This window comes from Sturnus vulgaris, chromosome 5 (genome assembly GCF_052056855.1).
Source record: "Sturnus vulgaris isolate bStuVul1 chromosome 5, bStuVul1.hap1, whole genome shotgun sequence".
Lineage (NCBI taxonomy): Eukaryota > Metazoa > Chordata > Aves > Passeriformes > Sturnidae > Sturnus > Sturnus vulgaris.
This window is the reverse complement of record NC_142247.1, coordinates 22,266,287-22,410,465: the sequence shown is the minus strand read 5'-3', so window position 1 is coordinate 22,410,465 and position 144,179 is coordinate 22,266,287. Positions and strand designations below refer to the sequence as shown.

The 144,179-nt window shown below is 37.1% G+C and overlaps 1 protein-coding gene and 1 long non-coding RNA gene across 2 annotated transcripts; one reads left to right on the top strand and one right to left on the bottom strand.

The window, feature by feature from the left end:
- Window positions 1-11,975: 11,975 nt before the first annotated feature.
- LOC148223580 (uncharacterized) lies at window positions 11,976-30,700 on the bottom strand. Its single transcript, XR_015803798.1, has 4 exons — window positions 30,556-30,700; window positions 18,877-18,935; window positions 14,942-15,049; window positions 11,976-12,592 (listed from the first exon to the last, which is right to left on the bottom strand). It is a non-coding gene; the product is annotated as an uncharacterized LOC148223580 (long non-coding RNA).
- Window positions 30,701-84,657: 53,957 nt separating this feature from the next.
- KITLG (KIT ligand) lies at window positions 84,658-136,728 on the top strand. Its single transcript, XM_014888867.2, has 10 exons — window positions 84,658-85,032; window positions 110,044-110,157; window positions 119,132-119,194; window positions 123,695-123,874; window positions 125,719-125,881; window positions 126,760-126,855; window positions 133,411-133,520; window positions 134,034-134,110; window positions 134,330-134,413; window positions 135,572-136,728. The coding sequence occupies exons 1-9, from the start codon at window positions 85,018-85,020 to the stop codon at window positions 134,367-134,369; spliced, it is 858 nt and encodes a 285-aa protein (XP_014744353.1). The 5' UTR covers window positions 84,658-85,017; the 3' UTR covers window positions 134,370-134,413; window positions 135,572-136,728.
- Window positions 136,729-144,179: the final 7,451 nt, after the last annotated feature.

Genomic DNA, 144,179 nt, shown 5'->3' with positions numbered 1-144,179 from the left:
ATGGCTCTGTGTCCAGGTGGAGGCCAGTGAGGAGTCCTGTCCCTCATGGCTCTCTCTTGGGATCATTCCACTTCAGTACCTGCACTGATGACAGACAGTGAGATCGAGTGCAGCCTCAGCAGGGCTGATGACAGGAAGCTGAGCTCTGCAGTCGACACAACAGAAGAAAGGGATGATTCCTGGAGGGACCTGGACAAGCTTGAGAAGTGGGTCCATGAGAATCTTATGGAGTTCAGCAAGTCCAAGTGCAAGGGGCTTCATCTGGGTAGGGAAAATCCCAAACACGAGTTCACACTGGTAGAAGAAGTCACTGAGAGCAGCCCTGAGGAGAAGAACTTGGGAGTTTTTGTGGATGAAAGGCTGGTCATGAACCAACAGTGTGCACTTGCAACCCAGAAGGCCAACCATATCCTGGGCTGCAGCAAAAGCAGAGTGGCCAGCAGGGTGAGGGAGGGGATTCTGCCCCTCTGCTCTGCCCTGGTAAGACCCCACCTGCAGGGCTGCATCCAGCTTTGGTGTCCTCAGCACAGGAAGGACATGAACACGCTAGAGCCGGTCCAGAGGAGGGTCACAAAGGTGATGAGAGGGATGGACAACTTCTCCTACAAAGACAGGCTGAGAAAGCCGGGGTTCAGCTTGGAAAAGAGGAGGCTTCAGGGAGACCTCATTGCCGCTTTCTAGTACCTTAAGGGCACTTATAAAAATGAAAGAATGAAATATTATATAAATCATAATGAGACATTTATTGACATGGAACAATTTTTCTATGTGGACATTACAGCAGAACTAACTCCCTTCAGGTCAATTGTTCTGGGGAATTCGACTTATTCAAAACCCAAAACAGCAATTGTACAAGATAGAAGTACCCTGAGCAGACACTTAACCTGGTGTCTGTGGGCCAAACGGAAGGTAATGTTTTAAGTTAATGCCTAAGCAGTAAGAAGGAAATGGTGCAGTGAAAAGGGCACTTGGAATATGCTGAGTCAAGGCAATTCACTTCGTATGGGAAAGTTCTGTGGGAAAAAGCTGTGGGAAAAAGCAATAAGCAGTGAGTTTAGATGAGAAGACACAAAGATGTTTAGAGCTCCAGCTAGAAAGGGATGTATGTGAACTAAATGTTGGGAAGTTGTAGCCCCTGAAGGGTTTATAAGGTGGTATATCATGGGCTGAATAAAAAATTGGCATATAAATACAGGGGTTTGATGCATAAAGGCAGGCCTGTGGCATTCACATATTTACATGAGGAAATCAACTCACAAATTTAATTAATTTATGTGCTAAGTAAGGAATAAATAGGATGCTTGTTATCATAGTATCTAGCAAAAAGCCTGACCAATTGAAACGTTTGCTGAAACTTTCCCAGAAAGTTGTAAAATTTAATAATCCTGCCATTACTATAAAATTAGTAATGGCTAACTTTCTGAAAACTGTTTCACTGTACCACTCTAGCTCTCACTAAATTGCCTATTAGGCAGTACTGATTTCAGGTTTTTGCATTAGAACCCACCTCTCCACAGACAAATTCGTATTGAATATGTTTCACTGTAATGCCATTACTCAAATAAGGATGTTTTCATGAAAATGAAAGTTTGGAGAAATGTTGTGCAAACATGTTGCCAGTAAATATGTTTCTTCAGAACTACTTTCTTTATTTTGCAGACGTTCTTGGCTGAGTTGGCCCTCTCTTTGTATAGTTTTAAACAAGAGTACACAACATAGGTGCCCATATGATCATCTTAAAGCAAGGGTAAACTAAATCAGTCAAACTCTTCTAGAACTGATTGCTCATTGACACCCATGAAAGCTTTCTTTGGACTGCCAATTTCAATGAAGTTACCAGTCACATGCTGCTTAAGCAGACTCTGGACACTCTGAGGACTATGTTCCTCACCTTAAGTAGTTCTTGTTCTAGGTAACACTCAGAATCTCAAGGAGATTGGAACATAAATTCAATTTCAAAAGATATGCTCAATCACAGCTTGATTATAACAAAAATGGTCATGCCCAATCAATGGTAGCTGTAACATATGATCTTTGCTAAAATTGCTTACAGAACACCTGTCTGCACAGCACAGTCACATTCTGTGTTGTACACAGAATGCAGAACTAATAAATGAGTAATACTAATCTTCATTTTAATAGTCCACTTATTAAATTTGATTAGTTGTTTTCTCATAGAGCTTTTCTTTTTTTTTTTTTTAATAATTAAATTAGATCCATTAAATGGCTCCAGAGAAAGTGGTGTCATTTTAAATTCCACTTTACAAAATGTCTTAGCCACATATTGTTCTAATGTTCTAAACACCTGTTGTTTTCCTTTCAAATGCAAACTTTTTTTTACTTTAGAAAAGTTAGGAAGATGAAGAAAGAATTTAAGGTCTCTATTGAGAGAGCCACAAAAAATATGCAGTGAAATCAATCAGTGTTACTGTGATCCATTACTTCCATACCGAGGATCCTTGAAGCGATCCTCCTGTGAGCTAGCTATCCCCCTTGCATTCTTTGTGGATGTCAAAGTCTACATGAAATCAGTGAGAGCTAGGATAGACAAACAGTGCTTAATTGACCACACTGACATAAGGATGCCTTTATAGCTTTTCTATCATGTTAGCGTGCAAAACAGACATCAGTGTTTGACAATACTTCTGCATAATGGATCATATTTAAAAGGGAATATGACTTGCAGATCACATCTGTCTCCAGTTAAACAACAACCTTATGGCAATGGCAGCATGTGTTTATATGGAAAAATAATATCGTGAATGTATTTTCTCTATTCCTTAGTGCCATTTAATGTGATTTATTATTTAGAAGGAAAGGAAGTCACACCATGTATCTGGTGTGAACTTTGCAGACCACTGACTGCAAACTGGGAAAAACTGTTCTAAACCATGTGAGATTTACAAGAGCTAAAGATCCACATCTAGCTGAGTTCTGAGTACTTACAGGAGGTTTTTTGCATGCTTTCAGCTCATCAGAGGAAGCCAAGGTCAGTGGCATATCATAAACTAGAGCAAGGAAATTAATCTTACTTTATACTAGACTATTTCTGGAGTGAGGAGACCAGACTTGCTTAATTTAAAATGTGTCTTTAGCGACTGATATTAAATATACTAAAACAAATGGTACAACTGAGTTATTGCCTTGGCTTTGCAGGATACTGGTACTTCAGAGATCACAGTTTGAGAGCTGGTGGTACAATGCATTTATTTTAGAATGTGCTAGTATATACCTTGAATTCAAAGTACTAAGAAAATGAACTAATAAGATTAATAAGATTCGTTGATTTATAACCAAGTTTTTAATATTCCCAGTTTTTAAATTTTTCTTTTTGAGTTTATAATTATATTACTTGTTATTTACAACTCATGACTGAAACAACTGTGTTCTTTTCTTTGTAAATGTAAACTTCAACTTTCTTTTCAAATGCAAAAAGGAAATTGCTTTTAATTTACATTCACAAAAATTGGTAACAACTTTCAGAGACACAGTCTTCTTTATTTTTTTTTTTTTACTAAGGACTCTTTTTTAATTTCTTCCAATATTTGCAGCAAAGTCAATCAGATAGCTGAATCACAGTGGAAATGCTGAGTCAAACTAGAATAGCACCTAGAATTTTACTGAGTCATCAGACACCAGTATGAAGAGTGGACTTTAAAACCCTTTTGATATTCTCCCTTCATTTAGCACAGTTGATTTAAAGCTAACATCCCTGGCTACTCATATTATGCACCAACCCACTCACACCACAGTATTCACAACTGCCTAGGTGTGAGAACTTTGCAACTTCTGCTAATTATCAAACACATACAGTTTTCATATGTCCCTTTTCCACGTAAAGTATGAGTATATAGCAAAGTATTTTTTTCCCAAATTCATGGTATGTGACATACTATGATAAGATCCCTTTATGTATAAGACTCTAATCTCAGTAGTACAATTTTATTTTCCACTAGTTTACCATGGACTGTGGTTGCTTGTGTGGCCAGGGTGACACTTCAGTCTCAAGGACTGGTTTGTGTGCCCACTGATATGTACAGTAACTGCATTGATTGACCTTTTTGGTCAAATTGGGTTAGATCAGTCAATTACTGTGAGGGAGGTATAAGCTGACAGTATATTCTCAGTAGCTGTCAAACTGTGCCCAACTAACACCAATGTGCCAAGCTCTGGGTAACAAATACATTAAATTTGTTACTATGCATTTGTTTCACCATATTTAGTACTACCGCTGGTCGGTGAGTCCAAGTGATGGGGAGAGAGTAATTATCAATAAATATCACTGGGGAAGAGGAGTTGCCTTGACCTAAGATGGAACATCAACACTTTCTGAAATGTAAAATTCTTTAAATTATCTTAAATTGGGTAACCATCAATCCTAAGCCTTAAAATTCTGATGCTTAATGATTAAAACTTAAATGTTAATGTTTAAAAAATTCTGCTAAAAGTAATAACTAGGTCAAATCACAAAGGAAAGCTTTCTTCATGGACTGGTTAAGTCTCCTTGAAAAGAGGAAGGAGGGAGAGGAAGTTTACAAGAGAGGGACAGAGTCACATTTCAGAGGTTTTCTGGAGAATATTAACTTCTTGATAAACTGTTCTTGTGGAGAGATGAGGAGAATGAGGTCATCTGGTACAGATAGTCCTTGTGGCCAGAAAGGCAGAATCTTCACAGAACATTTGGTGCATACTGGGAAATATGGGTCAATGGAGTGAGTAAATGAGACAATAGAGCCTATAATGACAGAATTTATCCTGCAACAGTTAACACTACAGAGTATTAGACTCGTTCTTTCCAGATTAAAGTACCTCTATTCACAGCATATATATGTCAAGACAATGTCTTGAACATACTTTCAACAAAAAGAAGCATATGATCAATTGAGAGGAACCAAGAAAATAAATTCACCCCTTGTGATTTGCTCTTTTTTTTCTGGCTAGAGAAAGTAAAACTAGGACTACAGCCTGGTGAGTTGTCTTGAGTATTCCTGAGTAATAATTAAACAGCCTAATAAAAGTTTGGCAGATAAGTGTGTGCAGAAAAAATACCCCAGTAGCTTTTATTACAGTTTACTCAGATTTCTTTTGGCTGCTTCCTGCCTTTTTCAAATTTCTTCTCTCTCCTTTGACAATAGGCTTTTAGCTTCAAACTTGCTGCCAAAATAGGCATTAAGAACTCTGAGTTATTTATCTGCTTTGATGTGCAGTCACTTTCCACAGATGCTCTGCAAATACCTAGAAAGGTAGCCCAGACAGTATATGTTGGCATAATTTTTTTATCCTTTCGGAGAGGCAACTATCGCTTAATGTGCAGCCCAGTAACAGTACTCTAGTGACATTTTCAGGATGCTTCAGTTACCATGAACAGCAGGTGGCAACCATGCTCCCTGCTGTTAAAACTCCCCCTAGGATCCTACCTCTGTCCTCCTCTACCTAAAGCTGGAGGTACCAAATTTTGTCAGCAGTGTAGGCAAAATTGAATGGTAGGGAAGTTTGAAGGAAAGGACTTGAACCAAGCCTGTGCTGGAAAAGTAGGCATTAGAATGGTTGTTGATTGATAATTCTATTTCTGCTCTCCTGCCTTCTTAGGCTCATCAAAAGAGTTGTAGCCAAATCTGGTAGATGTGCTCTACAGATTACCCCTCCTTCTGCTCTCTCCCACTGTGCAGTGGTGTGTTACCTCAGATGTAAGACAGGGAATGAGCTGTATCCCAGGAAGGCTGTTGTCCTTGAGGTCCAGCTGCCTAAATTTTGTGCAGAATAAGTCCACAAGTTGTCATGGATATCATGGGACTATGATTACAGACAATATGGAAGCTGACATGGTTTTCCACAGAAACTTGATACATGATTATATCTCCAGAATTGCATTCACCAAGATACTATAAATTTTTATTAATAAAGACAATAGGTCATTATTAATGACAGATGGGGGGATTGGGTGCATCTTCATCCAGTTTTCAGATTATATCAATCTGAGTGGTGCAGTTGATATGCTTGAGGGAAGAGAAGGGTGACTTTGACAGTCTAGAGACATGGACCCATGCAAACCTCATGAGGTTCCACAAGACCAAGTGCAAAGTCCTGCAAATGAGTTGCAGCAATTCCCAGTGTCTGTACAGACCAGGTGATCACCTGGCTGAGAGCAGCCCTGCAAAGGGCTTGGGGCTACTGGTTGATTGAAAAATAGTACATGAGCTGGCAATATGAGCTTGAAGCAGAAAGGCAACTGCATTCTGGGCTGCAACAAAAGGAGCAGGGCAAGCAGGTCAAGAGAATTGATTCTGCCCCTCTACTCCACTCTGGTGACCCCACCTGGAGTGCTGCATCCAGCTCTGAGGTCTGCAGCACAAGAAACACATTGGTGCCTCTATTAGTGTTGCTCCAGAGGAGTGCCACAAGAATAATCAAATGGCTGGAGCATCTCTCCTGTGAAGACAGGCTGAGAGAGTTAAGGTTGTTTCTCCTGGAGAAGAGAAGGCTCTGGGAAGACCTTGTTGCATGTGTTAAGTGTATAAAAGTAGCTTATTAGAAAGATGGAGAGATACTTTTACCAAGGTATGTAGTGACAAGACAAGGGACATTTGTTTTAAACTAAAAGCAGCTAGAGTTAGATTGGATATAAGGAAGAATTTTTACTGTGAGATTGTTGACACATTGGAATAGATTGCCCTGAGTAGCTATGGATTCTCCATGATTGTAAGTGAGTGGAACCAGGCTGGATGGGGTTTTGAGTAACCTGGGCTGGTGAGAGTGTCCTTGCCCATGGCAGAATGGTTGAATCTAGATGGTCTTTAAAAGCCTCTTCTAACCCAAAGCATTCTGCAACTCTGTGATGTTCTGGCATTGCAGTACCCCTTACATTGTTAGGGTTGTAAGGGAGCTCTGGAGATCAAACCCCTGAGAAGGCAGGGTCACACAGAGCAGGTGGCATAGGAACGTGTCCATCTGGGTTTGATTGTCTCCGGAGAGGGAAACTCCACAACCTCACTGGGCAGCCTATTCCAATGCTCTGCCACCCTCAATGTAAAGAAGTTCTTCCTCATCCTGAGATGAAACTTCTGGTGGTTTAGTTTAAGGCCATTGCTCCTCACCCTGTCACTGAGCAGCACCAAAAAGAGTCTGACATCATTCTCCTTGCACCTGTCTTTGAAATATTTATATGTATTGGTAAGATCCCCTTTCAATCATCTCTGGACTAAACAGGCCCAGCACGCTCAGTTTCTCCTTATAAGAGGGATACTTCACCCCTTAATCAACTTTGTGGCCCCCCACTGGACCCTCTCCAGTAGCTCCTTTTCTTTCTTGTGCTGAGGAGCCCAGAACTGGGCACAGCACCAGGACTGGCCTCACCAGGGCTGAGCAGAGGGGCAGGATCACCTGGCTGGACCTGCTGGCCACGCTGCTCCTGATGCAGCCCAGGATATCATTGACCCTCCTGGCTGCAAGGGCACTGCTGCTCATGGTCAGCCTGTGATCCTCCAATAAGCTAGCCACATCTGTGGTTCTCCTGGTGTTAAAGAGAAAATCCTAAAATAGTCCTTGAAGTACAGCAGCCTATTATTTTTCTTAGTGTATTATTACCTTTTCCTGTATATTTAATAAATTTAATTTAATAAACCTCTTTGGCCTGTAACATTCTGATACTTTGAAAGAACTTGATGAAACTAACAATGTTTCAGAGAATACCAGTAACAGTGGAAATGCTTATGAAGTATCTAGAAGAACAACAAGGTGTTCTCTAGTTATTCCTTGCTACAGGGTACAGTTAAGTGTAGTGCTGTACATTATCTTAGGTCTTAGGCAAGCGTGACTTTTTATTAACTTCAGAGGCCAATGACACTGGATTTATGTTCTTAAGGTCATAGCCTAGGAACGGCAAAGAAGCCAAGAAATGCCTGTTTAATAAATATGCAAGATATCATATGATGCAATGTCTCTTGTTAGACAGAAAATCCAGAAGTTTTTATTTCATCCATCAAGCACTCTCAACCTTGCCTGATTTTTAGTTATATCATATGGCGTGGTAAAATGTGTCACTTTTTTTCCCACAAGTCTTGTGCAATATCTTGCAAAAGAAGTTACTGTAGGATTTTGCCCTAAAGGCAACCAACAATCATCACTTTAGACCAGCAAAAAATTGGTATTGATCCCTTCTGAGCTTACACTTATGGACATGAGAGCACTGTTGAGCTACTGTATTTTCATATGGTCTAGAATTTGTCCTTATTTCTTTTTACCCATTTGACATCAGATCAGAATTCTTAACTGTTTTAAAGTGAATTAGGTCAATTATTATCTGAAACATTCAATGACCCTTGAAGAAAAAGGCAGTAAGTGCAGACTGCGTTGTGGTAACTGATTTTTTTCTGTTCTTTACCAAGGGATACAAAACCAGTTTTTCAGCTCATTTAACTAGTGAATAAGCATTTTTGTGATCTAGTGCATTTTTCCACAGCTCAGTTCTGCAGCTGCTTTGTCACAATAGACATTTTTATCTTAAGAACAGGCACCAGACCCTCTCATAAGGACAAAGTAGAGCTTAACTGCAAAAATGTTTGGCTACATAAAGTAATGACTTTCCATTTCAATATTTAATTCAAAATTACAACATAAAGGATATTTCCATTAAAAAATGTTAGGTATTAGCTAAATATATAAAAAATTATACAGTTTAGGATCACATTTCCTTCTTGAGAGGGAAGGCAGTTAAACATAATATATCGGGATCAGAGTTATTGTTTTATTGGTTCTCTCAGCATTAATGTGTGGTCTGATGTGAAATACTTACACAGCAGCAGACAAAATAGAGACATTTCTCACTCTTCTCCAATTAAAATATTGCTAAATATATTGCTTTTATTTATGTGTAATAACTACTGGAGACATCAACCACCTCAGGACTCCATTGTATGGAGGATTATTCAAGCCATGCAATAGAATTCGAATTAGCTTTACCTAGTTTCCACTGAAAGATGGGCAAGAGGTATACACTCCTTATGCATACTCCCTCTGCAGTGAAGAGAGAGAGCAAGAGAAAAAATAGGTTTAATTAATTCCATCTGTCTAATACATATGTTATGAAGGGGTTGAGTCATTATTTGAAGGTGTCTATTTATCTCTGTCAGTTACAAGGAAAGCCTGAACAATTACTTAAGTCTAATTTTATATTTAACTTTTAGATATCTAGATTATCAAAGACAAATCACTTGCTAAATTACAATTGCTATTAAATTTTTATTAAAACAAATAGATGGAGAAAATAGCTAATGAGAAAAGTGGAAAGCAACAGTACCATCAGTCAAGCAAAATATTTATAAGCCTGAAGCTAAAGCACAAAATATATTATTAAAACACGAGCAATATTTTCAACTGAAGGCACTTTTTTCTTCATTAAAATGCATCACTTGATTTCCTGCATCTGATGGAAAGTACGCAACTGCTTTGAATATTGAAATTCTTAAACTTATCTGACTTTTTTTTTTAACCTACCTTCCTCATAACTTCTCTCCTTCTTACAGAAGTTCCTGGTATGTATGGGTCTCCTTTCCTCCCCTATTTGGATTCTTGGTGAAACTTATTCACCCTTTTGAGCTCGAGTTTGTTGGGATCCCAATTCCCCACAGGGAAGTGTTGGAATGGGTCCTTATGGTCCATATGCTCCAAAGTTGCCACAAAAGGCAAAAGACTGTGGTCGACCCTGCCACAGGTCCAGGTTGTTTCTCAGCCATCACTAGTGTTGAGTGATTCCTTGGTCTTCAATAACATAAATTAAAATCAGTTTCATAGTTTCAATGGAAAACTTGAAAAATTTAACAAATTTGTTTCTTACTCCAGGCATCTCATGTGCACTGTCTTGTTAACAGAAGAACTCTGAAGTTTTTAAAATTTGGGGTTGACTTTTCTAGGGATTACATTAAAGAGTCTAACCTAACACTTAATTTCCAATCTACATTAATCTGTAGAGGAAAAAGAAAAAAGGAGACCACACCTTAACGTCAAACTGCCATCCTCCAACATTTTATTTTTAAAAATAGAAACAAAAGCAAATACTTGTAAAAGAAAACAAAGAAATTCAATATGGAATGCTTTGTTGGCACAAACCACTGCCTGTCTGACTCTATTTGTCTTTAAAGCTGCCAAGAGTTCCAGTTCCAGTTAATTCACCTCAAAGCACATCGAGGGTTGTTTTGGTTTTTTCACTTCTTCTTCTCAGTAAGAGCACAGGTTAAGGAACAAGTTCATCACTGGAATAACCCCAGATCTCAATATTCTTGATTTTATAATATTTGATCATAAATACAAAGTTTAATGGACAGATTCTATGCTTCACTACAATTACTTCTTCTATTTGGTGTGAAGTCTTCATAGTGGACTCCTTTCTAATGCTATTCACATAGAAGGGCTATTCACTGGCTATTGCTAAACCTTAGTAGCAGGACAGGGCAGTGACCATAAAAGAGGAAGGAAACAAAGTAAAAAAGGTAGAAGAACCAAAAATATATATAACAATTACTTCTTTATCTGGGAAGGAGCTGTAGAGTTGAAAGGTGTAGTTTTCATGCCCTGATTGTGTTTCTAGTCACATTTTCTGTATAAGTTTTCAAATATCTAAGAAATTAATATAAATAAAATATCCAGCTGTTGACCTATCAATATGCAAGTGCACATGATGTAGAAGAATAGTATTTTAGAAGAGTTTTTATCCTAAGTCTTGGTATCTTTTCAGGAGAAACCAGTTGCCAAGATAAAGATATTGTCCCAAAAGGGCTGTTTCAAAATTGGTATTTATAACATTATCCAGTGGTTTTGTGATGGGATTAAATATCCACTGAGTACAAGGTCAAGTCTACAAAATGAATTTACTTGTGACCTACTTTTTATTTCAAATTGCTCCACCAAGACTAGGTAACTCACTGCACATTGCTTTTTACTTCTTAATCATACTTCTGTCAGAGATTTATGGACTTTTTTTACCAATAACCCTTGAAAAACATTAGAAAAGAGGAAAGCAAACTGTGGGAGTCTGCTCCTTGCTGCATATCACAGTATCCTCTTCTGACCAACTGGCCTCCAATACTGCAATATTCAGAAAGGATTAAAGTCCCGAGAGTCCAGAGAGTTTGCGGAGCCCAGCTGACTTTACGCTTTTAATTTTAAATCTATTTTCTTAAAATGATCAGCTGTCAGGTTACCTCAGTCCTTTGATACCTTGCTGTAGAACCTAAATAAAACAACTCATGCATGCTCTCTGTCTTGAACATAGCCTGGGAGAAACTGGCCACAGATTTAAGCAGGGCTTTTGCAGGAACATACTGTACCAGATCTCCCAGATATTGTGAAACTAACAAGAGGCTTAAATTTCAAGCTTTTTAGATGACTGCCCCTTAGCCAGAAACAATGTTGCAGTTAAACCTTTTCCTCTAGGCATTCAGGGAATACAGGAATTGTCACTATGCTGACAAATGACATGCTTCGGTTGTATTACCACATGCAGAGACGGATAACAAGTTATCCGTGAGTTATCTGCTGCCAAAACCTTTGTTAGAGTATTGAGTATAATAGTAGAATATGCCACTGTTTGGTCTACATTTAGAATAATTGTCTCAGATATGCAAATAAAATATGTTTAGATGGACATAAATCTATTTGAAAGTTATATGGGTTAATGATATTTTTTGTTTCTGTGGTTACTGTTTTTGTGGTTTTGCACATCTTCCCTCTTCTCCCTAGAGAAAGATGTAGTGACAGTATACATTCCAAAACTGTTGGAAGGTTTAGTGCTAACAATTATGTTTCATTTAAGAAAATAACCGTGCAAAGCAGCATGCTCCTTCCCTAGGTTCAGATATGCCTTTCAGCACATCTACATGGAAGTCCACTCATTGAAAGGGAGGAATATTGAACGCTTCCAGCATCATTGTACAAGATGGAACAGACCTCCTTTGATCTCCTAGGGAAAAACTGGCCTGAGAGGTTCCTTATGTATTAATTTTTGCATTTCTTTTTAATATCTGTCAATCTGTGCAGCTGCAGAAATGCATTGAATTAAGTCTACCAGAGACAAGGACTGAATAACAGAAAAAGCTGGATATAACTGTGTGGTAAATGACAGCTCTTGATAAGGCGAAATATTCAATTTTTACCAAAGTATTTTACCGTACTAGTTCATATCTGAGGTAATAGGAAGAAAACACTAGACAAGGAAAAAGTAGGAGAAAGAAAGTGAAGTAGTAGTTACTGATTGTGTGATTAAGGTAAGTTTAAGAATGGTAAATGCTCGAAAAGTTTTGTTGTGCTATTTGTATAAAATCTGAAGAAGCAAATCTAGGCATTGTATAATGGTGTGAAAATACAGATTAACTTTCCAATGCTGCCTCACTCACCTGTAATTTGACTTTGTTTTTAATGATAAGAATGTCTTTCCACAAAGGTATCATTCACTCCATGTAACTGTTGTGTTGTCACCCAGTGCATTTAAGACGCACAATTCCCATTTTTGTGGACTGCTTTGCTTTCTGCAGTCAGGTACCTCACTTCAGTTGAGATTTAAAGCCAAACCTTGTTCAAATACTGGCAACACAAAACACTCCTAGGAGAATAGAGACAGAAAGTTTGTTTAACTGGTGATCATGTTTGGTTGCTTTTTCCCCTGGTGGCAATGTCTGTTCTCAGACTTAAACCACACAGCTGGGAAAGACAACCTCAGCCTCCAGCCCAGGCTGCCTGCATACAGAGACTGTATTTGTCAGCCAATGTAATATATGCTAAAGAAGCCAGAGATTTCATGACTTTCTGCTCAAACGAGCCTGGGGCAACCTTACTTAAGACTCATAGCCGTGTGCAGAAGAAATCAGACAGTTCAGCCAAAGGCAAGCATTAGTATACTGGTTATACAAATGCACAGTACAGACTTAGAAACTTCGTGTTATCCCTTCAGAGCAACACCATTTTGTACTGGTGAATATTAGCTAATTAGGCATATTAGCTCAGAGCTGGTACAGTGTAGCACCAGAATACTCTACTCACTAGTAGTACCTTACAGCCAATTTGTTGTCACAGACAAGCAACTGAACATAGTGTAAAAGAAGGAAACTGAGAACACGTATTATCAGTGCAGATTATCTGGGACTAATCTAACACACAGAGTATAAAGCTTTCTGTGCTCACATTTAAGCCATGGGCATCTGGTCTTGGCCATATTTGGTCTACTACCGATGAATGGAGAAATCTGTCATCTGTGGATACCCTAACAGAACTAATATCTTCCAAATAAATGTCTAAGCAAAATAAACGACTAATGCAAAGCTCTGTTCATTGCACTGCTCCAAAAATAGGTGTATATTAAAATAGAGTCAAGTGTTATACAAAGTGCCCTGGCAACAAGAACTAATATTGCAGTGAGTTGTAAGTCCCAGGAATGCAAAGAGAGTTGGGCAAACAAACTGAACAGTTCAGTTATAAACACGGGCTGCTGGTGCTGCGAAGAAAGGCAACAACCATATTGAAGCATGAGAGAAACCTCAGCATGCTGCAAATCTAATGCAAAAGGCAAAATACTGCAGAGAAAATAAAAGATTTGAAACTTTTAGACAAAGAAGATGGGTAACTTTAGCTGGACTAAAGAGGCACAGCTAATGGAGTAGGGACAGCTTCCAGAATGTGACGGAACGTAAGGATTTTCTGGTGACAGGGAGAAGGAAGAAGACTAAAAGCTGTGAGCATTTTAGTCTCTACTTTTGTTCTTGCCAGACCCTTACTAGCTGTGCACTATATAATAACACCTCTGATCTGCTGTGGTTGCATAGAGCCCCCTGCCTATTTCTCCAGCTGCTTCTCTTCAGCATGTATTCCAGTTATAAAAATAACTTAATACACTGACCTGATAAAAATATTTAGATAACTAATAATTCTGTCTAACAAATATTTTAGATGCTTCTTAAGCAGATTATTTTTATTAGATGAAAAACAATTTCAATGGGGTTCACTCACAGTGTGCTTTCCATGTGGATGCTGAGACTGAATAGAGCAAAGCCAGTCAGAAATTTTACATTGGAGAGAAGCACAGCTACACTAATTTATTCCATGAGACATGGTTTGTGGTAATGCATAGCCTCCTTTCTGGAGATATTGGGTTGGGTATTCTGAGTCCAAGAACACATATTTACACAAACGTACTTTAAATCAGTTTTTTGTGGGTGCTAGTTATGCATACAAGAGCTTCTGGGAACCAGGCAGTTATAGTTCTTCCTGATAAATTTGGTAATCTAAACTGTGAATTAGGAAAGGCCAGCCTAAAACTCAGACCTCGGATGTAATATTTCTTAAGAAGATCCCTGCGAATTGTGTGGCTATTGACCTAGCTGTAGATTTGAATACACGTTTGTCTTTAAAGTGTCAGTCTTTTCACGTCTGTTTTTTCACAGTTTTACTATTCACAGTTACCAATAAGAAAAATGGAAATTTGGCACAATAAGTGAATGATAAAGGAAAATTGTTGGTTTGTGTCTTGATTTACTAAAATTAGGAAAAGACAAAAGTTACAAGAATTGCCAGATATGTACCAACCTTAATTTTAGCAAAAATACACAGGTATTTTCATAAAAAATGAGAATAATATAGGAAGAGTTACCTATTTTAACATAAAATACATCAAAATCACTAGTGGGAATATACAGCAATCCAAACGTTAGGTTATACACAGATATTTTTGTTCCTATAAAGTAAAAAAAAAGTAAAATAAAAAAAGTTAGTCAATCATCAAGATGATGTTTCCATTAGTTTCTGGAAAACGTGCTCCACACAAGAACACTGAATTAAACAAATAGTCTGGATATTAATATGTTTACACTATATACAATTTTCCCTCAAAAATTATTTGTCCCTTTCAGCTTTATTTCAATGGTTTGTTTTTTTCTCAGTGTAAATACCCAAGACTTACTCATTATTCTTTGGCATCTGAAATTCATTAGATTTATCTTCAAGTAAAGCATGATCTTTTTCTTCTCAATTTTCAATTAAGCTTCTCCTTATTACATGACCAATATGGCTGTAAAAAATAAAGATTAACTCAATTATCTCTATTACCTCTATTCATACACTAGCCTATTTTACCTGCTTCTGAACAGAAATGCTTTGAATACTTTTGCAATAAACTCATACAGACTTATCTCATTGCCTCCACAAAGATAAAATGAGGAAGCCGATAACAATTGACATTTTTATTGTGATACAGTGTTGAATATGTTATCTCCATGACTCAGAGGACCTTAATATTTACCACTAGTTTTGTAACCTATGTAAGCTACAGAATTCTCAGGAAGAGCAGGGGAACGTTCAGGAAGAGCAGGGTAAGGCTTCTGCCACCCTTGTAAATAAATGCTTATTACCTTTAACAAAACAAACTTTTCATTACACATTTTCTAATTTATAATTATTTTTGACTGATAATAAAAATACTCTTTCTCTGAATAAATCTCAGTTCCCATTATTATCACTGTTGCCTTTTAAGAGAAAAAAGTTATCTACAAATACCGAACTAGGTGCACAATCCTATCTATACAAAGTACAGTATCACCTGATTTTCTGAAGAATCTTGTTTGAAATTACATTACTTATAAGGTGAACCTTATAGCTCCGTTGACTGTGAAACCAGAAAAAGTGCTTCATGGTTGAACTTGTGTGACATGAGCCATATGACATTTCAGAATAATTTAGTGCTGAACTGAATCACATGTATTTAGAAAAATATTTTTTTAAAGTTTTATATGAAATTATAATTAAAGATATTAGTGATGAAGTAGATTGTCTGCAGTGGTGGCAAAAAGTAATATGATATTTCTACAATCACTCTTCCTGGTGTTAACCTATAGTCAGTGTTCTAAATTTGCTTAATAAAGTGAAAAGCTCTGCTGTTGAATTTCTGATTGAGCCTTTATGTTATTTGTAACTAAGCAACTGCATAGAGGCTGGATTTCCATATACTGAATATTTTCTCATCCTTTGATTATTTAGTGTGAATGTTCTTGGAAACTTCTAATTTATATACAGCCTTTAGTCGTGAAAATACAAGAGCCAGTGCCTTTTTTTTTAGTCAAAGTCTCCCTAAAATGAGATAGCCACTTCAAATAATTTGATTTCGTTATTCTTTGGAACATCATCTGGGGACCCCACTTATATATAAGCCTAAGTCATGTTTGGCTTATGATAATATGTGCCTTCCCCTCCGAAATTTTTGAATGTCTACACTCATATGTGTAAACTGAAAGTGACTTGAATTTCAGGGAATTATTTCCAATTTCTGCTGAGAAGTCATATAGCAGTTGTAGTAATATTTTACACTTCTTCATTAGTGTCTGTGTCAATTAAATATATATTTATATATATACAGCAAAATCTACCACTTCTGAATTTCTTCAGGTAAGAAGAGACAAAGCAGACAGTGTCTACTCTGGTCCTGTAGTACACCCTTCTGTACCTTAAGAAGAACTCAAATTAGTTTAAAAGCTAATACTAAAAAAAGAGAGATAATATATTTAAAACATTTAATGAATAAATAAATCAATAGTTATTTTGAAAAGTATTTCTAATGAGAAAGACAAATAAAGATAATCATTTTATAATGCATTGTGTATTTATAAGCACAGTCAGGTAGCTATTTTTTCCCAGAAACTAAGATCTAATAATACTACAAAAAACCCCAGCTCCTGTGAACTACATAACCCTTAAGAGCAAATCACAACACACCATACCTTGTAATGCAGCTATTACTCTGATCAGATAGAAGAAGATTAATTTCAATTAGACATATATATACAAAAAAATGGGAAGACTTACTCTCAATATGAATATAGAAATTTTTTGTAAGGTGAAATGACTAATACTTTTTTCTATTCTGTCCTCCATTTCTTTTTCTTTAATAGGAAAATAGAATTGTTGTTACTGAGGTCATGGTGTCTACAGGGATTAACAGAAATTTCCTGAGGTCATTTCTGTAGTCTGCAAAAATATTAGTAACATTTAATTAATAGTCTCGGTGAAAATAGATTAAGTCGACCTCATTGAGTTTCTAGCCATCACGTCTTACATTGCTTCTAGCACCTTTGGGATTCTGTGTGAAGTTATCACAGACACATTTAACTGAGGCAATTTAATATTTCCCACAGAGAACAAATCCATTTGCATTATTATCACCAAATGAAACATAATTTCAATAACATTTAACATAATTAAAACCTATGAATATATAGTGCAGATTGCATCATGAGAGAAATAAAAATTAAATATTAGAGTCCTAGTTCTGATTGAACATATACATTTTTTTAAAGTTGCCAAGTGATCCTATTTATGATTTGCACTCATTAGATATTTCTAGTGTACTGTTTGCATTGGATGTAGTGTGAAGGTGTTGGCAATGAGGGAGATGCAGTAGGTGACCTGAAAAACTGGGGGCTGCCCCATGCTGGGTCCAGACAGAACCAACATGGACCCTCCCCAGGGCACAGCTGGTCCTGTCAGCTAAGCTGGTGGCACTTCTGAGAAACCACATTTAAGAAAGAATAAAATACCTCACAGGTAGTGAGGACTGAGGAAGTACATGTGTGAGAAGGAATCCTGGAAATCCCAAGGTCTGAGAAGATGGAGTGGGAGGAGGTGCCCCAGGTGCTGGAGCAGGTTTGCCTGTTGCCAATTAAGTGGGCCATGGTGGAACAGGTATTTCCCTGCAGCCTGTTGGGGACCCCACATCAGAGCAGGTGAATATGCCCTGAAGGAACACTGGCCTGCAGAGAGGAGCCCACACTGCAGGAGGTTTATCCTGAAAGATTGCAGCCTGTGGAGGATCCATGCTGCAGAAGGGAAGAAGTGGGAGGAGGAAGGAGCCGCAGAGAGGAACTGTTATGGGCTGACTGCAATTCCCATTCCCCATCATCCTGCACTGAGTCTGAGTGCATAAAGTATAAAAGGGCAGGGTGGTCTAATTCTGGTCTTTGTATCTCCCCTTCGTGCTGCAATTTTAATTGGCAAAAAATTGATTTTCCCTGAGTCTTTTAAACCCAGGATGTTAATTGGTAAATGTTCTTCCTTTCTTTGTCTTCACTTATTCTATCCTATTTTTTCCCTTATCCTGCCAAGTATGGTGAGTGACAGAGCGATTAGGCAAGTGTCAGGAAGCCAGCCAAGGTCAACCCGGCCCCCATTGTATGTTATCTTCTGGTTATGATGGTTTTGATTAGTAGGGATCAAGCTAGCGTTGCTAAAGGACATTTCAGTGTGAAAATCCCACTGAAATAAATACTCATAGCATGGGTGCATGAAATCAGAATGCAGAAAGTGAAGAAGTAGGAAAATAGGGAAGAAGCCACATTAACCCATTTTAGGGTCTAGAGTTCAGATGGTGTCATGTAATACTGTAGTTTTAATTTTTTCCCATTTCTTTTGGAAATTAATTCAGATTTCTTTTTCAGAACTTAACTAGTGAAACTAAAGACTCACAGAAGGGCAACATTTGTTGTAATTAAATAGGTACAGTAGCAATATCCACAAATAGGCAGTTTCTAGTAACTACTACATATGCATTGCACTGATTCACACACATATCAATACAAAATTGAATTTAAAATTCATGAAAATGCATACCTATAAGAGGACGGGTACTTATATTCTATTTTGTATGCAAACACTTAAATGAATGGCTTGTCACCGCTTAATGAATTTTCAGATTTTATATGATGAAACAAAATTTCCTTGCATGCAAACACAGTACAAACAGACAGCTTGCAAAAGACCACAACTGATAAGTCATAAACAACTGAGTGAAGATATTAATTTAGATAAACCAAGCTTGTTGAGTCAAAAATATACTATGTGGTAACTTACCTTGTATGCTTAGCTCTTCAGATGCTGTTTATAGTCATTTTAGCAACTGTGACGTATTACTTCAGTTGGAGAAAAAGGAATAACAAGAATATATATCAGATGCAGCCATGATGCTCCCCTAACAAGAACAACATATTTCCAACACACTTTATTAAGCTGAATTAATGGTAAGGTTCTTAATTTTGGTTATAGTTGACTAGAATATTTCCAGCTGTTTGGATTACCATTATTTTTCAGGTGCATGGAAATTTAGAAACAAAATCATGAAAAGCTTATCTAAACAGGCATATAAATGATTGTTTTGGTAAACTGTGTAGTAAATTTGCTGAATTGCGTTGCACACATCCGAGATTTCCTGAGCTGTGAATTTCCTAAGAACTGAAAAATGGAGGAAGTGATTCACAATATAATGCCAATGCTTTCCTTCATTTTTGGCAAGGAGTCAGAAATTTCCTTGGCAAAATCCAATATGTCTCATATATGTTTGCTACACTGAGTGCTGTTCTGATGAGAGAAATTATAAAGAAAATATCTGTTGTAAAGTCATATACTATGTAGGTAGCAGTTCACAGGATAATAATTTTTAACTGGGCATGGACACCATCACCCACTCAGCTTAAGTAAATTATACCACCTTAAAAAAATATCTTGCCTTTGATAGTCATTTTGATTTGGAACTAATTTGGTAGGGAGGAGGTTAGCCTAGAAAATAAACATTTATAATCTTGGAGAAACTTATCTTCAAGAGAAATGTTTGTACACTATCAACAAAAGAACTACTGCCATTTCAGAAAATAAACACAGAAATACTTCTTGCCCAACTCCAGTGTGCAAAGAGTATGACACAAAGAAGGAATATCTAGAGTGAGTTTAAACACATCAGCTTGAAAAGCATTGATTATTTTGTGTTGAAATGGAGAAGTAAGTTTTAAACTGTTTCAAAATCATCATATGCACATCCATAAACATCCATTAATAAAGCACTTTCATGGGAATGGAAGACTTACTTACCTGTTTAGAAGCCCCAGAAAAGGGCAGGTACATTTATTTATATGCAGCAGGTGTACGCTCACCAATCTGAGCACTAAGGGAACTCCACCATCCTTCAGGCATCACAAGGGACAGTTAGTAATTTACCTCCAAGTCTGCTTGTAACTGTGTTTCAGTGTCTAATGCTTTTTAAGGCTTGCGCTTGTGATCAGAATGAGGTTCTTAAATAGAGAGTACCAGAAGCAGCAAGCATAACACTAGTATTGGTTATCAAAGCACAAGATAAGGTGGCTGGAATGCAAAGAGTAAAACATCCTGTTTCCTCAGGCAAATATGTTTTTAGTCCCATTTTCAAGTCTTCCAGTAGTTGCTTTCTTTCACATTTTTAGCAAGCAAGCCCTTCTGAACTGGTTATTATCCATACATTAAGCATACAGTCAAATGCCAGCAATTCTTATCATTGTACATTCAGGTCATGTACTAGCCACAAAGCAGCAAATTACAAATTATTAAATTTCTTTGTATATATATATCATTGTGCAACATCCTTTTCAAGGGTCATATTTCAGGTCACAAATATTGATTGCTATTCCCTGAATTAGCAGTACTTTCACCTAGTAGCACTTAGTCATGTATACATACCAAATAATTTTCAGGATAACATATATTTCACTAACCTTGCATTCATTTAGCAATATTACTCATGTAATACAAATCCTTATGCTCTAAAATGCTTTCTGCTTTTAACATCTCAGTTCTCTTGATGTCCTCAATTTTATTTCCATTTTCCATAATCAAGTTCTGTCATACTTCAGCTTATTGACAATAGCACAAAATCATATATGATTCCTCAGCAAGACTGTGTTGGGTTGACCCCAGCTGGACACCAGGTGCCTGCCCCCCAAGCCTCTCTATCCCTCCCCTCTTCAGTGGGCTGGTGGAGAGAAATCACAACCACAGCTCCTGTCTCAACACAGGAATGGGGAGAGATCCCTCACTCATTGCTGTCATGGGCAAAAACAGCCTCGACTTGGGGCAATTAGCTTAATTTTTTACCAAGCAATTCAGAATAGGGTAATGAGAAATAAACCCAAATCTTAAAACACTCTCTCCTCAGAATCCCCCCCCCCCCGCCCCTTTCTCTTGGGCTTACCCTTACTCCCAGTTTGCAATACCTCCTCCTACCCTAAGCAGTGCAGGAGGACCTACCCCTCCTTCTTCCCTGACTTTGGTATCTGCAGGGTGTTCTCTCTCACGTAGTCTCACTCCTCCCTCCAGTTGCTGAAAACCGGTTAACCCAGAGGTGCTACCCCTATTGCTGATGTACTTGTCCTTGGCCAGGAGGGAGCTGTCTGTCCTTGGCTCTGTTGGACACTGAGGGAGCTTCTACCAGATTCTCACAAAGCCACTCCTGTATCCTCCCAGTACCAAAACCTGGTCATGCAAACCCAATACACAATTTTTATAAAGTACAGTAATACATACGCTAAGAAAACCTAAAAAAACTCAAAATTGTTTAAGTCTATATATGTTTGTTAGCTGTTTTCCAATGTTGTTGGTATACCATCTTTAATGAAATACAAGTTGTCCTAGAAAACTTAACCACAACTCTGTCCTTATTCATTAAGAAGGAAAAAACGTTCATAGCACAGCAAGACATTATTTTATTATGACCAAAGATTAATATTTAAAACTTCTTAAACAAATTCATATTGAACAAATATATTCTATACGTATTTTAATTAAATTTTATTTTAAAGACTCCAAATTGTAGCAGGCATTTTAGTCTATGGATTGTACTGATGACTATAACTTGTTTAAAGTAGTGCTCTCTCTTACCTTTATATTTTATTTAAGTTTGCTGGAAAAACTAACCAGTAAAATTCCACCTTACCACTTTGAGAAGTGTTTTTTGCACTCTCGCCCTTATTTGCTATTACTCTCTGTCATATTTAATTCACACGTTTTTACATTCACTTAAACTAAAACCACAAAATGCTGCTTTTATGCTTTTAGGCTGAGCATTTGACTTGAAGAAAACAATAGTAGGCAACAGCCACCTTCAAAGCAAATACTTTAAGGAACTCACTTTACAAAATAAAATTAATTATCCTGTTGTGAAGGTGAAATTTCAGTTGCAAGGAATTATTATAAGATGAAGTAGTCTATCAAAATCAAACAAGCTAGAAAACACAAACATTCTCATACTTCATTAAAAAAATCCTAGAGGAAACTTCAAAATATTATTTGGTCTTTCAATCATTCAGCAAAATCATACTTCTTAGCTTGTCTACAAGACTATGTTTTGTGCAATCAAGTCAGTATGCGCCAAATCTAACCTCCAAAATACTCTGTCAGCTATTCATACCTCAGCCTGCTTTATAAAGCAAGTGCTATCAGTAACAGAGAAGGCACACCCTGAATTTCTTGACAGGCAAGAGGCACAGCATTTACAGCTTTGCTATTTGATAAGTTTATTCTACAGTATCAAAACATGATAGAAAGCTACTTAAATTGGCAATGGAACAGTAAAGAGCACTCCTTTCACAAACAACACAGATCAAGACCTTCATCTTAATGAATAGACCATATGGACCTGTTACCTTGAATCACCATGTTAAAATGATTTTGAGGCTATGAAAAACTTTTTTGCTCATCTTTCACTTGTCCTATGTGACAAATTGTGAGGATTACCTGAGCCAGTTACTGCATCCAGTCGAAAAGCTATAGATGATCTACAGGATCTCTCTTTCAATCACTTGCAACCTCAATTTTAAAGTTTCAAGTGAAGAAAAGATCCACAAAATATCTTTGTCATTTTTTCCAGTGACAAATTATTTTCAGTACTGTAATTTGTTTATTATTTTATTCCATTCTTGCTTTTAAGTATTGTTTTGGCTGTTGGAATGAGGAGCATGAACAGATTTAATATTTATCATGAAGAGTTTATCTTCAGGAAAGACTATACTGTCACATCATCTTTCTGTCTTCTCTAATAGGAGATGAAACCTGCATTAGCTTAGAATTGTCATGGCTTTTTCTTAAATATTGCATTTTCAACTTCCTCTTTGAACTATTAATTCCTTAATTTGTCGCAGTATTCCACTAACACAATACTGTTAGGGAGTGATATAAAATAGTTTTGCTTCTGTTTGCAACAAATTTCATTATTTTTGTGTCCAGCAGCTGCCTGAGCTCTTCTCAGTTCTCTGAGTATGTGCTTTCACTGTGACAGAATCAGTTTAAGTCTCTGTATTGGGTGACTCTATTCTCTTCTTATATCTCTAGCACGTGACCTTTTTCATCCAGAAATACAACCTCATACTTGGCTGTACTTCACACAAATGTTTTGATGACATCCAGGTTATTAAATGATTTTAATTCCTACATAGCGTCGATTTGTCTTCAAGTGTTTCATTTGCCTTTACCATTGTCATGGTTACAGCTTTGTCAATGGTAATTTCACACCATATAATTGATAAAATATGTTGAAAGTGTTGAACTAAGAATAAACTTATATAAAATCTCATTAGAAATGCCAGCAGTTGCAGGTCTGTAATTTGTAAGCCACTGAACTCTTGGTAATCCTCTCACATTAATCCACCTCATGAAAATATAGTTCCACAGTTAATAAGTCACCACAAACAATGCATCAACATGTTTACAAACCATGCTTTTAGCTCATAAGGAGAAGTATCAGTACATATATATGACTGTCATTATTTATAAATCAGTTCTGACCGGTATTTATTTGATTACCCCATTCAAGTATTTTGTTAATAATGTCTAGTTTTAGGTAGTTTCTGTTTTGCCATTAATCAAAGTTGGATAGATGTGCCAATAAATACGCAGATAATTTTGTTTAGTTATTCAACAGTTATTGAACTGACAGATCCCTTGAATGTTTTATCAGCAAATTCTTTCCAATGCCTATTTATAAAGAAAATTACTGATAACTTAGTATGAATCCTTTATTTCTTCTTTCATATTAGAAAATTGCTTACCTTTATATTTTCTACCAAAACCTTCTTTTGCACCTTTTATCTTTGTCACTAGATTCCCATACTTAGTTTATGTTTGATATTCAGTAGCATTAGCTTCTCCCATCTTCTACTTCTTATAAGTGTTTTTGTTAATTTCTTCATTTCCACTCTAAATGCTGAGGTTTTTTGTTTAGTTCCATTTCTTTGGCTGTGATAAGAATCATCTTCCTAATGGACTGATAACAAGCTTAACAGCACCTAGTAAAACACGTTAAAATAGTATTCAAATGTCAGAGGTGATAAGTTCTTACTGTCTGGTTTAGCTATAAGTGTTTTTTTGCCTTTATGATAGGATCTTTTTAAATCATTACATACATATTTTACTTTTACTCTTCTATTCTCTATGCACATTGTAAATGTGATTTACTGAAGCATAATGACTGGTGAGGGAAGAGGCTGAGAGAAGAGCTTGCCTGGCATGCAGACAAGAAGGCTTTGTGGGGACTTAATAGCATCTTTCCAGTACCTAAGGGGAAGTTATCAACAAGATGAAGCCAGACTCTCTACTGATGTGGATGACCGGAAAAAAACAAAATGTTGAGATGCCGCCTTCACATAAGGAAAAAATCACTGTGGCACTAACAAAGGATAACTAACAGAATGCCTGGAAACTCAGATAATCTCTGTTCTTTGAGGTTTTTCTGGCTAGATGAAGATGTGAACAGCCCAGTCTGATGACAGAGCTGATCCTGCTCTAAGCAGGAGGGTGGATCTCCGGCAGTCCCATTCAGAATGAATGATTCCAATTCTGCATAAATCACTTAGAACTGTGTATTTATTTTTAATTTTGCTTGAACTTCCCTCTACCTGTCAGAAGGAAGATAATGTTAGTATTTTATTGGGTTGGTTATAACTATGGTTTAGGTTTCAATTTTTAGAAAGATGCTTAGAAGTTCTATGATGTTTTAGAATTAGCCACATGAGACCGCCAGCTTTTGTCATTCTGAGTAGATTACCTAAAATAACACAAGTTCATTAAACGTGTGAATGCCTCTACCAGCCTTTCCCTTGTTCTTTGTTTTGTATAGTAGATAGATTATTCTCTATAACATAAAATCACCATTGCATGTGCAGTAGGGTTTTGTGAAACAGTCATTTAAAACCTCAAATTTGTGTACATTGCCAATAGCAAGCTATGACAGAGTCACAAATTAACATTCAACAGTTGTATCAATACCTTGTCAGAGGAGTTCGGGTAACACAGGTTGAACAGTACTCTGTTGACACAAATTACTTGGTTTTCCAGCCCTAGGACAGCTCTCTAACCTTTATGTAATTTGGCTGAAGTCTATTTTCTATGTCCTGTATGCCGCAGGCCAGCTGATATTGAACATACAATATTGAGGGCCCAGATGGTACAGATTGAATTCTCTGTGATTCTAAAGAATTTTGATTTCAGGATTTAATGTTTCAAAAAGAAAAAACCCAATTGTGTCTTCTCCAAACAGTCACTTTTGCTTGGCTTTCTAATCAGTCTTTTTTCATTGATCAGAAAAATGTCTGAACATGCATGCCTTTTGATAAAATTTAAAGCTAATATCTAAAGATAATTATTGCCATAATATTGACCTTTTCAATGCAGTGTTAATGTTGACATCTTACAGTAACTTCTTAAAATATTCATGCTAATGAGAATTCCTTTGCTTTTATGTCTGAATTCGTGACTCCTTGCCATAAACAACCTCAGTAATAAGCCTGTAGGCTTATGACTCCCCCATAAAACCAATCACACTAGCAATCTAATTTTATAGCTAGTACTAAAAGTCGGATAGGCAAGTGTATCTGTATTAGCATAATCCAGACAGGACTTGCTGCATACAGTTGAAGCATAAAACTTTTCCTGTTACACGGTCTGACAATTGAAACAAAGATATTTGACAGGACTTGGCCTGCAGGATTTTGTCTGTAATACATTACTATGGTGGTCATTAATTCTCCAGGCACTGGTTTTACTATTCAAAATCTACTATCACTATGTATGTGTTTTCTCTATGTACCCTGGGAGTAAACTGAAGGGGATGATGGTATAACTTACAGCTGAATTTTTACAATGTGACATAAGAAAAATGCAAGAAAATATGCTTTTTTTCATGGCATGCACAAAAGCACACTCTCAGCACTTCCTAAATAGACATAAGTATCTCGGTTAATGTTATCTCCTTTTGTTTAAATTACATGGATCTTTTCAGCTGCCCTTTTATATCTTTTTCTCCACTTCATGAAAAAAACATAAACCACTACTCTTGCTTGTGGGAAATAAGGAGTGTATTGTCTTTACTGTAGAGTAGATTGAGATCTACATCTCTGCATTGCTTTCAAAGCCTTCAAAACCAAGGAATTGATTATTTAATTCTGAATCTTTTCAGTACTAGGCAAAACTATTCATAATGCGTGAAAATATAAGTTTTATGTGATCAGGACCCTTTAACTTGGCCAAATGAAAATCCCTTGCCCACTTACCAGTAGATGCCTTGGGGGGGGAGGCGGGGGAGAGGAAGACAGAGAGAAAGAATCTGCATCCAACTACTCCATATATAATTTTTCTCTAAATTCTTCTGCTCATTTTCAGAAACTAAATGATTTAAAGCTTTGCATTCTTCTGGTGTCTTGCAGATTTAAAAAGGGAATAATATCTGAAGTTTAAAGACTCAAAGCAAAAGTGTCAGAATAAATTACTACTCCAATGAAGAGTTCATGCTAATATAGGAAAAGAGGCATCTCTGTTAACCTGTGGTGGTTGCTAGCTGGTCAAGTAATTGTAATAGGCAAGATATATGTTTTCAAATCATATGCATTGAAGCAATACCAGTCTTAAGTAACTTCAGCCACCTAAAAGCTAGGCATCTAAACAATTTGTCTTACACATAGTTCTTTTCTTTAAATATTTGGTAGTGGTAAGAAGTTGCTGCATCTCACATTCCAAGTTAGGTACTCACAGAGTGGATTTATACATGAGGGTACATTTAGAGACAAGCTAGAAATTAAAAGAAAGTGAAATATGGTTATTAGAAGATCAAATAAGTTAAAGATGGGAAGTATAGCTACTATTAATTGAGGAATCAAAATTTCAGGCCTTAAAATTAAAATAGAAAAATAGATAAATTTTGGTTCCCAAATTTTTTTTTCCACTTAAATTCTCTACTGAGGATTCTTGTCTAGCAGTCTTTTTTAATGGTTAGCCGTATGAGGCTCTCTTCTGTGTTTTCACTTGTGCTTTCAATTACAGTACACTTAGTAGATAGGCAACACATTTTATACTAGAAAGCTGCTGAAAGTAGCAAGCCCACACTTAGAGATCAATTGTTAATTATTTTAATTTTTCTGATGTGGAATAAATGTATGTATTATTTTCACCACAGATTTTAATTATTCCAAATCAAATTTCATATATAAGCTGTCAGTGGAAATGCCCAGACCATTTGTGAGAATATAGTTCCTTCATGTAATGTGAAGGAGCCTCTACCTGCTATTATTTTGTTTAGCCATCATAGTTGTTTAATTACATTCTTTTGATGTCAGCAAAATAATTTAACTTCCCCTGAAGACATTGAAAGGCATCTGCTATATTGAAAAAGTATTTTCCCATGCCACAATTTGAGTTTTACGCATAAATACTTACAAAACACATATCTGTATCTTTCTCTGTTCAAAATAAGTTTTATGCTTTAATAAGAATTCAGCCATTATATTTTGCTTTTAAAGTATAGCCAGCAATAGGCATGGTAAAATGTATGTTTTCATAACAATATATGGAGATATATTTGGCAGTTGTTCTAATGGTGTAATTTCAAATTATTATATTTCATTTAATAAGAATTTTCCTATATATCCAAACAGTAGAAACCAGAGCACAGCTGCATAATTTATAAACATATTTGGAATTTAGGAGCTGGGTCAGCATATTTGATGGTGCATAAAGAACTCAGTCCAGGCCCATGATTTTCTAATGCCTATTCGGGAATCAAATTCCTTCTATTCTATAAATATCAATATAGAAATACAAAAAGTAAGGCTCAGGTGAGTGTGCTCATCCCTGTCCATTAACTCTAGAAGAAGCCTAGACATTTTACATTGAATAGATTTAAAGACTATAGTAGGTGAGATATATTCCACTGTAGAAATTGCCATCTCTATTCTACAAAAACCTTGGCAAAGCAAGTAAATTAAGATACAGCCTTAATTTTTTATTTGTGACTTTCATTGCTCATTTAATGCAATATTGTTATAATTATAAAATGACAATATATGCTAAAAATATGGGCTATGAAACAGCAGTAAGGGAATATTAATATATAGAAGGAATGAAAATTAAAATTCTGTCTAATGCCATTGTTGTCCTCTTGGGTATATGTCTCATGTCATTATCATCATAATAATAATCTGGGTTTTGAATGTAACATATTCACTATCAAATATTTTCATGGTCTGTAAAAATATATTTTATTAAAGGAAATCAGTGAATGATTTTCATTGCATACACCATTTGTTTCATAGGCAATGAAACCCACCTATCTCTTATGCCTAATAAATTCAACCAGGTAAATACAAATGCAAAATGTTCCATTTTTTCCATAGGGCAATTATAATTTAGTACAAGCTATGAAACTTATATATAACTTTATTTATTCTTCAACTATTAGAATTCATTCCACTGGATCTAGAGCTCAATGCGAATACTTCAGAATGAATGGCATTATAAATTGCTATTATAACTAGAATTTAAGATATATCTACTTAATCTAAATAAAAATAAACACTTATCTAAAGCTTCAAGTAACCCAACTATTAATAACACTATACATCAGCTTTAATTTCATTGGAAACTCAGCAAATATGAAAGATTCAGACACTATTTTCCAACCTCTTGGTAGGATGCACAGTTTCCAACACCTTTTTCCTGCCCTCTCAAAATTATGTCTTTTACAACCTGGAAAAGAAGATTATTGTCAACAGGCAGTTACAGACTCAGGTGGTACTCGAGGCAATATTTACAGTCCTAGAGCAGCTACAGAGAACACACACGATTGCATGTATGTGCACAGGAAGAAGGGAAAAGAAAATGAGAAAATGAAGGGACAATGGAAAGAGCTCTCTCCTAGCAGCAGCTGTGGTAATATGAAATTAGATAATACAATATTTTGTAGGCTTACGTGATTTACATCATCCTAAATAGCTTCTGAAAACAATTAAGCCACCACTGCAGACCTTAGAAGATGTGATTCTGCCTGTCCCTCACAATTTGATAGCTCAGTAATTTGAGTGCTCTATTCCTTATCAGTTTCAGTCCCTGATGGCATATATCAGCTTGATCAATAGTTGAATTTCAAAGTAGCAAAAGAATAGAAAGCAGTTGCAAAAAAGCTTCTTGCAAAAGATAACAGATTACTGACCAAACACAATTTATAATATTTTTGCTGGTTAACTCATACAACAGGATCACAAAACAGTAGTTAGGAAGCCTAAAATTGTCTTAAATTCCCATTTTCGTGAATTTTAGCAAGCAGTGATAGACTTACTCTCAGTCATCCTCTTTTTCGTTTTTCTGTATCTGTTTCCATAGCTCATTATTTGACATCCAAGTTCTAACAATATCAGTCTTGGTCTATGTTTCAGACAAGTTTCTCCCTTTCATGCCACCAGTACACAGGGATAATGTCTGCAGTCCTTTGCTGCAATGTCCAAGCCTCAGGCACAGGACTACAGACAAGCAGTTCACTGGTGATATCATTTCCTCTGTCTCCTAACAGCTCTCCTAACCATGGGAATAGACACTAACAACACAAAGGGTAATCTATACTTGAAACCTCTCTTCGGATAGACTAATAGCTGAGATTTCATCTAAGGACAAGAATGAAGGATTATTCTCTTTACTTCTGTTAAGGTCCTCAGGTGCATCTTAAAGCTAGTCAGCAGAAAAGTTCAGCAGACTTCATGAAACATCAGTGTGGATATCTGATCATTATCTGTTTCCCAGAGGAAAACCTCCATTGTTTTTCTATGTCTCTCTGACATAGATGTTTTGCATGGAAACCAATTTTATAATTTCTGAGCAAGGAAGTTACTCTTCTAAATAACAACTAAACCATGGTTATATTTGATTGATGTTGAGTCACTGTGAGCTTGCGAGCTATGGCCATACACTGAGCAGCCACAATTTATAGCTGACAAGCTAATAAGAGGAGCTGAGACAGTCTTAACAAAGATCAAGGCTCTTTTAAAAATAATTTGTTATTGTACAATACTGCCACAGGTAAAATAATAAATTGTTCATGAGTGAAGTTATGATGAAGGATTACTTGGCAGTCTGGCTGGATATCAAAACGAGTCTTTACAGAGTAGGATTAGCTGAATAAAAGGTGAAGTGTCAACATATTTAATTTCTAAAGTATAATGAAAAAATATAAGACTATTAATACAATGAAGTATCAGTGGATTCATTACTATTCGTGACATAATCCTTGGGGACATGTAATAGTTGGCTTTCAATTTTTAATATTAATTTACTCACTCATTTTCACAAAAACTGTGCTTTTGTGGCCAGGCACTGACAGTGGTAACAAGGTTGGGTTTAAATATCTAGGGTTAAACTAAATTTAACAGAGCCAGTAGCTAAAGCCTTACCCATAAATTTGGGGAAAATACACACCTCTTTTGGTACTGGTAAGAAGATCAGAATCCTTTCTTGGAAGCATTGCATCAGTGATAAATAAAAACTCTAAAGAAACAGGAGAATACGACAACGTTAATGTTGGAAGACACAAGAACAGATCTACACATCTGTAACAAAAAAAACCACTTTGGTGATATCTTCATCTGCTGTATCTGGTATCCAACCTTCTAGACTCCATGTCCAGTAGACTGGTGTTTCTTTGAAGAGTCCTCACTTTTCTAACGTAATATATTCAGAGTAAATTAATCACACAATATCTCAGAGACGCCGTTTATGAGTGGCTGTGTTCATTCTCTTAGGAAAATACTGACTACCAGACTCAGCATCCTAGCAGCACCCTCTCACCTCATGCAACTCTTACACCTAGTCATGATGATAGATCAGAGCTTTGCACTAAATTCATCTGAGCAACCCCCACACGTCCCACCCAGTGGAACAATGGGCCATGGAAAAAGCTGTGTTCGTAAGTCATTATGGTTTAGCACTGTGCTCGGTAGGGAAACAGAAAGATCAGTGGGGTTTGAAGCAGGAAGAAACCTGGGAAAATAACAAGATCAAGTGGTAACTGAGCTGGCAGAGCATAAAAAGTAGGTGATCAGTGGACTTGCCTGCTCATGTTCTGCACAAAGGGCTTATGTTCCTGGGTACAATAGCTGGAAAAACCCTAGTGAAAGCAAGTGCCAACTCCTGGAAAAGGATCAGGGCTCAGCAGCCCATGTGCCCATGGTGTGAATGAGGGTGTGAAAGTGAGTGTGTGAGGACTAGGCGGGCCTTGGACAAGCTGGACTTGCTGCAAGTATGTGATGTGGACTGGGAGCAAGGCAGGTGTGTGTTTCCAAGGATGAGACCACAAGAGGACTTGGCTATGGAAGGGACTAGGGTAGAGGGACTCTAGGGTCTGGGACCATAGGGTCTGGGGGGCTCTGAGGGGATCAGCTGGACAGCAGATGTGTATCTGCAGCAGCAGCTGGAGTGGTCCTGCAGACTCAGGGGTTCGTGTGTCCCAGTGGCAGCAGCTGAGGGTACTGAGACCCAGGGGCAACTGCTGGCTTGATTGAATATCAGAGTTCAGCTGCTAGGTGGACCCACCCTGCACATATATTCCCACTAGCAGACCTCCATCCTGCTCAGCCAGAGACAGGAGGTGGTGAGGACGTTGGTCCTGTTTGTGTGAGTGCTGACCATGCCTGTCTGTGCATGGCTGGTGGTCTGCACATCAGTATTTGTGGTGGGTGACTGTACCTACTGGGAATGCACACTCAGGTTATATTCCATCAAAAACCAAATTTATGGATTAATTTATTTAAGTTATATGATTCCCCAAATAATTACAATGCATATTATCGAATAAATGAACAACAATACCTTTAAGCTGACATTTTGCTAAATATTAGTTACTGATTTTTTCCAAACTTTCTGTCTTTCTAGCAATAAAAATTAAGGAAAATTCCACCTTCAAAAGGTTTACTTAGATAACATTAGAAGAACTCTTCTCACACTGTCCTGGAGAGGTGTACCAGAAATTAAATGAAACAAAACTCTACTAAATTGATTTTTTTAATAATACTTATTCCTCAAAATCCATAGGAGATCCAGTGGAGGCTAGTGAAATGTAAGTATCTAAGCCATTATTTTCCAGTGGTCATGAAAATAGAATAGCTAAATAACTAATATAAGGACATCATTATTGTCTAAACACATGTTCAGGATTGGTATACAATAGATAAATAACATGCTACAAACTGTAGAAAATTCTATTAGTATTATTCCTTTGCCCTTTTTTTAAAGATTTAACCCCCTCAAAAATATCACAATAGCAATGCTGATGCTGTCATTTCCTGTTCATTAAGAATGGTGATAGTAGTCCTATGCTTGTAAAAGATTTCTAGACAAAAATAAAATCATTAATGCACTCTTAATTTTTTTCCATCTCTCACTATCTCAGCACCAACTTATAATGGTTTCATGTGGATCGCAGGAAGTGCTGTATTGTACTAATACAATTGTGATAAATTTCTTATTTTCTGTTTAAAAAATAAACTTAATTTTATTTCCAGGTTGCCTTTTCACAAGATAAATGAAGGTAATATGAATTCAGGAACAGTCAGAAGATGAGCAAGAGACTATGTTTAAGAAATTAAAGCATCTGCTGACTGAAATTCATTAGCAGAAGGCAGAAGAGATCTTTATTCAGTTCAGTGAAATGGTTTGGTTCAGAAAATCAGCTGTGCCCTGCTCAGCCTTAGTTTTGTTAAGAAAATATAGAGAAATGCCAGTTAACAAGACAGCATTTCTGTTCCACTGAATCACTGCTACCCAAAGGTACAACAGCTCAGTCCCTACAGTAAAGCAACCTAGGAATTACAGTTAATTGAATTGATTAATTCCATCCACATTACTTTGGCCATTGCAGACAGCTGATGTAGCCAAAGACCCAAGAATTTAATGTTAGCTTTTAGGCTGATTTTCAGGAATGGGTTTCCTCATCTTCCGACAAGACTCTCATCAAAATAATCTTTTCATCCTTTTAGGCATTTTTCTGTCTGTTTTATGAGGTTTCAGATATTCAAAGCAAAGTGAGATGAGTCTATAAACGAAGCCTTTCATTTCTGTTTTTCTTATAGCCTATTTAAACAACAATCTCAGAAACAAGAGTCTCTAAGTGAAAGTTTTCTGTGCTTCTGCTCCTTTAGTTGAAGCTCATAAAACTCTCAATTACCTTCTCTGAGACAGACAAATAGGTAATAAAAAACCAGGGGATTTGACTTGAAAATAGATGTACAGGAAGAAGTCTGACTCTGTTCAAATAGAATCTTTCAGATATGTATGCTTAACCATTAAAATAGTAATAAAAATAACATCACCCTTTCATTTAATATAATAAAGACCACAAAAATATTATACCTAAAATGAATAACTTTGTAAAACATTTGGTGACTCTGAAGTTGGCTTGATTCATCACCAATTTGCTTTTTAAATATCTATTGTGTATTTTTTAGACTCATGGGTTTTCTCCTGGAAAACCTCCTGGAAATCTGGAACCATGTCACACATGCCACACATCATATATGTACCTACAGTTAAAATAGAAAAGGATCCGGAGAGGCCAAAGACCATTTCTTGTCACCTCTACTTACATAGCTTCAAGAATCCAGATTTTATGCTGCTCCAACATTTCACTCTCCTCAGAGATAAAAATTTTTCCTCAATTTTGAATCAGACTTCTTCTTGCCGTTTGTGCCCATCATTTTTTTTATTCCATCCACCATGGATACAGAGAATAGATTGTGCTCCTTTTCTGCAGGTACTTTGTTTTTAAGAGAAACTCAGCCACTCATGAAAGGCCTGCTCTTGGAAAAACTGCACATTGCACATGAGTTACATTTTCCGGAGTACAAAGGTTCAAGTTACCATCACTATACATCCATTGCTACTATGCTACTACTATACTGGGGCAACTGCTAAGACCTATGGTGACATAGGAATACACTTCATTTCAGTCCACTAGGGACTGGGTAGACTATAGTGGTGGGCAATCACTGGAATGGACTTAATCCTGTGGAACCTGCTCCAGATGAATCTGCTTTGGTGTCAGGGATTGGACTAAATGATGTCTAGAGATCCTTTCCAACCCCAACCACTCTGTGACTCCACAATTCTGCTACCAGCATCTCACAGTGGAATTCCTCAAGACTAGTTGCAAAAGCCTGACCATATTTTTGGATTTGGCATGGCGTATTAATTTCATTCAAATCACCAGCAAATGTACCCCCCAAAAAAAGCAATTTTTTTCCTTTTTGTGTTATTGTGTTTTTTCTTCCTGTCCTGCAACATCCAGCAGAAAATTTTCCTGTAGAAACACGTGAAAAAAGAAGAGTTAAAATGTCGTTCTGTCTCTTCCATTTATTCTCCATTTATTTGTGACTCACACACGAGTAATAATTTTCGCTAAACAGGAGAATGAGTGGTAATATTTTCCCATGTAGCAGTTACCTGAGCATTAGCAGAACCCCTTCTTACCACCAGATGCATATCTCCCAAACTGGAAGGATATGCTCATCCGGCTCTTTGATTCAAATAATTAGCATCAGACTTCCTGAATGAGAACATGTCCTGTGGAAACAGAAGGTGGGTTCACAACATTACTTAAGATGTTTCACCTTTTTCCATTCTGGAAGGTCATCTTGCAGAGAGAAGCTTTCTGAGAGGATTTCTATGCTTTTCCTTCCAAAATTCTTTAAAATCTACATTTAGAGTGGTTCCTGAAATGAGGATCTAGTGTTCAGCTCCAAAAGCTGAGTACAACCTTTTCCAGTAAAATGACATTATCTTATTCTCTGTATTTACCTCAATCAATAAGATTTTTCTTTTCTCCAGATGCCATGTTAATATTTGGGTTTCATAATGCATCTGCCCAGTGTTTTCCCTAGAGTATGAAGGCATGATAGACTAAAATATTTTCATTAATTAAATGTGCAAAAGATGTTCAACCTATTTTCATTAAAAATCAGGTGTTTCTTCTGCTGGGTCAAAAATTATTATTTCGTTTCTTTTACAGTACATGGATGAGTTTCAGAAAGTTATTGGATAGAAATATCAGGAAAATATCAGAAATATCTGAACAGACCAAGCAACATAATTTATTCGTATATAGTTAGGGAGGGGTTTTAGAAGGATACATGTTTCTCTGCCACCTTCTACTTATTGTATGTGATATTTTGCTTGCAGCTTCTGTGAGACAATTCGATATATATTTAGTATCCTCAAAAAATGCACAGGGAGAATTAGATATTTTAGACTGATGTGTGTAAAAGCAGTGCATTCAGCAAGGACAAGACTTCAGAAATCCCGAAACCCTGAAACTAACGTGTGTATTGCAAACCTTTCCCCTTCTCCAGAATTAGTATAAAAAGAAGGCAAAGAATGATAGCATAATTCATGATGGAAGGGATCTCATCTGCCTTTTCAGAGGGGGAAAAAGAATTACATTTTCAAAGAAAAAGGAACTGAGCACTTGGACACCAAACCAAACCCCATAGTAGAGTCAGCTCTCAGAGTTAATATTTGCACAGTATAATGCTGGCATTTAAAAGCTATCCTGTTACTCAGCAAATGCAAACACAAGAACTGCCTTGAGCCATCCAAGAGTCATGTGACCTTGGGAAAAAGGTGGAGAGCTTGGAAGGATCACAAAATCCCAGAACAGCCCAGGTTGGAGGGGACCTTAAAAGGATCACCCTGTCCAGCCCTTCATGGGAAAGGGAGCTAGGATTATCTAGCACTGTCTCCAATCACATCTTTCCTCATTAGTGAGGTTCTCTGCCTGCAGCAGGGCTGGTCAGGCTTGGTGGCACAGTTTGTTGTGCAGTCTCTCAGCTTTGCTTCCTTTGGAACAGAAGCAGGGTGAGCTTGTGCCTGTGGAAGTGGCTGTAGGTAACATCACCTCCAGAATAAAAGCAGAGGATTAGCTTCTTCAGGAGCCCTGAAAACCACGGTGCAGAGAGTTCCCTGTGGTAGGTTTCTGATGCTTCAGAATTTTTTTAGCACCTGAGGGAGATTTCTAGAATGTCAGGCTTAGACACAGACATAAATCAAGTTCGGGAACCTTGAGTTCTCTTCTAGAAATGAGCCTTAATGTGGTCCCATTTACTGTAATGTAGTAAAATACTGGCTAGCCACTGTTAAAGATATCAGCCATTCTACACACTGAAGGAAGATGGAAAGTATGGAAACAAGCTATTTAAACATCTAATTAAAGACTACATCACCTGATATATATTCATAGATGAGAAAGGGCGGATAAATTAAATTTGTCCTAGGTATCTTGATCTGATGTTTCCTGATTTCTCAGTATAATGAAAAACAAGTAAGATTTAAAAATGCATTGTAGAAATAGCAGAATTAGCAGCTGAGAAGCTGCACTGTGCTAGGGAAGACACTAAAAATACAAGGAAAGTTCAACACAAAGTATAAGGAAAATAATTTTAAGGCAGAAAATGTTAAAAGAGAGGAAAGTGCCAACAACTGAATGAATGAAAAAAGGTAGTTCTCCTTATGCTATATTTTCGGTTTACATATTTTATTATTTCAATATCTATCTGAAGAAAGTAATAGTAGTGTCAACACTTTTTGGAAAATGTTTTCACAGCAAGAGAAACATTAGGATGTCAAAGGGTAAGTCTATTGTTTTAAGCACATATATAGCATATAAACCTGATGTTGTCATCTAAAAATACTAATAAAATTAGAATTAAAAAGGAATTTAATTATGAACTTTACATGTAGCTTCTCAGCATTTTTACTCACTCAAATTTAGATGTCCAAACAACTACGCAGTTCCCTTTATTAACACATGATGTACTTCTGCAGACATCGAACTGAACACTCAATAATCAGCAGTATTCCTCCATATATTTCATGCTATCTATAAAAGGAAGAGATATAGATTAATGAACTAACAATCTCTTTTTCATAATACATTAATGGCATCTCATTGTGATGAATGTGATGTGTGCCCATTCACACATCACAAGGATTTTGCAAGACCACCTTGTCAAATAAAAGGATTTAAATATTAAAGAGTAGGTTTTTACTGCCTACTCTTTCTGTAGAATGAGGCAAAGGTATTTAAAGGAGGTCCAAGTCTGCAGGGTGCTTCTGTACTAATACATTTTCTTGAACAAGGAGTAGTAATGATGTTTAAACTTCTGGGCAATTTAGACAATCAATAATTCAAATATTGTCATATTCAACAACCATTTGACTTCCCTGTAATATATCAAGACTTTCAAATTCATATACATCCAGTAATACTTTAAATATGAGAACACCATACTTGTAGAGAATTCTTCACAGAATGCTATGAGAGATCTGAATCATTGCTACAATAATTATCTTAACAGAATTAAAATATGGAAACCTCTGATCTTTATATGTCTTCTGATCTTGTTCCAAAAACTTGTTATAAAGGTGTAAAGAAGTTAATTTCTCCTGGAATATCTTTGAAATATCATACGATTGTCTATTCAGTATAATTTTGAAAAATGATGTACTCAGAGAACTCAATATGTTTAATGGTGATCATTTAATAATTTGATAATTATAGCAAACACTTTCATATATGTTTCCAAATGTTTTTGCATTCTTTCAGTCATGTAGCTGTAGCTTCTGAATACTGGGAATATTTCTGGCTGTAGTAAAGAACTGTTTTGGAAACAGCTCCAGTACTGGGGAGGGGGGGCGGTTCTTAGTGTTGATACAATAAACTTCAATATTAAGAATGTACATTTCTGTTAGTTTGGATTTTTTAATAACTTTGGTTCACATATTTGCAGTGTAACGTGGGATATGAAGAAACAGAAAGCAGTCATTGTAGAAATGAATTATAGCAAAATTATAACTCCTTTGTAACAAATTTTCATATTATTACAAGTTTATCAAGGAACCAAAAAGAAGATAAAAGTTTTATAAAAATATGCAAGCTTATCTGCATGGTGACAAGCTCAGTAGTAAGCAAAATATTTTCAAAGCACAATGATGTGTCTTTCTTAAATGACAATTTTCCAGCCTTTCCTCGGACACTGCTAAAAGAGTTCCCTTAAAAGTGCACTCTGCAATGCTGCAGAGTGTCAGTGAGTCAATATAAAATAATAAACTGTAACATACATGTTTGTTAACTAATTGAACTGATATAAGTGCATTATTAGAAGTATGAGTTTTTTCTATTCCAAAAAACACCTCTCATTTACAAAAGACTATCTTAATTATTAGTAAACAATGCAGAATAGTGCTGGGTTTTTTATATAATATTTTCAAGGCATAAATGTCATCAATTTGAACAATAGTTAATAGAAAATTAACTTCTTTCCAAATAAGCCATGCTGCTATTTCACTGAACAGGGGACTTAAAAAAAAAAAAAAAAAAAAAAAAAAAAAAAAAAAAAAAAAAGGAAAAATTTTCTTTAATAAGGCACAGAATTTATATACTTGATTTCTGAAAAAAAGACATAAAATCTTTTAAGTAGGACTTAACAAGTCAGTTTTACTGGGTAGAACTAAGGAGAACATGACTGGTTAGGACTCAAACTACTACAAACTATAACCTATCTCTAAATCACAGAAAGATTACTATCAAGCAAAAGGTGACTCCACAGGCTAAAACAGATTTAGGGAATTTCATTTCGTGTCATCTGTTCTGACAAGTTTCTTACTCTTTCATACATACCAGATGCTAAAATGAATGTTGGTATTCCTGGGGGCTAATTCCTGGGGGCTCCTCCTGCAAAGAGAAAGAATGGTTACCAGCTATATATTTTGTTTGGGTCTTTTATATTTTCAATATGTGTTTTCAAATAAGATGGGGGACATGCTGAATGAACAATTTCCTTCAATTCTGTTTGACTAGAGAAAATTAAAACAATGCATCACCTATGGAACTTTCTGGGATATTGCTTCAGTAATGTGTCAGTGAAATAAGGCTGTCCATCAGAAATGCTCAGGTTTGGGGGTTTGGATTTTTTTACCTTTTCAATTTTTTCCTCCCCCATGAAAAGTATAGCAGTAATACTTGGGGTAGCATCCACCTAGAGGGGAAGCTGTGCATAAAGGACTAGCACAATCATAGAGTGAAATCAGCTTTGATACTGCTTCCTCAAAAAGATGCTGGAAGGTTCTGCGCAGTAAAAACCCTTGCACAGTACTAGATCTGATGAATCCTTGTTTCCATCTGCCACCATTGGATATTACAAAACACAGTCTTCATCATTACTCTTCACAGAGTAAAGACCACACTGTCTTAGAGCACTTGCTACTGTTAGACTAGGATTGGAAAAAAAAAAAAAAAAGAAAAAGAAGAGAACCCAAAACCCAAGAGGGATAATTCCTTTCTTCAGGGCAAATGATAGCTACAGCAAACAGCTTTACAGGTTCTCTAAAGATACCAAATCTCTACACCTCCAACATTAGGGTAAATATACAAATCTAGATAAAACACCTACATACTTTCTCTTGTCTCAGTTTCCTCAGCAGTTTTAAGCGCTTCTTTGATCTCAGATTAGAATCCCCTAGGGTTTTTTTGATCTCTGCCCCTACAGCTCATAATTCTTGATCTGATTCCTGATCTGTTCTTACTTGTGTATCCAGTTTTCTGCTTCTGGTACTTTCCCCTTCTTTTCTCTTAAGCACACCTTGGTCAGTTGACTACTTCACACTGTCCTAAAATACTTCCAAAGCTCGTAGCTGTTTCTTAGTACTCTTCCTTTGTAACTTGATGTTAAAAATTGGCAACCAACTGCAAATGTCAAAAGGATTATGCAGTCAGAGGCCTTCTGAAGACAGTGGCCCACCGTCCAACATTGAAGAGGGAAAGAGAACACAAGCAGGTCCCAGTCAAAGCAAACTCATTTTGTGTCCAAGTTGCAAGCCTTCTGTATATTATTCAGCATATAGAAGTGATTACTGAAACATTCATGGGCAGACATTTGAATTATGAAATACCTTAAATTCGGGGGATTTTGAAGAGTTCACTTTCTTGATGAAAAGTTGCAAATTTCTAAGAATACCAAAGCATGCTTTGTTTTTTCTAGACAAAATTTTATTTCTACCAAAACCAAGTTCCAATGAAATGCCCTAAAATTGGGAGAGTTAGTTAAATACACTTTGTTTGACAAAGTTGTAAACTTATTTTTAAAGATATAGACAAGTGTATAATGTTAAGGAACTGGATAATCTTTGATTTGAACCGCAGCAAACTTTTTGAGAAACTCGGAGGAGCAATTATAAGGAAACTGTGGGAAAATGAGTAAAAAAGAGCTACAGTTATAACACTTGAAGAGAAGTAGATCTGGGAAACCTGATGAGATGTAAGATTTATTATTTAATAATTAGGATCAAAATTTTGAAGAGTATTCAAAGCAGGAATGGTAAGCTTATTCCTGATGCTGTAAGATATGATGAGTTGATAATGCTACTCATTCATAGGAGAATTCAAATTGTAAAACAAATAAGCTCTGAGAAGAACAGAAATAATATTTTGAACAGATTTATATAAGGCCAAGAGGCAACTGCAGTGATAACAGCAGGGTAAGAGTCAGGCAGTTAGGTACATTTAGATACTGGAAATAAATAATTGAAAAAAAAAATCACTGAATTTTCTATAAAGTTTATATATCTAGTTGTGTAGGAGAGAAATACCTTAACTAAAAATATTTCTGGATCTAAAAGCACTGGTATTGATGACATGTACAGAGAAAAATTAATGAAATAGGGCTTAGAAAAAACATAAACATCTTACTTTAAATTTAAGCAAGCACACACAAAAAAAAGAGACTAAATCAGCATTATCAATGATCAAAGAACAATAGAGAGGAATTTGGGGATGTGCTTGTATTGAACTAGAAAGGAAAAATAGGAAGAGGAAATTTGGCAAATTAATAATACTCAAAAATATTTAAATTCTGGTTGGTCTGAGCTTTTTTCTCCCCTCCTCCCCCACAAATCCTTAAAACACTTTAATGATGCTTTAAGTGACTCTTCCTTAGATGAGGTCAGTTTTGAAGTAAAAATCACTATTTAGCATAGATATATAGGTTTCCCATCTGTAGATTTCATATCAGACTTGCTATGCATTCGATTTAGATGCTTTAGGTTTTCATTATGAGGTCAAAGTAGGAATAATACACAATTTCTTTGCTGAGTGAGGTTGGGCTAACCTGGAAACTGGTATAATTGCCACAATAATTGATTATTTTTAAAATCAAGTTCCTAAAACTGAAGAAGCAGGAAGAATTTTCTCACATTTGTACTTGCTGATGGCTGCAGTTGTTAGCAGCAGATGCTCTGGTACTAAGGTTAATAATGGGATACCTATTGGAGCAGATGGAATAAGCATTATTGCTGGCACAGCACAAAAAAAATTTAAATGCACAGGTTTGAAAAATGCTTTCTAAAGGAATTTGCAAAATATATCACCAGACGTGCAGCTAATGGTGAGGTAAAAAAGGACATTGCTCAATGGGAATGTAATGACACTATTTCTGTGTATGTGTGGGAATAAAGACACAGGACTATTGGCAAAGAGAAATATTTTAATGTCCTTTGATCAAAATGAAAAAGAAAAACAGCTAAATAAATTTTGAATTTAAAATACTAATAAAGCTAAAATGTATCAAAGATGTGGGGTGAGAATTCATTGTACTATAAAACGGATTACCTTGTTACCATAATCATAAGCAACTGCTCATTATTTTACCAGTCTGAACTCTTAATTTGGTTGAAAGAGTCTGAAATTTTGCATTTATACCCTGTAGAGCTAATTTTCTGTTCGCAATGCCCAAAAAGTTTTGGCAGTTGCTAGTACTTTTCCTGCCCCTCCAGAAAAGGAATGAGTTTATGAGGACTGATAAGAGCAACTATTTGTCGTTCCCTTGAACACTGACTGGGCTGAAACCTCACTTTTCCTGGATGGGACAGGAAGATGAACCAGGTTATGGTGTCAGTCTTTCCCACAACTATCTCACTGGACTTCAGCAGCAAAGTCTTTTTTGGAAAATCTTTAAACTCTCTCTCTGACTTCACACCCAGGCCAGAACAAACATGACTCCTTTAAAGTGACAAACTGTCCCCAAATACAGCAGTCATTTATTTTCAAGCCTTCCTTCAATTCTGTGCATTCCAGGCATTTCTTCTCTACTGACAAAAAATTAGATTTGTTTTTATTTATGAATTTTAATTTTTTACTGGCTCACCTTAATCATAGGACACAGATTTGGCAGCTGAGATTCATAAGTGAGGCTTTTAAAGAGCACCCTTTGTCTGTTCAGCCATTAAGATCCTTGCTACAGGTATCTAAAGGTCAGTTGATTTCCCATTGCTATATTAGAAAAAATGCTGCTGCCAACAGTATTAGACCATTTGCATTTGAAACGCTTGAAAACTGACATCATCAAAGAAACTTAGATCCTTTTAAACGTTCAAACAATTAACATTAAAGAGCTAACATCTGAAAACAGAATTGCTACCTAAATGTAAAAAAAAAGTAAATTAAAAAGTAAAGAAAATTTAAACAATATTCATTTTGGCAAGTGAAATTTTAGACTGCATTACTAGAAAACATTTTCAACCACAATATTTTTAAAATAGTCCATACAAGCATAGCAAATACTTTATCTGCTTTTTAATAGAAGAAGCTAGGCTTGGATTGTCTTGATTACCTTTCTGATCACAGAAAAGTATTCTAAATAGCTTCAAAAGCCCTTCTGCTGATTTGAAACAATTGCTAAAATCACAAATTTCTTTCATTCCTTACCTATAAATAACAATTCAAATGTTAACAAAACACTCAATCATACTCCAAATTGTAAAAAAAATAACAAAGATATGTCTTACATGTTATACTCTTACAGAGATAATTAAGAAAAACATCTTTATAAAATGTATTTCCAAATCTGTTCAGTGGATCTTTCACAAAACCTGTGGACTGTGAGATACATGCATCTCTTGAACCATCAAGATGATAACTTTTTCCCCTCCTTTTTACAAACTAGAAGGAAATTTTACAAAGAGACCTATGAGGTCTTAAATCCTGTAACATCTGTACAATTTTTCCAGGAACTCTTTTTGCATTCGAAAGGCCATTATTGCACCAAAAACTAATCTGAAGCAAGGTCACAGAAATATGTTTTTCTAATTTAGACCTTTGCTTTATTCTTTCTCAACACTGTTGAATGTCCCTTCTCACTAGGGATAGCAACAGTACTATTGTATGATGCTGAAAATTGTGAGATCAGTGTGGAATTTTGAAATCTGTTTAAAAAAATTATGTTTTGTAAATTATTAATGTCTAATGCCCTTAGGCTATAAGATTTTGCTTAAGTGAATCTACATTAAGGCTCATAATTTTAGAGATAAAAAATCTACAGAGACAAGACTGGAAAGAATAAGTCCTGGACACTAAGTAATGAAAATATTGAAATGAATTGTATAAAAAACTTCAGTGAAGGCCTTAATGCTACCTTAAAGCCCAATTATGGCCACATACCAACCAACCTTTTAAAATAAAGGTTTATTTAGCATCCTGAATCTGAAATAAAATTTATTTAGCATCCCGAATCAGTGCGTAAGTCAGTTAGAAGGGAAGAAAACCCGAGGGAAATTGCTTAATCATGAAAAAAGGATGCAAGGTATTCTAGCTCAAAAAATCAGAAATTGAAAGGAGCTGATTAGGCATAGAGGTTAAATATATGTATTTATTTATTTATTAATCCAGGTGCCCAAACAGGATGTATTTCTCCAAAAACAAAAAATATCAAGGAATTTTGCACTACTCTGATTTCAAGGTGAATAGCTCATTTATAGTTTACCTCATCTTCACATATCTTGAAACTCTTCAAGCTATCAGCATAAATTTTGAATTAATAAATAGAAATTAAGACCAGAAGCACCATAGGACAAACAGGAGATTAAAGAGCAAATCTTGCTCTCACATCTACTTTTACATTGATTTTATGACGTTTAAATGGGGATATGAGGATTAAATGAGGATAATTTGTTTTACAGCCAGATTAGTTGATGCAGACTCACAGAAGCGTATTTTTCTGTCATTTTATAAAAAATCTTTCCGTACTATATACCCTCTCCAAACTCACAGGATTGCGGTGGCCATCATACTGCTTGTGAAAAAATTTATTTGAAAACATTCCTGAAATTATAAAATTAAAGACATGAGCAGACAAACAAGTTATTCCAAGGTGCATCAATGTTTGAAACTTTGCACATCAGTTTCTCTCAGGAGCTACCATATGCAATGCTCATACCCTGAGGCACGTGTAGGTAAATGATAGGGAGGTTATTCCTCTCTCCAGAGAATAAACTCTCTCATGTTTGCACAGTGAGAATATGCAGACTGCTCCTATGAAAAGGCCCTGTTGTAAATTAGTACACTAATTAGCTTCACTTTGGGAAAAAACAAAATAAATGCCCATGCATATTCTTAGAATTAAGGCATCAAATGGCTTCTCATAGTAGAGAAGAAAGCTAGTGTAGAAAAACATAATGGCTGATGAATTAATGTCTGATATCTTGACTATTTTGTCGTATTGAAAATGATTGGGACACAAAGAATGCAGTGATAAGAAATAAATGCTTGACATCATTCCATATTTCCTACAGAAGTAGTTAGTTGTAACTTTGGTTACAAAAATTAACTAAATGATACAAATTTATTAGATCAATGAAATTTATAGACTGCACAACTAATAACTCCATTACAGGTATAATTGGCATTTCTCCGGAGTATAATTAATAAAGGCATTCAGTTTGGGCAATAAAAACTCCAAGAGATGGAAGCATTTTAAGATTACACTATCTTCATAAATCTTGAGCCTTACTTTTCTTTGGAAAATACACCACATTTCAATCAGGCATAGCTTGAACCAGTCTCTTCCATGTGAGGAAAGTCTTATTAAGTAATTGTTTAGTCTCATTTTTAATAATGGGAACAGAAAGAACTTATGGAGCAATTTTCTGATATCAGAGCATTTTTTGGTTTTGCTTCTATACCCTTATCCAATTTTTAGAATATTTTTAAATTATCAACTATGGTACTCCACTATGGTGCACAACTATAAATAGAATTTTTCTTATACTCATTACTGCCTTTTTTATATAGTCTCTACATCTCTATATATATTTTCTCCTCTGGCATTCATGCTGGCAAGACCTTCCAGAATGACTAGCCTTTTTTTTTTTTAATATGGCAAAAGAAAATTTGGAGGACAATCGAGAAGTGGAAGAGTTAGTTGGTTATTCAGAAATTTCAGAGAAGCAATACATGTGTGTGTAACTGGACAAGAAAAATAGAATTACTTCTTAAAATGTTGAGAAACAGTGCAATGGAGGCTGGCATCAAAAACTTAACAGAGTGAATAACCAGCATTTCAGGACTAAACGAAAAATGACTGGCAAAGTAAGAGTATCCCATGCAGAACTTTGGCCAGCATTGGAGCTTCTTCTGCATCATATTCATAACCATCAATCCTTACGATATAGGAGAAGAAAACTATAAAATGTACAGACAATCAAAGTGGCTAGGAAAATATTCTTTACATTTGCTTAGAGCAAAAAAGAGCTCCACAAAAACTAAGCTAGGAGAAGATGTGAGATTAGAAAGATGTTTGGAGGGGAATAAACAAGTTACCATCAGTGGGCTGTGCAAAAGTGAGTTGTTGGCCTTTGACCATCTCACCATTACACAGCTGAAAAGATCAGAACCTCAGACTTCTTTCAGCAAGGCTTAAATGGTTTCATGGAAAAAGGTCAGCTGGATAGATGCAATGCAAGCTCTGTTACTCTCTGACAAGGATGAAGGAAAAGTTGTGGGAAGTTAACAAGTTTGAGCTACATGTAATATGCTATCTCCTCTCCAAAGTTATTAAGCCTTTAATCTATAAGATTATTAAGCTTACCAGCACACTTAATATCCAGTCAAAGGTGAAAAAAATAATAAAAATTGTAAACATGAAATTAAACACCCTGCAAAATAATTAATACTTTCCCATTTGGCCTCCCACCTTACAGAAAGCATGTTATCGCCTAGAAGGTGCATTTGTGTGCTTAACTCATTATTTTAATGAGGAAGACTGATAGCAGACCCTTCATTGCTTAGATTGTTATGTACTGAAACACAAGTTCAAAAGGTAAGACAGCCATGCAAATTATACTCTTCAGATACCAGAGATATTTTCTCTTTAGTTTTTTCTGTAAAAATACTTTTGATCTGCTGCATTAAAATCACACTTAACAGAACAAGTTGAGACACACTGTAGACTTTATGTAACTAAATCTACAATGAAGTCCCTAGGTTTAGTTTAACAAGTTTCCACCAAAGACAAATTTTCAGTGTTAGACTTACCTGCTATAAAATAAATTAATTGCATTTTAATAATGTGTTATTTATTAGCACGGGTAGATTTTTTTAAATCATCATGTTGACAGTCTTCTGAAAGTCATTGTACATTGCTTAAAACTGTTCTACATCTACTTAAGTAGTGATTTCTCTACATTTAATTACACTCCCTTCGTGAATTCAAGACAGTCTCTAGGCTCAGTACATATAGGATGATCTCAGATAAGAACTTTTGTACAATGATTTCCACAGTAGCTACACAGAAAAATAATTTTCTACAGTTATGAGAGTTTGGCAGTAACTAATGTATTTCAAAATTCACCAGGTCATTTGTTCTCTCCATCTAAAAACATTAAAGGCGTAGGCATTTAGTGAGAAGAAAGCCATTAAAATGAATGGGAAATCTTATTTTATAAAAGCAATAAGGAGATACTTTCCAGATTCCTACTGCAATTAATTTCATTTCATTATAAATCAAAGCTTTTAATAAATTATTTAATTATCAATGTCAGTATTTTCTTTTCTAGACAGCATTGGTTTGATTTTGGGTTCTTTCTTTGTTGAGGTCTTTAGGTACCTGCACACAAATATCCTAATGTAAAGGGAGATACAAAAAAATCCATGAAAACATGTATCGGACGTTTTAAATTTTTTCTGCAAGAGAAAATTTCCAATCTGTAGAATTTGAATATAAAGATGAAGCAGGGGCTGAACCAGTGTTTTGCTTTTAAACAAAAGTGAATATTTCCTGTTTCCTTTTTAAAATCAAATTACCAATAGGCAGAAAATGCAATTCACTGAACATCTGTTGTTCTTCTCGTAGATGAAATTGTTTAAATAGAGAAAGTTATTCTGTATGTGGCAAAGCAGGGGGAGCAGATGTTGATCAGCAGCAGTGGCTTTTCAACAAGAATATATTTTAAGGTGGGCAACTCTTGTTGCCCCATTCTCCTTTATTTGTCATGTTCGATATGAGAGGAAATGATTCGCTGGGCACATCCTTGTGCCAAATTTTGGTTGGATTTATATTTTAGAGATAAAGCCTAGGACTTTGAACTTCAGAAAGTCTTTGCTTCAAGATAGTGCCAGTGTTCTGTAGTTATTGTAATTAGAAATTTATTCAATACATTTTAGACCAAACATATTGAAATTACTCATTCACAAGTATGAAAAACCTAATATTGTAAGCCTGTTTGTTCTTTCTTCTTAAAAGAGCTTAAACTAGAGGTATTTATATTGTCGACCTTTAAACACCTAACCCTAACTACTTAATTTCAGGGGCTAATTTTCCTGAATTATTTGTCTAGTCAGCCAAAAGACTTGTACGTGGAAGCTTTGCCTTAAATATTCCTAACTTAATCCAGTCAAAGTGCCCACTTTGGGGAGATTACTGGAATCCAGACATACCATGGAAGATGTAGAGAATGGAACTCCAAGCCAACATCTTTGCTCTACAGTATCCACTGTGACATGAGAAAGCAGCTGCATGTACCAGAGTTTTAAGGTCATTGTGTCTTCAGCTCACTTTTATTGTTCATATTTGGAGTGGTCTGATTTAGTTTCTTCCTAGCAGAAGGAGAACCATCTACTTTCCATACTGGTAATATTCCTTGGCAAAGTAGTAGACAACACATTGTTTAATGCATTAATATTTATGTTTGAGGGTCTTATTTAAAGTACATATTTGTGAACACTGTTCAGACTTGCATCCAGAAAATATTTTTAATTTAAATCCAGTTCTTTCTACAATGTACATAAACTGCATAAATGAAAGGCCTTTTTCACCTCTGATATTTCTTGTGTTAATACATTTTTCATCATTTTGAAGAAAATTAATATGGCTTACCATATGTTAACTGCTAGCTGTAGGCTAATAAATGCCCCCATGTCCCATAGAGACATCTTTTCAAAAAATGTAATGGAGAACATTCCAGGTTTAGACCTGAGATTCACAGTGTTCATGAGTGACCTTTGCAGCTAAAAACCACGTCTATCTTTGCTTAAAATCACAAAAGGGGCCCTGATCTTTCTTTACATTGTTTTCATTCAGTACACAAAACTATATTTCCCATTTTAATGATGGGCTTGATCTTATCAAATAATCAAAGGAATCAAATAATCAAAGAACGAGTTAAAAATTAAAACAGGGCTTCTGCAGGTCAGGGTAAACATTGTGTTGTATTAAACAAGGGAGATGAATCTTTAGCTTCATATCATACTGCCATGAAACTTAAGTTACAAGTCTTCAGTTTTTTTCAGTTATTAAAGCCAAAGAAGTTGAAAAAATGTTATTTTCAAATAAAAATGCCTTTTAGTTTATGTACTCCTTACTCCAGATTGTATTTACAGAGGCTAATAAATGCTGTTTTGTTTAAATATTTTCTGCTTGGGTAAGTGTTAGATATATGATAACAGTAATAGTCTAGCATCAAAAGTATATATTAAATAAACACAGGTTTTATTTTCAAACACATAAAAATATTTTCAATGCTTTGACTCTCATTAGGTATTTCATCTTCCTTGGTTTACCTAATTGTAGATATCCAGAGGCTTATACAGGCTTATTGACTTCATTCTTTATCAAAGGTTCTGTAAGAACTTGCTTAAAAAGGGTGTTGATATTATATACTTTAAAGCTTTTTCTCATTTAATAATCCCAAAAATTACAGTCAGCTTTGGTTATGCAAACAAAACTGAGCTTTTTTTCATAATATTTTCTTCTGATTATTTTTGATAGCAAATAATAACTGCTTCACAATTTCTCTACTCTTTATTTTACTGTGTGTTTCAATACTAAATTATGCTATTACCCTTTTGCCTCTTTTCATGTTGCTGTCGCATAAGGATTTGATCTTTCTGTAAGGAATAAGTATTCTTAGCTGTTCTCTGGTAATAATATTTTTGCACTGTGTTAATAAAATAATGCTAAAATAAGGACAAAAATTATGTTTTTCTTTGCATTTTTTTAAGAATAAGACAACAGATATCAAAGAAAGAAGGGCAAGGAAACCCAAAGTAACTTCTAATTCAGCCCACTGTTCCAAGGCCAAATCAGTCCTCCTTAAAAACATTCTTGATGTATGTTCTTCTAAATTGTTTTGGGGAATTTTCAACAGCATAAATTTTCCCTTTGCTAGCAAACATTCAAATTGTCTAGGTATTTATAAAAATTGATAATATTTTCCTGCTCCCTAACTTTCTACTTTTTAATTCTCAGCACGGGTCTTGAATCAGCACTTGGAATTGAGTAAGGACTGTGATCTGTTTGTAGCAGAAGTACAGACGAAGTAAAGAATATTACTTCCTTTTTTCAGCAAACCAAAGACATTAACCCCAAACTAATTTTTTGCTGCTACTTGCAATGGGACATCCCACAACAACATACTTGCCACTTATATTGACACCTTTTTAAAAATCCTAATTTTATCCATCCACTTCACAGTAAGACCAGTGGGCATGACATGAGAAAGACTGAGAGCATCAAGGATGAGCCTTCTTCACCACCTGCAGACTGAGATGACTGGAAGCCCAGCATAGGGCCCTTCCCTTGCCACCTTCTCCAGAGAATGGGCTCCAGATAAGTAGCATAGTGAAACTCCTGCAAAATGAGCTGTGGTGAGCACAACGATGTAAATACTCTTATACTGGAGCAAAAAGGTATGAGAAGATGAAAAAGCTGATGCAAGCTTTTCTTCAGGGACACCTCCTAAATGAGTCATTGAACAGGTCTGGCAGCCAGGACACGAAAAGCAGCAATATCCTGGCAGAGGGGGAAGACTTCAGCTTCCTCCCCTCTCCTCTCCCCACCACTCCCTTCTTTCTGTTGGCTTCAAAGTGGAAATCCAGGCCTGACTTGAGAGGGCTTGGGACACAGGGACTGCGTGGCCCTTCCTCCTGATAACAAAGTATGCCACATCCCATAACTGTGAGGCACACTGCCCACACACAGGGGATGCTGTCAAAATATTCCTGGGCAGCTGACAGCAATTCATCTTGTCAATGGCCACCACTTTGGCACTGGATGCAGCCACACTGTATTGGTTGTGTGTCTTGACAGAAATGTTATTTACTTGGTGATACAGCACCCCAGTGATTGCAGCCCCAGTCCTCCCTCAGCATCCTTGTACACGTCTGTCTCTCCCTCTTTTCATAAAAGCAAGTGGGTGACTAAAGTGGACAATCTCTTCTTTTTCATGACTTCCCTCACCAAGAGATGTTTGCCTGTTGTCCTAGCCATGCTCTGGGGTTTTCCCATTCCACAGCAGTCTGTTACAGGATTCAGAACTGGGGTGGCTTGTGTCACCATTTAGACACCACTCTGAAGCTATCAAAGGTACTTGCATCCATGCTCAGTGCCAAAACCATTCCAAAGACCTTGCTGATTTCAAAGAGGACATGACTGCGTCCCTGTGCCCCAGAGTGCTTCTGGGACTGTTTACTAATGCTGTCATAGGCTTTGGATTTTACAGGAAGTACTTCTTCCAAATCAAATGTCTTTAAGTGTAAATGATGAAAACAATACGGAAAATAAATAATGCATCAAGATTTCAAAGCCTTCTCATTTACTGACTGTGCTGCTTGAACACTGAGGATATTTCAGATTATCATATGGTTTTACTTTGTGTCTTCTATGAATGCAAGTATTCAGATATCCCCTACTTCTTAGCTCTGCTTACCAATTTGCCTTGTTAACATTGATGATGTGGTGCTTTTGAAACCACTAGTCTTATTTTAACACTGTTCTCACAAGTGTAGCTAATCTGTGTACAAAGGAATTCTCTGCCTCAGTTCTTTCTTTAGAATTTCATTCTTGATTGAAGACACCAAAGCCTTTCCCAGTACTATAATCTAAGAAGTCGCACATTCATATTCTAGGTTGTCCTTTTCTTCTCCTGGGCCTTTTTCATCTGCCACCATGGATGGCGACGAGTAAATGATGAGCAGTGCCCAGTCTGTCCCTGTAGAGAAGCTGGTTCACCTTCTGAGGTTGTTCAGCAATGCCCTTTCTAGTCAATTAATCCTTGTTACCGCTTTGCCATAGTTTACACTTGGCTGATTATGCCAAAAACTGTTGAATGCTTTCCAATCTAACTTGTGTTATTGGTATTTTTACCGCTGCTTCCTGAGAGATTGAGTAGGAGGCATGCCAGACAGCTTTCTCTTCCCAGCTTTCATTGATGGAAACCTTTGGCTGTAGTGTCCAAAAGCAGATAAAAGACAAGGATTGAAATGGGTGAGAAGAAAGGGGCAGTAAGCACTTAGAATCTTTGTACGGATGATGTATTCATGCTAAATCTTTGTCATCATTGGTTGTCATGATAATCATAATATTTGACATTTTTTCATCTCTGAAGACTTTTCTTTACATTCTTTCCCAAAGCTTCCTTACTGCTCATGGTTTCTCTTCCACTGTCTGTTAAATATATGTCTGTTAATCTGTTAAATGTTAAGTTCTTTTGTGCTAACAGAAACCCAAACCAGTGATGACAGGACAGCCAGTTAGATAATTTTGTTCTCAGCCTCAATCAGGAGGCCTGGCACTGCCAATCACACACACCCTCTTCAATGTCTTTTTGTCCTCAACTTCTAAAAGAGGGTAAAGAGGATAGATTTAGATTACTCAGTAGATTTAGATTACATATTAGGAATAAATTCTTTACTGTGAGACAATGGAACTGGTTGACCCCAGAGAAGCCGTGGATTCCCTGCCTCTGAAAGTGTTCAAGGCCAGGCTGAATGGGACCCTGGGTAACCTGATCTAAGGGGAAGTTCCCTGCTCATGGCAGGGGGCTTAGAACAAGATGTCCTTTAAGGCCCCTTCCAACTCAAACCTATGATTCTATCATCATTCTACCTTTGCACCAAAAAAAAAAAATTCTTTCATTATTCCAGGAAATTTAAGAATGCTAATATTAATTGAGTTTTTCTTTCCTCAATAAAGGATTGTTTTCTTCATTGTCAGATTTCCAGGAGTCCGTACTTCTAGCTGACAAGAAGCAAATGAATAAAAGGCATGCTGTTCTATATGCAGTCGTAAATCGAGAAAATGGTGAATTAAATTTCACAGGAACTCTTGCATTTATAACATCACACCTTTTGAATAGTACCTTTGTCAGTTTAGGTATTAAAATCATTAACCAAATTCATTAGTCCAACTGAAACCACTGCTCTATTAAAAATCTTGTTCTTTTACTGCACAGTAGCTTAAATTACCTTTGAGGAGACAGTTTTTTATTTCTTCTTGAATGCACAGAGATTTGTTCAAATCTTCATCTCTGAAATTCTTTAACAAGAAGGTGTCAAAGTACCTTGACACCTACTTTGCTCGCTAAACACAAACAATTTTTTTCCCTGCCATTGTGACCTTTCCATGCCTTTTCTAAATTCTCAGTTGAATAAAATTCAAGCTGCTGCTTCTCAGCATCAAAGGTTTTATTCTCTCTGCTAATCTAGTATCCTGAAAGTTATTCAGCCATATCTCAAGACACCTTCTCCTCTTCCAGAAATGCAACATTTGATTAGATGTCTTTCTATTTTCCACAGTTCCACTTAAAAAACAAAAGGATTACTTTAAATTTATTTATTTCATTACAACATTCCAATATTCTTTAAAGAATTCATCAGTGTTTTCCTTAACACTCCTCATTTTATCTTTAAGAAAGTGAAGAACTCCAAAGTGGTGAAAGGGCAGTCATATGATATTTTTCCATGCACCTACAAAGAAAATACATAAAAATATATAATCATACATCTATTATCTGAATTCTCTTTATTTTGTGTATTATGTTCTTCTCAGTCTTTTGAGGTTTCTGCAAATTCCGTTTACTGCAATATCAGCAATATATAAAATAAATTACAAATATCATAAACTATAATAATTTAGAAATTTCAACACAATTGAAATGATAGATTAGTATAAAGACCTGAATAAGGATATAAACATGAGCAGAATATCTCAAGAAACAGACCATTAGACATTCTGACAATCAATATAATCTTATATTGCTATCAAATCATCTGAAATAAAATGTCAATTGTACCAGCTTTATTAAAACCATCAGAATCTTATCCAAAAGCAAATAACTACAATAAATTTTTGGAGAAGAAAATACAGAGACAAGATACTTGTTGAGATGTGTTGTATGACTGAAAGATGCCATGTTCGATAAATTAAATGTGAGAGATTTGGCAGCAAAAATACTGGCACCATCTAAGCTTCACACAGAGAAGAATTGTCATACTACAAGGAATTATTCTCTATTGGTGTGGAGACACATGGTGACACTACATGTGCAATAAAATGTGTGTCAAAAAAATAAAAACATGAACAGATTAGCAGGTGTTCAGAGAACCACAAATTTTTTAAGTGCTTAAAGAAGGAAGACTTACAAGAAGAAATTAATGGAGCTTTTATTTTTTCTTTATTAAGATATGGTTACAGAAAGAAAATATTATTCACAGTTGTTATTTATGCCTAAATGCTTAGAAACAAAAACTCAGCTCATATAAATCTGTGCTGTTTATTTGAGAACACAGTAGTTATGCTAATTCGTTAGTGGAGGATAAGGCACTAGGTTGATATGCGGAGAAAGGAAGAGAATTTTAGTTGAATATAATGAAAAAACCCAAACTGTAAAGAACCATTATATTTTAGAGCAGATTCACAAAAGAATTTTTACCAATCGAGACTGCTATAATTAAGAAAATGAAAGGTATCATAAATAGCAATTCTTAATGGCACACATGAAGACCAACACAATATGACAGCCACAATGTGACTGTGATTATTTCTTTCCCTGTTTCAAGTTTCTGGGGACAAACAAAAAGACTGAATTAGGTTTTGAGGCTGTGATGTGTTTTTCTTACTTTTACACACATTTATATATGGCAATAAACACCACAGATTCATAGTCTCTGAAATCATTATTCTGACATTTATACAAACAAAACCAAATGATCGTAGTTTAGAAAACTACAGCAAAAATATTTTAAAGCCCTGCTAGACAGCCTTGTCTGATACCTGTAAGAAGTGTTTATTATAGTTTATTAGGAACTGACAGCAGCACGGTTGTTGAATCTTAATTCTGACATGTGCTAAAAGGAGGGTACTCTCCCTGTGTCACAGTCTTGTCATTTAGGAATTTTTATTATGTTCTCTTTTATATGGTGCCATTCTTTTTGGCAGACTCACAAGTTTTTCAACTCATTCACTTTCTTACCTCTCTGCCCTTGTAAATGTAACTGTTTCCTACAACATGGAAGATGCAACAGGAGAGACTGGGTAGGTACCTCCATGCTGCTGTATTAACACAAGCTCCCTGCTCACATTCCAGTTCAAATTCTATCATTGTACATACTGTTTATGCATTGAGTCTGACCATGTTAGCTGACTGGCTCAAGTACTTGGTGTAGTACTCACATTTTTGCAAACTCCTAGGTGAATAAACAATGGAAAACTGAAAGCAGGCCCTATGGACTGCTGAGGCATTTGAGTGCATCCAGACAGGGGCAACAGAGATAGTGAGTGGGCTGGAATATAAATCCTATGAGGAGCAGCTGAGAGAGCTGGACTTGTTGAGCCCGGAGAAAGTAAGCCTAAGGGCAACCTTATCACTCTCTATAACTGACCAAAAGAAAGTCATACAACTACCTAAAAGAAAGTTGTAGCAAGGTGGGAGTTAGCCTTTTCTCCCAGGCAACTAGTGATAGGACAAAGGGAAACAGCCTCAACTTGTGCCAAGGGAGATTCAGGCTGGACATCAGGAAAAATTTCTTTGCTGAAACACTGGTTAAACATTGGAATGGGCTCCCTATGGAAGTGGTGGGGTCACCCTCCCTCTAAAAATTAAAAAAATGAGTAGACATGGAACTTTGCGATGTGATTTAGTGGACATGGTGGTACTCGGTCAAAGGTTGGACTTGATGATCTTCAAGGATTTTTCCAATCTTAATGATCCTATGATAAGTCTGTCACTAGGACAGGTTGAGATGCATAGCTGCAACTGGGGGAGTGTAGCACAGAGAGGTGGGAATGACTGAGAACCTAGAAGTAGGAGAGCAACAACTCTCAAAGCAGTGGGGATGAGACAAGATGTGGTGGGGACTAGGAAGGTAATCTGAGGAGTTGATGAAGGATTGATTAGGTAGAATATGGGGTCGAGAGAAAGCAGTAGACAGTTGAAAGGAGGATATGTGTAGATTGGAAGAAACCCAGAAAGAAGTAGAGTTTTCTGTGCCAGAAAAATGGGACTGGGAAGACAATCAAGGGTGGGAAAGAGATAGGAATGGTTCTGGCTTCAAGTTAGAGAACACACAAAAAAAGAAAAGAGAACAGGCTTTGTATGAATGGGCAGAAACACATGTATTCACAAGAGATATCTTTTCTGAAAACCTTCCGTGGAGTTGGCATGGCCTAAGTCTCACTCAACTTAATCCTAGTAGTGTTTAGAATGATAATATTCAGGTTTAATCTTGCAAGTTTCCTATAATCTGAATTTCTAAAAGTCAATAACAAATCAGATGTATAATTCTCTGTTTGTTATTAATAAATGACTGTATCATTAAGTTCTTTTAAAAAATCAACTTAATATGTTTAAACAGAAACCGTAAAAACAGAATGTTGCACAATCTGCTTTGCTATACTCTTGGCCAGAGTTAAATAAAATCTCATAATGAAGTGGTTCAGTTCTAGCAACATAACTCTGGTGGCTACACAGTACATGCTAGTATGCATCTTAAAGGTTTCCTTTAGTTCTGCTGCAAAATGCATTGCTCTAGGTGAACAGCATGGTAACAGAGGTAGAACCAAATATTGATTTAATATCCCAGATGGCCAAAGGAGAGTCATAACTACTTTTACAGTTTTCTGTCCCTGAAGTCATATCCAGGGTGGAACAGCCAAGGATGATTATATTATTCATTACACTTCTAATAGGTGTAACTTCCTCCTCCTCTCTGATATAGAATGGTTAAATATAATATTTTTGTCATTATTGTCTTAGGAGGAAGGAAATGAAGTAATTCCCTACACTGACGACATCAGGAATCTTAATCTAGCCTTTCCAAAAGAAAGTTAAAGACAAAAGCTGTTAAAAATCACCTCTTATATCTGCATATGAATAGAAAGACTGTTTTTGTTCCTATCTAATCATAAAGGTAGATATGTGGTTTTAAAATTATGATTATGATCTTAAAAAATAAATGGAACTTACATGATGCTTCAATTTTGTGTGTGTGTGTGTTGTATCTATTCAGTCTACAAATAATAAATGTTCTTGTAATTCTGCCAAATTTGCATATTCACTCTGAAATGTCACACTGTGGGCTTTCTCATGTGTATATCAGAGACCTGGCACAAAAGTGACTTGAAGTTTATAGGAATATATCCATTGAAATATATTCAACAGGCTTAAGACTAGATTTAGAGGTTCCAGTGACAAAATTTCAATCAAAATACCAGTAATTTCAGTGACGTATATAGGTTTAAATAATCCCAGAATTTCACAGTGTAACATGAATTAGCGTTTTTTGTCACAGTAGACAATATAAAATCTGATATTTATATTTATATGATCATTTCCTTGATCCAATTAGATCTCAACGAGCTGTCCAGGTGTCCAGAACAAACACAGAAAAATAGTCTGGCACACAAAACAGATGACAAAACAATGTGCTGATGTGACACATGAGCTTGCTGTAAAGAAGAATCAGAATTTACCACTGATACTTAGCCACAGACACAAGATTCACTGAAAACCACAGTAGGTTTTATGTCAGAGATTTAACTGCCCTGAACATCATGCCAGAATGATGCCATTATTCTCAGATCAGCCTTAGCTGTCCTCACACAGCACTTCAGCCTGGGGTGCCATCCAATCCATAGCCCCTGTGTAGAAGCGCTTATAATTGTAGAAAAGCTACATGTGGAGGGCAGAGAAAATGACAAAATGTTAATATATATGATTTTATCTTCAAATTTCCATCACTGAATTTCCAGATCAGATACTTAACTTGAGCAGCAACACTTATTAAAAACACATAAAAAACAGCTTTGACTTTGAAATAAGCATTAGTTTCTAATATGTGGAAATCAGATGCCGAGAGTAAGTATGCTGTTTTTACAGTTTCATTTCAATTACAAATCTCTCTAATACCAGTTTCCAGGATTCTATATTGCCAATACAGTTACAAATATCCTAAAAATGGTTAGGTAAAGCAGCCTAACTATGTTATGTCATATAATCCTATGGTAACATTAAAGAATCCAGAACTGAAATTTTAGAACAGGCTTTTATCCTTAACCAGAAAAAAACCCCAAACCATCAATGAAAACTTTATAGTGCTATATCTCATTAGTTAATTCACAGCACGATTTTATTGTTAATTCCATTTTCAATATTCTCCATCTCTCTCAGTCTGTGATGACATCACAAGTAGAGATGGGCCTCTAGCTATGATATCATCAACCTAAAAACCAGACCCAGTTCACTGGCAAGACTGCTCATATAACTAGCAGACTGTAAAATTGCTTTTCACAAGGACTAACTCCTCCTCTTTCATCCCTTTTTCTTTTCTCACCGTATCAGGAATCCCACTTCCAGTCTACCAGGCTCCTACTTCTCCAGTCTGCCCCAAGCTGTATGCATTAGCAGTCCAGTCCCCTTCCTCTCAAGCTGCTTCTTTAAAATTCCCATGCCATTTTCTGTCTTTCTTTTCAGAGGAATGAGGCAAAGAAATTCCTTCTGACGTTTGCAGGATTAATGCAATAACATAAGAAAAAAAAATCCTTTTTTTAACTGGTTGATATTTAACACCCTCTGACTCCTTGCATTGCAATATAAAAGATGTATCAGGAAGATAGCTTAGCTGAAAACGAAAAGGTTTTTCATTTCTGGCATTGCATTGCAAACTAACGTTGCAGAAGATTACACTACCTTTGGGATAAACAATCAAACTTATCAAACTAAAATATTTAAAACATTTCCCATAGACACCTTGATGGCAAACTGGTCTCTAACGTGAATTTCCAATTCTAAAAACAAGAGGCTAAAGCAAGCTGCTTTATTATACAGAGAAAAAAGGAAAGGAAAAGAGAAAAGAAAAGAAAAGAAAAGAAAAGAAAAGAAAAGAAAAGAAAAGAAAAGAAAAGAAAAGAAAAGAAAAGAAAAGAAAAGAAAAGAAAAGAAAAGAAAAGAAAAGAAAAGAAAAGAAAAGAAAAGAAAAGAAAAGAGAAAAGAGAAAAGAGAAAAGAGAAAAGAGAAAAGAGAAAAGAGAAAAGAGAAAAGAGAAAAGAAAAGAAAGGAAGATATTGGTAAATTAAAGATTTATATTCTCTCTTCACCACACATGAAGATCCAATCTAAAATATTTAGGAGTGGAAACAGCCAAAACTGAGCTGTCATTTAGCTACACATACTATGAATCAGCAGATAATGATCTTGTACACAACTTTATTATTTAACAGTTCCATACTTAAATCAGACACACTGTACAGCCAAAAGTGGTTTTAATGCAACCAGTTCCTGTCTTCTTCTTCAATCACTAGAGTGTCATTCAGCTAAAGCCCCCTTCATCAAGAAAAACAGAAGAATCATCCACTAAGAGCAGGACAACATTCACTATTACTCCTTCATGTGAGGGGATAGTGGAATGAAGGAATTTTTTTGAAAACTCTCCTCTCAAACGTGATCTGTTGTTGATAAGTAGCCACAGCTGCAATAGGTTCTGATCAAATGTGGTCCAGCCACTGAAACTGGGAACATAAAAGAATTAACGATTTTTAATTTCAACATAAAAAGAGAAGGGACCGATTCAATGGGCAATAAATTCAAATAATACTCAGGGGACTGTCATATGCAATTGCAAAGGTAGTGCATGACAAGAAATAAGAGAGATCTGATATTTACTCTCTGAGTTTTCAATTTTAGTAAACAGTCTCCATTTTCTGAAGTACATTATGAGACAGTTTCTGTGGTAAGTAGGGAGTTAGCCTCCTCTGTCACAAAAAGACATGAGCTCCAGACTTGGCAGCTAAATACATAACATCCTAGACAAAAATGAGAAGATTTCATAATCATCTGAATTGCACAACTTCTGGTGTGCAATTTTCTCATAACTTGTCCTTTCATTGAAAGAAAATGTTCTTATTTTTCCTTTCCTAAAAATACAACATGTAGTGTAAACCATGGTAGTGCCAATCCCTTCACCCAGATTTATTCTAAAATGTCTTCTGCCAACTGTAGATACAGGGAAAATAACTGTGGTGTCTCACTGAATACAGCAGTTCTCAAGGTTGTGAGAGAATTTAGAAATTGACAAAAATTATGGTTTTATTAAGCAGGTAGGAAAAATTGCAACAGTGAGCAAGGTACTTTTGAAAACTCTAGTTCTCTCCTCTTGTAAAAAATATCTCTCTCCATGCTTCAAAATGCAATTTTCTACCACAGTCACTGCAACAAATCAGATGCCTTTTGTTGTTTCAGATTGTTTTCCTTTGTAGGGCTGCCATTATGCACAGATAGATGGTGCCTTGGAAAACAGCAGTTTACAATCTCAAATATTCTAATACCCATTGTCACAAAGATCTAGCTAACAGTGAAGTCAAAATCTGGATACATACTTTATGTTGGATACCTAACTTCAGAAACTTCTGCTTTTACTCTTTCCTCCTCTGAGTTTACCACCAGTTCCCATTATTTTCTAACTCCATGGTGATCTGAAAGCCAGCCCAGCATAAAATTTATTCCTTTAAATAAAAACCCCCAAATTTTTGAACTAAGCATTTTTTGTTGTTGTTTTGTGGAATCAGATGACTGCAACTGCTGACATGAAATGCATTATGGAGCTGGAGTGGACAAAGAGAATCCTGGCAATGCCAGTCGAGATTAGCTTAAAAATTATGTTACAGCCTTATGCTCCTTCTTGAAGTCCTCTGAATTAAATGTCTGATGCAGTTTAACTTAAATACTCTATTGTTTGTTCATTCCTGGGGCTATTTAAGGGCTTTTTAAGCAAGGACTCCAACTGGGCTGAAGAATAAGTGTTAAAAATATGCAGGTATAGTTTGATTAGCTGAAGAAGAAACTTCTTAGACCAATAGGAAAGCATTAACATACCTATGTGGATTTTATTTTATTTGGAACAGAAAAGAAAAAGCTGTGCAATTTACTTTTTAAAGAAAAATAGTAAGAGGTATTAATTCTGTAAGAAACAGCAGGAAAGCCAAGCTGATGTACTCTGTACCATATGTTCAAAGACCAGTGAATCTCATCCCATATTCATAAAAATAGTCAGGGGTGGCCAGCACTACTAACACAACTGTTTTTTGGTTCATTGGAGACAATGGTGAAATTTGCTGTTCTGAGGGAAACCACAGTGCTTGCTAGAGCAAATTCAGCAGGTTATTTCAAGTCAGTTATGGAAGACAAGAGAAGATATATAAATTGAGTGCAAAGGTAGATATGATCAATCCATTTGAAATACGTAGACTTTTTATGTACTTTGAACATACGCTGTTAATTATATTTAAATTATATTAGTGAGATTGAATGCAGTGAAACAAAAGGGCTATAACTGTATTTTAAAGAGTCTCATGAAGATTTCTCCAGGTTAAGTGAATCCCTAGGGTCCAAGCAGCCTGTTTTATTCTAGTCTTCTGACATTTATTAGCATATGACTGTGCCAAGACATAGGCAGGATGCTTCCGCAACAGAGTCTAACCAGATATACTAAAAGATTTTAAAAACAATTGTCTGTATGCTCCACTTACACTCTTAAACAGATGCTGATGCAGTAGATTGCACTACACAGAATTATTTAGCCTGTCTGTAGCCTGGAGCTTAAAGGGAAGTTTGAGTGCAAAATGAAGAATTCTAGGAAAACTTATAGGAGAAATAATTGTACTTAGGAAACTGGTCAAAAATTTGGTGTGTTTTTACTCTCTGGAGGTATGGTCTATTTCAATTCATCTCATCTATATTCATCATGATTTACTGACAAAGAACAACTACAAAAGTGACCACAATATGCTTTAAAGCATTGGCAGCAACAAAAAGCCAAAACAACACAAAGTAGAAAAATAATAATGATTGCAGTCAACTTCAAAAAGAATTACCTAAGAGTAAGGAAGCCTCTTAAAAATATGCTAAAGAGCTAAAAGATAAAAAGCTGACTAAAAGAGTTAAATCCCTGCCAGCAAAATGAGCACAATTTAGAGACTACACTGAAGGTAAAAAGGATATGCATACTTCCTGTCATGAAAGATTTGAGAAAAGCTAAAGGAAACCAGCATGGCTAAACAACAGTACAAGGAAGATTATCAAATGCAAGAAGGCAAGTCTGAAAACGTTGAAGTGGTGTCCAAATATGGAAACTAGAGAGGATGAAACTTTGGCAGGTTAAACATAAAAACAGAGTAAGGCAAACCAGAAGATCACTGGAAAAAAAATTGCAAAAAACAACAATAAATAATTTTTCAAATATATCAGGCACAGGAAATCTGTCAGAGAGTCCAAAGAACCAGCAGATATTCAAAGGATAAAAGAAGTATTGAGGGAAGACAGGGCAATAAAAAAAGAAACAAAATTGAACCTTAATTTATTTTTTGTTTACTGCAGATGCGCATGAAAAGCCTTTCAGACTAGAAAACATTTTTTGAGAACTCGTTGAAGAGTTAACTGAAATTTAAGTGCTAGCTATGGAAGGAATTGATAAAAAGAATAACAGCCAGGATCAAGTGGCATTCACCAAGGAACTCAAGAATAAAATAGTTCAGACAGTAAGTGTGATGTACAAACTTGAATTAGAAATGTCTGAGTGCCTGTAGACTGGAAGGGAGCAGATGTGATACCATTTTTTAAAATGGGTTCCATGATAGATCCAATGAGCTAATGATTAGTAAGCTTATCATTTTCACTGGACAAATTGGACTAGTGCAGTTGACACACATGAAGGATAGGATGCCATCCAGAGGACCTGAACAAGCTCAAGAAGTGAGTCCATGGAAATATCATGAGGTCTAATAAAACCAAGTGCAAGATTCTGCATCTGGGCCAGAGCAACCCCCAATATCAAGCCAGGCTGAGGATGAACAGATGGAGAGCAGCCCTGCTGAGGACTTGGGGGTGCAGGGGGGTGAGAGGCTGGACATGACCCAGCCATGTGCACTCACAGCCCAGAAAACCAAACGTGTCCTGGGCTGCATCCAAAGCAGAGTGGCCAGCAGGGGAGGGAGGGGATTCTGCCCCTCTGCTCTGCTCCTGTGAGACCCCACCTGCAGGGCTACATCCAGCTCTGTTGTCCCAGCACAGGAAGGACATGGACCTGTTGGAGAGAGTCCAGAGGAGGCCACCAAGATGATCAGAGGAATGGAGCACCTCTCCTATGAGAAAAGGTTAAGACAATTGTGAGTGCTCAGCCTGGAAAAGAGAAAGATTGTAAGGTGACCTAATTGTAGCCTAATAATACCTGAAGGGAGCCTTCAAGAAAGGTAGAGAGAAACTTTTTGCATGGGAATGTAGTGAGGGCAAGGGAGAATAGCTTCAGCTTCAAAGAGAGTAGGTTTAGATTGGATGTTAGGACAAAATTCTTTACTGAGTGTCGTTAGGCACTAGAACAGACTGCCCAGAGAAATTGTGGATTCTCCATGCCTGGAAGTGTTCCAGTCCAGGTTGGATGACTCTCTGAGTAACCTGGTTTAGTGGAAATTACCTGTGCCCATGGCAGAGGGGCTGGAACTAGATGATCTTATTGGTTCCTTCCAACCCAAGCCATTCTCTGAAATTGCTGGTAAATACAGCAATTAACAGAATCAGCAGTCACATGAATAAATACAACATAGTGCAGAAGAGCTCAAGGCACTATAAAAAAGGGAGGTTTTACCTTAAGAGCCTCCTGGCATTCTATGAAGGAGATAACAATCTTGTTCATGAGCCAGATGTAGCTTGTGCTTTTCTTTTTTACTAGGATAGAGTTAATTTTCTCCACAGTAGCTAGTATGGGTCTGCATTTGGATTTGTGCTGGAAAAGGTGTCAGTAGCTCAGGGATCCTTTAGCTGTTGCTGAGCAACATCAGGGCATTTTCTTCTCCTCATACTGCCCCAGCATCAAAGAGGCCTGGGATACTTAAGGAGCTGGGAAGGCTACAGCTGAGACAACAGACCACACTGACCAAAAGGATATTCCACACCATATGGCATTATGCTTAGCATAAAATGTGTCAAGGTTGACCAGGGAGCTGCTGCTCAAGGACTGAATGAACATTGTTTGTTTGGTGGTGAGCAATTATTTCAATTTCCATCTCTTCTCTGTTTATTTCTCTTTGTTATTTTCCATTATTATTATTATTATGTAGCTGTTCTTATCTCAACCCATGTGTTTTCTCATGGGGGGTGAGGAGTGAGCAAGTGGCTGCATGGGACTTAGTTTCCATGGGGTTAAACCACAACACAGCTGCTGAAGTCTACCTGAATCTGCAAAAAGCATTGAATGAGGTGCCCCATCAAAAGCTCTTGTGAGGACATAGAATAAGAGTGAATATTTACACATGAAATAAAGAAAAGATAAAGATAGAAAACAGTATAGGATCAATTTGATCCTTGGAAGAAGGTCTACATGTATGTGTGCTGAGATTGTGCTGCTTAAGCTTTTAGAAGATAGCAGTACAGTATTTCATTTTACTACTAAATTGAAGGAGAGGGAAAATAAACATTAGCAATGAAGTGTAGAAGGGAAGCATGAGACATCCAGTCATTACTGGAGGTTAAAATGGTAGACAAAACTCAGTGAAGTGCTGCACTAGAGAAGACAAAAAATGCTGATGGACCCCACAGGAATGAGTTCAAGCATTTAGCTATTTCTGTGCTCAGTACTCAGTAACTGTCAGGAAAAACTAACAATGTTTAAAAGTATTAAGAAGAAAACAGAAAGCATCTACTTTTATGCCACGGAAAAGTGTGCTACTGAATAGACTGTACCATCTTTCTTTGACATAAGGAATCATCAAATAAAACTTGTAATTGGCTGCATCAAAACAAACAAGATAATGTAGCTAAGAAGTTTTATTCCAGAAATTTTCAAAGAGCTAATAAAAGACAAAACAATCAAGGGCAGCTAAAATAATACCATCCCTGACACAGCAATTTAGGCACTCAGCCACAAATTCTTGGAAGTCCAGAGAGTATTCCAGGGAAGTAATGCTGTAAGCTGTCTTTAGTTCTGTATTTGTTGCCCGGGAAAAAGACTTAGGACAGACTTAATAGCAGTCTTCCTTTCTTTCAGTACCTAAGAAGAGGCTACTGAGAAGACAGAGGTTGAACTAGAGATCTGATGTGCCTTTCAACCTGAATGATTCTGTATTTCTATGATGCATTAAATTTCAGCACTGGTAGAAAAATCCTACTGGACTATGTGGGCTTTAGTCCAATCTAGTGTTCTACCAGTTCTCATCTTATACATATATATGTATGTATATATGTATGTATATCATATGTATGTATATATATATATGCATATGTATGTATGTATATCATATACATTAGAAATACTGTTAAAAACTCATGGACAAACTCAAGCTCAGTAGAAACTCACATCTCTTCTAGCTGAAGGTGTCGCTTATATGTCCAGCTTCAAGAAACAAGACTCACATTCTGAGTTTTACCTTTATGTTTTCAAGAAGAAATAATATTGAAGTTCTCACAAATAATATAGATTCAAATACCCTATTTGAGTACTTTAAGAGAAAATTTGAAAGAAGATTTTTCCCTAGACTCTCCAGCAAGATATTGAAATACACTCAGGCTCAGTTTTTTTATCTGGACATTAGAGGGAATTATTAGGGGGCTACTGCCTTAGAGAAGACTAATAGATAAAGGACATGGTTGAGAATACGAAAATGGAAAATAATTTGCAATTGAACAGAAAATACTGCGGTTCTCCTCTAAAAAGAGCAAGGAAAGGATGGGGTTAAAACAACAAAACAATGGCAATAAATCATATATTTTAAAATCTAACTCAGGCATGTGTGGGTTTGATCTCCTGGGAAGGCAGATAAAAGGAAAAGTAAAGTATGGAAGCAAGTGCTTACTGAAAGAAACCTTATGAAACACACAACCTGATGCACAAAGAAGAGAGGAGGAATGGCTTTTGCTTCATGAGGTGCAACTGAAGCAGAAGCAAATCATACAAGAGGCAGAACACATCAAAATATACATCAGAAAAAATCAGTATAAAGGAACAGCAGAAGTGTATGAGGTAAATCAAGTGTTATTGTTAAGTCATTGAGAATTAGCAGGTGAAGAGAGCTGGATAAGAACAGGAAGGGGTCAGCAGAGTGCTAAAAGACAAAGAAATATGGTGTTAAATGGAAGCCAAAAGAGGAGTGTCCTTGTTGGTATCCCTTATCTCCCAATCCTACAGAAAAAACTGTCTGTGCAGGATATGAGCTAGGATGGGAAATAATCAGGACCTGTAAAGAAATTGCACACCTGAGCCATATTAAGGATATGTCATTTTTATGCTATTTCAGGGTTTGTGTCACTTTGTGCAGAAAGTAAATCCAGTCAGACTTGATGCCCATAAAGCACATAAATTAAATACTCTGGCTCAGGTTCTCATGAATAATTATCTGTTTAAAGTAGCTTGGCCTGGTGACTAGCTAGAATATGTTCATTACAGAAATTACTGCACTCACTGATGAGCCTTTTGGGCCTTTACTGGCTGAAAAGTCAGTCCCCAGGAGTCCCCACGAGTGACAAAAGCATGGGTTGGGTATACTGTGGGAGGGGTGACAATGTGATTTGCATTTATATCCTGAAGAACATTCATACTGTCACATCCCAGCAGAAAGAGACTTCAACACACATAAATGGTTTCTACAGGAAGGCCACACAAGAGTTATGCAGCAGTATTGCATCCAATGTAACTTCAGTCCAATACAGGAATGACTCAATCAAAATCCAGCAGTCTTTATTTTGTTTTCACTTGCAGTACTCTTAATTATGAGGCTTTTATTATAGATATCCATGAATATGTTTCAGTAACGTGTGGCTTACTTCATCGGTGTATAGAAGTCTATCATTCACGTTTGCTTTATGGAAGTTGAGGATTTTCTGAATACCTCCTTGATACACATGAAACTTGCTATTAAGATCTGTCACAATGAAAAACGGCAAGATATTTTAGAATGACCTTTAAGGTCTCACTCAAATATAAAATATGCAGTACTGTAAACTGCAGAATTGTGTAAGCCTGTTTAGGAAAAAAAGGCTTCTGGTCTTGTTAGCACCAGGCAAACACAGGGTATGTTTAATACATTTGTATAACAATAAATATAACTATTCCATAGACAGGGATAGAAAAAGGGCATTATTCATATAGGTATTGAGGAGTGAAGCACCAGAGACATTCAGGAACCAAGCAGAAGTCAATAAAAATATTGACTTCTAATTTATTTTTTTAAATTCTGTGACATGGATTTCTTCACTTTCATCACTTTGAGCTCAGCCAATAAACAAGATTCAAAAGGTACATGGAGTCTATGCCTGTGAGCTTTTTATATCCACTGGCAAGTTCAAGAACTGATCAAAGTTTAAGCTCCCAACATGGAATGAAAGAAGAACATCTAAAAACAGAGCTCTGTTTTATGGAGTGCTTTTTGCTTCCCAGGAAATGAAGGCACAAAGTATGCATTCCCACCAAACAGCTTTATAAAACATAAGCCTCTAGGTATTCCCATAGACATCATCTACCACAGACTATTTAGTTTTCCTCCTCTTAGCTCTGGGCTAGTTCCATAGAAAGTCTGAAGAGCCCATAATGTCTCTTCAGGCATCTAAGCCTACATGTACATTAACATGTAATTTAGCAAACAGTACACTGGCAGACTGAAGCTATGGTGTCCCCACATGCACATTATGTGTGTTTCAGGGCTCATCCTTCAGACTACACCTGGTCTGATGCCTTGAACTAGACATCCTCATCATATCCACGATCCATAGCCACTCCAAGGACTGGTCAGTTGTTTAGACCCTCACTAGGGGTTAGAGCACATCTGTAAGTTCCTACAGAAAAGTTTCTGGATGAATTTCACACAGATAAAAATTAGTACATGTGCACAAAAGCTGCTCTATAGCCAAGTCAACGTGAATCAAGTGGGGATGACCAAGAGTTAGTTTCAAAACTACACTACTGCATTGAATCAACACGTTCAGGCACACAAAGCCTACTTCTAACATGGGAGATTTAACAGTCTTCTGATTTGACTGCATATAAAATAAAACATGCTGGTAAAAAAATTGCCTCCAAATTTCATCTGTGCAAGTGAAACCAAATTCTACCTTCATCTTCAGAGCAGCAAAATCTACCTTCGTTGAGAAATGGACATACTCCATTGACAATGCCCTTCTGAACAGTGGAAGCAAAACCCTGCTGAAAGGGCTGGCGTGGGTGCAAGGCAGACATCTGGAGAGGAGGAGAAGGAGGGAGGGCTTATGGCCATGTGGAAACACATGGTCTTCCATGCTTCATGTTCCTCCTTCCATTGCTGGAGGTCCTCACTATTTGCACAGCCTCCCAACCCCAGCACAAGGAGGACAGGGTGAAATTGAGTGATCAGAGTGCAGAATCATCCTTGCAAACAGCAGGGTTATGGCTGACTGTGACCAAAACAAGAAAAGACACTTGGTCCTGTCTAAGGATGTCAATAACTGGAAAATCACCAACTGTAGCAACAATTATACTCCTGTTTCTCTTAGCTTCAGGCACCCACCCTAAAACTACTGCAAGAGTGTTGCCTTAACTTACTGTGTGATAAAATTCTGTGCTTTTTGGACTTCCAAAAGTTGCCCTGCATAGACATGACTCCGGTGTGAAAACAAGGTATAGGCAAAATTAACATGGGGCACAATTGATCCTGGCCAAGCAGCGTTTACCTGGAAACCAGGAGGAGAATTTAAATGCTGTACAAAGTAAAGAAGTGAAAGCCCCAAATCTCCAACTCAGGTAACTAAATTTGTATTAACAGGCAACAAAGATTGTCTGATATACATCACTGCCACTGTCAAGGCAGAATGGTGGGTGCTAAAGGCCAGAGGTATAAAAAAACAATTGTAACTGAAAGACTTGATGGAATGAAAGCTAAGGAAGCGAAAGCATGGTTGTTGAGTTTTGTTTCTCAGGTTGAGAACCATGATTAGAAAATATTACAATTTATCTGTGATTTTTTTTCTGCATCAGCTCTCTAATGTTCTATTGACTTACAGCCTTACAGTAACAAGGAAAACATCAAATGTCTTTCTTGGTATATGACTTTCTCTATTCCCCAATGCAAAGTTGGCTCATCACTTACAGGGCTAACCTTGGCTAAAATGAAATTGGAGAAGGTCTCAGAATAAAAGAAAAAAAAAAAGAAAATTGTGAGAATGTTGTTAGCCCAAACAAAGTGCTTAACATTGGCCTTAACTATTTTTAAAGCCCTTGTTTAAATTTTAAAGCAGTAAGGGATTAAGAACAAACACATGCATTTCTCTTCTTTTGCTTGTGTGTAATTTTAAAGGTCAAGCACAGCTTTTTTGGTCCCTGAAAAAGCTCTCTGCATTTTGAAAGTTAAAAAACATAGGCCAGATCATCAGCGAATGTAAACTAACAAAGTTTATCATGGTCAACAAAGAAGGACAATTTACACTGGTTGAGATTCTGGCTGCTGTTTTGTAACATTCCAGGAGGAAAACATTACAATGATTTTTAAAGAAATATAACCTGAAAGAGGAGAGACAAATTTCCCTGTTTGAGTCTCTGCCAGAGGGAACGAACTCATAAGAAACATAAATCAAGAGAATGAAAACAGGCAGTTGAAGTCCAGTTCTGGTGACGACAGGTATATTGTTTCTTTAGGTTTCCAGTAGAAAGTCAGGCTGTGCATGCAGGAGCTCTCTACTGAGGCACAAAGAGCACTATAGCTTGAGGATTTCTTTAATTCCAGTAAGTATATTGATTTAGTCACTAGAAAAGAATCACATATGCCTCTGATACAAAAGTTATTTTAAAATATTTTACAAGACCCGTTGGTATTCCCTGGACAGAAGAAACAAGTCAGCAGCCCAGAGAATCCAGGAGTTAAATCAGGAGTTTCCCAAAGCTGACTTTAGAATATGGCACTAATTATACTGTTTTCTTCATAATGTTTACCAAGTGTTTCTTCTGGGATATCAAAGAAGAGCTTTGTAATTTGTTTTTTCTTTTTAAGTTATAATTCACTTCTTAGGTGTCTTTTTGCTGATTCTTGCCACCATGATGAAAAAAAAAAGCAGAGTGATATCCCAGAACTTTCCTTCCAAATATGCTGTTAGTGCAGATCCAAAGGACGCTTAGGACCTGATTCAAAAGGTAGTCAAATCAATTATATACCTAATCAATAGAAAAAACAAAGTCAATATTATTGGCCTCATCCTGTTTCCATGGAAGTCAAGGAAGCAAATCTTCAATGACAAGAACATCAAATAGTATGTACTATTAAGTTTAAAATTCCTCATGAATAAAACACAGAACCTCAGAATCATAGAATCATATAATCTTAGAATGGTTTGGATTGGAAGGGATGTTGAAATCATCAAGTTCCAACCCCAGGGACAGGGGCAGGGACACCTTCCACTAGACTAGATTTCTCAAAGCTCCGTCTGACCTAGCATCTTGAAAGACTGTATAAATAAAATTAGTAGCTCCCTAGTAAGAATTTTTGATATTAAAATCAGGCTTTTATTTACTTTCCCAGTGCCTCAAAAGGAAACATTTGATGCTCTAGGAGAAGGATTTTTGAATCTGCCTTTTTTCCTCTGCTCCCATGCTGTAATCACTGCAGAATTTAAAGAGCATATTCATGTGAGAACACTATTTCTTAATTAGGGACAATTGGTATGTTCAGACGATTGTTTTTCTGAGCATCTGACAAGACATGATATTCCGCAGACAGACTGGTATCATGGGTTTAGGTCAAAACCAGTGCTTTCTTTCACCATTTCTTTCCCATTTCCATGCATATAAATAACAGCTAGACTACAGCCAGTTTTTAACTTATTTTTATAACAGACCTGTAACCACAGTTGAAGGATCTAATACAATAAACACTTATATGATTACTGTTAACAGAAGGTGAACCGTAATAGAGTAGTTACAAAAGGATCACTCCCAATGAATGAGTGTTGGAAAGTATAGGGACAAATACCCATCCTTCCTTCCTGGCTGTTAAAGAAAATTCTACACCCAAATATAAGAGCAAGCAAGGCCAAACATTAAGCTGCTGTACACTCCACATACAGGGACTCTTTCCTAGTACAAGCATGAGCTCAGTACTGGGATTTAGGCCACATGAATATAAGCCCTCAATAGAATTCTTTAAAACATCAGTTTTTAGTATTTTGCATTTTAAAAGTTCAAAGGATTTCTACACCAGGATCAAAGTATGGGATTTAACCCCCAAGATAGGAATATCAACACATAAGCTTTCTATTCTGCTCTTTGACATCTGGTAAAAATTCTTCCTCTGTAAAAATTTGTAAAATTACGGTGTTTAGCTTTGATTCCTGGGGATACTTGTTCTAAGGTGACAATTTTCCTATTCTTCTCTGTTTTAACTCTGCTCAAAATCACTAATATGACTATGTAATAATTAATATCCTTTAAGTATTTTGTTTGTAGTGAGTGATACATACTCTGAGACTGCATGAAAATGTTATATATACATACACAGGGAGGGAAACTGTTCTGAGTGAAGCATCTTTGTTGTGTCTGCTCTCTCAAGAAACACTAATACCAAATGTCAGAATATTAGGAACCTCCAGATCACAATGCTTGAGTTATCTCTTTAAACCATATGCAGAGATTACAGCTGTTGAAATACTAAACCCAAAGCTATCCTGCTTTTATTAAAATATTTTTAGAATGCAAAAGGACTAAGAATCTGAGGAAATGCCAAATCAATATTTAGTTTTGCATTTGTTAGTCAGGACATTTTATCTCTTTATGCATCTGTCCCACATGGTAAATGAAAAGTAGAAGCAGTAGACGGACATATAATTAGACATTCGGCACAATTAATTCATCAAAGACATGGAAGTGTGGTTTCAACAGACAGTATGTGTACCATCTATTAAATTTTGTAACTTTGCTACAGTACAGTCTTGATGGTCACACTTTCTGTCGGGAATTTTCTATCTTTAAAAGGAGAAGGTGAAGAATTTTCTGATTTGCAAATTAAGCCACATGGCCAGGGAAAACCCCTAAACTCAATTCTTCAGCATACAAGCAGAACTGAGCTTGAGCTGCCAGTCTAATTTGAATAGCTAGCAGCCAAGGCTGGCTTCTACTCCACATCAGAAAATGAGCCACCATTACTACCACCATTCCTGAAATCCAAGTCCATCCTGTTTCCTTTTCTGCCCCATAATTAGAATCTTGTACTTTGTTGAGGCTGAAAAGCAGAGACAATAAACCCATCTTTCACCTTCACCTTCCACTTCCATTATCAAGGCTCCAAAAGCTTTAGGGCAGTTAGAGTTCTGCATGTACCTCTACAGAGCAGAACAAGTTCATTTTCAGGTTGTTGATATTCAGCTAGCATTTTACCAGATTGCTAAGGTTTTCCAGAGGAATACCAGTCCCAGAAAAGAAATATAATTTTTTGCAGCTTCTAATTTAGACAAACTCAAAGACAGTTTCATGAGACAAAGGAAAACACATTTTTCTAGGCTTAATTGTTGATTTGCAGCATCCCTAGAGGAGATATTAGAACGTTTAACACAAATGCAAGAAAAATGTAAAATTAAAATAGAACATAGTAGGCAACCAGGCTGCTTTCAGCTCCCTGTATAATTATTATAAACTTGCTTCCACACCTCCTGTAGATGTTCTATATGTCTGGAGACAGAGTGGAGCCTCCTTCCAGTATGTTAGTTCCTTTTGTATATAATTCCTTTTCTGCCAAGAAAGAAACTGGAAGACCTAAAGTGGTTACTGCACGCTCATGTGGGCCCAGAATTGCAGAACTGAATGCCACGATTTGTCTCTTCCTAATTACCATGAATTCTTCCTTCATATATTCAATGGAGATTGGATTAACACAGCTATTCTGTTTAAAAATCAAACCTCAGCATCATCACTAGCAGTGATCTGGTAGCTAAATTTATCGTATCTTATCTTCCTGAGGAATCTTTGCTGTGTTCCAGGATCATTTGTTAATGTCACAGCAGCCATTGAAATGGCAGAAGTTCATTATATTGTTATTGTTCATAAAGCATAACACAATTCTAAACAGAAGGTCAAATTCTGATCATGTGACTATGTATATAAATAAAGAATATTTCCACTGAGTAAGATGAAATTGTTGGAATAGCTGGCCAAAGATCTATTTATTATTGTGGCATTCACAGAAATAGCAATTAGAAATAAACACATGGACACATATACGGTGACTAGAATATATAACACTATCTTGCTGTAACATTAGATTTCTCTTAAACAGCAAATGGGAAAAAATAAAGACTATGACAGCATTTTGCAATAGTTTACAAGAAAATCAGTACCAAGCCTAAATTGCTTGGAATAAAAACATAATTTGGCTAAAGGAACTTTTCAACATGATGAATATATTTTGCTGCAATCCATTCAGTTTAATTTTGTAGTTTTTTCACTACTCCCTTAATCCAAGAGAGCTGGCAATTATGATTTAGAATTCAGTGCAGTCCTTTTTAATCCTGTACTTTGACCAATGATTATTGAAGGCTTTTTAAAAAATGAAGAGAAGTGAGACCCATTACAAAATCTGCCCATAATATTTTACTCTGGATCAGAAATAGAAGCAGTTTCCAGCATCTCTCTTAGTTCTTCAGTTTCTAGTACCCTTCCACCCTCGCAGAGCATTGAAATAGGCAGGACTGCTTGAGGACACCTGAACATGTCTGAAACATCCAAAGCTGGCATATGTCATGTCTCCCCCAGACAAACAGAAAGCACAAAGAGAAGGGGTTTAGACAGCTGAGGATCTAGTTCATGCCACAGCACCAGCAAAGGAACAGTCTCTCTTAATATAAAATATGGACACATTCATACGTGTTTTGAAAGATCACTTCTTGCTGGCATTACTGTCATGTAAAAGACAAGTTTAAGATATTCCCAGCTCCTCCCAACACAATTTATTTCATTTCTAGCGTATCATTTCTATGTGATTGGGTGTTTATCCTGATTCACTGCATAGCAACATATGACATGAAGAATATAGAACATATACTGATCCTTACAGCAACCAAGACACATGCCACTACCTTGTGCAGGCTAGGGAGAACTCTTTGTATCACTCACGACATCCCACATAAAATCACATCAGGTGGTTCTATTGTAGAAAGAACAAATAGAAGATTATAAAGGACATCGGTGACAATGCTTGAGACGGAAATGCTTGTCCTTGTAGAGAGGTATTACATGGCACTCTATAGAGGCATACTGGCTGTTAGTAAAAACTAGATAGTAAAGAATTTCATGCACCAATATGTACCAGAAAGTTATGATTATTACCCTTCTGGAAGGATAACAAGAGATGACATTTTTCTCCAGCTGTTGCCACCTATTATTCTTTCCTACCAGCACAAAATATCATCCCCTTCATAGAATAATAGAAGAATTTATATTAGAAAAGAGCTCTAAAATCATCAAACTCAAGCATTGCTCCAGCACCACCATGTTCACCACTGAACCATGACCCTGTGTCATATCCACACTTCTTTTAAGTACCTTCAGAGATGCTGAAACCAAACAGCCTTCTCCAGTGCTTGACAACTCCTTTGGTGCAGAAATATTTCTCATATCAAATCTAACCCTCCCCTGGCATAGCTTAAGGATGTTTACTCTTGCTCTGTCACTTGCTACTTGGGAGAAAAGCTCAACATCCCCCTGGCTACATCTTCCTTTCAGGGAGTTGGACAGACTGATAGGGTCCCCTCTGTGCCTCCTTTTCCCCAAGCTAAACAACCCCAGATCCAGACCTTCATCAACATCTCTGCCCTTCTCTAGACTTGCTCCAGCACCTCAGTGTCTTTATTTTTCCAAAATAAACCTTCTCTACAGGTGTTCAAAAATAATAAACTTTTCTGAAGACAGTATTAACAGAATTCTTCATCCATTATTACAGATGAGAACTCAGCAGAGCCAGTTTTGTATTGTTGCAGGGTGTATGGGGGGACCAACTACCTTGTCTATATTTTCCACAGCTAAAGTGACTCTGAAATATTTAAAAGCTCAGATGATCTTACTTTATTTCCTTTACAAAACTTTTTTTCCACTGAAAAATTTTATTCCAAATGCTAAAGAAAACCTCTGCTTTCCAGATCTGTGATTTTTGTCTTTAACGATTGGACTTAATATTTCATCTTACATAGAAAAGAAATGTGTTGAGAAAGTAAATGTATTAGAGAGTTGAAGCTGGCAGCTCGAAGCTGTCTATTTGTCACTAGCTGCAGTATACAGCTGTAGAGCTCCAGGATCTCACACACTGCCAAGAGAACAGCAACCAGTTTCAGTGCCAGGGCTGGGAGGCAAGAAGCTGGCAAGGATACACTCCTCCTTCTCCTATACAAATGGATATACAGGGAAGCAGGGACAGCTAGGGCTAAGTCTGAGAAGGAGGAGGAGGAAAGGCCATTCAAGCACAAAGAGCCAAAGCTCCTGAGGAAAGGCTGACATTAGGAGCAGCAGAATTTGTTGATGGCAATTTTTAGCTGCTGGCTCCCATCAGATTTAACTACATCATTTCCAGTACCAGCCTTAAGTATGCTGTCTGCATCACTACATAACCTCCTTTCCTGTCTGACAGAAAAAGCATGCCTTAATTCAGCCTCTTTTTAAGAGGGTAAGCTATGATAAAAGGTAGAAGATGGAATTTATCTAAGTCATGGTGTGATTTTCCTGTAAAAAGGCACTAAAAAGGTTACCTTATTAGTCTAGAGAAAATATAAACAGATATGTGTTAAATGTGTAACAAACAATGAAACACCAAAAGTATACTAAGTGCACTTCTGTAAATTCTACAATAGTTAAAGAACACATGGTAACTAAATGATATTGAAAGGCAGTTAGATTAAAATAGAAAGGTATTTATATTTTACAAGATGCATAGTCAGCTTGTGAAATTGATAACAATGCAATAATTTAAGACTAATTTCAGAAAATTTTAAGATTAAAATGAAGTGGATAATAAAAATATTTGCATTACATTTCCTCTCTTTTTCACTCATGCTTTCCTAACGCTTTCTGAAATAACCATTTACTAAATCTTTGACTATAGAAGAAAATACGGAAAACTGCTTTTCTGAAGATGGCTGAGGGTGATGACTCTCAGGGAGCATTGCATGATGTAGAGAAAAAGAAAGAAAGTGAAAGTCATTTAACACAGTCTTCCAGAGCTGTAAACTCTGGGGAAAGAGTTGTGACATTATTCTGTCCTTATAAAAATAATACTTTGAATTCATATTACTTCATAAACGAAAACAGTCTGAACTACATTCCTTTTTTTAACCACTTTTTAAAAATTAGTGAATTACTTACTAAGTGTATTAAATGTATACATTTCACAGATTGAATGTGTTAAATGAGAATTACCACTCTTACACAAAATCTTAAGGAAGACGAACCGGAAAATAAATCATCCTTTCAACATACAGCTGGGACTTTTAAAAGGAAATATGGCAGTTAACCCCACATGAAATCCATCTGAGAAACGACTTAGGCTAATTCATGTATCACAGCTCTACAATTTACATTATTTCCAAACCTGAAAGGTGGGAGAAAAATGTAATCTTCACATTTCTTGATGATGCATCCTGTCAGATCTGAGGGCTTTGCACGGATTAGTACTGCCATCTAAATGAAAACGAAAATCAAACTAAAATAGTTTGTTTCTGTATTTCCTCAAGCTGTAAACTGAACTATCAATTTGGGGATTTAAGCTAATGCACAAGAAATTATTCTCAAACATTTCTCATCATTCTTACCAGGACACCTGTTTTGAACAGGGTGCCTCTCTAGAGCAGCACTGAAAACACCCGAGTGACACTGACTCCTTGTAAATGGAAAAAAAAATCATTAACTTTCTACCTTTCCTCCTTCTTTATCCTGCAAAGGGTGTGGATTCACTGACTGGTCTCCCCACACTCCCTTCTTCAGCAGCTTAGAAGCTTTAGCCCAGTCTTTCCTTGGAGTAATACAGGATGATGACAGTTTCTCAGAGCACCATACCGTCTTGTTGGTGCAGCAAGATCTCATTCCTTTAGTGAGCTTCAAGAGGAGAGGACCTTGGGGGCAAGAGCTTACTCCAGCATAGGGTCATTTCTGCATTCTTCCCTTTGTTCTTGTTAATAGAATGCTTTGATTGAATTTCCAAACCTCGAAACAGAGGCAATTCCAGAATTAAGGTTGGCTTTTACAGCACAGGTGCTGTGGTTGGGTATTTCCTGAACATCTGTTTTAATAACATTTTTTTTTCTCAATATAATTTACAAATACTATTTATAGTGTGTGCACTAGAAGAGAAAGTCCAAACCACAGCTTTAGGCCTGGACACATTCTCTGGCCCTAGGGTAAGTGGCAGAGGATGGTTTGCATCCACACAGCAAAACTCTCTTTTGAGAAACAGGTCTTGGCTTGTACTCTTCCTCTGAGCTCAGGCCTGAAGATCACAATGCTGGCTGGACTGAACCCATGCCAAAATGAGTAGTAAAAGTTAAGCTGCAGAGACCACTGCATGCCAGTACTTGAACTCAGGCTTGGTCTCTGTTTCATTTATTAGTGTACATATTATCAATAGGCTGAGCAGGCAGATCAAAAAGCAGCAGGGAAAGGAAAAAGCTATTTATGGCAAAGCATAACTTCAGCCCAAGAACAAACAGGTATAAATTAACAATGAATATATTAGGCTTCAAAATAAAAAATGGTTTCTAACCACGAGGTGAGTCAAATTCTAAAGCAAAATTCCCATAGAAGAGCAAGAACAAGAGGGTTAACTCATTTTATGCTGGAAATGGATAAACTTTCAAATCAAGGACTGAATGATGCAGTTCTTCTTGATGACATGAATCTCAGTCTAGGAAGTCCTTCTACTCCTACCTATATTTTAATCCTTGCTATAGTCCTACCACAACCCGACTTTATAAAATAAAGAGAAAAGGGATGACATAATATGGCTGTGAAGACACTGTACCTGATATTGTAACTCTCCCTTCCTTCAGACTAAATGCATTTCATGAAAAAAGATGCCAATTTTTCATTGAAGAGGAAAGTCTCAGTCTTCTCTGAAAACAGTGAATATTTGTATCCAATACCACTTACACAGCATTTTGTTTCCAAACGAACCCATTTTATTGTGAAACTCCCTAGAGTTGTAATTACTGTGACTAGGATGACACAGACTAATGCAAATCAAGAGATGTAGACAACAAATCTAGGAACAGAGATATTTATTTCTCATACATTTATCACTTCCAAATTACTGGAATCAAAAAGTGAATATCAAATGGAGTTATTTAATTATGGTACAAATTATAAACTGTTATTTCCTTTGGAAAAAGAATTCTACAAGCAAAGTAACTAATTTTTTTCTTTGAGCTTGTATAGCTGTAATTAATGCATTAGGCATGATCTCATGAGAGGCAGAAAACATGAATTTTAGATATAATAAGCAGTGGTTGTCCTGTCCTGTAATAAACATCTAGTTACACTGTAGTTGTTCAAGGGGCTATATCAGCTTGAACCTGCCTACCTCCAATGTTGCTTGGCTTGGTGACTGCAGTGTGTAACTATCTTCTTTTTCTCCTGAATTGGAAAATGAAAAAAATGTCAGGAAAGTGAAAAATCATGTGACTGTTGGGGAAATAATGATTTTTTAACACAGTAACTGTAAGTCCTTGCAATTGCTATAGGCAGTGTGTTTTATATTCTCCTTGGATATGCTCCTTGGAAGCATGAGCAGTAGTCATATTAACTACAGCACTCTAAAGAAATTGCTATCTGTAGAATAAAATAAGTGCTCTTTTTTCATTCAACATCTCTGGGGACAACCCACAGCAGATGGCTGGTAAAATTCAGCGAGAGAATATTCTTCAGAGTTAGGGCTAATAACTGCATCTGCTGATCAGAGATTTGAGCACTGCTCTCCAACACTCCAACCAAACCCAACACAAAAAAGCTTCAAGGGAGAGCAAATCGTCCTTGTGGGCTGGATACTCCATCATTTTAGAAAAAGAAAAAAGGTGTTGATTGTACCCTGGTAAACTGAGCCATGCTGAACACTGTTGAAAATAACCACTAGGAACTACCATAGCATGGTGTACACAGACTCGAGGCTTGGAAAACAGCTGATGTGTCCATCCCGAGGTATACTCCTGTCTCTTTTTGAATGTCAAGAATCAGAGTTGGATGGGCACCACTTATCCCTGCAACCTCCCCCACTCCCATAGAAGGAAACAGACACATGCCATCAGAGTCCCCCTGCTCTTTCAAAAGTGCACATAAAAGTAATTCTTCAAAAGAAAACAGTGTTTTCTAGTGCAATCTCAGATTCAGACCCCTCCTGGCACACATGTGAAGAAAACCCTGAGAGTTAAGACCAAAAAAAATATTTTAAATTCTGCTGTCCTCTGATCTTGGAACTTTAGTGGCTGCAAAATTTTACAAGAGTTTCAAGGAGCTTCACATTTCTGCTAAAGTCTGTGAACATGAGGGTCACCAGAAGCCAAAAGGGGATTGCCAAGGATCACAAAACTTCAGCTGCATCAGCTTTTCCCAGGTTTTGTTCTCCAAGCACCTTTTTTTCCCAGCTGAGAATTCACCGATTCCAGTGAAATTCTCAGAGGCTAAAACTGTAGCCTAAGGAAAGAATAGTAGAAATAAGATTTCATGTAAGTCAGGTAATAATTATTTTTTAACATCTACAACTATATTTTTACAAGCTCTGATTGAGTTTTAACAGCATCAGTGCAACTTCCTATTTTGGGCTTGTCTTCCCTGACAAAAACTCCCTTAGTAAAACTGAGTATCCTTTGCATGTTAATTAAACTGTCATTTTATTGGAAAGTATACCAGTAAAGACACCAATAGAAAAAAGCTCTTTTAAACTTTCAATAAAAATCCATCATTCCACCACTTCATCAGTATTTCAGACCAGGATTGTACTCAAATAAACAAGCCCACCTTCCTTCTACTGACAACAAAGACTACACTGTAGCTTTTTCTATCTGCTTGTCTCCATATCTGCTTCTGGGCAAATAAATCTCTCACACAGTCATGTAACTCCAGCCTCCTTCACTGGCACTTCTTGTACTGATTTCTGTTAGTTTGAAGCTCGCTGGCTCCACTCCTATGATGTACTGCTTGCTTCTTCTTTTTCCATTTAGATGGGCTTTGGAAAAGCATCATAATGAGATACTGAGCTACTCATTCTGTCATTTCAATAAATAATTGAATTCCAATCCATTTTTTTTTTCCTTTGGAGATATCTCTATTCATCCAGAATATTGCATTTTCCCCTAGCTGGTGTTAAGATCTGATTAGTGAGAGATGCCCCTGCCTGAATTAAGGTGCAAACAAGAACATATGCCAAAGTCATTAACACAGATTTTATTTATCAATGAATGTAATTTAGAGAAATAGAAAGAAATAGAAAAGAGGCATGGAGTAGGAGGAAAGAGAGACAGTTCAAGCAGAAGATAGTCACCACCCATGGATCCAACGAGTGTTTCTATTCGTCCTTCTTTACCCTGGGCTTCTCAGTGGAGGAGGTTCTAAGGTAAATCAAAACTTCACTATTTATATGATTTAACAAGCAAAGGACACATTACCTACAAAGTTCTCTTATTCTATTGGTTAAATTATTCCCTCACTTCTAAAGTTATTTAGTCCCATGCTCAGTCATTTTTCTGAGTCAGTGGGTTTCTTGGGTCGATGGGTTGTGAGTCAATGATTGCTACCTCCCCCTGCCAAAATTTACTTTTACCAAGTCTGAGATGATTTCAGCAGAGCTGCTGAGTTGGCTTCCCTTGTGGTCTGTAAGTTCTGCATTCTTTACCCCTATTATCAGTGATAGATTCTTCTCCCCCAGCCTGTTAACCTCCCCCTAGGTCTGAGATAAAACCATCTTTTTCTTATCTCAAGTTCTCTGTGGTGGCTTAATTTACAATCTAAATTCCAAGCATCCATGGAGGCATATTCAGGGGGGCTTCAGTGGATGTTGGTGGTCACAGATGTCATCTGTCCCGTAACTTGGGGTGATCTTTGTTTGGCCAGTGATACGTGTATGAGCAGTTGCCTCTTTACATAGTTTGCCACAGTGGGAATTTTTGTCTGGATGCTCTAACCAGGATCTCGCCTCCACCAGGCCTGGAGTTAGTGCCATTCTGTTTCCTCATTCTGTGCTTATCTCATGACAAAGTCCTTCTGTGGCCCTAACAATGTTTGAGACACGCAAGTGTGCTCTTTAAGTCCTTACAGCTGGTATGCCGATTACTCTGCCAAATGAACTATGATTTTACCATATAATAACTTCATTATCCTTAAAATCCAAGTCTGTACTAACATATTATGAAGAATTAGTTCCATGGAAACTGCTTCTTGCAAATCAATCTTTAGAGGCAGGTCATGTGAATGAAAAAAATATACATGAATCCTATGCTCTTATGGTGCTCAATGAAATAAAAAGTGTCTCTGTAGCGGTGTGCATGTCCCCATAGACTAAGTATTGATTTAGTTATTCATTTACTCACTGACCAGTGATATTGAGTAATTGCAGAAGTTCCCCCTGTCACTAGTATACAGCACAAAAGATGTATGATGCTTAGAAGAAACTAACAGTCCATTTGGTAACTGTTGAGCATAAGGCTCAATCAAAAATTCAAAATATGTACTTTGATAGAATATTAAATATTGGTTGTGGTTGTGCTCTAAAATTAGAATGCACGAGTTCACAATCACAGAATAACACCTAAAACATTTTTTGATATCAAAGATAAAGACCTCTTAAGGAGATAGTTATCCCAATGCACTTCCTCAATGTCAAAGTAATTAACGTAATTTTCTGTAAATCTTGCAAGCTTGCAAGGTTTGTCTTTTCTGTAGAAAGTAATTTCTCTACAATCATGTACTTCTGTAAATAATACCTAAAAAAGTTTAAGGCCATTTTTTGAGTTTCTTGGCTCTGCATACCTAAATTTTAAATATATTTTTTTCAATTCTGTGTGTCTGAAGTAGGTTAGGAATATGTGCACTTAATACTCTATGTCCTTTAAAAAGACTGGTGAGAGGGGATTTAACTGAGCTGATGCTACAGGCCAGGTCTCTGTGCCAGCAAAGCCCCCACATGCTCAGTCTGTAACCGATTAGACAGGATTAGTGCACTGTCTTTCTAATACGCACACACTGGTGTTTGCCTTCATAGCTTACATGGTTTCATAGGAATTTTTTTTTCGATTTTCCAAGTTGACACAGAATACTTTTTAATCCAGCAATCTCAGTGGCTGAGGCTGGATATGATCCTGCATATTCCCAAATTCCAGCTGTTCCAGCCAGCAGCCAAGCTATCAACAGACTGAGTGCAGACATTATTCACACAGTTGAAGCTATGGGAAGTACAGCAGATATTCAATAAAATTCCAGAATAAAAAAACCCCAAACACTTAAGAGCCATTTAACAACCATTTCTCAGATGGTAAAGATGGTGAGGCTTTTCCATTCACATCAGACTGGAAAGGCGTAATTCTCAGTTGCTAGTATTTCCATATAGGCTGAACAGTATTCCTGGTGAGGACAATCCTGCTGAATGGGTGGAGCTAAATCCTATGAAGAGCTGGAATAACTAACACTGTTTTCCATACCCTCCTTGTGAAGGAACAGGTTTTCATAAAACTATGACAGGGCCTGTGTTCACCCCCAAGCATTTAGAAATGCAAATAAGGTAGGCCATAGAAAGAAGACTGAATGTGTTTTGCAGTTGTGCTTTAGAAAGCTACCAGTCAATGCACTAACGGTTCATGGTTAATCAGTTGTCCCCTGGGAAATCCAAAGTTGGTACTCTGTTGGAAATGGGCAAGACTAATAAAAACATGTTTTCTTATGGGATACAGAGATAAGATATTAATGAGTTTAAACTATTAAATATTGATAGAAAAGTCTTCCCAAACCAAACTGAGGACAGTGTCTGCAGCAATACACTTGAAAATTGCCAACACAAAAGGAAGAGATGAAAAGAGCACTACTCCACTATAGTTGGGTGTTAAATGCAAGGGCAGATTCAAGAAATCGGATTGAAGATGGAGAGAAAAGGTGCATGATGCCAGGGTGGTAAAGAAACTTAATTGGGCCCAGTTATGCCAAGAATGTTACCAAGAGTGTTATTCTCTCTGCACAACTACCAGTAAGGTAACTGGATATAGGGCATCCACTAAAGTTTTCCTGTCATGACTAACGGTGAACTGTGATAGAGTTCAACATAAAGAAAGACCAGAAGTGTCCTCCATAAGATAGGTAACTGCTGTGACAGACTGCTCTTTCACACTTTCCAGACCTTCTCCCCAGGAGACTAAACTGGTCATCTATTCTAAAGAGGAAATGTGCCATAACATTTTAATTTCCTGGCCCTATTTGCTAAACGTGAGACAGCTTTGGTTGATCACTGCTAGATGACACAAACCACCCTTTCAGTGAATGAGATCCTTGATTTCTTTTGTTGCTACAAACTTGTCTATTCACTGCTTGTCTATTGCTTTAGAGAAGAGACTATTACTTTATGCATATAAAAGTCTGACAAATTCAGCTCAGTAATAATCATATAATACAAAAAAAAACCCCAAAAAACTCCAACAAAAAAGGAATGAATCCCTCAGTACTGTCAAGCTGTAAAAGAAAATTATTGACCCATTTTTCTGGATTGGTTGCAGAAGAAAAATTATATTAGATGTTTATCTGCAAAGTGGTATTAGATGTTTATCTGATGAACTCCAAATATATAGTAAAGCTGGGGATGAGTTCAAAACATTTCTGTACCCGAAGAGCTCACCTTTACTTTGGTATCAAGTCTTTAAAAAACTTATCATTAATTCTAGGTGAAAATTAAGCAGACTTTTCTAATGAAATCTCTTACTGTGCACTCTGAGCATGCCTAATGTCCTCTAGGACATGACCATTGACCGGGGTGGACTATTCTTCCCTCTTTTTATTGTTCTTTAAATTTTCACATACTTAGTTAAATTCCATTTAATTCACACACAAAATGTAATCCATATTAACCTCGAGAGCTGCGTTCTCTAAAGAGGACTCAAATTCTGTGGCTACTGCTGGATTGGCCAGATGACTCCAAGCAGTAAGTCAAGTTGTTTTTCCACGCCCAATACTAAAGCGTTATTTACACGGGATGCAAATTGTAATAACATGTGAAAAGACCCGCAGGATCACCTTTGCAGAAGCGTTAGGAGGCACTGCTCAACAATTTTTCTGTGTCTGGAGCAGGTAAAAGGAGTTTCTTAGCTCCAGCCGAAATGCTTATCCCAGTGCTAAACTTGCATTCACCGAGTATGGAAAAGCAGCACTGGAATGGCAATGGCAAAGGCAAACCCGAGCTGCCACCTCGGCTGTGCGCGCCGCTGCAGCGGCTGCTGCGCTGGGAACACCGGGACGCGGCTGGGAGCCCCGCCAGCCTCCGAGCCCGCTGCCCTCCCTGCCGCGGGCCGAGGCGGCGCCCGGCGGCGGGTTCAGCCGTGGGGCATCCCCCTTTTCACCGGCGTGGGTGCGGGGACCCAACCCAAGGGCTTGGCTCGGCGCCCGCATCCTGGCTGACCTCAAATGCCGCGGCGGCGCACGGCTTTCCTGAACGCTGCCAGAACCCAGGCGGGCAGGGCCGGAGCCCCCCGCCCCTCTCCCCGTGCTCGGCCGGGATCGCCTGTCCCGGGCACCGCCAAAGCCCCGGCACCGGGCGGCAGGAGCCCGCCGCACCAGCCCCTCGGGGCCGCTGCCCATCGCCCTGCATACCCACACCCTTCTCTCTCCTCATCCCCGCCCGCCGCTCCCCGCGGGGGCCCGCCCGCGGCCCCGCTCCCCTCCGGCGCTGGCGAGGGGCAGGCTCGGCTTGTTCCTGCCTCCAACTTGCCCCAAGTTAACTCGGGTTTCCCCCGCCCCGCAGGGTCTGCCTGGGCTCCCGGTCCTCCGGGAGGGCGGGAGGGAGGGGAAAGGCGTGTCCTGCCTGGGCTGCCGCCGCCGCCGCTGTTGGAGGCAGATCGGAGATATAAAAGACCTGGCCGGGGGCCGGCGGTGGCTTCAGTGAGCAAGGACGCTCAGGCCGTGGGGACGGGGCGCAGCGGGGCGCGCGGAGCGGCGGCGGGACAGGCGGAGGCAGCGCGGGGCTCGCCGTGGGCAACCCCAATGCGTGGACTATCGGCTGCTGCATTATGCTGGAGCTACAGTTCCGCTGAAGGGAGTTTGCACACGGCCGGCTGGGCTGGACTGCAGCGCTGCCGTTCCTTATGAAGAAGGCACAAGTGAGTGCGGCCGGGCGGCGGCGGGGGGCACCCACCTGCCCGCGGGCGGGGCTGCCCCGCGGCTCCCGGCGGAGCGGGGCCGGGGCCGCCGGCGCAGAGCGGAGCGGGGCCGGGCTGGGGCAGCGGCCGGGCTGGGAGTGCGCGTTCGCGGCGGCGGCTCCCGAGCTGTCCGAGAGGTGGGGGGTGCCCGCCGGGGGTGGGATCCGCTGCCGCCGGGGAACTGGTCGGGGGAGCGAGGTGAAGGGGAGGAATAAAATTACCGCCCGGTCTTGCCCTCGGCGTTCCGCATTCCGTGGAAAAGTTGCAGCAAGCGGCCGGACCGGCGGCCGAGACTTGAGAGATCTGGGAAGGCGCTGGGAAAAATTGCCGTGGTAAATCAGTTGTCTGTGTTACCCTGTCGAGTGCGAGAACATGAAATAATCGGGGGCAGCAGTGTGGTGGCTGCGGTTCCCGCTGTCTCCCCGCACGCCGCTCCAGCGTGCGGCGCCGGGCGGGTGCTGTGGGAATCCCGGCATTTCGCCCTTCGTCCTCCGGCATCCCGCCGGGAAGTGCCGCTCAGTGCCGCTGCGGGGGCCCCTGCCATTATTTCTGCAGGTTCTGTAGTGATTGCGGCCACTATGCTGTGCGTTTTTTAGAAGGAAGCAAGGGACAGACATGAGTGGAAAATGGTAACAAGAAGCGGCTCAAGGAAACTCTAACGGGAGAAAGTTCAAGGCTGGACTTCGCAAGGTGTCGATACTCTTTATCCTGGCAGACCCCAGCGAGAGCCAGAACTGCTCCGGGAGAGAACAATGCATGGACACGCACACCGCTGCTTCTGCGCTGGGGGCTTTTCCCTCCTCCTACGTTTCTGGGTTAGAAGCGAGATACGTTTTGCCTTCGTCTGTTTCTTGGCAATTGCTGGGTCGCCTACACACTGGTGAAGACACTTCAGAATACAGTCACTGGAAACGACATAAAACATATTTAAAAAAAAAAAGAATTAAAACACCTTACCGAAGTATTTTGGGTAGTTAAATTATTTTTCAAGTGATGAGAGGAATTAGAAATACTTGCTTTCTGAAATATTTAAATTTCACCTGGCCAAAGCTCTGGAGAATGTACCCATGCCTAAGAACTTAAAACTTAGAGATTTAATTTTTGTGGTGCTGAAGCACAACAGGATTTTATCTTAAATTATCAGCTCTGAATTTTAACAATGTATATCCGTTGCTATTATTCACATTAGATTACCACAGATGCCTTGAACAAAGATGTTTCAGACCCTGTACAGACAATTATTTAAATATTCTGAACCGACTATTAATTATGAAGAGTCTCTTGAAGTCTTAGAGCCATGTTTGTGTTTACGAATGAGAATTTATGAGTGGAAGCAGTCAAGCATTTTCTTACATTTGAACTGTAAACTTTTAAAAATCAACACGCTATTTTTGCAAATTCAGAGCAAAGCAGAAACAATCCTTCTCTCCCAGTAAACTGGGAAAGACAGGCAGTCTTGGCATTCAGGACCATATGGCTTGACTCAGGGGCTCACAAGCTGTAGCCTGTGGAACAGCTTCTTGTCATGGTGGTGAAGCGTCTGTCAGCCTTCAAGCAGTTATGCTTCCTGCTTTTTGGAGGCACTGACAGACTCCTAGTTCTCCAAAGGGTTGTTTCCTATATTTTAAGGAGTAGCAAACAAATGTGATACCAAACCATTAATCATTTCAAGGGGATCAGAGCAGGAGATGCTTTCAAGAGGACTTGTCATTAAAACCATGAAGACCCTGTGCAAAGAGAGAGCAAGTGAAGTGGGTACAAGAAAGAGGACTTAAGCACATGGGGGCACTCGACACATTTAAGTAAATCTTAATCTATAGGCTCTCCTGTGGCTCCTTCTGTCATTGTCTAGACCAGTAGCTGTCATAGTGAAAAGAACAAGATTGGAAAACCAGGAAATAAGTTAATATTTCTTACAATAAAATATTCTGCTATAGTACAGAAAGCAAGAACCACACACTCACTGAGCCTTGCAAACACTTGGCAATGCCTGGATAGTGTTTAAAATAAATCAGGGATTTTGATATTTGAGGTAATGTTGCACAGTGATAATATATAACTAGTGCAGCTGAAGGAGTAGCTGAGTCATACGTCAGTACAACGAAAGTGCTGAAAGAAAAGAGTCGTGCTGAGCACTAAACTCAACGTGATCAAGTTGGTCTGTTTATTTAAATCAATCTTAACCTGACGACGGGAACTGCAGAAGCACATTCCCCAACAGTGTCAGTCCTAGAAGTGATGTTTATGAAACTCTGTGGTTTGATGGGTATATAACCCCCCTGTTTTAAACATACTAACACCTGGGTTTTTCTTTTTAAGTCATGATTTCTTTAAAGAAGCGATTAAACATTTAGGGTTCAGTCATACAAATCCTTTTTCAATGGGGCTATTTCCATGAATTAATCTTATTGAAGGATTACTTGGATGAGAGGATTTGTAGGCTTATATACTTAGTAATTAAAACTATTAATCAGAAGTGAGTTTATGTCCTTTTGCATGCTAATATGACAACAAATAAAATGTCACTGATTCCTGGACAGCCTTTTACAATTTGAATAAAGCAGGGTGAGTGATGCCAGTGTGATATGATCTTGAAAAAACATGTAGCACTTTTCTGATTTGCTTGTTCTTTGCATGATTTGAAGACAATCTAAATAGGATTAAGTTACTAAGAAATATGTGGCAAAGAGGGGTCACCTATGGGGAAGCTCTGAAGGCTGATAAGCTATCACAGATACACGGTTCAGGTGCTTGATCTCCTGCGGTGAGTTAGATGTGCATCCTCTTAGAAACCTCGGTATTAAAAGTGTCTTAGATTTCAGCAGAGATTTCTACCTCTGAACGTGTGCATTGCTGTTGGCGGTTAAATTACTATCTGAGGTTGTCCTATCTTCATCTGTGTGGCACTAAAGTGGAAGCCTCTGTAGAAATTATTTTGGATTGGTATCTGGAAAAATAATTAATATTCCAATTGGCATTTCTAGTCTCATATCAGCAGGCTAAATCAGAAATGCAAATCAGATACCTGATACCTTGGTGTGAGCTTGCTTTTAGGGGAAATAGTGACTTCTGATCATCGGTCTTTCTTGCTAGTTCTGCAAAAAATGAACACTAGGCACTGGAAGTTATTTGGAGCTCATGGTAGGTATAGATCTTCTTCTCATTAAATAGAAAGGGAGAATTTGCTGTAGCCAGAAAGATGCTGTGCTATTAATGTTAAGTAATGGACTAAGGTCTCCTCTGTTCCCCTGGTTTTGACTCTGCCCAAGGGAAACCAGATTGCAAGTACTGCAGCTGGGAAGAACATCCTGGAATACGGAGTCATATGGAGAATAGACAGCAGGCGATCTGAAAGATTCAAGGCTGGGGGAGCATTTTGTAAGGCATATTTAGTGATATTTTTATTTATTTCTTTTCTTCACCTGTTTTTATTATGTGCCTGCAAGTTTTTATCTCTATGTGAACTATTTGGCACCTTACTTTGTGGTTTAAAGCACGGCCAGTAACCCAGTCTTCTCCTGACCCAATTCTGCCACTATTCTGAAATCTAGTTTTTCCCTTTATGCACTGCATGTCAGTCCTTCAGGTACGGTTCTGCAAGCTGACAGTGCCATTCTCCAAGTTTTGTTATGTGATTTAATGGTATGCTGGCTCATGTAATCACCATATTGTATGAAAGTTAAGAGTTGGCAAGATGCAGCCCTTGGCTTCGGATGGGCAATGCTCGGTATGCAGTATGTAAACACAACACCCATTTATTAGAAGCAAAGGAAAGAAAAATCTCCCTATGCAATTCCATTGGAGTGTTGTGGGAGCTGACATGAAAACGAAAGTGCTTGTTCTTGCCCTGGTCTTTGGTGTGCCAAACCAGAGATTAGTCAGCCTTTTAAACACAGTATAAAACAGCTTTTTTTTTTTGGCTTGTTGTCTTTTTCTCCGTGTGTTTGTGGGGAAAGGAGATGGATGAATCGAAGGTGAGTGGCAAGGGGTAGCGCCTCTCTTTAATTTTGTTGCTTGTCCCATGTTTGCATTGCCTACGCAGTCATATGTAAAACTGCAAAACTGACTTTCTGTAAATATTACCAATGCTGAAATACCTGGCTGCAGGGAGCACAAGAAATACAGATTTCTTTGCTGTATGGTTTTACTTACTGACAAATGTATATAATATCAGATATCTATTAGCATGTGAATGAAAAGATGAGAGAACAAAAATGGTGTTAAGTACTTTATTTTATTAAAACTGATAGCATGTATAATATCAGAGGTCATTGATAGTATGATAATGAAGACATTAATTCTACTGTATGAATAAAAGCCAGTTTAGGAGTTCAGATTAATGAACACTGGATCGTATTAGTATAGGAAATAATTGTCATCTAATTTCCTACACTTATCTAATAACCACCGGGTGAATGATTGGTTGCTGTTTCTGTTTAAAACATGTTTCAATTATACAAGGTAGATCGACACAGTAATGGTTTTAAATCTCATTAGGAATTTTCTGCTTTATATGTATTTTGCCATTATTTTTGCTGTGTGGTGCAGACCTAATTTTGAGTGCAAGGTGAAAATACCACCAGGTCTAAGATACCACTGCACGTATTGCCTGAAGAAGTCCCTTATGGTTCCCACTGCTTTGCAGCCATACTGTGGAGCACAGTTTTGCAAAATAGGGATGTAAATCCTTAGTTTTGAGCTATTTCATCACCACTTGAAGCAACAGTAAAAGTGAGACCGTGTGGTGCAGCCTTGGGGGACTGAGTGCAGGCTCCTCTGTTGCGGGGCCAATAGCTGACTGCTGCTTCACGGTGGTCAGTGCTCCTGGAAGGATCTCTCGATCAGGTCTTCTGAAAAGTCACCTTTCCTTACCTCCCAGCCCTAAACTTTGCTGCATAAGAACACTTGTAAGCATTCAGAGGCTGCAGTATTTAGTTATTTTCCTTTTTCTTCACTTTTGCTACAAAACCTACTCAATGGAGAAGATCAAGTTCAAGAACCTCAATATCATATTTAGGCCAAGCCACAAGAGCCACCCTTTCTCACACCTGTGATTTGGCACCTGTATAACAGTCATTCACATGTATTTGTTAATGTTCCAGTGAAGAATTTTTAAGAGTCCAGCTAGATATCTCTGTCCTCTTCTACCTTCACTGGCTTCTCACTCGTTTTGGGCAGCAGAGCTGGGAAGTCAGGAGGGGAGGTTGTGTCCTGGCAGCCTTGGAGTTGAGCCAGGCAGTGGGCTACACACTTCAGCTTAGACTGATGCTCTGCAAAGTCTGTAGGTTTAGTCTGGGCTGTCACAAAAGGATGCGTGAATGGTCTACAGCCATTATCTCTGGGTTTGCAAACAGCCTTGATTCAATCCAGACTGAAAAGCTAATCTAGAAAAATTTATGAGTATATGCACTAGAGTGAGAGAGACACACGTTCACATATTTTCTTGAGTAGCATCCTAAGTCTCTGGGAAGGTTCTGACTAGTTTATCTTGTTGAAGCTGTCCTGTTGAAGGTTTATTTGTTCAGTCTTGAGGGTAGCTTACACATGAGCTAAGAATGTGGGGGAGACTTTATTCCAGACACATGTTGTGAATTCACAGATTGTGAATCATGCCACCTTCTGAACCTCCATTCAGAAAGATTTAAGCATTTTCAAGTCAGAGTCTGAAAATATCAGTCTGTCATATCTGTTCTTGTAGCTTAGCCAATCCCATGTGTCTGAACCTGGCTTCAATCACGTTAACTGTCTTAGTGACAATAAACCCTTATCCAGTGTCTTATTTAGCAGGCCTTCTGCCTTTCATTTGCTCTGCTACCATCAGCTCCAGGGACATCAGTTCACTGACAGTTAAGGCCGAGGATAAATTTAGTCCAATTAGCTCTGTCGTCTCTTCTTTGATATACTTTGAGAAGTTTTTAGAAGCACCCTAAACACAGCTTTAGAGATACATTAAGTGAATGTGGTGTATTTATTATGGACCTAGGTTCTGCAGTTGCTATGGCTGGAATCTGTACTTTATGACTTGTGCTGATAACTTTCCAGCGTCTTTCTTGCTGAATGAATTACACTGTTTTGTAACTTTTCTTATTAGCATGTGCTTGCTTCATAATAGCAGACCCAAGGTATGTCTTCCTGTTATGTTTGTAGCATGATACATAATTTCTGGATGGATTCTTTGGTCTGTTTAGTAACACATGACCTCTAATTACTTTTGGAAAAAAGTTATTCTGGGAGTATAAGTCAGACTGTGAAACCAAGTTGTGCATGTCCTGGCAATCTATCTCTGTTTAAAACACAAAGTGAACTCTGTGCAAAGCAAACAGCAACTCTTTTTGTAAAGGACAAAAGAATGAACTTTATGATGTGTATAGAACAAATTCTGAAAATGTGGTATAATTTTTATTTAAAATAATATAATATATTTATATATTCAAATTATAATTATATAAAAATATATATTTAAATATTATATTAGTATATAATAATGTTATAAAATAATATATAATGTTTAATGTTGTAAAGTGCCTGTAAATGTGGAGGGTTTAAAGTGTTTAGGAAAAATTCTTCCTCCATTTCATGTTGGTCCAAAAAAATTTCTGTTTCTTTATGAAGACTTCATTTTTGTATAAAATGGGAGTATGATACCAAGGTGTTGGCTTTTGTGGTCTAACTGAAGTAAGACACTAAGGAGTCAGGCATGATACATTTAAATTAATAATATGCTGTATATATGCAAAATAATCCACTAAATGAAAAGTGTTTAGAAATTTAGAGAGGTTGAAATGTAAACATGCTAATAGTCTATTGTAAAAAAGTCCTAAGTTCCAACCCTCTAATTTCCAGCCTCATTTGCTCATTATTAAGTGAACTCAGCAAAATTTGTCTTTTGCATTAAATAGCAAGCAGACAATATTTTGCATTATGTCTTTAAACTGATACAGATCTGAATGTCAGTTCTTCTGGGATTTGTTTTTCTTTTTCTACTTTGAAGCATGCAGGAATAGGAATATTAGTCAGCCAAATGAATTTAGGAAGCTTGTATAACACTTCTTGGCACTCTCTTTCGTTTGGATTAAAAAACATAGTCCTGAATAAACAGAGCTTTTTAGTGGTTATTTTAAAAAGGAGGGAAAAAATATATATCTCCAGTATTCATAATTGGTGTCTTTTTCAAGTTACTGTGGTTCAGCAATGTGTGCATTGCATTTTTATTCTAACAGCAAAAAATACAAGTGCTGTATTTGTCACCAGTTTAAATGATTCCGATGGGCATTGCTTTATTTTCTAGGAAATGCAAACCTTTCTTATAAACTGTAAATTTAAATACTGTCACTGAAGGTGCTTTGATCTTCTGTATTATAATCCCTAGCAAAGAATGTGCCCTAGATTTGCCATGCACTCTCTAAAAATTCTGGTCATAACTGTAGCCTGTTCCAAACTGTTTAGATGTATTTCTTCAGTGTTTGTTCCATTAATAATGTAATGCTGTTTCAGGCTACTAAAATCAGTGAAAATCTTGCTATTTTAAAAAATTGACTCCAATCTAAAGTAGGCTAGTGTTCATAATACTCCATCCATTTTCTTCTTGATTTTTTTTCCTATCACCATAGCTCAAGGCCACATCTGAAAATGACTGCAAGTTTCTCTCCTCTTCCTCTTAAGACAGAAAACTACCTTCATTTCTTTGTGCACATTTCCTGGCTTCTTCTATGTTTAAGTCAGCGTTCTCACCTCTGACAACAGAATTTCTGCACTTTTGGTATCCGCAGTACTGAAGATGTGTCTATCAGCATCTTGTTTGCTCCCATACAGCTTTAGCTTCATCTCCAGTGTATGTTGTCTACATTTTTTATGGCATTTTTATTTCTCATTACCTTTGGGGCCCACTTCAAATATTAGTCCTCTGAATAACCTGTTGTTACTGTGTTTTGTATCATCTGTTGAAACAAAATCTCTCTTTGGACAGGATTAGAATGAATCCATTGTTCCGTGGAATATGTTGGGTTTTTTGTTTTACAATACTTGCAAGCTATAATTACAGTTGGGAAGAGCCCTCTGAAATGCTGGTCTGCTATTTCTAGAAGTGACAATACCTTTTTTCTGTTAAGTCAGTAATTTTCTTAATATATTCAGGAAATCCTTGATTTTTTTTTTTAATTTTAATGGTCAGATACTTATTGAGACCAAAGGAAATCTTTTTAGAAGCAGTTGCTATTGCTTTCCCCTGTACCTCTCAGCTCTTTTACCTAACCAAGTGAGAAGTACCTGATTTGGTGTTTTCATTTTACTTTTTAAAAGTTCTGGTCTAATAAGTTATTTAAATAATTGAAGTGAATGTCTATCTTCGCATTCTCCTCAGTGCGTTAAAAAAAAATATCTTGTCACATGCAGGTTTTAGGGATCAGCTAAACATTTGCCAGTAATGGTCAGATTCTCTGCAGTACTCTTGGTCATTTCCCACTGTAACAGAATGTTGTTGACATCTGCAAATGGCCTGAGACATATGTGAAGTTAATCTGCTTTTAGCCTAGTAAAATCTGGTTTATTTCAATTGAAACAAGTCCGTTGCATCCATTATTTCAGTTGCTGTTGAATTAGTACCTGTTCAAAGTGCTATTTGTCAAACAATTATGTTCTTTTTGCCTTTATTCACATGATGGAGTTCTCGTCTTAACATACATTCTCCATTACTTATTTCAAAGTAAATGTCACAATTCCTATAAAACTGGGAAGATTTATTTTTTACTGTGAAAATTGATAAGCCTCACTCAAGTAAACTTGCTAAAAAATTGTATTAATTTTGAAAATGCATAACTAGCCTTACTGGAATTTTAGAGTGTAGACATTGAAAAGTATATGCTCTGAAGAGATTTATACTAATCTCCTCAACAATGGGTTATGTTTCCTGTGAGATTAATTATGGAAGCCAAAGCAATTTGATAATAGGCCGGGCAAATTAATGTGTCTTCTTTGATAAGAACGATCCTAGGAAGCATTTGAGAACTAGGTGCAAAAATAATCCAAGAAATCATATTATATTGTGTCAATATTTGTATGAGTTTTTCTATCAGCACATCCGTAACAAGGATGCTGTTGAACATGTACCAGAACAATTTCGCTACTGACAGCTGCCATTCTTTTTAATTCGCATAAATATCTTTGACCAAATGCAAAGCTCTGTATCAGGCTACATGCGATTTACAATTCCATTTTTTAATGAGTAACCCCTGTGAAAATTATCAGTAAAAGTAAGATAAAATAGCTTTTTTTTCAGTGTTGTGTTCTGTTATATTGTTGCAGATGCTGTGAGAATACCTAATATTTCATATCAGTTATTTAGCTAAATTAATAATATTGTGCTACTGGTGTAAGAGTTATGTTTTATAGGCATCTGTATTTAATAGGCATTTATATCTCTTCAAAATTTTACAGATTTAAAGAGCTTTTTTTCTCGGATTTTTTTTGTCCAGTTATGTGGACATTTCCATAGTCATACCAAACTGTAAGCTGAATGACTTGACTTCTTTTTGGAATGTTTACCCCACAATTTCTGTGTTTTTTTTAAGGAAAGCCACAAGTGGAGCTTCAGGTTTAAGATTAGATATTTACAGTTCTCTCTAGTAAGCATAACTCAAACAAAAACATTGAGATATCATGTGAATGACATTCGTATTAATTCTGTGGTCGCAATTCCGTGATGATGAAGTTAGGTGGGATTGATCCCATGTCTCTTAACTGTAAGCTAAGAGCACCTGCATGTTGGTATATATCATAGTAATGTGCCTGTTCTTCCTGGACGCATAGGAGAGTTGTGGGGAAACAGTGGAATACTAGAAAGGCTTTGATGGAGTTTGTAGTTGTTAGTCTATACAAATCCCAATGAAAAGCAAAACCAAATAAAAAGCCCCCCAAAAAAAAACCCTCTAAACCCACCCACAAACCACTGGGATATTAGAAATACAGTTTGTTTGAATAGATGTAAAGTTAAGGGCAGGATATAAATTGTAAGTCGGGTTAATTTTACAGTATAGACAAAATGATTATGACTTCATAGAAATAGGTGGACATGGTGTTTTTTTTCATTTTCTTAAATATATAGTACCTCTTAACACATTAACTCTTAATTATTGTCTTTAGAATTAATGAATATGTCCAGAGCTGAAAAGAATTTTTCTTACCAGCTTGCCTCTATTGTTGCATTGCTAGCAGATCTTGCTGTATTTAATTTGCTTGTTAGAAGGCAGATGGGAACTCTGTATTAATAGAGTTTAATGAAAGGAATAGAAAACCTCAGTTCCTTCAGAGATGCATTCAATGCACTAAATATATTTGTGTTTCAAAATGGATGAATAAGGAGAAAGAATGGAAATTACTTATTTAGATTCTTAAAAAGTAAAGACCTAAGAAAAAAAACGAAGTAGCCCCATACTGTATCTCTCTTATCATAACAGTTTGAGGCAAAAACTTATTTAGGACAGAAAGCAAAGTGTAGGAACAAGTCATTAATTTGTAACATGGCAAAAACCTAAAAGGTAATGTTCTCTAATTGTCAGTAACCTCATATAGTTCAATCTGGTAATAGGGTTCACAGATTGATGACAACATGTGCAAGCTACATAAATTACTCAGGTTAATTGAAACTAAAAGAGATTCTGAAGAACTTTGTAAAGGTTTAGAGGAGATGGGAGAACAGATGGCATGATGGCAAGTGGAGTTTGTTGTGTTGAAGAGCAAGGGGGATGCATTTTGGAAGGAATGTTCTGAACTGATTGTAACTGAATTAATAGCGGCAGTTTCAATTACTTCCAAAAGCTACTTACAAGCTCTTATTTATGTTCTTGTAGCAATTCTTGGTCAGGAAAATGAATGAAAAATCCCTATATTGTACCCATAGTAGAACAAATCAGACAGCATATTGGGATGCAGTAGGAGCAGAAAGAGAAATTGGAAAGGGGAGTGCTTTTATGATAGCGATCATCAGCCATCCTGAAAAAGTTCTGCTTTTCCCATTGAAAAAAAGAGCATAACAGAAATAGGGATCTTAAGATAGGCAAAAGCGTTGTAAGGGAGCAATTTGCATATGAAGAGAGACTGAAAGTTAATTGCAAGAAACTACTGGATGATATGCAGGAAGAAGTAGAGAGAACGATTGCTGGACATTGCTGATCCTCTCTTCGTACAAGAATAAATAAATGTTTAACAGAAGAGGCTAAAACAGACAATGCTGCCTTAACACAAAATTATCAGTCTGGAAAGGTTCTTGACACTGGATATAATATGGCTTGAAATGCAGCGTGATATATGGAGTGAATCCAAGAGGTCACATCCAGAAAGGGGTAGTCCTAGTCTTCTCATCCCTGCACATCTCATCTCCTCTGCTCATTGCTCAGGGGTTACCTTTTGTCTCTGAGCTGAATTGGCTAGTCACTGTCTTTGAATTTACTGGCTTGCCTAGGGGTCAGGTGAATGTCAAGGGAGGGAAGCTGCAGAGAAGAAGCCCTCTCTCAGCAGCAGGGAGCTGTTAGATGGCTTCAGACCATCTCATTAGCCTCGACTGAAGAAAAAGGGATTATACACTTAAGTAGGTAAAATGCCATGGTTATTTTAGTTTACACTCTGTGCATGAAATGTTTCTTATCTTCTAATTCATGCAATTCAGAAGAAATTTTCATATAAGCAATATATTCTGTAAATCTGAATGATCAGCTTTCTTCAGTTGTTGGTGGGCACCAGACCAATCATGTACTGATCTGACATATCTATTTTCCAAATCTTCATTGCCTTAATTGTACAAGTCAGGTTTGGCCTAATTATAAACTCAGTTTCATATACAGCCATCTGCCAAAATTGCCATCTGTAACAATTCAGCCTCTAGCTTAGAAGAAAGGAAAACACTTTAAGATATTGTAGCTGAGCTTCAATTACATGTGAAAGTAATGACAGCTGAGATGTTTATACTGAAAGATCGTTCTTTTAGCAATCATGTGACTATCAATGGTAAGGAGTCAAAATTTTATGTAAAGTTGTTGCACAGCTCCAGCCATTGAAAACCAGTGGAGTTTCCGTGCACCGTCCCTGAAAGATACTCCTGTACAGCACTTCAGTGTTAGCAGGAAAAAGCACTTAAAAGTCTGTCCACTTTTAGAGGTGTATAGGAATTTAAAAAGTGCTTGAGTTTCTGATGCAGTAATGCAGTTGCTGGATTTTTGTGTTAAAGGAAGCATTTTGATCAGTCCCATCCCGTTTTTGCCATCTTAAACTTATATTTCCCTGGAAAAACTTTACACATGAGTTGAAATACTTAAAATGGCCATTCTGACAATTTGCTTTCCTAAAAAAAGGAAACCAACATATGTCTCAGGGAATAATTTCAGAAATAATTTTTAAAATTAACAATGGCATGATGCATTTTAGTACATCTTGAAAAAGGAATTGATGCTTGTTTTCTACTGTAAAAATTTGCAGTTATAATAATAATTACAACTAAAGTATTTTTGTCATATGAAAATGCTTTCAGTTTAGATCAAAAACCTGGGAAAAAAAGAGTTGATGATTTTTTCTTACTAATATACTAATGTAATTACTCTAAGACAAGACATAATGTGTTTGTAATTCCAGCTTGCTGAGGTAAATGGCTTATTGGCTACCGAGTGCTTACATTGTCTTGCAAGCATACTTAAATGTTTTGAAGATTAGTTTCTAATTTGATGTGGCTCTTACCTGATTTGTCTGCAATCTCACAACTTCAAGTCATTTGAGAACAATGTAATCCATTGATCTATTGCTTTGGATAAATATTATTTCCACAAAAAATTGTAGATCCTTTCTTAATGTACTTATATTCTAATAACAGTGTAAATATAATGTATCCTTTTACAGATCATTACCTTAAGGCTAAATTGTTCACTTTGGTTTTGTATATGTATAGGAACATATGCAATTCAAATTATGTAGGAAATTAAATATTGTCTGACATATGAGAAAACGGAGTTAAAATTAGGTCCTGGAGAAAGTTATGGGATTTTGTGGGGCTTTTTTCCCAGTCAGAAAGTCTTTTAAACCTGATTTTGTCTGACTCTTTTTTATTTGGAAACAGCTGAGATAAACTTGCACGATTCTCACAAACATTTTGTGGAGCACTACTAGTATGTGCAACTCAGCTTCTCAGGTAAACTGATAAGAAGTACATATTCAAGATCTAGTGAAACTACAGAAATGTATAGTTTTAGGGGAAGTGGAAGCCTAGCAGTGTTTTTGTGATCAGCTCATTGAAACTTTGTTTGGTTATTTTTGTTGTGAAAAAGATGTTCAACATGTTGAGAGTCCTCAGGAATTTTGTCATATCTCTTGATGAAGGAAGATGAAGACTTAACACCAAGGACAGGAATTACAAATTTCATTTTTCACTTTTTTTGTTTTTTAATATGCTGGCTCTTAAGAAGCTTGCCTGTAGGTGCTTTTAATCTTTTTCCCTGAGGAAGTGTCTTACCAATACCTTTGGCAATTTTTGTAAAAATTGACTATGGATAATTGTTCGAATGTCTGAAGGGGCTGTTTATGGGACCAGAAGCTGACTTCATTGTCTAACAACATGTTTTGTTTGAAGCAGACAGAACATGATGTGGAAAGGATTATGTATTTTATTTAAATCTCATATTGTTTCTAGCAAACAAGGCACTGTTTTGTTGAATTTTCCTCATTCATTCTCTCATGGCACTGTGTACAAAGTGCTTGTAAAATATAGTATTCAACCTGTAAAGTCATGTTTCTAAATCATGAGTGACAGATCATTAATAGGCATTATGTGGGATATAGTAAATTTTGCAATGAAAAATAGTGAAAAGGAGCAGAAACACTGGCTTCACTATGGAAGATCATAACCTTGCCCCATTTCTGCAGCTGGGTTGTGTAATGGCACTCCCTCATGCAACAGGAGATCAATGTGTTCAAAATACTTTTCATCCTTGATACATACCCCAAGGTAATAATTTAGTTTTAGAATAATACTTATAAAAGCATATTTTGAATTCTAAAATAATTAATAACAGTTTTTATTACTTATGTTTAAAATTTTAGGTGTCACTACTGATGATAGAAGGAAACGTAAAATAGCTCTAATTTATTTCCCAAAAGGTCCAAGATTTAATGTAGCTGTAGAGCAGAATGACCTTCTTTCATCAGTGTTGTAGCTGGTGTTGAAAACTTTCACCACAGGCCTAGCTAACTATCTGATTGGTTTGTTGTTTAATTTTTTTAAATCTCTTTGTCCTGGTTTGAGCAGGGATAGAGTTAATTTTCTTCCTAATAGCTGGTATAGCATTGTGTTTTGGATTTAGTATGAGAATAATGTTGATGATATGCTGATGTTTTTAGTTGTTGCTAAGTAGAGCTTGCCCTAAGTCAAAGACTTCTCAGCTTCTCATGTCCTGCCAGTGAGAAGGCTGGATGGGCACAAGAATCTGGGAGGGGTCATGGCCAGGCTGGGTGGGATATTCCATAGCATATGGCATCACACTGCTGCTTGGGAACTGGCAGGTCAGTAGGTGGTGAGCACTTGCATTGTTCATCACTAGTTTTGCATATTCTAATTATTTTGTTATTATTGTTGCCCTTATTATTTCCTTCTTTTCTGTCCCCTTAAACTGTCTTGATGTCAGCCAATGGGTTTTCTCGCTTTTACTCTTCTGATTCTCTCCCAGATCGCACTGGGGAGAAGAGTGAATGAGCAGCTGTGTGGTGCTTAGTTGCCATCTGGGGTTAAACCATAACATTCTTCAAAATACAAAATCACTTTCCTCACCAACATACATGTTACATATAATATGAAGAGTTCTCAGCTGGGGTTTCTGGTGGATCAAAGTGAAAACTTTTTATTTCCTGTTCCAAGTCTTTTTAAGTCGATGCAGGTGCTGCTGTCTGGAATACATCCAAAGAAGCCAGCTTTTGTGAAAAGTAAATTTGGAATACTTTTTATGTCAGCAGTTACTTATCAATGGGAGAAACTGCTCTGACTAATGAGGAGGGATCCCATTTAAACATTGCGTGACTTAGTGTTGGTTTGCTTGTCTTCTCTTCAGAAACAACCACCTGGTTGGATACTGCACCCACTGTGACTATTGTAACAATACTTAGTAAGAGTTAGGTCAATCCTATATTTACACGTTTGGAGAGGAGAGTCTGTGAAACTAAGGTACTGTAGAAAGCAAATAAATAAAATTTGCAATCTGAGAAGAGGTAAGAGAGAAAATTTTGTTTATTTCCATGAGGTTTAGGGGAAGTTTGTGTTGCTTTTTTGCCATCAAACAATGAAAATCAAATGGACCTTTTAATTATTCATAGCAAAGACTCCAATAGGGGGGGGTTGATTTTCATAAGTACATGAAGAAAACACACCAGAAAGATGGGAGTATAAATACACAAGCAACCATGAGAATGGATTGATATAAACCACTGTCACTTACACCAGACAGTACCACACTTAACTGTCAGAACAGTGAAGATTTGGGATAATTTCCCAAGATCGACTTCAGATCCTCTGTTCAGTCCTGAACACCTCACTACAAGGAAGATACTGAGGTGCTGGAGCATGTCCAGAGAAGGGCAGCAGAGCTGGTGAAGGGTCTGGAGCACAAGTATTAGGAGAAAGGGAGCTGGGGAGCTGTTCAGCCTGGAGAAAAGGAAGCTCAGGAAAGTGATAAACTCTCTACAGTCACCTGAAAGGAGTTTGTAGCCAGGTGAGAATTGATCTCTTCTCCCAATTAATGAGCAATAGAACAAGAGGAAATGGCCTCAAGTTGTGCCGTGGAGAGTTTAGATTGGGCATTAGGAAAAATTTCTTCACCAAAATGGTGACCAAGCACTGGCACAGGCTGCCCAGGGAAGTGGTTGAGTTATCTGCCCTGGAGGTATTTTAAAAATGTATAGATGTGATGCTTGGAGACATGGTTTAGTGGTGGCAATGCTCAGTTTACAGTTGGACTTGATCTTAGAGGTATTTTCCAACTTGAATGATTCTATGATTATTCCTTCCAATCCCACTTTACTCCACTCTTTTTATGTGGTTTTATCCAGTCCTAATAAAAATATAAACTATCTTATCAAAGGAGTGGGATACAAAAAATGTTATCTGGAGCCTACCTGCCCCAGGAATTAGCTGAAGCCCACAGTGCCTTTGAAAACTGATACCTGCTGTGGCATAGGGCAGATAAAATTACTGAAGAGATTTATGCTCCAAGAATACCAATATTTTGAATGTCTTTCAAGGAGGGCTAGACCTATCCATGTATGTTGGAATTCAGGTTACAGGTAAAATTTGCCTTTAGTAGCAAATGATGCCAAAGCCATTCTGGATGGATTACAGAGGACCACATTGGATGTGGTCATGATGATGGTCATGAGACCTTCACAGTGAAAGAGGGACTGAGGAAAGCTTCTGGGACTGGATCCCATGATCTTTATAATGATAAAAACCATATCATTAATCTAAACTCTATTTCCTCATCTTAACCTGAGTGTCCTTGTAGACCACTGATGTAGACAGCAACTATAAAAAGTCAGGAAATGAAAAGTCTTACAATATGTAGTACAATACTGATGTGAAAAATTGTCATCCATCAGCACTGTCAAAGCTTATACTGGTGTTGGCATATCTAAGAGCTCCAAACAGTGTTCTTTGTTCACAGCTAAGTTTGTAATTCTAAAAATATAATACAGTTAAGGTAGGTGCATGAAACACAGTCTCGACTATACTGGCATGTAGTTTCAGTCTGTGTTCAGCAATTGCCCTTTTGTAATGAGGTCTCATATCAAGCAGGTCAGAGAAATTAATTCTGGATTTATATCTCTGTAAAGATACAGTGCCTATCAGGGATGTTGTCAAAAAATTCGGAGTCCAGAAACAGAACAGTGTCTTTCTGAGAACATGTCTTTGGTTTAAAACAAAGTTGATGATTCTGTGATTTATATTTCAAAAATTATCCCCTGCTTATACAAAAAAGTATAAAAGGATTGAAAAGGAAAAAAAAAGCACCTAAACTTTTCATTTTGTATAAGGATTTTTTTCCTGATGTTTGCTTTCCCAGCATGAGCATGAACTGAAAACTCTTCAGATTTATAAAGCAGTTTATTTTCTAGCAAAGTTTCTGTGCATGAAAGAGTAAGAATCCACTTAACATGTTTTGCTTCATTCTTAGAATGATGTATAAGAGAGGACATTTTCATCATGTACATGGGTTCTAGTGTATGCCAAGAATCAAAAAAGCTGTTGTTTTCACTTTTCTATATGATTTTATTTATTTTAATTTATTTTGCCAGAGTAATAGTTTTTCCAACCCAAACACCATATAATTTGTTGCAGATGGTAAGAATTAAAGATCCAGTGCAGAATTTCTGTAACAAGTCTTATTTCCTTTCCTTTACTGGTACTTGAAAGTCCAAGATTAAAGAAGATTGCTTGGTATATATTTTCATTATAATTCAAAAGAATATTCAATGTAGTGGACATTTTTTTTGCATGAACTTGGCAAACAAGCAAGATCTCTGAAAGAGATCTTTGGAAAAAATCTTTAATTAAGTATTTTATCTAAGAGAATGTGTTTTCATTCCCTGAGGAAGTCAGATCATCGCCTCCATACAGCATGAAGAGCTTCTCCTTCCTGCAAAGATAGTCTTGTATTTTATGTTGCCTTCCCCTTTAAAATACTTTAAAATGCCTTTGGATCTATGCTAGAAAATTCTTCCATAAGTTTCCAGGAGAAAGATTTTGTTGAGTCAACTGAAGTCTGGTCACTTGCTTATTTCTGTTTTGGTTCTGCATGTATTTGGACTTCAGTGCCCTCATTACACAGCAAGAAAGTATTGGACTTTATCACTCCATAGATAGAAAGATGAAAAATTTCAGTGTTGATCCTGGATGTTTGCTATGGAATTTTATAAGAAGTGGAAAAGAAAATCTTTCCTGACAGAACATGTCCGAAAAAGACTGCTAAGTGCAAGACCTCTGGAGATCCTCATAATCTCTGATTATGATTTAATAGGAAGATTTCTTTCAAGCTATAGATGTTCTTAAAATTGTTATTCTTTCTTCCAACTGAAACACTTTTGTCCTTTAAGTCTGCTGGGTCTTTTACAGAACTACAATGCCACCTGATGGATTATTATCAGTAAATATTTATTCAGACGCTTTTAACACAAGTTCCAGAGGCAACATTCGTGTATAATTACCTGTCTCTTGGTAACTTCACTTCCCAGTACTTGGGAACTAAACAAACTGGCTGTCATCCAGGACAAGTTTAGGATGCATGGAAACTGCCTGATTGTCAAGTGAGATTAAAGAGTGGACAAAATTTATTATGGATCAGATAACATTTTTAAAGAATGAGAGCTTATAGTTTTAGAATAGCCAAATACTTCATAATGGTATCTTTATAGAGATTGAAAATAGATATGTTAATTTACACATTAAAAATACTTTTTTGTAGTTCACTGAATGTAATTGCACAATACCTGAATTGCATTGATTTGCAAGGCAAACTGTAACAATTTACACTTCTTGCCTATCATATTCATCTTGGTTTCAGCTGAAACACACAAACCAAACTCAGCAGGAGTTTGGATGCTCCTTACCAAGTGCAACAGTAGTACATTGGCTAGAGCAGCCAGCTACATCTGTCAAGAGAGCTGCAAATGGTAGAGGATAATAGCACTTGGCCTGAGGTCGTATTAAATGAGGTTGGCATATAGTCTTAAGCAGCTTCCCAGTTTTCCCAAGGTCTGGATGGTGGGAAAGAATGGTGTGACTCATCATTTTCTCAGCACTGTTAAGACTACATATTTTAAATTTGTCCGATTCAGGAAATAGATGTGCATAACTTGGCAGAACTAGAGAATGGTTTCTCCTTCCAGCTGAAAAAGAAAAATATAGGAGAAAAAGTAGTTCTGCATTAGCACTTAACAGGTTTGGGGCCACGTTTTGTCCATTGACCTGAACAGAATTATTTCCAGTTCATTAAGAGTGTACCTTTAGAAGGGAACTGGCCTATAAGCAATTGAACACAACAGGCTTTGCTTTTGCACATGTGGCTGGTGGAGTCTGACTTCAACGTTCTGCCACCACATGAACAGTTAGATGAAAACTCCCATTCTTGTCATTCTAAGAGTCCCCTGTGGATACACAAGTGAGTGCAAAGGTATGGGGGAAGAGGTTCTAGGGTTGGGAAAGTCACAGAAGGGCAAATACAATATTTTCACAAAAAGATCAAACAGCTGTGAAAGCAGGTTGCCTGTTGAAGTAATTTGAATGTAGGTAGCAATGGCACCAGTCCCTGCTTATTTGTCACACAAACTTGTTAGTTTCCTTCCCCTTAACCCCTTGAAGTACCTTCATATTATGCATTTTAGATATAATATGCAGAACTTAATAGAAAATGTCCTGTGTTTTGTAAATAACCAAATATATGTTCAAATATTTTGTGTCCAAAACATTCTAAAACTTACTCTGAAAAAGAGTGACTAGTATTTCTATAGTCTGTGTTTAAATCAAAATGCAGAAAAATTACTCTGATACTTTCTCTTGCTTACTTTTATCATCATATTTCTTACTACACATCATTGTTAAAAAAAATGAAGAGTGGTATCAGTCACTAGAAAAGTATGCATCTAGATTTTGTAATCATAACAAAGCATGGAGGGTGTGATACAGAGATTTTTAGGTGTCTCACCACTGCAGAGTGACTCACTGAACTGGAGTTGTGCATTTTGTTTATTGGACTGCCAAAAGATTGTTCAAGAAAACTCACATGTTGACTGGGGAGCTTCGCAGAAGTTAGGGTGCCCAGATGGAAGAGCATGTGTGAGACAAGGATACACACAGACATGCTGATGCCTGTTCAGTGAACATGTCTGTTTTTCTACATATTGGCTTGAAAATGTAAAATGCATAAATGTTGTGAAAAATAAGGGTCAGGAGTAGCAGTGTACCCCTTGTCTGCCCCTTTCAGCCAGGAAGCCTTAATAGACAGGAAATCAGCTCCAGTGGTATATGTATAGATGTGGCACTTAGGGACATGGTCTTCTGGTGGATTTGGCAGTGCTGAGTTTATGGTTGGACTTGATGATCTTAGAGGTCTTTTCCAAGCTAAATGATTCAATGATTCCATGGTAATTACAAGGTAGATATATCAGAGCATCACAACTCAACTCCCATGAGTTGGAATTACCTTGGTTACAGGAGATGTAACCCAGGTCTGTCACTTGGAGAGCACCCTAGTTCACAGGCTATATTGTATTTGGTGAGACTAGTGCCAGTTTTGATGGACTGGGGTGTACACTGGACTTATCTATGTGTTTTTCAGAGTTAACACAGTGCTTTCTTCTGCTACCCTGAAGTAATTTCCTGGGTACTTGAGAGTGTGCAGGGGACATTGTCAGTTCCAAATGTGCTTGCCAAGTCCTTCATTGTTTTCAGAACTAGGTGGTAGTGAGCGGTGACTTCTTTTTCCACAATTAACTGACTTTTGGGGGGGCTTGAGCAATGTTTAGCACTTAAGCAGTATTTAGGCATAGCCATGTCGGTATTAAAGTTAGCACTGTCATTTGCAGGTGTGAAGGTGTCACTGAATGCCATGAAAATGGTAATTGGATTGCATTCTATATAAATGCTCTTTCATTTAAAGATTCTTGTATGCTGGCAGTTAATTTCTTAATTCATTTAAGACAGTTCTTCCATGACTTTAATTTTTTAATCTCTATCAAGCTAAATAACTAAATAGACATAGGAAAGAATTACTGTGCTTCTATGCATCATAAACCATTTTGTGGTTAAAAAAAAAAAAAGCAGAGAAATATATTTTATTGCTATTTACATTTTCTCTAAATCTTCTTTCAAAAGGCTTTTCAAGGCGTAAGTATGAACATTAGGTTAGCTGTCCATGACTGACCAATTTGTGTTGTCTGTGACAGAAGTTCACAAGCTGTGTCTCAGCAAAGCAGCATGTAAACACTGTCTGACAGGCCAATATTGAAAGATGTTCCTACTCCATCATTAACAGAAGTGAAAAATAAATTTGGGAAACCTGGCCCAGGGTGAATATTGTTCCGCATTATCAGCTAACCTACTTCAGCTGTGGTTTGGTTGTGGTTAATTGGATGATTTGCTCAGGAAACTGGGATGAAAAATTCCATGGCTAATATGATTTGAATACAAGAAATTTTAAAATGGAGAACCCATTCATCTGTGTAGTTACTACCTCTCCCTATGCTTTATGACTTTTTGTGGTTTGTTATTTGCCTTTTTTTTTAATGACTTCTCCCTACTTGTGATTAGAAGTATTATTAGGACAAACTAGATATTTGGAAATGTCCAGACTTTCCAAAGTTTGGTTTATTTAGCAATGTGGTATTCCCCTTGCTGCTTTCCACTTAAGGAATTAGCTGAACATTAACGTGACTGAGTATCTTTCATAGCCTACTGTGAAAAACACTCACTCAGCAGCCTTTGTGAACACTTCAGATTGTAAAGGAAGAACATAAATGGAAAGAATATTGATTTACAACTGAAAGGGTGCTCTTCAGCACATTGGATCACTAGCTAAGCTTCTAAAATACAGTTTACTGAAATCCTCAATTATGGCTTACAATCAAGAGCGCAAATCATTTGCAGAATAAACAAATGTGTATGCTTGAAATCTTTAGTTTTAATTATCCTTTTGAGTCTAATCATATTTTTTCCCCTTGCACAAGGTTCAATATTTAAGAGATTTCAGAACTTAAAGACAATTAAATAATTTTTGAGCCAAAAATAGGAAGAGGTGCTTTGGTATACAGGTCTGCCTTCTGTCTGCTATATATCTTCAATTTAATGCTAACAGATGATGTGTGATTAAATTCTCACGCCACCTTTGAGAACTCCCATGTTAACTTAGGGGTAATTAAATATGGAAATCTGTTATGAGTGCTGTGTAGGTAACTTTTATTTATGCTTAGTAAAGTATAAAATGGGCATCTCTATTTATAAAGCTATTGTTTAAGATTCCCTTTTGTTCTGTCCTTGATTTAATTCAGTCTATTCAAGTTTTGCTCAAACAGCAGGTTTGGTCATTAGTAAATAACACAAAAATAGCTCAACTCTTTGATCTCTACAGTCCTTACATATAATGTGCCTGAAGGCATGCATAATATAAATATTTTGTAAGTGCAAATAATTAAAAGATTTTGTATAATAGACATGTTGAAGATTTTCAGTTCCTGTTGGATGATACAGGGAGAAAATAAGGAAGAAAAATCTCAAATAATCTCAAAATTTACAAATCATTTGGTTTTAATAGCATTAATAAAATTTTTATGCTTTTAAATACCATCATTTACAAAGGAGAAAAAGTATTCTTATTTATTTACATAATTATAAAATATATAGTGATTTTAAGCTTCATGTATGGCCTGTCTTTATATTCAGAAGTACAAAAATTGACAAGGCGCATCAGAGTTCTGGTTTTATTTGGAGTATGCTACTGTGTTTATTAATATTGCTTAGTTGATCTGCTGAAAAAGTATTTCTAGTTAAAGAATTTTGTTACTTTTTTGATTATTAGACTGTTAGATTGAACATCATCCTATGACCGTGACACAGTGCAGTGAACAAATTCCATCTTTACATACTAATCAATACTGAGGAATCCAATAAAGAAATTGTCAGTTCCTGGTGTGTACTTCACCTCCAATGAACACGTCAGGGAAAAGTCCCTGCCAGTGTAACTGCTAATGCACTGTTTTACTCCACAGGTTGAACTACTCAGTTTTCATTCTTGAAATCAGTATAGTTATTTCATTTTGGACCTAGTTGTCATTAACTTCTTGCCCTTTTTACAGCAATTTATTTCCAAAAATTGTGGATGAGGAGGTAGCCTGTTAACTTGAGTCACCTTTTGTTTCCTCTGTGATTCTGGAGCTTATGTAGGAAAGGGGGACATTTCTCTTGATCACTTTAAACCAATTCTTAACAGCTTTGACCGTTAATACACTGCAAGGAGCTCTTGAAGGTTCTTTCTAAAACTAGCAGCATCTTTGCATTTCCCTAGAGCTCAAATTGTTCATATATATAACTGCAAAGCTTTGTGTAGTATAAAATACAGAGGTTTTGTAAGATGAACGATTAATTATTCTCAATTCTTCACATTGGTAATTATGCTCAGTAATTATTTGTACAAATATTAAAATAAAAGTATTTCTAAATGCTTGTTTTGTTGAAGCAAGAGACATTCTCAAAAGACATGTTGCATATTGTAAATGCACTTTGCTCAGAATACTTTTGATTTCTTTCTCTGTAGCATCTGAGGGTACAGTTTAGGGAAAGTGCAGGCTCCACTGAAATCAACAGTCCTGGCTTGTCTCATCTTTGACAGAGCATTTCAGCTCTGTCTGTTACTTGGATCAGAAAGCTGAAAAATACTACAGGAAAACAAAAATGGAAGTCTTCTGCCTGGTACAACTGACTAAACCATCAGTGCCAGTGCAAGAGGTAGAGAGAGGAAGCTGGATTGTCTTTTCTACCTGCAGCCCACACTGGTTTTACCTAAATGTGTCAGGAAGCTGCATTTTAAGAAAGCAAACGACCAGTTTTACTTGTAGGATAGATACAAGATTTAAGAGATAAAAGATACAAGAAAGAGATTACTCTTGTCATTTAATAGCTCTTGTAGGTAAAGTGCCTGGCACTGTTCTGTCAAGTTTATGCAGCTTCTGAGTGGTCTTTAATGTCATTGTTTCTTAAGCCCTCTAGATTACTATAATAATACTTCATCTTTTTAATCTGTGATTTTTCTCTTGTTTTCCTAGAGAATTGTGTTGCTGTTGTTTCATTTACTTTGGTCTTAAATTGAAAGTTTGGAGAGCATATGAAGGAAAGGGTGGAGGCTGGAGTTCTCTACCTGTCATACAGAACAGACGGAGCTGAGTTGTATCTTAGTTTGTGTAAAAGCAAATTGTGATCTCAGTCCTGCCCTTATGGAGGCTGAGGAGCCTGCACAGGCAAATTCCATACTTGCCGTAAATGTACATCATCATCGGCTTTTGCTGACAGCTTCACTCAGCTGGCACAAGAAGCTTCACAACCCGAGGCAACTTTTGATTATCCATAACTTGAATGCTTTAACATTCTGGAAATAAAGATCTGCAGCTTAAACTTGGCACAGGGCTCTGTGGGAAACCAGTGAAGCACAAGGAACAACAGAAGGCGAGGAAGTTCAGGCAGTGTAGCCAAGGAGACACCCAGGTGCATAGCAGCTAGTTATCTGGTGCTTTTCTGTGTGAGGCTCACAAGCATGTGTAAGTACATTGCACTGCTGTTTCCAATAGGATTTAGGAGGGGAATGTAGTGCCAAAGCAAGCTGGCACTTCTGAGAGGCCAGAGCGCGTCACTTGGAGAAGTACTGTATTGCTGCTTGAGATGTCAGTATTTGGGTAGAATCCAGTTGTGGGTTTGCTTGCTGTTTAAGTACTCAAATGAAATGGCTGTGATTATGAACTTTCTCCTTTTGTCTTGATGTAGTCTGGTATAATTTTGTTCTTTATCATTTATCACATTAGAACCACAGGTCTATCAGGTGAATGACAAGTATATAATCAACTGTATTTTGATGATAAAGAATATTGCAAAGTTTTTATCTTTCTCTTCTTTGGTATCAGTAAACTTTGTAAAATCCCAAATAAGCATGATCCTGTGCAAGTATCCTGATGGCTCAATAGTAGGTTTTCCATTAATGCTCTAACAATATTTGCTTCCAGAAAAATCAATTAAGTGCGTTTTTGTGGATTCCTGCCATGAAGATGATACTATAATGGTACAAGTATGCCTTCACAAAGGGTAAAGAGTATTGTGGCCTCTGGATTTCACATATGAAAAACATTACTGCAATCTCTTGTTACTTCATATTTGGTGATTGCTTACTTGGGGTTTCTTGTTTCTTTTTTACTAAACAGACTTGGATTATCACTTGCTTTTGTCTTCAACTACTCCTACTTAATCCTCTTGTCAAAGCCCAAAGTTCCTGCGGGAATCCAGTCACAGATGATGTGAATGACATTGCAAAATTGGTAAGTACCTTTTATTTTGCGTTGTCTGCTAAAAAATAGTCAGTGTCTAAGGGCACTTACATTTCTAAGCAAAGTTAGTAAATCTGTATTAGAACAAGGAGAATATTAAAAGAAAATCTGTCAACATGTGTCACTTGAACAAAACCCTTTTTTTGCAGTGAGAGTAAGTTCCAGTGTTATTTGAAGAGATTACCTTGACCAAAATGCAGTGTATGTACATATGTAGTTTCCTGACTCCAAACTTCAATAAAAGTTGTCAAAAATCTTTATTTCCTCAAACATTCTTTCAGAGCAGATTGTTCCCCATGCAGATGAAAGATTATTGTCTTTATGTCACTGACTTGCATGGAGCAGACTGGAAGCAAACACAGCTGAATTGAAGCAGAAGTTTTTACCTCATGCATATGAAAGACAAGTGCCATATATAAAAATAGTGTAATATTAGACATCATTGTAGCAATCAACACAATAACAATTGAACAGGTTTTGCAGTCTTTGGGTGTGAGTGGGTTACACAGATTATATGTTTCTCTATTTGCTGTACCCAGAAGTTTAAGTCTGAAGGACTCACAGCTTCATATAAACACTAAATTCATTTAAGGAAATTATAACTGTTACTTAATTGACCACTGCATTAACCTGAAAAACTGCATCTACTTGCGAAGTCAACTGGTGTTTAGCTCCACTGAAGTTAGTAATTATGCTATTTTATAATAATGTAAGATACAACACTGATGTTTTAAAGAAAGAATATATACTGAACACTTAGCAAGCATATCTTCACCTGCATATTAAATCTAGCTGAAAATTGTGGCTTCGTTGTGGAAAAACAGTTGCAACATCAGTGTTATTATTATCAAACACTTAAAAGGAAGCCTCTAGCATTTTCTGCCTGTGCAGTGTTCCTAACTTGTTTTCTTTGGTCCTTTTCATATACATTGGCACATAGTGTAAATCTCTAGGAGTGCTCTATATTCCTACTTAAATGTTTAGTTCTTCAAATTAGTCCCTTTAGGCAGAATTTTAAAGTATTGGCATATTTATTCCAGATAATATTTCATCTCTAGAAAGAGTAATAAGCTTTGATGTAAACCTGTTGAAAGCATGCAAGAACAACAGAATTCCTGTGAGGGCTGGTGAAATAGTGTAGTGCAGAGATAGTAATAGCTTTTTGTCAATTATATGTCCTGAGAAGAAATGCATTAACTTTCCCTTTAGTACAATTGAAACTTCAAGATCGTATAAATGCAAATTACAAAAAATGTGCAAGCTTGAATAAATACAATGTCCAGGTTACACTGTTCTGCTCCTGCCAAGCTTGAGTAGAGTGGGGTTGGGCTGAGCTTCTTCAACACTCCTCCATGAGGATGCTGTATGGTCATTCTCCTGACTTAGACCCATATCTCTCAGATCACCCTAGAAATGCAAAGTTGAGGTCAAGTTACCAAGCAAGTTCAAAGATACTTTGGGTTGGAGAAATAACAGAGAGATGCATAAATTACAAAGACCCAGAGACATACATTCTCTCTGTTTTGAGTTGCATGAGTTGTTCTGAGACTATTTTGAGGAAAGTCTGTCTCTCTCTTTTGTCTGTGTTAATATTTGCAGAAAAAATTCAATAAAGTCACTTGAAAATTAAAAAGATAGATGAAAATAAGTTTAGTATCCTCAGTTTACTATAAGAACCCTTTGTTTCAATTAGCATGACTATACTGCATGTTGATAATTCTCTTTTGAAATTCTACAACATGGCAACTAGACATTGAGAACAAAAATTTAAAAATACATAATAAGATTTAAAGTACTTTTAAAGCAAAATTTCATTACCTGACAGTGTGAATATGAGAAGGGAGAAGCCTACAGAGAATAGACTGATCATACTACTTTGTGGCAAGTACAGGTTTTTTATGCTCTATGAACTATATCCTTAGTACATATAAAAAAGACTCCAACATTATATTACTTAAAAATATGGTTCAGGAGACCCTAAAAGTCTTGCAAATTGAAGTAAAAATTTTGTACCATTTCTTCTTTTTGAAACACCATATACTCATTGTGAATATATGAATGAATGATGCTCTGATGATGTGTATCTTCAAAATTCAACCCAATCCTTAAGCCACTCTCTAGACCCCTCCCCAGCTTTGCTGCCCTTTGTTGTTCCTCTTGTAGTGAGGGGCCCAGAACTGGACAAAGGACTTGAGCTGGGGCTTCAGAGGTGCCAAGTACAGGGAGACAATGACTTCCCTGATCCTGCTGGCCACACCATTGCTGATATAGGCCAGGATACCAATGGCCTTCTTGGATCATGTTCAGGCAGCTCTCAACCATCACCCCCAGGTCCTCTTCCTCCAGGCAGCCACTGTTCCCCTAACCTGTAGCATGGGGCACAGTTGTTGTGACAAGTGCAGGACCTGGCACTTTGCTTTATTGAACCTCAGACAATTTGTCTCAGTTGACTGATAAAGCCTGTCCAGCTCCCTCTGCAGAGCCATGCTACTTTCCAGTAGAAAAAAGACCAACTCTGCCACCCAACTTAGTGCCTGAGACTGTTCTTGGTCACCTTGTCCAGATCATCAATAAAGATAATAAACTGATACTGGCTGACCCCGATAGTGAGCCCTGGGGAGCACTAATTTCCACCTGGTTCTGGAACCATTCACCATCAGTGCCTGGGCCTGGCCATCCAGACAGGTTTTACCCAGTGAAAGGTGTACTTGTCCAAAGCATGAGCTGCCAGCTTCTCCAGGAGAATGCTGTGGGAGACAGTATGAAGGCTTTTACTGAAATCCAGGTAGACAACATCCACAGCCTTTCCCTTTGTCTAGAGATCCTACTGGCCTTTAAGTAAAAGTTTTATTTCTTTGCTGAAAGAATCTGTGCCTGTAAAACATAGGGTCTTTAATAAATATCCTTCCCTTTCGTACTGAGAACAAATAGTAGCTCAGAGGATTTCACAGAAGTGTTACACAGTTATTGCTCATAGTTATTATGATGTTATCCACAAACTCTGTCACATTTGGACATAGTGATATAACAGTTATTCCTAAATGCTTGACTCTCAGCCAGACTTCATGATCTTTAACCCTTTTTGTCCACAATCATGAGTATAGTCCCATCTCTTCATGCAATAAACTATCTGTTCAAGTCCCATCACTTAAGGATATTGGCTTCTCTTCTTCCTGTCTCATCACAAATTATCAGACATAACTAGTCTAGAGACTAGATTCAGTTTGTCACGAATCCTCCTTAGAGGCAGAGTATGATCTCTTTCATTTCCCCAAAACATTAGCCTTTCCTGGGCCTTTCTCCTCGCTGTAAAGTTACTTTACCCTCTCTCTCCTGCCATTCAAGTCTTCAACAAAGGTGTCTGATTTGGCTCTTCATGCTTCAGAGACCCTTCAAAGTTCACTTTTAGAACCTTCATTGTTTTTCTTGTCACAGTAGGAGAATTTTTTTTTTTGTAGTTCTCTGGACAAACAAGTACATTTTTCTTACAAATTCTTGGTGGATAAAAATCCAGTCTATGAAAAATCTTTTTCTAGTTTCAGCTTCTGTAGTTTTGCTCTTCTGTCTGTTCACATGCTGCTCTGACCCTTTATCTTCTACTTATTTCCTTCAAGCTGTTCCTCCTTTTTTTTTTCCACTATCAGTGGCAAGCTTCTTGGGTTTATCTTCAAAGGTACTATTAACACTGCCTGTGTTGTCATAACACATGCTGAGTTTGCCCTCAGATTCTTCTCATTATTTCCATGGTATCTGTTACACTGTTTGTGGCCACAGGAAAGATACTCCTTGATGAACTCCAGGCAGATTCCCATCCTCTTCCTATTTCATGCTAAAATTATTTGCAGTATGAATCCATATCCCACATTTGGCTTTTATTCCAGTGTTTCCCCCCGCCATAAGCACTAGTACTGCACTGCACTTGCAGCTTGCTAAACGGTGCCACAATTCCCTACCTAGTCTTTGTTCATTTGGTACTGGGCTTGCTCCAAGTAGTGTAAACCCTCTACCTCACTTGTAGAAAACTCCTGAGCATGACTGTGGCTGTGCTCTGCTCAGCGTTATTGTCCTGCAGGGATATGAGAACATGCCTCAGCCAAGACCCTCTGTGAATATAGATGTGAGATGTCTACTAAGCTTTAGCTATTGGAGAACAAGTAAGGCATGCTGTGCAGTGCCTGAAAATGTGGGTCACTTGCCTATCAACTTTGTTTTGAGTAATAAATTGAAGACAGATGTGTGGCATAACTTGTTTTCAGTGGTCTTAATCTTTTCACTAGCATCATGGTAGGGTCCAGAAGAAAGGATTAGAAAGAAAGAAAGAAATTCAATAACCATAAGGTTTCTGAGCATTAATCAATGTAAGACCAAATCAGACTGGTATCTCTTCATTTTAAAAAATGACTTGTACATTCTGAAAGATTAAATTTATTCACATCTAGGTAATATAATTTTGTCACATGAAGAGTATATCATAAGTAAAATGATCTTAAGAAGCAAAGAACAATTGAACAATCATTTTTGTTTTTTAATGGTGAGAACTTTAAAAGAACATAATTTCATACCTATAGAGAATGAAAGTATTTAGAGTATTCATTCTGCACGACTCATCACGTGACCTCCTGCTTCTTTTGTAATGAAGATGTCTACAGGGAAGCACATTACTTGATGAGCAAATGTTCTGTATTATGAAACTGTAATTGCAGCACCTGTCAGTAAAGTCTGTCTCCATTGTTCTTTTCAGCATGGTAAGTCAGCAGAAAGCTGCATTGCTGTAATTGTGCGTTTGATTTTGCATAAGAATTAGGAATCAGATGTATATATGTTTATATATGTTAAATATGTATATATGTATATATATGTTAAATATGAACATCTAAACCTACATATAAATAGAATTTTCACTGAGCTGTGCAGTATGCACAGAATATATCTACATATTTTTGGTTTGTCCATTAACAAAATCTAAGATACCTCTTCTTCCATGAATTACTTATCTAAAGCAATTTTCTTCTTTTGATTGTTGGAATCCCAAACAATAGTCAGGATTTACTGACCAGTTCCTTGTTTGAGACATGCTGTCAAATACTTTGCTTTCACATTACATCTTTGCTGTAAATATGTACTTTACACTCTCTGCCACATTTGATTTTTATTTTTAAATGGATCTAACTCTCCTGAGTGAAGGGGTTATAAAAAATTATCCAGAGTTGTTATGCTGCAAATAATCTGCCACTATGACTGTAAAAAGTGTGAACGGAAATTGTTAGCATGTTGTCTTAAGCCAAATGATGATTTCATTAACTATTTCATTAGCAGATAAGATAGAGTAGATTGCAGAGATGAAGGACAGACATGGAAGCTCCTGCTGGAAAAGCCAGAGAAGCAGTGAGAAAGAGCCAGAGAGTGACATTTGACAAGGGCATGTAGTTCTAGGACAAGTGGGAATGGCTTTAAACTGAAAGAGGAGAAATTTAGATTAGATATAGGCAAGAAATTCTTTACTGTGAGGATGGTGAGGCACTGGAGCAGGTTGCCCAGATAAATGGGCCCTTCCCTGGAAAGGTGTCAGGACCAAGTTCAATGGAGCTCTGAGCAACCTGGTGCAGTGAAAGATGTCCTTGTCCATGGTAGGGGCTTGGAACCAGATGATCTATAAGGTCCCTTCCAACACAAACTCTATTATTCTATGAAAAGAACAGGAAAAAGGAAACAAATACAGAGAAATTCAGGATAGAAATTATATCCAAAAAGACAGTATGTTTTTTTCCCTCATATGCTCAGAGTAAAAAAGAAAACACTGACAATGGAAAACAGTAATTTTTACTTTGTTAACATACTTTATTTTTTATATGTGTATAAAAAATTTGTATCTCTGCTTGTTTCCTTATAATTTTCATAACAATTGCAATAAAGAGAATTTTCAAGAGCAGAGTAACCCTCATTTCAAAGCATGTGACTGCAGATAGGTCATCTCTCATGTCTGCTGTTGCAATGAAAGAGTAATTTATGCAACCCAAATCACTTTTACATCCTTTTTTCATCTCCCCATCTATTTGACCATGAGCATTTTTTAAAACATGTTTGGATTATGCAGTATTAACAGTGCTGTATTAAATATTCAGACCTTTCTATGTGAAAATCTTATATTCCCCTGTTTGAGATTTTGTTACAACTGGGAATATAGCACATATTGTTGGTTTTGTATAAATGTAACGACATAAGTCTAGATTCTCTGCTCTTCAAATTTTCTCAGCCTATTAGGATTTCTGCAATCATACACAGCCATGAAATCAGAAAAAAATTTCATTTTGCAATTTTAATTGCAATTCAATGCATTTTGTTTCTATACATTCCTTTGCAAGATTATCAGTTGACATTCTCCATAATAATCAAAACTATTACTTCTGTTTAAACCTAGGTAAGTCGTGCAGGCAGGTGTTTTGTGGCCCCCCCAGATCTGTCACTGTACTCACGGAGTTGAATGGAGGAACTAATAAAAATGCCATTCTAGGACTTGGGTGGTTTCAAGGGACAGTTCTTTTCCAAACACCCTTGTTCAGGCAGGTCAGAGCTGCCTTTCCTTGTTGGAAGCCACAGCAGTCAGGAGCCTTGCACAGAGTGGGTGTGCAGAGTTCATTCCTTCCTTTCAGGATCATTTCAGCAGATGAAAATCAAGTGATTGGGTTTGGATCAGAGTCTTGGTTAGTGTTCAACAAAATTTCAAAATACATTTCAGCAAACCAAGAGAGTACAAAATGCAGACCTAGTACAGACATATCCTTCACTCTTACATCAGGGGCTTTACCCTGTTTTCCGTGTGTAAGTTGGGAAGTCCAAGTGAGACACAAATGTAACTCCCTCGCTTTGACTGAGATCCATCGTTTACCAGCACAGCATCTGACATGTGGACTTCAGTCAACAAAACTTTAACAAGTTTGTTCTTGAGGCAGTGCATGTATTTTTTCTTTGACACCCTCCTCCCAGTGATCTTCATTTTTAGTAGTAAATTCAAAAATATCTTATCTGATTCACAGTCTGTCAAGGAGAGGAATATCTGAGGCTGAGCTGTGTGCTCCAGCTCTGATTGAGAAAGTGTAAGAGCTCTTGGGCACTTAAATTTTTTTAACTGTGCGTGAAAAGTGCTTGAGAGGCTCTGATGCCAGGAAAGTAGATTGTATACATAATGCATATAAATTCTTGTAGTGTTCATTGATATGGAACAAATTTAATCTTCCAGTGACCTTTCTTAAAGAACAGTGGTTTTGCTGGCATTGCTAAGTGTGGAATCCCTCTAGAGTCAGTATGGGAAACTTTGCACATAGAGTAGCATCTTCCTATGCTGCTTAAAGTGGTGCTAATCCTTCCTCTCTAGGCATGCAAAGGAAGCTAGAAAAAAAATTGAATACCTATTATTATGCTGCGATGCTGTGATGTTTTAAAGAAAGGAATAATAGACAAAACATTTGGAGGAGGATTTAGAATAAATCTGATGGTCTAAAGAAAGAACAAATGTATTGAAATATTTTTCAGTATTTATAGCATCTTGAATCAACTCCCCAAAATGCCAGGTAATTAGAAATTAATATAGAGAATTTTAGTGGTGCTTCTGCTTTGGGGATATGTAGGTATAAAAATAAAAGAAGAATAAAACTAGAAACAACTGATTCATGTGAGGGAATTTTTAAGGATCATTTATATAGTAACTGTTCCAAAGCTGTGGGAGAAAGATAGATGTCACCAAGCTGAAAAATTTTAGCCCACATAAATTAAAAAAAGTTTGGAATTCACTTGTGTTTGGCTGTGTGTAAGAATTGTCCTTGATCATTTGTAGAACCATAATGTTTTGAAATAACTGGTTTAATTTTTAATTGAAACAAAATTTTAAATAAAAAATCAAACAATATATTTTGCCAAACAAAATACTACCTAAAAACTGCTCAGGGGGAGAAGAAATCCCTGTGCTGGTTGCTATAGCAGCAGAATCAAAAGCAGCCATAACAGAATGATCTTTAACCTGAGGTAGAAATGCTTTTACACCAAAGGAGCTACATCTGTGCATGTTGTTTTTGATTATGTGAATTTTAAACTAGGGTGAGAAATATCAATCAACACTTTCATTGATAGAAAATAGGTTTATCATTAAGCATCATATTATGGCTAAACCTTTTATCCATAAAGACTGTGGATTTGTGGCAGTCCAGTGACTGTTCATCTCCCAACTCAGCCCGTTCTCCAGATGTTCCACCATGTCTCACAGTAGTGCTGGATCCCATCTGTGGCAGTATAATTCAGTGGGAACTCTCCTTCTACTCCTTGTCTTTTCTGCAGCACACTTCATACTCACCCACGTCTGCAAAGCTGCAACTTACATGTGTGGAAGCTCTCCTTTGCCCCAGGACATTGCTATGATAGAATGATATTCCTCATCATTAGTAAGAAGCACAGCTCCATAGTTAAAGTTGTGCTCAAGTGTTTTTCTGACCTGGTCCATAACTGAGCACAAGGCAGGCAAGTATTTTGGTTTGGATGCACGTTGAAGCTGGATGTTATTTGAAGGGAAAAGGCTAGATACTTCTGGGTCCTCTGCTGTCTACAGTAGGAGTTGTCATGTAAACACTTCAAGGCATGAAAAGACATAAGGGCAGTGGAGTTTCTGCAGTAATGAAAAACGTCACTTCTTCTCAACCCATTGTTGACTTCAATTCTGCTGGGAAGGAGTAGCATTGAACATGATGAGATCAGATCAGACCTGGGCATATTACAGAGCTCTGGAAAGATGGTTCACTTGTAAGCAAATAAGTACTCACAGGAAAGTGAGTATGTAAGTAACCGTTTTTGCCTGCACCTGGTAAATTACTGAAAATTTTGTGTTGAATATTTGGTAGAATTTGTTGAATGCAGTAATGGAAATGAAGTCTTACTTTGTGTAGTAAGAAATAACATTTTTATTATCTGTTTATTGTAGGTTGGAAATCTCCCTAATGATTATATGATAACCCTTAAATATGTCCCGAAGATGGATAGTCTGGTACGTACAATCTCTTCAAGTTAATTCCAATAATAAAGCCCACTGGAACCAGTGATGGCTCTAACATTTTGTACCTAGTCCTATGTCTCTAGCAAGTTACAGTTAAATGATGTTTATTTCACTTTTCATGTGGTTCCCACATATTTATTTAAACGAAATGTAGAGATTCCTAAAGTCCCTTAAAAGATTTTTAATTACAGGAATTCTAGGAAAATGTTTCTTCCTATTAAATTTTTTAACTTTTTTTTCTGGAAAAGTCTGATTTTCCTTGTGTTATTATTTCACCAGTATTATTTCATTGTGTCCATTCAAAAATATTGCTTTCCTAAAGAAATAGGCTCTCTGTAATTGGAATTTGGGACATACTGTAGAAGTCCTTCTTGTTTTAGCCAGTGGAAATGCTATTAGAGAACAACAAATACTAAGTAGCCAGTTAAGAGAGCCCCAAGTTCAGAAACAGTAGCATCAGTAACTAAACAAACCAATAGGATTTCAAACATGCTTTGTGTTATTCTTTCTCTATAATCCCATATTTAATACATAGTGGAACTTTCAAATAAGAGCTATCTATACACTTTAAAATTTTATAACATTTTTATTTAAAAATCATATTATTTTATTGCTCAATCTACTGACTATTTTTTGGTTTTCATCAATTTAACAAAAGTTTTGAGATTATATATTGAAAACTTGGTTGTTGCATAGATTGCAATAAAAAGGAAAAAAGGAAACAAGGTGAAAGTACAAATTATGCTTTATTGTTTTAAGGCAAGGAAAAAAGTAAGAAAATTATGACTTTGTCAGTTAAACTGACAAAAGTTAAACTGACTGCTGTGCTTACCTTAAGAATTAATCATTGTACACATACATCAGTAGCTGAAAATTATCTGCTAGATGTAAGAAGCTGTTTTTGTGTCTGTGCAAAGTTTTCACTATAAAAATCCAATATGTGATACACATGAAAAAAAATGCATCCTACCCTATAACAAGATGGCAAATCTAGCAATATTAAAAATAAACATAAAAATAAATAAATAAATAAATAAATAAATAAATAAATCTATTGATATTGGAAAACTATGCCAGAAGCAACAATAAGATGGGAGAAGGAAAAGGATGCTGCAGGATAGTGAAGGGCCCTGAGTTATGAGATTATGAAGGGTTATATCAGATGTAGAAGTGTTTTTAAGAGTTTTGCTGGAAGTTTGAGGCTTTTACTAAAACTTAGAGTACTTTAGAAAACCCAGTTTAAAGCTGGTTCTTTAGACAGGAAAAGTGCAGAACAAATGCTGTGGAAGTTAGGTACTAGATCCTATATAAATAAGACTAATGGACAATTTTCACTTTCTTATAATAGCCAATATTTAGAGAAAAAGGAAGCAAGACTGGGTGTCACCATCCACTGACTGCTGGGCTTTTTGAAATTCACTGATCTGGGTGTCTGGTGTGATGATATCCACATCTGTGGAGGACAGCTGTGTCCTGAGTGCTGTTTCCCCAGCTTCCAGCCCGTTAGCTGTTGGTCTGGATTGAGGCTGTTCCCTCCACTGCACTCCTGGGGGTGTTGTTGGATGAAGAAGGCCAGGGAACCTGCTTGAGCAATGAGTCCTGGTTGTTCTCACTCTTGCCTCTCACCATGGTTCAGTTCTGACTGCCAGCACGCAGGCTCTTTTCCATTCTTTTCAGTGCTATGTCATCTTGATGCATCGTATCCAGAAATTTAGATCCAGTTTACATTTACAGCAAGCTGCCAAGAAATAAAAAGGAAGAAGTGAGGTTCAGAGCTGAGATTTCCATGTTCTCTTTGCAGACACTTTCAGTCATGGTAATGGCAGGTGCAGCTCTTGGCCTCATGCCTTCACAGGAGGAAGTAGTCAGCTGTATTCAGATCCCACTTTGCCAAATTCCTCTCTGGTAATTTCAGGTTGTGTTATGCATACCACAGCAAGGCTTGCTGAATAAGTAGGCTTTGTTCTGGTCCATGAAACCTGGGAAAACTATGGCTTTGCCTGAAGTAAATTCTCTTTGCTCAATACTGAAGGGATTGAAATGGTGCTCTGCAATTTTTTTCAATAGATTTCTATCCTCAGTGCGTGCATAAAGTGGGAAGTGTGCCCAAGGTGGCAAGTCCCAAATGTAGATGACTAAAGGTAGGAAGGCAGGGTGAATGCAAAGCAGATGGGAAGCCAGTGTAGTGCATGTAACAGGAACAGACTGACCCATCCATTAAACAGAAGGGTTGTTGCATTATGCACTAGCTCAAGGCAACTGAGTGGCTTTAAAAGTAGTCTTGTATAGAGTGAACTGTGTAGTCAAACCTGAAGGTTAAAAGGCAGAGATGACAGCAAAGGGCTGAATTCAGACAAAGAGGTAACATTCAAACTTTTACATAAATGTAGAGAATAAAAGCCAAATGAGAGCTACCCGGAAGTACAAGGGAAATCAGATTTGCAATTGCCCTAAAATGTAAAATTTGGTTAAAGTTTACACAAAATATCAGTTAAACCTCCATTTCTGCTTGCAAATAATGTAATATTTTTCAATTAGAGCAGTTTTATCCCCGTGTTTGGTAGGTATTGACATAGCAAGTGATTGCACAGCTTGACATTACTGAAAAGAGAACTTAGAGCTTTTGTGAAATACAGCTTTGTAGGTCAGAACAGTTCAGTTAGAGGAGACTCCCACACGCATGCTAAACCACGGGAGCAACAAAATAGACTCCCTGCTGGAATTGCCAAATGCTCACTAGGAAAAACAGCAAGCTTATGCTAGTCTCTGCCAGAGGAGAATGCTCACCCACAAAACCTCAAAGGAAAAGGTTTTCGAGGTTTCCAGTTCAGGGAAGCACAATAGTTCTGTGTCAGTGTTCCTGCTCCAAAGCAGAGGAAAGAAAATGCAGTGCCTGTCTCGTGGGGGCAGTGGGACATGGTACCACATACGCTGCTTGAACGGAGTATGTTTCAATAAGATTTCTCTGATTTATTCATTTCTGCCTCCCTCCTCACCTTGTTGTCCTCGAAGGAAAAAAGGGAAACAGACTCAAGCCAAATGCTATCCATTTTGCTTTCTCTTTCTTTCTTTTCTAAGTGATTGTTGAGATAATTGCAGGCTGTATCACTGACTTGCCACAGGTTATCATTGTGTGAGAAAGTTGTACACAGAAGTGGAAATTCAGGTGGAGCTGAACAATGTATTTACATTTGGTTCTCTAAGCCTGGAAGCCTAATAATCTGATTAGTCTTCAGAAATGTGAAGTGTATTTTTTCATGTCAGAAACATCTACACATCAAAGCAGAACAACACCTGTGGATTTTTTTTAATAAAGAGGTTTAATGAAGAAATTGAGTAAAATGAGATAAAGCCTAGAAGTGCATACATTGCCAAACATTTGCTGTGTGTTGCAGAAGGTGGATTCAGTGGATGCTGCCTTTCCACTGGACAGCAATTGCAAACTGGTTTAGTGACACTAAGGGTACTTAGGGTTTGTTGGGCCAAGATCTTTGTATCTGGAAGGCTTTAATGAGACATTTTCAATATTGGAAAAATAATGCCATATATGGAAAAAATTCTCATAACATTTGCCATTAAAATTTTAGCTTTTATTGGGAAGATATTTACAAGTACAAATTACAGTTATGACTAATGCATTACCTGTATTTTTGCTGATCATACTGGGTTAGGGATTTTCCTGGGCTGGGTGACTTTTTTCTCTATTTAACTACTGTTATATAAACATATATATATATGTGTAAGTAAAATAAGTTAATGACTTCCTCTAAGATAGTAAGATGAATTACCAGGTTTCAGTCATGTGAACAGCTGTGCAAACTTTGTCTGCAAACTAATTGCATAAGTGTTAGTGTACAGTGACAGGCTGTGCAGAACACTTTTGTTATCAAAGACTCAGGAAGAAGAAAGGCTTTTAGATCTAGAAACTGTTCCCAGTAATGGCATTTAGTGAAAAAGCTGAAGAGAAAGAATTAACTCAGCTAACTTGTTTAAATCTGGATAAAAGCGCACAGGGATTTCATGCAAAATTTTTATGGAAACCCTCCTGATAAGAAATTTAAATCAAGGATCTTTGGGGTTAATCGAGTCATGTCGGGTAACAACAATAAATGAAAATTGATATTTAAAGATTTTTTAAGGCAGTAGGAATTTTTAAAAAAATAGGTTAATGAAAACATAGACCAAGGTTTATAGAAACATGTTCCAAGGCTGAAATGCTCAACACACTGACACTTGTCACTGAGAATTTAATGAAGGGATAGCATTTAACAGACAACCATAAATACGTCAGTATCAGTAAGAATAGAAATATTACCAAAAGGGCTGAAGAGCAAATTTGCCACAGTAAAGAATAATTGTAATTTATGCTTTTGAGATAGTTTAAATTGGAAAGAATAGCCTAATTTACTTTTGCACATTGAGATGTTTAACCAGTTTTTACAAATGTCTGATATTTAATTTACATCTGTTCCTTTTTTTATCTCCCGACAGCCTAATCACTGTTGGTTGCATTTGATGGTGCCTGAATTTTCAAGGAGTCTACATAATCTTCTCCAGAAATTTTCAGATATTCCAGATATGTCAGATGTTTTAAGCAACTATTCAATCATCAATAATCTCACAAGGATAATTAATGATCTTATGGCATGCCTTGCTTTTGATAAAAACAAGGTAATCTCATACAGAGTTTCAGCTTTTGTACTGGATATTTATTTTTTACTTTCTGTTGCACAATATTCAATAATAGTTTAGAACTATCCTAGGCTTTATTAGATTTATTTTCATTTATATTACTGTGCATCTGAAATCCTACTTTGTTTAGAAATGCCGAGTACATTTTGCTAACATTGTCTAATTGTTATCTCCTGTTTCAAAGAAAAATGGCTTACAAGGAAATTACAGAATATGCAATGATCTTTGTGCAATTATTTAAAGTCAGAGATGCAGCAATCTTCTCTAAGATAATTAATTCACTCTGGTCTTTTTGAAATTAGCAGAAATCTTTCTTGTGTGTCCACCTTAAATTATGTATTTTGGTAATGATCTTAATGTAAATTTAAAGATGATGTGGTTAAAGTTATTCATATACTCTTAGCATGCATCACAGTGTGTGAAGCTCTGAAAGCTTCTCCATGGTTTAATTAACTTTTTTATACAAAGACCAGAGGATATTGGTCCATTTCCATGTGTTTCTGGAGTCTGACAATAGCTGGAAGGATTCTCGCTCAAGAGATGTCTCATTCTCTGTGCAGGCAAGGAAGGGGGGAAGAAATTAATTTTCTAGTCCATTATACAGATCTGACCAGACTATCAGTGATTAAAAATAAGTTCTGTAGTTGAAGATTTTGTCCCACTGAATAAAACGGGTAAAATCCACCATGTTCTTTAGAGCAAGTATTTTATATTCCATATAGTTATTTTTATCAGCTAAGTCCTTAGTTGTAATTGCACCTTTTCAACACCCAGAATGAATCAAATGAACTGAAGCACTCAGGTGCTTTTAGAGTGGAATAACCTTGTAAGCTTGCCATGTATTTGCATTGCATTGCTGTATTTAGATATTCCCTACTTTTCAATTTCAAACTGAATTATCTCCAATCTTCAGTGTATATGTATTTTTTTCTTTTCTATTTTTGTCCTGATGATTCAAAGCACTCAGCTGAGATGTGTTTGGGGAAGAGGAATTTTATTTTGCAGAATGGAAAAGTAAATATCCTGTAATTCAGCAAAACAACTAGGATTTCCTTCAAGAATAATGATCTTAAGTCTAGTACTTTTAGCATCAAACAGAAGATAACTTTGGAGCCAAAACCAGGAATTTTTCTGTAGGACATACTTAGACTATGTTCTTACCACTGTCCTCTTTCTTGGGAGTACAGAGTAACCCCAGGCCAAACTTGACTTGCTGACATTAAAAAAAAAGGAAGAAAACTGTCAATCATCAACATGGATCTCAATCATGTTGTTTAGTCTGGCATAAAACTTGTCTGTTAGACCTCAGAGTGACTGGGCTTCCTTGTTTATAGTTGCTCTTATTTTTAGGTACGTTATCAGGGATCTCAGCCTGTTTCTGAGCAGTGGTGTATCCCAGCTATTGTATTCTGTTCCCCATTCTCTTAATGACAATACCAATGATTGTTGTGTTCATGTGATCAGACTAAGACTCGTGTAAAGCTTTGCAAAGTAATGTGAAATCAAGAGAGTTTTGGATTTTTTTTAAAGAGGGGAATTTTAAAAAGTCTATTGGTTTTCAGTATAGGATGGGAGATTGCATTCCTTAGCAATTTTGCATCACTGTATTAATAAATAATTTCTATTTGCAAACCTTATTTGAAATCCTCGGATCAGTAGTCTTGTATGTTTTATGACGATTGTATATAGCTAATCTGGTTGTCTGCAGGTTAAAAATTTAAACGATTTTGTATAATCTTTGGGTTTTTTTATCATTTGTTGAGGTATTGAAACGAGTATCTCCCTTGACCTTCTTTCAAGCTGAATTCTATATTTTACTCTAGGATTTTGTAAAAGAAAATGGTCACCTTTATGAAGAAGGTCACTTCATTCCTGAGGATTTTTTTAGGCACTTTAATAGTACCATTGAGGTCTACAAAGAGTCTGCAGACAGATTGGATAAGAATGACTGCATTCTGCCTTCAACAGTAGGAACACCTGAGAATGGTAAGAGGGATCTCCTTTTGAGGAGCAGAATCTATAGGCAGATATAAATGTGTGATTTTCCTTGGATTTCAGAGATGCTAAGGATCTGATACCATGCCTCCATGTCACCTTTTTACTGCAAATTAAAATTACTGCTGACACTGAAGGTTGTGTTTCTGTTCAAAGTCAATTTCTAGTGCCATCACTCTTAGATACATCATTTCTCAGTATAATCAAAATAACCTCACATTATGCTGCTCTGTTTCTATTCATCCAAAATTTATCCTGAATTGTCTTTTTTACATTGTTCTTCTTATCTTCTCTTAATGCTCTATTTAGTTTTATAAGGCGATAAAAGAGGCTAAGATTGCACAACTGAAAGGAGAGGAAGCTAGGACAAGCTGTAAATCACAGCAGCCTCGAGTCACCTTCAATTTCACCCCACTTTTCCTGAACAGGGCAATGTTTACTTCGTTTTAAAATTTTAACAAGCTGAAGTCAAGCTCCTGCAGCTCTTTCTTATCCTTCCAGTAAATGGAGGGTTTGTATTGCCTTTTCTTTTGCTCTCTCTAGTGACAGATATTAGCTTTTTAATTAGGGCAATGTGTCCAGTTGTGCAGTTACCTTAGTAGTAACTAGAGGCAGATCAGTGCCATAACCTAAGAACTTGTAAGCAGCAACTGCTTTTCCAGATTAGCTGTTCAGCAGCAGATCAGTAGACACTTCTGCTTCTTAATAAAACTGCCTTTTTTGGCTTTAATCCACTTTATGAACAGTCGTACAGCCAGCTTTTAAAACAGCCCTATAGTCACATCAGAGTACTCCTGTTGCCCATTGGCTTATATAGAGGGAACTGTGGTTTAAGTTTCATAATTCTGACACGTTCATTTTCTATTTAGATTCCAGAGTCGCTGTCACAAAAACATTTTTGTTTCCTCCTGTTGCTGCCAGCTCTCTTAGGAATGACAGCATTGGCAGTAGCACTAGCAGTAACAGTAAGTACAAGTGATTGAATTTATGTCTCCATTTTGTTCTGGTGGCTGGTTGTGAGAGCTCAGAGAAAAAGAATGTCACTAATTGTGCAAATTAATGGGAAGTTACATGTTCCTGATGGTGTACCATGTGTTTCTCAGCTGTCATACTGAAATGCAATGAACTTATCTAATCAAAATGTAGAGATGCTATCGAGTTACAATTATGTGACAGCTCTCTACAACTTGGAGAGGGCAGGCCTCTTCGTTTTGGCTGTCATGAGGTCTCACTAGTCATATGGCCTCAGCAAATTTGGCCAGACATCTCATTTTAACTCTCAGAAAAGGAAGTTGCTGTAAATGAACTGAATAGCTATCCTAAATAGGACGAGGGTACTCACGTAAACAAAGAGGATACCTTTACATTGCATTTTGTCCATCCAAGCTTCACAGCAGCCCTGAGGACAGTCCCCATGTTTGTTTGCTGTAGTTGCAGTGAGGCCACCACCACAGTCAGCATGCTTTCACCTGGGGTCAATGACAGTCATTACCTTTCTGGCAGGCTGTTATCTTCTCTCTGGCATGCTCATATCCATCTTTCTGATCTGTCTTGATTACTGTGTTACGTGACAGCTCCCTGATAAGAGTCCAGAATGGTGCTGTAAGAGTCCCAGCATTACCTATCATGATGTCAGAAAGAGTATAGGCATCTGAGGTGGAAGGAAACAGTGGAGTTTCAGGGGCTTTTAGTGGTACATGTACAAGGTGAACATTATCTGGAGCTTCCCAGGTGAACAAAAGGGGATTTTCCTTAGAGGTTCATGAAATGGTGATCAAAGTTTAACATTGTTGTTTCCTTGTTCCCGTTTCCCAGACACATCAAGATGAGAATGTGTATCTAGCTCTCTTTACAATTTCCCTTTTTCACTTTACAAACATCTGTGTTAGCTGAATGTGTGATGATGAAGTATGTGACTGGTACTCCCTGTGCTTAAGGAAACCTGCAGAGGGCCAGCCTGATGTAGTCTGGTGGGCACAATGGTAGCTCCTGATGGTGACACAGTTGCTACTGGGCCTGAGTTTTTTCTCAGGCTCCTTCTCTTTGGAATGTGTAATCTAGTTACTCTCTGGGCTTTTAGCACCATGCATGCTACCTTGTAGTTGGCTCACAGCTGCTATCAGATTTGAAGCCCCTCTTGATGGCTTTCTAATTAAGGGTAGGTCTTAAGTCATCATAGTCCAGAACCATCAGAGTAGGAGGAATTAAAAAAACCCCTCCACTCCTGGCTGCCAGCCTGAGTCTTTAGGAAAGAGAAGACTCACTGCTATAGATTCCTTGCCAGGAGGTCACAGAGCTATCTGCAAATAACCTGATGAGCCCAGGGCCAACTCTGAGGCACTAGGAAGGGGTTAAAGAGTGCATACCTGTCTCTCTCTCTCTCAGGTCTGAACATGTGATAATTTTTGCTGTCATTGTTAGAGGAAAAATATTCAGCCACAGCCTAAAGCAATGGGAATGGATCAAGAAGCCAAAAGACAGACAGATTACAGGAGCAGTTCAGATGAAAAGTGTTTAACCCAGTACAGTAGCAGGAGGGGTGCAGGGCAGTGCAGTGGAGTGTGGCACCTGTGTCTGTACTGTGGAGGAGAGTGCACAAGCAGGATTATTAATCTTGTTTTATAATTGGAACTGATAATCAAGTAGGAAAAAAGCCTAATTAAAGTAATGCAGTAAATTGCTTGGCTACCATATGCTGTACAGGTGTGTTTTAACTGATTATCATTCTCTTAAGCAATTTATTGGAAAATTGGATATCAGTTAACAGCCTTATGTAGAAATGACATGAGGACTGCATGTCTGGCTGGGTCTGGAGACAGTTTGAACTCATAATCAGATTAAATTACATTAATTTGGATGCTGATTGGTTACACTGTAGTTACTCCTTTGGAGGTTTTCTTAAAGAGAGGGAGCTGTGGAATCATTATTGACATCACTGTTTTATTATCTGAAATGGCATTTAATGCCAATCTTAGTTTTGTATTGACTTTATTACTGAGGAAATTTTGGTTCTTACCTTCTTGGAAGGAACAATAGTGAATAAACCTCAGTACTTCCCCTGTGAAGTACTCACCAGCATAGCATTCCCCTGGCATCAGTACAGTTCTCAGAAAAGCACCACTGGATTCAAATCTCAAAAAGGAAAACATTGAGAAGAGGGGAAGCCTGAAAAAAAGCATCTTCAGGCATAAACTACAGTCATTTTTTTAAATTAACCCTTTAATTTTAAACAATTTTAAATTGAGTTATTTTTCAGTTTAATAGTTTCTAGAGCGTTTAGAAGCTTTCAGTGTTTGCAAAAGAACCCCTCCAGATTAATATATTTTTAATCTATTAATAAAGTCTGTGTAATCAGATGACTTGAACTGCCCCAATTCTAAATTCAACTTAGACAAACCTGAAGTGCATCATCCAATAAAATAATTTGTGAAATATTTATCATAGAAATTTTATATAAATTAGCTAAATTATGGATTTTTATTTTTGCTGCGTTTGTTGAGTCGTATTTAATTATTCCATTGTTATTGCACAATTATAAAATTAAACTACAATAATAGAGTAGAATCTCAACTAAATATACGCAAAAAGTCATATCCCACCTAAATGAAAAATAGAACAATTATGTTATTCTATTTTTTTTTTAATGGTAATAGTGCTTTTTTCATTCTTTTAATATTGAATGTAGACTTGTACCATGTTCCCACTTCATCTTTTCCCCCATAAAGTTCTCAAAAGACCACTGCCACACCCCAAATTTATTTAAACTAGTTTGTTTTGTCCTCTTTGTTACCTCTTTGTTACAGTGTAGTTCATTGAAGTTCCAATTAGCTGTTAAAGTTCCAGTCTTGGTCATATTTCTCTGGATGATTATACTACACATGGTCTAGAGAATGTAGATGAGATGGGTCCTATGTAAAGGAGAAGTGTCAGGATAAGAAGTCTTAAGTCCTAACATCTTCTTTCAGTGGTTGAACCCATCAGATGAATTCCAGGTTGCTCTGATCAAAGCTTGAACTTACTAGCTGTGGCTAAAATTTCTCCTTCAATTGAATGCCATAACGTTCTTTAAAATTTCATGAAGAGTTCAGTGTTGCCTCCTTACATTTTTGTCTGTAATTTCCTCACAATAATTTAGCCCTATTATTTAATACTGAGTAGCTCAAAGAACATGTAAACACAGAGATCTCTGTAACTGTTTTTAGGAAGAAGGTCTCCTTTGTTAATTAAGCAAAAACTACCATAGTTTAATTCTGTAATTGCACAACAATTTGAAAATGTTCACCCATGGCTTACTGCAATTGGTGCTGCCTTCTGTGCCTTTGTTCCTTCATTCCAACTTAATAGTTAATGGAAAACCCTAATGAACAGGTGAGAGCTGCTGTACATTTTTACAGATAAGATCTTGTGGTAATTGTGTTGGAACTGAGCAGAGGTAAACTGAAAATTCCTTTGAGATATATATGGCAAAAAAAAAATGAAACCAGTGCTTTCAATCATAGTCACACATGGCTCAAGGTAGGAAGCAGCTCAATAGCTTCATTGTGTAGCTGAGTGGCTTTTAATGTAAATGTATTTTGTTTACAGCTTAACATCCCAATGTCCATGAAGAATATACATAAATCAGCATCAAATGCCCTCACTTCCTTAGGGAATCTTCTACAAGATGCAGAGTGAGAGCTCTCAGAGATGCTGGCCTGCATTCACTCACCTTTTTCATTCTGCTGGACAGAGTCAGCAGTTCCTCTGGCATTGCCCAAAGAGTTCATAAAGTTATTGCCACACCTAGTTCCTGCTATTACTTCTCCTGCTCTGCCTTTACAACTGATAGAAATCAGAATCTTTCTGTGCAGAACTTCAGAGTTTCTAATAGAGGAAAAAATCCCTGTGGTAGCCAGCTTTCTTTCCTTCTCTCCCTTTTCTTCATTAAGACAGAAGTCTCTGGAAGGTTCTCCAGACTGAAAATTCTTCAGCCTGTTCTGTTTTAAATTTTAATATAAATAAAAGGCACATGAAGAAACCTGCCATGACTCATTTCATTTCTCTCCAGATCTTTCAAGAGAATTTTTTCTGGACTTGAAAGTGAAATTAAATAATCTGTTGTTGCTTGCTTTTTAAGGTAGTTATGGGTTACTTAACTTTCAAATTAATTCCTACACTGTCAGGTTGTGGAAAAAAAATCTGTTGTCATTTTTACAAGGTAGGCTAAGGAGTGTGTCATAATGGGACTGTATTTAGGCTCGACCCCTGTATTGCATGTTCCCACATGGAAAGTTAATTATAAATTCCTTTCCGTTTTCCACAGATTATGAAGAAATAATCTGCACTGGAGATAAATTTTCAGAAATCAAATTTTTCCCGTTTTTGATACTTCATTGTAAAGGGGTCTCTTCTATTTTCTTAAATTGCATTAAGTTTGTGAAAAATACTGTTAAAAACAAAGGTACAAAATTATCGTGGATTACCCTGCATACGGGGTTCATGTAAAAAATGTAGTTCATGTAAAAAAAAGCATGCTTGCCATGACATGCTGCCCAGCACTGTGAGTAGGCAGAGCGTTTTTGAGGTTATACACTATACCATAAAATATTATAAAACACATTATGCTCTACATGACCTGAAGAGTCTTTCGATTGATTTTTGTTTCACTTTTTAATTTTTTTTCTGTAGTTTGCGGGGTGGAATCCAGAAAACATGGCCATCCCCATATGAGTTCCATAATTTAGTTGTAAAACACAGCAGTCTCTCACTGAGAAGAATGGCATTAGGCAAATGAGGATTGCTTTTTACTTGCCTAGAGCACAGGAGCAATATCGAAATTTTCGTCTGAGAATACAAGTCAGATAAATAAAAGCAGGAAAATATTTTTGGAGTTGTTCAGGCTGGCTCCACGTACTTGAGTTTGCTCAGTTTTCTTGAAGATCAGTTCTGCAAGCAAACATCCTCTGTGCCTAATCTGGGACAGAAAGTTAGAAAGGTTATGCCTCCCTAGTTAATGTCTGCTCTTGGCTTTAATGTCGGAGCAGACAGAGGCAGAATAATCAATAGCCTCTCTTTTTCGGCTGATGTTTAACTCTGTAGAACTTTGTCTGCTACTTTCCCCTTCTGTAGACAGATTTCTTTCATGGTAAGCTAGCATCGGTTCTGCTTGACTGATGTTTCCTTTTAGTGTGCCGAATCTATCAGATGTAAGTGAAACTCAAGCCCCTACAGTCAGAACCTAGACTTTGTAAACAGTGTATAAGACACAGAGATATGTGTAGTAAATGAATATATAAGATACACACTTTATGTTGTCTTTTTATTTCTATTTACATTGAGCCTAGAAAACACAGCTGAATTTCAGAAATAAAAAGAATATTTGTCTAAAACTTGAAAAAGAACAACAAGATAATCTGAGAGTTAAAAATTAATTGCTAGTTAATTATAAGAACACTCTTTTCTAAACTAAAGTATTTTCTTGGAGGCTGTTTAATAATGTACTAAACACATGTTGTTTGACCCAGTATATCATACTGTGTTTGCTTAGACATTTGCTGTTTGCATGAGTCATACAAATTTTGAGTGCTGTCAGTTCATTTTCATTTCCATGTATTCAATCACCTACGCTTTTTCAATGCTTACAGTTTGGTTCTTTTCCTGTAATCTGTCAATACACCCACCATTCGAGCTGCAGATACCCAGTTTGAAATGAACCAAACCTGGGTGGACAATGTCTAAAATACCAGTCCCCCGAGGTTCACTTTGCATTTCAGAAGGAGGGTCCCCAGGTAGTACTCTGTAGGACTTTCCACATCCTGCTCTTGATAAAATAACTGAAGGGCCAAATTTTAGTCTCAGCATGCATGCAACTCCCAGTAAGAGGAATAGAATTGTTTGTGTACATAAAAAAAAATAGAATTGGTGCTCTTCTGTACAAAATGTTAAAAGCTACCAAGAAATGGTTATAACCAAATAACACACAGTTAAACCCCAAGGTATAAGGGTTTGATCTTGCAGAAGTCAACAGTACCTTTCCAGGAAGCTTTAGAAGTGATCAAGCTTATTTTGTAAAATTAACCTCCCTCGAGAGGCCTCATGTTGATCATTGATTAGTGGCAAGGCAAAGTGGCTGCAGTCAGTGGGAGCTGTCTGATGGAACTAATGCAAATGCACAAATTGACATATATTCTTTTCCAAATAATTGCTTTGTGTTTCAAAGTAAGACCTTCAAAAATTAAGAAATCCAAAACTTTGAAGTGTGGGAAAGAGATAATCCTTTACAAGTGGCAAAAAGAGAATTGGTGTTGGTACTTTCAACACTGTTGTTTCAGAAGTGGTTGGAGCATCCTTGTGGTCAAAAATTTCCTGTAAGATTTTGTATTAAGTGCATCTCATATACATTGCACTTTGAAGTATCTGTTCTGCTATTTAAGATGCTGTTATGTAGGTGGTGCATGAAAGTGCTTCTGTAATAGTGTTGCCCTGAAGACAGTTTTCTGCTATAAATCTGTCTTCACTAATGAGAGTATCTTTAATTACAGAAGAAGCACTTGGCTTCATTAGCAGCTCCAGCCTGCAAGGAATCAGCATAGCACTGACATCACTGCTGTCTCTCCTTATTGGCTTTATTTTGGGAGCCATATACTGGAAGGTAAGAGATGCTACATATAATTGTTTACGTAGTGACACTACATTTCTTAGCTGTGGGGAGGTGAGAATAAGAGAACCATTCTGTATTTGAAAGAAAGAGATACCTCTTTTGATCTTCACTTAACTGTGACTTGCAGATGTAAATCTGTGTGTCAAATTATTGAATTCCACCATCAAAGTGCAAATGCTGTCTTATCAGCATGCTCGCTCTCTAATTAGAAACAAAAATTGTGTGAATCACCCGATTTTCAATTTTTCCTATTGTATGTTGAAAAAGGAATTTTTTTTTGCTTTTGGCCCCTATGCCCTTGCCTACAATACAAAAACTTCAATAGTAACATTTATATCAGTAGTAGCTGTATGTCAGAGGACAGGATTTGGCCTACATTTTGCAAGATGACTTTGATATTGAACATCTGAAGCAGATTGAAACATACAATTGTTTCATTACTAAAGATAGCTTTAGAATATTTATAGCTTTAGAATATTCATATTTAGTACATTTTTTTCCTAGAAAAAACATCCCAAATCCAGACCAGAAAGTGATGAAACTACACAGTGTCATGACTATCAAGAGGAAAATGAGATAAGGTATATTGTTTCACTTTAAATTTGTATTTACAGATGTAGTTTTATCTCAGAGAATGACTTCCTGTTTAGCTCTGTGACAAACACAAAAAGAACTAATATCAAACATAAATTATGATTCTTTGGGTTCCCTTTTTAAAGTTTTAACTAACTTATAAACCCTTCTATTCTATTTCCCTGAAAGACTATTACTGTAGTAATAAAGTACCTTTTTTTTCCCAGTGTGTTGCAGCAAAAAGAAAAGGAACATCTACAAGTGTAGCTGTTGCTTTTTGTCCCTCAACACTGTTACTCTTTCGTGTACTGGTAAGTTGGTTATGGTGAGAGTTGTACCATAGACTTAACTTCTTTCAGCTGTTACAATGTAGTGATATTTGTGTCTATTTTCAGGAAAAAAGAAATCTGGCTATCAGTATGTTTCACTTGTGTATAAGCTCTTCAGCAGCTAATTTAATTAATCCTGTATCATTAATTTTTAATGCTTCAAAATTTACAAGAATTCCAGAATAAAGGACAGACACTGCTTCTTCTTTTTGGTGTTAGAGCTGATACAGAGATGCCTTCAGCTGTTACACTATACCTGTTTCAAAGCAATGTGAACAAAAAAACCACAATCTGGTAAAGTTAGCAGGTGAGTGTAGGAGAACAGGCCAAGTAGAGCTGAGCTTTTATGTAATTGTAGCTTAGTCAGCACATTTCTGTAGTCTCTGTAGCCTTATCAGATACATGAGTCTTGTATTAGTATGTAAGGATGACCAGCAAAGGTGAGTGAGGCTTCTCAGTCCCAGCTGTCCTCTGCAGAGGAGCACTTCTCTGGCAAGAGGCTTCTTACCACAGGAAACATGCTATATTTAACCCATGGCATCTATGTAAGAGTCTGGAAAATTCAGACAGTGCTGAGCTCTTCGTTTTTTATCATGAGTGGAAAGAGCAGCGTAAAACAATCTCAGTTTTGCAGTTCATCCTGTAGCAGTTACTCTCAGGTGTTCTATATGATTGAGTTAGCAACAACTTGAGAGGATTTTCATTCTCCTTAAATGCTTTGTTCTACCATATGCTCATTGAGAAGGAAAATTGTCACTGCATTGGAAAAGCTGTTCCATTTTTCCAAAGATATACACAGCTTGGTTTGTCCAGATGACTTGAAAGGGAAGTTTGCTGCCAGAGATTGCCAGTACCAAAATGCCCAAACATAACAGTTCTGTAAACCCATGAGAATTGTTCCATTACCTTAGACGGCATCAATGAACTTTTGCAGGCGAGTGTGTTCTTGCACTAGGAAAGTACATCTTATAACATTTTTCTTTCTGAGTTAAGAAATCTCTGTGCAAGTATCATTAAATTTATTTCCAAAATTTTAAGAAAAAATGCCTATGTTGAATATCTGTGAGAAGGTCTACTGTTTAGTTAAATACAGAAAGAACAACTAATCAGCAAAATCAGAATTTCTTTTTTTCTCTTCAGGCAGGTAACAGTTCCATGTTCGCTTCATAAATGAAGCAGCTTTAAGCACATTCGTATTCCTTCTGGAGTGACAGACTGAGTCTGCATCTGTTGTTGCTGCCCATGACTCCATAGACATGATACAGAAATGAGGACAATTTATGTTTGTTACTGTGAAACCAACACTGAATTGAACAATGATAAGAAGAGTGAGCACTTAGCAGGACTGTATCTTATGTGAATATCTGCCTTGTGTGACATTTGAAGTTTTTTAATTGCATTAATACTTTCAACTGACTCTGGCAAACAAAGTATGTCCTGAACAAAAAAGCATCTTTCAAAATGCTTCCAACTATGTGTAATCATTGCAAGTCATAAATACCTTTGCATCCTTAATTTAAATTCTGTGTCCTCTACGTTAAATTGATGTCTTCAGATGAAGGTCTCTGAACTGACAGAAAATGCAGAAATGGATACAGATAACATACTCTTCAATATTGTATATAAAACTTGAAAGCAAAGTCACGCCATGAGTTTGTGTTCTGGACTTAGACTTATAAGGAGCTGTGTCAAAGGCTGTGTGTACAGCAACACGTGGTCTCTATCGGCTGCCAGGTGGCTGGTTGCCCACCCCAGAAAGCCTCAAGAATTCATCAGCGTTGGTGGTCTCTGTTCAGGAGAAGCAAATACTGGATGAAGACAAAGTAAACTGGAGGTGAATGAACCTCATGGAGCTTCGAAGAATTAAGAGTAATTGCTGGGTATGTGAACACTGGTGAAATTTCCAGTCATGCTAAGGCAAAGTAAAGAGTCTGAATTGCATTCAAACATCACAATAAAGACAAACCCATGAAATGCATTTTAAATTCTGAAGATGCATGCCATTGATACCTTGTCTTTAAATGTATAGCATAGTAAATCTGAAAGATCCTGAGAGTGTATTTAGCTTTTACTTACATCAGCTGTAATTAATGTTTGCATTGTGTTTTGAGTGATTAGTAAGCTTTAATATCCTGGCATTCTCCACTCTTGAAAGTTAATTCTTTTGAAACAAAAGAGAAAGACTTTGTTTCCCACCTGTCTTCTGTATCTATTACTGCTACATTATCATGGAATATGAACAGGACTGATGTACAGATATGCATTTTCAAGTAAATCCTAAAAATACGATGGTAAAAGTTTCAAGTGTAGTTGTGCATCTTTTCATCTTGTCTCTTCCCAGATAATGAGTATTAATTATTTACCTGTATTAGGTGTTGTAATTCAGAAGGGTAAAGGCTCACATGAGGTGACAAACTGTCTTCTGTCATGATATTGGCCAGGTCAGCAGGAGTTTTAGTTTAAGAAACCTGAAATCTTAAAAAAAACCCAAAAAAAACCCCAAAAAAATCAAAACAACTCTTTTAAACTTTTACATAAATTTGGAGTTCTCCTTAAAATGTATATTTACTAATTTTTTAAGAGTTCTTGTGGAAGTTTTAATCTTCTGCTCAATTTTCTGAGAACTATGCATAAAAAGAATATGTCATACATATAATATATGTGTGTATGTGTATCCGTGTGTGTGTGTTTATTATTCGTAAAACTGTCTTTCATACTTACAAAAAGAAAAAGAACCTTACCATACTTGTGACATGTAGCCACACTGTGCGGAATTTTGTCCCTACTGTAATCAAGGTTGAAATTTCTCATGAATTCACTGCTGGAAGGATTTGCTGATGTGGAATTTTTATTTATACTCGGGCCCTTTTTGCACTTTCTGTTTGTCAGAAAAGGGTCTTCAGTCCTACTCAGCTGGTATATATTAGCACAGTTCCATTAAGTGTAACAGAACTTCAGTGTTTTCATCACCTGGGGGACTTCTCTTAGACTAGATCAAAAAAAGCTTAGTGTCAGAATTTGGCCTTCAGGTTTATTCTGAAGATGCTGGGGCACTCACCAACAAATAACCATGGTTGCTCATCACTTCTAAAAAGCAAGTGAATTCTTCAAACAATGGAATTGTCCATCTAAAGCTGAGTCTCCTTTGACTCAGTGTAGTTCTTTACTCACAAGGCCCTCAGATTTTGAGTTTCAAACTTAAGAGTTACCTGAAAAGAAATGTCAGCATGTCCTAATTGATGGAAATTTTCACCTTATTGGTAATGTAGAGAATAATTGTGCATTGGTTTTGACTGAATGGAAAAGTATCCACAGTAAATGGGAACGATTATCCTTACACATTGTACAAAAACCTTAAATACTTAATACAATGTGCTCTTGAGGCTAGCTTACGCATTTGAGGGTTTGGGGTTTTTTTCTTAGATTCAGTAAAACAAAAAGCTTGTATTTATTAATGTTCCTTGTTGCTAAAAAGCATCCATTTTTCTAAATGCATTCTTTCCAGAAAATCAAATACTCAATAACACATAATTTGGGTCACATTGGTGTGCCCCAAATTATACTTTGATATTCAAAAGCACAATATTTTAGGCTTCTTCATCGTAAATACTATAGAAAATACCAGTTATGAATTGAAACATACTAGAAACAAAAATTGACTATGACAAACTCTTCACTTTCCAGGCGCAACATCTTAAAGTAAGTCACTTTCAAATAATGTCAGACACTTTAACCTCTTCAGTGGAGAAAGGTAAATTTTAAGTTACATGAGAACAGAAAGAAAACTCATGTATAAACTTTTGATCTTCACATCACAAACATTGTTCTTTGAACATGCATGAAAGTCGTATGACACCTGGAGTGGCAGAACTGTTGCTGGACCACATGGTTTTTCCCATTCTTTGCCCTCATTTTGAGAGATCTGAACACAAGAGAGATCTGATTGGGTGTTCTCAATCCTTTTGCAAAGTAGAAGGAGACTTCTGGACATTCGTGGATACATAAGATGGCATGGCACTTTGAAGTGGGATCGTGAATTTACTGGAAACTCTGTGCCTGCTGAGGAGATCTTTACTTTGGACATAGGGAGATTCTGAAAGACTACTGACTTGTGAAATATCTTTGAAATCAATGGAGAATAATAAGGTACTCTTCAGTTGGAGTGGCAGAAATAGACCTTTAATTACTTCTTAAGTTCTAAAGAAGTTTAACTTCTAAAGAGTGATCAGTTTTTCAGTCTTCTTTTTGGGTAGACAGAGCCCATGCATTAATACAGTTGGAAAATCAACACCCTCCCTCTTAATATAAAACTAGGGGGAAAAGGGATGGTGTTTTTTTTATTTTTTATATATATATAAAAGTCAACCAAATTTGGCTTTTGGATATCTGTGGTTTGGTGAGAAACGTAACATTTTTAGGTTTCCTTTGAAATAGATGAACTTTGCATGCAATTACTAGTGGCCTTGTGAGAATGAAAAAGCAGATAGTCTTATACTGAGTAACTGTTCTACTTTAGATGCGTGTTTACTTGAATAAATTAATGGTACGTATTTCATCACGAGGTCATTTTATAAGCAAGCTTATAAAATGTGCTTTACTGTGGCGTATGTGTACAACCTGCACATTTTTTAGATTCTCATCTGCAGCAGCTCTGTTTTCTGTGTTGCTCTACGTAATATGCTGAAACTGTTTAGTACACAAAATAGAATTATTAAATTGAAAATCTAAATGTACACATAAAATACTGATATTTTGAGTTAGATTTATATTTAAGATTTATCCAACATTTTTCAATTCTGGAATCTGATTCAGCTGTCTTAAATGCAGATTTACAGTAATGGTGGCATGTTGCTATTTTGTTATCAAATTGCTGGAATATGGAAACTTCAGACTCTTTAGTGATAGAGACACAGATGTTTGCTGGTTGCATTATGGGTAAATTCATTTATTTCAGTGTAAATATCAGCACAATTTTGCATAGTTACGTTCTGACTGAAGGTAATCAACAAAGTTTATAAAATGTGATGTGTATGTACATATGTGTCCTCTTAAAAGATAGATGTTTTCCCAGATCCCTTTTTATACCAGTTCAGATTTGGAATTAACATTATATACATATGCTTTATTGTTCTAAATAAAGATATTATGCACTGTCAAATGATTAGTATATTGCATTGTGTCAGTCCCAGTTAAGACATTTTGAAATCCTGTCATCATCTAAAAGAATTATCTGTTAGAACATATGCTACTTGTTGCAGACTCCTTCACTTTATGCAGACATGTTGATGCCATTCTTTTGCAGTGAGTGACATTTACCAGGATCTTGCAGTAGAAACCAGAGCTTATCCTGTAAGGATGACATCCTTCCTTTAAGTTTTCATCAGTTTATTGTGGCTTTTCTGTAGAAGTCTAGGATGGGATGAGTTTCGGAGAAAAAACTGAGCTGCTCAGGGAGATTTGGCACCTCTCCATTCCTGAGAGAGAATGAAAAGATGCCAGCTAAAGAGGAAGAGGTAAACCTGCTGAGACTTTCAGCCTGACTTAGAGAGCATTAATGAGCCTTGGAAGAAAAAGGGGAAGTTGCAGTAGGCAGATACAAAATAACTTGTAAATAAGAATAAAATACAGACAGGGCTGATGAGGAAGAGTAGAGGAGGATTATTGGACTGGGACACAGAAGAACAGAATTTGGACATGCCAGAATGTGGGATATGGATATGAAAGAAAGCTGTAGCTGCTGATCTGGACACAGACAGAAGCACAGAGTTGATGGCTTTAAGAAAGCCATGGAACAGCCCTCACTGATGGTGTAGCTGGAGTCATGCCCTGAAGAGCAGCACTGGTGGCTCAGGTGGGTCAGCAGAAGGATGGCACTCAATTAGGCTGAGGCTACATCAGCATCATGGAGCTGCAGAGTTGGAAACAAGCATACTTCATGAGGAAGCTGCATTAATGCAACAAAAACTTGAGTTTGACCTGGAATTTCAGGAAGGCAGAAGTAACAGTAGGGTACCTAGAAATGAGAGGCGAGCACTCTTAGCTAACAAAACAACTGTTGCTAAAGAGCTGGTAACTCATACTCTGTTTCAATGTCCAGATGGAGATTGGTGGTGAGGGGTGTCCTTCAAAGGTCTGTATTGGGAAGTGTAGTGTTTAATATCTTCAGTGTCACAGACAATGGGATCAAGTGCTCCCTCATCATGTTTACAGACAGCACCAAGCTGAATGGTCCCAAATGTATGTCGAGCTGCATAAACAGGCAGCGTGGCCAGCAGGTTGAGGGAGGTGACTGGCCCTCTGCTCTGCTCCACTCTGGTGAGACTCCACCTGAAGTATTGCATCCAGCTTTGGGGCCCCAGCACAGAAGAGTCAAGGACCTGTTGAAGACAGTCCAGAAGAGGGACACAAAAATAGTCAGTGCAATGAAATATGTTCCTGTGGAGAAAGGGTGGGAGAGTTGGGACTATTTAGCTTCGAGAAGAGAAGGCTTTGGGGAGACCTTATGGCAGCCTTCTAGTACTTAGAGGGGGCTTACAAGAAAGATGGTGATTTTTTAGTAGGAACTGTTGCAATAGGACAAAGGACAATGGTTTTAAACCAAAAGCAGATAGATTCTGACTAGATATAAAGAAGGAATTTTCTACAGTGAGAAAGGTGAAATACTGGAACAGGTTGTCCGGACAAGTTCCCTGGAAAAATTGAAGTCAGGTTGAATAGAGCACAGAGCAACTGGATCTAGTTGAAAATATCTCTGCTCATTTCATGGGGGCTGTTCTAGATTGTCTTTAAAGGACTTCTCCAACTCAGACTAATGTGTGATTCCATGAATTGTAACATATACAGATGGAGTAAAGAGCAAGAGGGAAAGTCTTGGAAAATGTGCAGCTCTTCAGCCAAAGTGACACCACTATAATATTTTTGGTAGTCTATTTTAGAATGTTTGGTGCCTTACATGATGCTGACTAACTCCACACCACCACCACCACTGCTTAATCTGAACCCTGCAGACTTAAATGTGCTAAATGATTGAGAGAAATATTTACCTTCAGTTTTCCAATTTTAGTTTCTCCAAAACAATGAATATAAATATCTTATTCAGTAGATGGAAACAAAGGCTATCTTTGTCCAAATCATGGACGGGATTAATAATGACATTTTCCTACTTCTGTCATGCAGAAAAACAATGCTTATTATAATGAACAACTGTTTCTTGATAGCAATACATTTTTACAGTTTAACACTTCCATGAAGTGACTGTATTTTAGATGAGCTGGATATATGCCACTCCACATACACTCCATGTTACACTCCAGTGTAATTTTTTCCTTTTTTTTTAACAAATGTGTGTTACTAAACATATTTTTGCCCAAAGCTTCTGAATGATAATAAATAATATGTTTTCATCTTGATGAAATAATATGTTTTCATCTTGGTGTTTTCGTCAAGATGGGTATTTTCAGGACTTTACACAACATTAACAGCTTATAGAGCAAATCACTTCCTTACTACTCTTCATGTAGCTGTTCGATGATAAATTTTCTCTCAAAGTTCAAACGTTTTTAAAATGGATTAAATTTCCCAATATTAGAAAGAAGCATGTGCTAACACAATCAAGATTTGTGTGATTACACACAAATGGGAATTATTATGTGCTGGTGCATAGTGGAAAATATGGTTAAATTAAAACAGATTGCCAAAATTGAAGAGACTGTGGAAGGGAAGTTTAGCCCTCTTTTTCCCACACCATATCCCAAGATAAGTTATTTCACGTAACAGGAAAAATCCCAAATGTGATTATAGTTCCTCTGACTTGTGGCCCCTTCTGCAAAATCCCACCATAAGCAAGCAGGAACTAAAAATACAGAAGAGACTTTTTCCAGACAGACATGAGCCTTAGGCTTCTGGCCAGTCACAAATGCAAAGACAATTTTCATTCTCTTTTGGCAAGATATTTTCTTGAGCTCATGGAAAAATATTCAGCTGAGATCACAAAAGCCTCTTTGTTTGTCACCAATTCTGCTCTGCAGGATAATAGCATGATAGCAAAATTGGCCCAATTAGAGTAAAGAAGCTGCAGAGCAGAATGTATAGCTTTTGTCATTTTAAGACTACCACAAGTGACAAAATGTCATCTTAGAAATTTCCCCTTGTCATCTCCTACATTGTGAATGATGATTATTAGGACCCCCCAGGTTATTTAATCTGTCATGTTCTTAAAGTCAAATATTTTAGACCTTCCTTTTTCTCAGCAGTGCTGTCATCATTAACAAAACACAGAACAGCCTTCACCTTTAGAAATGACAAAATGGGGATGTGTCTCAAAACCAATTAATAGCATCAGTGAAGGCAGAGGCATAGCATCTAAATCTTTTAAATATCATCCCCAAGAATAAAGCAATGAGTTCTTAGAGGCAATTACTCCTTTGCCAGAAGTTGAGAAGAAAGTATCTCATTGACATGGTGGCACCACTTGGCAGTTTGCTGTTAAGTCATGTTTCATATTGCTCCAGAGGAATCCAATTGCTTCAGTCAGTAAGCACCGTGTTTTCTTGATGATATTTTAAATGCTCTAACCTTTGGATCAGACAAAGAGATGTGGGAATGAAGAATGCTATTAAGTGCTATAATTGGGTACTCACTGCATTTCAGATAGAATCAGTGCTACACAGTGAGGTTTAAGTGGGTATCCTAATGTACCTGTAATGTAGTGTGCACGTGTGTGGGATGAGGGGTGCTGGTGGGGGTGGAGGAGGAGGTGGTACTTGAATTTAGCAATTTTTTTTAGCAAATCATGTAACTGCCATAAACTTCAATCATATCCCCTGAAGGAATGGCTGCGTATCACAGAATCTCTTCATAAATCCATCCCTTGCCAAGAGCGCACCTCAGGATTGCCAAGTTCCATGCACTGATCAAAAGGTTCACTGGGCATCCCACGCTGTGCTGTGCTCCCCAGCCATTGGCAGCTCAGAGCATCGCCCTTCCTGCTCCGTGGCTGCCTGTGCCAGAACCATACACACCTACAGTGTTCCCTGGGGGCTCAGGTAATGAATCCATCCATATTTCCATATAGGCCACCAACATTATTTCATTGAGAGCCAAAAATCTGGCTCTGGGTTGTATAACTGGTCTTCTGTATTTCAACCTGGACTATAACCGGAAACTTGGCAAAGATCCAGATTTTTTCTTTTGCATATACGCACCTTTGTGTTCTGTCGTTATCCAGTCCCTTCTTCAGCCCCACCCAGACTCCTAGTGTTCTCTTGTAGAGTCATACTCTGCAATTAAAGCATCATGTATCCTGCTTGCAGTTAGCAGCCCTACCATTAGCAGTTTTTATGTAGACAGTAATTGAGTTAGTATTTAGGAAGAAAACACTTCAAAATGTTTAGCAAAAGATTAGACTTCTGGGGTCAGCTATAACTGGGGTACTGCTAGTCTGACTGCAAACTGCACTGCACAGCAGTATGTGTGCCAGCTGCAAGCACGAAAATTCCCACAGAGTTTTCCTCAGAGGAACAAACAGTTTATGCTAAATAAATATGTTAACCCTGTTTTCCTCTAAAAATATTTGCCCATCAGATTTAAGATAGCAAGAGCTAGTCCATTTAATCAGATGCTTCTTCGTGCAGCCCTCTCTCATAGGATTGCTGCTGATAAAACTTCCTGAACAGGCTGACTTAAGTCTAACCTCTCCTTCTGCAGCCATTTGGCAGGTTTCATCTTGCTGCATCCCCACCACCTCCTG

Coding starts and splice junctions, on each gene's coding strand:
- KITLG (XM_014888867.2), top strand. Junction 125,882..126,759: donor AGTAGGAACACCTGAGAATG/GTAAGAGGGATC, acceptor TTTTCTATTTAG/ATTCCAGAGTCGCTGTCACA. Junction 126,856..133,410: donor CAGTAGCACTAGCAGTAACA/GTAAGTACAAGT, acceptor CTTTAATTACAG/AAGAAGCACTTGGCTTCATT.